This window comes from Thalassophryne amazonica, chromosome 14 (assembly GCF_902500255.1).
Source record: "Thalassophryne amazonica chromosome 14, fThaAma1.1, whole genome shotgun sequence".
NCBI classification, from domain to species: Eukaryota; Metazoa; Chordata; class Actinopteri; order Batrachoidiformes; family Batrachoididae; genus Thalassophryne; species Thalassophryne amazonica.
Genome location: NC_047116.1, coordinates 54,923,493 through 55,067,671, shown reverse-complemented (window position 1 = coordinate 55,067,671; position 144,179 = coordinate 54,923,493). Strand labels below are relative to the sequence as shown.

Sequence of the window (144,179 nt, the reverse complement as noted above, 5' to 3'; positions counted from 1 at the left end):
ATCTTTTGTTCTTAGTTTAAGAAACATTCTATAAATGAAGTTCTTTTTCTTGTAGGCATTTTTAAACCCTTTTGTCATCCATGGATTATTGATACTTTTTCCCATTGCTTGAGAACTTATTTTTACTCTTTTTTTTAACAGTGTTTATCATAGAGGCTGACAAGTATGTTCATAAATATGTTGCAAGATGTATCAACATTGTCAGTATACACCAAACCCCAATTCTGATTTCTAAGAGCTTCTCTAAATGCTTCCACTGCTGTGGCTGATCTATCTCTTACAAATATTATACCTTCATCCTGGGCAGTAGTGCAAAAAGTATTTTTAAAAATTGCAAATACTGGAAGATGTTCACCATCTGTCATGAAAATAACGCATTTTAAATTACTTAACGTATTTGTAAATATATTATCGATATTTGTTACACTGTGTGGTGATCCTAGTTGGCTTGGTTATCAAGGGATTTAAACCAACACTTTTCATATTTGAAAATTCATCAGATGCAGTTGAGTTTCTCAAATCTATGTTGAAATCCCCACATAGAAACATTGATTTGGTCAAACATCTCTAGTATCTTATCTGTAAATATATTCACACAAGATCCAGGCGTTCAGTAAACACAACTTACTATAATATTCTTATCCCTTTCATTACAAATTTCTACAGTAAAAATTCCCATCAAACAATTCACTGTAAATGTTTTCTCTTCGATAACTTTGCATTTTATATTTTTATCTATGTAGAGGGCAACACCTCCTCCTTTTTTGTTTATTCTATTTAAATAAAACAGTGTGCCCTTATATCTGAACAATATTAACATAATTATCTTTCAACCAAGTTTCTGTAAATGCAATAACTTCAAATTTTCTTTTTAACTGATTCAGATACTCAGTTATTTTTGCTAAATTGCATTTTAAACTTCAACTATTGAAATGAATGATGGACAGTGCTTTGTGCTCATTTTTACCCATTTAAGCATTATATTTTTGAGCTGTATAATATTCACACATTTTTGACCTTACACAGCAAAATGGATTCATCATACGAGGTCTGTGAGAAAAGTATTGGACCTTTTGATTTTTTTCAAAAACTATATGGATTTGTGTCACGTGTGATTACATCAGACAAGCTTGAACCCTCGTGGGCATGCAAGAGTTTTTTCACGCCTGTCGGTTACGTCATTCGCCTGTGGGCAGGCTTTTTGAGTGAGGAGTGGTCCACCCCTCCCGTCGGAATTCCTTTGTCTAACAACTTGCTGAGAGACTGGCGCTTTGCTTTATCAAAATTTTTTCAGAACCTGTGAGGCAGATCGAAGTGGACACCATTTGAGAAATTCAGCTGGTTTCGGTGAAAATTTTAATGGCTGATGAGAGATTATGGAGTGTTACTGTCGCTTTAAGGACTTCCCACAGAGCAGGACATCGCGCCGCACTCTGAGGCACTGTTGTCAGCCTGTTTCGAGCTGAAAACCTCCAAATTTAAGCCTCTGTTGACCCAGGACATCGTGAGAGAACAGAGAAGCTTCAGAAGAGCTCGGGATCAGCAGTTTATCCAGACATTCCACTGTTAAAGGAGATTTTGTAATGAAAGACGTGCGGATGGATTGGCGTGTTGGCCAGGCAGCCGGCGCGGTGCGCCGCCACAGGAAAAACACCTCCGTTGGAAGCCTTAAGGAAGTTGGAACATGTCCAGCTGTTAAACAATTGCTCAGATACACACTCTACTGAAAGCAATCAAAAGCCGCCTGGTTTTTACAAATGGTTATCAACACGGAGGTGTTTTTCCTGTGGTGGAGCGCGCCGGCTGCCTGCCGACGCGCCAATCCATCCGCACGTCTTTCATTACAAAATCTCCTTTAACAGTGGAATGTCTGGATAAACTGCTGATCCCGAGCTCTTCTGAAGCTTCTCTGTTCTCTCACGATGTCCTGGGTCAACAGAGGCTTAAATTTGGAGGTTTTCAGCTCGAAACAGGCTGACAACAGTGCCTCAGAGTGCGGCGCGATGTCCCGCTCCGTGGGAAGTCCTTAAAGCGACAGTAACACTCCATAGTCTCTCATCAGCTGTTAAAATTTTCACCAAAAACCAGCTGAATTTCTCGAACGGTGTCCACTTCGATCTGCCTCACAGTTTCTGAAAAAATTTTGATAAAGCAAAGCGCCAGTCTCTCAGGAAGTTGTCAGACAAAGGGATTCCGACGGGAGGGGTGGACCACTCCTCACTCAAAGCCTGCCCACAGGCGAATGACGTAACCGACAGGCGTGACACGCATGTGCACGAGGGTTCAAGGTTGGCTGATGCAATTGCACGTGATTCAAATCCATATAGTTTTTGAAAAAAAATATTATTTTTATCACAGACCTCGCATTTCTCTAAATCATAAATTTTGTCATCATCTGTATCTATATATGTATTATTCATGTATGTGTCCATAGGAGTGACTTTCCAATCTGTTATTCACTAATCAGTTGTCCCAGTCCATTCCAGAAGCAGTCTTTTCCTCACTCCAGGCATTTATTGACCAGATTTAAACCTCTCGAGTTCTTTTATGTCATTTATCAGCTTTAATAGATTCATCCAGATCCTTGATGTACACATTCCCATTCCGTGTCCAAGTCCCAATGATTTTCTTCTGCTTTTGTAGCAGCCTTGCCTCCCTTGTGAGAGCTCCTTTTTTCTTTGTAAGGTGTTCCTTTATAAACACATTTGTTCCTTTCAGATTCCTTGCTTGCATTAGAACATTGTTCTTCTGTTTCCTGCTAATAAAACGAGTGACAATAGCAGGCCTTGATTTCTCAGTTTTTCGTGGCAATACATGGCAAACAGATATTGCTTCCTTGCAGATGTTTATACGTTTACTATTTAGGAAATCCACCACCTGTTCCTCCAGCAACTGCAGTTCTTCCCTCAGAGCATCTTCTGTTGTCTCTTCGTTAGCTGCTGCCCCAGCATAGGAGCGGTGTCTTGTTTCGAGCCCAGAGATCACTAGGTCGTCTCTCCTCGTATACTGCTCCAATTCATCAACACGTTGTTGGGAAAGTGTAGTGACATGGACGCCTGTGCACCCTGCTCTTCCATTGGCTGTTCAACAGATGGGTGATGCCCCTCGGGATCCATGACGCTGGCCGAGATATCCTGTTGGGAAAGTGTAGTGACACGGACCCACAACAGGGGGCGTAAATGAACGGACAATGAAAGAGTCGAATATGAACACTTTACTGTTGTGAAAGAGCACAACCAAAACACAGTGGATTACAGAATTTGTGAAAACAGTCAATCCACAAAGGTGACATGTGGGCAGGCTCGAGGATAGAAGAAGTCTGTCCTAAGAAGAACCGGAAACACACGATTTCCTCCGCCACCGAACCTGGAGAATACTGGAGCCGCCAAGTCCCGAGTCCCCAGGTGGCCACCGTCTCCGAATGTCGGATCTGGTACTGCTGGCGAGGAGCAAAAACAATAAGATGTGGGTGCGTGCACACCCAGTAACAACAAAGGTGGAGAATCCACCTCCACCTCTCACACACACACTCGTGCAGCTCCTGTCTTAAACACTTATCTGGTTGGGGTGTGAAGCGAAGCTGTCGCTGATTACGCCAACCTCACTGATAAGGCACTCCACAGGAAAGCAGCTGCAAAATGAATTCAGACTAAGACACAATTAGATTCTGGCTGAGGATATTACCTTCACAGGTAGATGATATCTCGGCAACGAGGTGGAGATGACGTCCGGTTTTTATGGAGTGGAATGATGAAGTGTAGATGGGTGACAGCTGTCATGAGATAATGAGTGACAGCTGTCACCCCCGGCTGTGTCCGTGGCGGCGGCGCCCTCTCGTGGCTGAAGCCCGCACTTCAGGCAGGGTGCCCTCTGGTGGTGGGCCAGCAGTACCTCTTCTGGCGGCCCACACAACAGTTGTTCCAGCATATACATCTGTTGGTCCCTTTCTCTGATCATAGCTTTGAGTGCTGCTACTTCATCCAGCAGTTTGAGCAGACTCTGTTGTGTTAGCTGTGCTAACTCACCAGACAAAGTTCAACGATCGTTTGATTTCCTCCATATCTTTAACAGCTGGCATGGTCTCACTTCTGCCTTTATGTCCGGTTTATTTGTACGAGGTCTGTTAGAAAAATATCAGACCTTTATATTTTTTGCAAAAACCTGATGGGTTTGACTCACGTGCCCTTGCATGAGCAAACAATGAACCTTCGTGCGCATGCGTGAACTTTTTCACGCCTGTCGATTGCATCATTTGCTGGTAAGCAGCCTTTGTGTGAGGACATGTGTAGCTCTCTCGCCGGATTTTCATTGCAAGGAAAATGGCGGAACGACTGGAGCAGCGCTACTGAATCAAATTTTGCCAGAAACTAGGGGACAGCCAGGTGGAAACCATTCGGCTACAAATTTTTACCCTGATGCAGCAAGATTAAACACGTTTCAAGCCGTAGTCACTACAAATACCCTGAAGTTCCAACATGAATGAAGCCATTAAGACTGTGGATACCCAGATAATACCATGTACCATGAAATTATTGAACAGTTTAAATATTGGATCCCAATTTCAAATCTGGTAATTATTACTATTTATATCAAGTTTGTTCCAAAATGACAAAGATGGCTCAAGACATTTTTATGGTGCTTCAAAATGTGGCCTGATTTGCTATTCAGGATTAAACAGGAAAGAATGGTGCTCTGTGGTATAGCCCCGTAAGAATAGTTGTCATTGTTCCTGTTATAGAAAGTCAGCCATCCATTGCCATTAATGGAGAGCTGCAAACAGGCTGCAAGATGTTCCCGGTACACCCCCCTCTGAATGTTTGTCTTATTTGCAAATATGCAAATTGTTAAGGCTTGAATGTGATAACTAAGCCTATAAACATATCTTCATTCATTTTCTATATCTGTTTACTCCAATCAAGGGTGACAGGAGGCTGGAGCTTATTCTGGCAGTCATAGGTCAAGAGGCAAGGTACACCCTGGACAAGACACCTGACTATCACAGGGCCAGATACAGTGCATGCAGAAAGTACAACCCAAATTCCAAGTTAGGACATTGTGTAAAATGTAAATAAAAACAGAATACAATGATTTGCAAAACCTCTTCAACCTATATTTAAATTGAATACAACACAAAGACAAGATATTTAATGTTCAAACTGATAAACGTTATTGTGCAAATATTTGCTCATTTTGAAAAAAATGAGCAAAAAAAAAAGCTGGGACAGTAGTATGTTTACCACTGTGTTACATCACCTTTCCTTCTAACAACACTCAAGTATTTAGGAACTGAAGACACTAATTGTTGAAGCTTTGTAGGTTGAATTCTTTCCTATTCTTGCTTGATGTACGACTTCAGTTGTTCAACAGTCCGGGGTCTCTGTTGTATTTTGCACTTCATAATGCACCACACATTTTCAATGGGCGACAGGTCTGGACTGCAGGCAGGCCAGTCAGGTACCCGCACTCTTTTACTATGAAGCCACGCTGTTGTAACACGTGCAGAATGTGGCTTGGCATTGTCTTGCTGTAGTAAGCAGGGACATCCCTGAAAAAGTCGTTTGGATGGCAGCATGTGTTGCTCCAAAACCTGGATGTACCTTTCAACATTGATGGTGTCATCACAGATGTGTAAGTTGCCCATGCCATGGGCACTAACACACCCCCATACCATTACAGATGCTGGCTTTTGAACTTTGCGCTGGTAACAATCTGGATGGTCCTTTTCCTCTTTTGTCCAGAGGACAAAACATCCATGACTTCTAAAAACAATTTGAAATGTGGACTCAGACCACAGTACACTTCACATCTGTCAATTTCAAATGAGCTTGGGTGTTGTGTGGGCCGCCAGAAGAGGTACTGCTGGCCCACCACCAGAGGGCGCCCTGCCTGAAGTGCGGGCTTCAGGCACGAGAGGGCGCTGCCGCCACGGACACAGCCGGGAGTGACAGCTGTCACTCATTCATGCTTCATCATCTCACTCCATAAAACCCAGGCGTCATCTCCACCTCATCACCGAGATATTGTACTTCTATGGAGGTAACCTTCTCAGCCTGCAGATTCAGATAAGTGGTTACACAGACGCTGCACGAGTGTGTGTTAGAGGTGGAGGTGGCATTCCCACCGTTGTTGTTACGGGGTGTACACACACCCACACTTGACTGTCTTTGCTCTTCGCCAGCAGTACCAGATCCGACAGTCGTGGACGGTGATCACCTGGGAATTCGGGACTTGGCGGCTCCAGTATTCACCGGGTTCGGTGGCGGCGGAAATCGTGTGGTTCCGGCTCTTCTCAGGACAGACGTCTTCTATCCTCGAGCCTGCCCACAGGTCACCTTTGTGGATTGACTTATCAGATTCTGAGATTGTCTGTATATTCGTTGTGCACCTTCACAACATTAAATTGTTACTTTTTGGCTCATCTATTGACCGTTCATTTGCGCCCCCTGTTGTGGGTCCGTGTCACTACACTTTCACAACATTGGGCCAGAGAAGGCGGCGGCATTTCTGGATGTTGTTGATGTATGGCTTTCGCTTTACATGGTAGAGTTTTAACTTGCACTTGTAGATGTAGCGACGAACTGTGTTAACTGAATGATTTTCTGAAGTGTTCCTGAGCCCATACGGTAAGATCCTTTACATAATGATGTCAGTTTTTAATGCAGTGCCGCCTGAGGGATCGAAAGTCGTGGGCATTCAGTGTTGGTTTTCGGCCTTGCCGCTTACGTGTAGAAAGGTGCTGAAGTTCTCCTTGCCAGGATGTGAAGAGCTGACATGAGGTTGAGAGCAATGGTTAGCAGGAGAGCTGAGCGGCTTGAACACAGCAAGTAGTGGAGAAAAGTCCTTGTTCAGGATGGAAAATTTGTTGGATAGCTTGAGATCCTGTAATTATGTGAACAAGACAGTAGTTACCTTTCCTCGCAGTGATCCATGGCATACTCTGGCTCAGAATGGCATGAACCAGGGATTTTGGCTTAGCTGTGCTGTGACCTATCAGCAATCATGAAAGAAAATTTTACTCATGTTTCTTTGTCATTCTCTGCTGTGGGGTCTCCAGTCATACTTAAAACATTTAGTTTGCTTACTCACTCACCCGCATAGTCCAATCAAGGGTCGAGGGGGGCTGGAGCCTATCCCAGCAGTCATAGAGCGCAAGGCGGGGTACACCCAGGACAGGACGCCAGTCTGTCACAGGGCCACAAACAGACAAACACACACCACCATGTGCCATTTAGTTTGCTCAAGTGCAAATAAGGTCTTCTTAATGCATTAACAGAAGTAACAACATCAAACTTAGTGGGTGATTTGGTGATCTCCTGTCTTAATTGCTGAATTTAAATAAGTCCCTTTAGACTCTCAGTTTTGTCACTTGGGGGGTCACCAAAGCAAATCAGCGATAGAACTGCAGGTTGATTTGGCACAGGTTTTACAATGTATGCCAGTTGCCCTTCCTAATGAAATGCCACATGACATGGCATGACAGAGTAGGAGCCATGAACCAGGAACTTTTGCTGTGGAAACGAACACTAACCGCATGCTCACCACCTACTGTATTACACACACACACACACACATCTTCAAACGCTTATCCAAGATCGGGTTACGGGGGCTGGAGCCTATCCCAGCAGTCATAGGGCATGAGGCAGGGTACACCCTGGACTGGACGCCACAGGGCCACATATAGACAAAGACATTCACACCCACACATACGGCCAATTTAAAGTGTCCAGTTCAATTAACCTGCAAGTCTTGGATGTTGGAGGAAACTGGAGCATCCAGAGAGAACCTACGCAAACACGGTGAGAACATGGGCCGGGGGATTGGCCAGAGTGCACAATAGGCTGGTGTGTACTTGTTTGAGGTGAGAGACCTGGAAGGATGGATGTATCCATAAAGAACGAGGCAGATGAAGCTGGATCACCACAGCATTGAGCACTCAGTCCACCACAAAAGGGAGCCAGTTTCTGTACTTCCACCTTCAAAGGGATGTCCTTTGCTTACAACCACATGTCCTGACCTGAGCAATACTGGGGGGGGGGCCGGGGTTCAATGCTGGTCTGCATGGCATCTGGTCCAGTCCCTCATCTGGAGCAGTGTGAAACGGGCCGATCTCCACACCTTTTGACATTGCTGCAGTTAGGCACACACGAATGACACGGCCACGTCCTCTTCTTGGGCTGGAAACAGTGGGGGCATCCCAGGGACCACTCAAACGGTGACATTCCCGTGGCTGAGCTCATCTGGGTGTTATGGGTATACTCCACCCATGGCAACCGGGCACTCCACGTGGCTGGGTGGGGGACGGATTCCAGTTCTTGGTTAGCCCGCTCCACCTGGCCATTAGTCTGAGGATGGAAGCTGGATGAGAGACTAATCATGGGCCTAGTGCAGCACAGAATGACTTCCAGATGTGGGAGGAGAACTGGGTTCCTTGTTTCAACACGATGTCTGATGGAATGCCATGCAGACGGAAGACACGGTGGACTAGGAGGTCAGCAGTCTGCTGGACTGATGGCAGTTTGCGCAGGGTCACGAAGTGTGCTGCCTTGGAAAACTGGTCTACAACAGTGAGGATGGTGTTACCTTCGAAAGGAGGGAGTCCAGTTATGACGTCCAGGCAGATGTTAAACCAGGGGTGGCTAGGCACAGGCAATGATCAGAAGAGGACAGCAGGAGGTTGATGAGATGGTTTGCCCATGGCACAGACTAGGGATGGGTATCGATAAGATTTTAATCGCTATCGATACTCTTATCGATTCCGCTTATTGATCCGATTCCTTATCAAAATGACCGAATATTTGCACAAAAACAACAAAGTTTATCAGTTTGAACATTAAATATCTTGTCTTTGTGGCATGTTCAATTAAATGTAGGTTGAAGAGGATTTGCAAATCATTGTATTCTGTTTTTATTTACATTTTACTTCATTGGAATTGGGGTTGTAAATAGAAATAAACAAAATCTGTAGTTTGTCAAAAGCATTTCCTTTCAGACATTATTGGCATGAATGTCTTTCCATACATGTGAGCTGAGCTCTTGCAGCTGACTGTGCTGCATGTCAGGATGTAATTCATAAAGAATGCAGGATGTCTCATTTTGGGAGGAAAACATTTTAGTTGATTGTAGTTTCTTGTCTGTATTACAATGTTTGTAAAGAGGTGTTTTATTTAAAGAGGCAATTTGTTTTGAAGTTATTAATTCCGACCGGACTCTGTCTCGGCAGAGAGCGGTGCAGTGTTGGAGCTGTGCCAATGGAACGGAGGAGAAATGAGTCCAGTTACCGACTTTAATCCACACAAAAGTGACTCATGGTATTTTAATGGCTTTGAGAGGGGTAAGTAAGATGTAGACTTGCCGTTCCTGAAGGCAGCGAATCAATGAACCAAGTGGATCGAAGGCATTGCTTCATTGGTTCATTCTTCAAGGTGGTTGTCACGCTGCAGAAACAGTTGAAAACAGAGCTGCTCCAGGGTCTGTAATCAATGTAGAAAAATTATAATTTTCCTGACAAACAGACTCAAAAACAATGGCCGCTCTGAAGGACCAATAAGGGGATCATTAAGCACAAAGGCTATTGATATCAGTGGATCGAATCATTTCTTAACAGTACTCGAAAAGAACCGGTTCTCGATACCCAACCCTAGTACAGACCAGGTCAAAGTCCCTTACATCTGCCTGGATGGTGGGCCACCAGAAGTGGAGGGAGACAGTGTCCAAAGTATAGGTAATTCTGGGTGACAGGCAATCTTGGAGCTGTGGCTAAACTCCAGAATGCCATACCAGGTCGAAGATCATACAAAAGCCTGCCGAGAAGTCCTCCTCCTAGATCCAGATGGCGTTGCTGAGCATCCTGGACAAACCTTTCAATGTCCCAGGTGAGCATCCCTACCACCATGTTGGTTTAACATCTGCCTGAAGTCAACCAAATTATTGGTTGAGCTAATAGGATTAATAAATGGAACAGTGTTGAATGCTTGGTCTCCAAAGTAAAGGAGAAACAAGGTGTACGTTATTGGATTCTATGACGTGATATATGTTACCCCGTAACATGATAAGTAAGGATGATACATGGTCCAAACTATTCCTTTTTAAAGCCATGTTAACTCAACTAGTAATTTGCATCACTTTTTACCAAAATTGTAGCAACTTTAACTTTTGACCCCTGTACAAAATGAAACTGACCTTTGTCACCATTCTTGCTGTTTTTATCCTGTAACTCCATAGAATTCAGTCACAGATAGTCTAAACTATACCTTTTTGGAATCTTTATGATCAGGCAAATAATGTGGAATATTTTTCCATATGATTGGAGCATCTTTTAATTTTGACCTCTGTAATTCTTCAATTGACCCCTACCTGACCACCGATTGAAAATTCAAGTGGCCACCTTTTTTTTCAAAAGGATTGTCTGAGGAGTTTTTCTGCTGAATTTGATGCTTTTACCATTTGCAGGATTCCCCTGTAAATATTCTCTTATCCGCTGCAGTAAGTGTCAGGTTTGCTGTTCTTTGATCCATATCTGTAGGCGGTTGTAACGTTAAAACATTCAAAAAAAAGTGACCACATGGCCTGGCGTGAATTCATTCTCTTGGCTGACTGGATGTAAGCAAGGTTTTTACGATCTGTTTATACTAAAAAGGGAACGGCTGTACCTTCCAGCCAATGCTGCCATTTCTCCAGCGCCTCCTTGACCACCAACATCATAATTCTCTTCAGTGAGAGACAGACATCGGGAGGCAATGGCACACGGATGGAGGTGTTGATCACCTTCAGCCCACTGGGACAGGCTTGCCCTGATCCTGGGATCTGAGACATCGACCTCCACAATGAACTGGTGGACTGGGTCCAGCTGAATGAGAACGGGGGCTGTAGAGAAACAATGTTTAAGTGACTGAAAAGCAGGTTCAGCAGTGGTGAACCAACTGAAGGGTGTCTTAGAAGAGGTGAGTTTTTTTGGTGGAGCCGTGACCTGACTAAAGTTACATATAAATCAGGGGTAGAAATTACAGAATCCTAAAAACTGTTGCATGGAGTTGGCCAATCAGCTACTGCTTTGACTGGCTCGGTTTGATTTGATTATGGTCAAAATGAGTCATATGATAGAAATGGAAGTCTCTTTGGAAATCACACTTTTCTGCTTTGATGGGTAACCGGTTCTCACTGAGTCGTTAAAGGACCAATAGTACCTGGTGGATGTGTTCAGTGAGATTATCGGAGAAGATAGGTATGTCCATCAAGAACACGAAGTGGTTGAGGAAATCGTTTGAGCAAGTTATTAACTAATGCCCGAAATGTGGCGGGAGCATTATAAAGCCGAAGGGCATGACCAAATACTTAAAATGCCCTAATGTCATGTCGAACGCCGTTTTCCCACTCATCCGTCTCCTTGAGCCTGACGAGATGGTAGGCATTGCACAAATCCAGCTTGGTGAAAATTGTGGCCCTGTGCATGGAGTTGAATGCTGAATCTAGGAATGGTAGTAGGTAACGGTTGAGGACTGTAATGGCATTTAACCCCCAAAAATCTGTGCACAGGCACAAGGTCCCATCCGTCTTCCCAATGAAAAAGAAGCCTGCCCCCAGGGTGGATCACAAGGGATCGATGAGACCTGCTGCCAGAGAGTCCCTTATGTACTGCTCCATCAATTCCTCTCGATTTCTCTGCTGATTTTGATATCACTGACCATGATTTGTTATTGAAAAAAAAACTTGCTTGTTATGGTTTTGAGCTATCAGCTCTGATTTGGTTCTATAGTTACCTATTTAACAGAACACAGACAGCGTTTTTTAATGGCTGGTTCTCTAACACCAGGAGGGTAGTATGTGGAATGCCACAAAGGAGTTGCCTCGGTCCATTATTATTTACAATTTTCACAATATTTACATAAGTCTAGTATAGTGATATATGCAGATGATTCAAACATTTATACATCAGCACGCTCATGCAATGATCTTAGAAACTGTTTTAAATATGGAATTGCACAATGTAGTTGACTGGGTAACATCTAACAAAGTGTTAAATACAGAAAAGACTAACTGTATGGTTATTGGCTACAGATGTGTTATGAAAAACCCCATATTAAACATTAAAATGAATAATATGATAATAAATCAAGTACATGAGACCAAGCTGCTGGGTGTAGTGGTGGATTCAAAATCATCATGGAAAAAACAATATTTTTGTAAAAATGGGCAGGGGTATATCGATTATGAGAAGACACGCAAGGTTTCTAGTTGTACTACAACGAATTATGCTATTAACGCATTACTATTAGTATATCTGGACTATTGCCCAGTAGTTTGGTCAATGCTACTGGAGAAATGAGAAATAAATTACAAATTATTCAAAATAGGGCTGCTCGTATAGCACAAATATTACAATGCATAAAAATTTAAACTGGCTGTTAGTCAAAGACAAACGTTTATATTCACTGATCATTTCTAACAGAAAGATTGTCACTAAGTTACCTTATATTTTGTTTAGGAACTTTTCTTTTAGTTCAGACAATCATAGTTACAGAACCAGACATGCTATGGTGGGAAACTTTACGCTACCTGTAGCTAGAACCAATGCCATCAAGAACACTGTCATGTTTAGGGGTATGAAGGAATAGAATTTATTACTGGATCACATTAAACTCACTGCAAATGAATGTTTCTTTAAAAAACTTCTGAAACAGCATTTATTGGTATAATGAGTAATCTGAGTCAAACCTTTAAACATATATAGACAATGATTAATTTGATTAGCTTTGTATTCTCTTGATTTTTATTTTCATATATAGAGAGCGAGAGAAAATGTATTTTTGATTTGTGTTTCTAAACCTGTGTGGACCCCAGGAAGAGTAGCTGCAGCTTTGCAGCTAATGGGGATCCAAATAAACAGGCATAACAGGATTTAAAGCTTACTGGAGGGTAGGGATGCACCCGGAAGTAAATCGATAGAGCAGTCACATGGTTTATGTGGGGGGAGAAAAAGATCCTGATCTTTGCTAAACACCTCACCCAAATCATGATAGTTGATGGAAATGGAGGTGAGATGCGGTGGTGGATGGTCTGACTGTCTGGCACTTTGAAATATCGTAAACCCCTAAGGTGGCAGGCTTTGCTCCACCAGGTGATTGTCCTGGATGGCCAAGCAATCACTGAATTGTGTAAGGTGAGCCAGGAGCCCTAACAACAGGGAGGACAAGGAATAAACCAAGAACCTAACCTAACGTTTGATGCATGATGACCAGAAAACTAGTGCCATCAAGGGTGTTCACCGTGACGGGAGTGCAGAGTTCTATGACCAGAATGTGAGCCTGGGAAATCACGTGTTCATCAAGGAAATTACCCTCTGCCCCGGAGTCCACAAGAGCCTGAACTGACACAGATTGGTGCTGGAAGTGAATAGTTGCCAGGAATTTTTGCTTTTCTAATGTTTTTTCTTAAAAATATGCTGTGTCATTAAACTTGATGAATTAGTTTGAGGAATGTAGTCAATAATCATTTAAGTAGAGTCATTTGGTAAGTGTTACATGAGCTTACATAAAGTAACATAAGATCTGATGCTGCAAGCCTAATAGTTTCAAGTATGACTAACTTATACATAATAGTGTGTCAACTAATTTAAACTATTAATGTGATTAGATTTGGTCCTCATCCTCGTCCTCAATTGTGTTCCTCACAATTACTTAGAATAAAAAAGGTTGGTGGGCTGACGCTCAGTTCTGAGCACTCTGATGAGATTTATTGTCATTACACGAGTGCAACAACAATGAAATTACGTTTACACTTCAATTACCTCAGACAAGATACAGCAATTAATACTTGTTTACCATAATAATGGCACACATCAGAATTAAAGACAACACAAATACATTTGAGATTGTTTGTGCACTAAACTTGAAGCAGTCCGTCATCCAAATTGAGGTAAAGTGGGTGAAGGCCACAGCAGGCGGGGCCTGCACCGGCAGCTTGGGGGATTGAAGGCTGCAGCAGTAAAAACAGCGCTGCCTTTGAGGTGGCAGGGAGGAAGCCAGCGTGAGGGGGTGTGGAGAGACACGGGGGAGGGTAATAGGGATGGAAGGAGGGAGACATGTGTCTTGTGCATATGAGTTAAGTTTGTCAGTTTCTGTCCATGTGTGTGTAAAGTCTGACATTGCTAGGTAACAGCAGGCTGGGGGGGAGTAAATAGATGAGAAGGGGGAGCCGAATTCCTTCAAAGCCATAGATGCTTCTGGGGGAAGAGCAGGGTATTTGACCTTCAGGAGCCGATAAGGCTGCCATGTTGATGTTAGGCGGAGAGATACAGAATTTCATTTACTGCACCTCTGACCATCTCGAGTCCAAATTTATGAAGACTATTCTCCGGTCCTCAGCAGCACATTCTTTTGCAATACAGCGTATGTGCTTCAAGATGGTCTCCATTTTGCATTTTAGTTCAAGAGTTCACGCAGTCTGAGATTACACAGCATTGTCAAACTCATTAATTGTGACGGAATTATGAGGAGATGAGATTCTGGAAGCAGCCATCTTGCTAATATTCCTGTGGGTCAGGTCAGCACACAAACCAATCAGCACCAAACCTCCCACCATAAAGCAAATAAAAATAAATCCTCAACGTCTTCCACAGAGAATGGAGCCAAGCATGTCACACTCTGTCTCTCTCAGGCATTGAGAGCATAGCCCACTGGGTAGGTTCCATCAGGGCACGCAGGGTCCCCCAACCCTGATTTCCTTGTCGAAAAAAATGGTGTCAGTAGCGTTGAGAGACCAGCTGATCAGTTCCATAGTTAATCCAAATCTTAGTCTGAAGAATTCACAGTCTGGTGAAGCTGGGACTTTGAAGGTTGGAGCAGAAATAGAGAACAGAAAAAGGATGAGAGGAGAGGAATACGACCATCCTTGTCGGAGTCCCAAGTGAGACGCTCTGACCCCAAGACCTGCTGAACAAATTTCATTGAAATCTAATGATGGGCTTTGACATATCCTGCTGTAAGTCAAACACACAGGTGGACAGAGACAAATGGCACCAAAAACAAATCTTGTTTGATGGGGGTAATGTCAAAATTATGCAAACTTGTGTGCCACGCTTTTGTTGCAATCGAATTTCTTGTCCATCCATCCATTTTCTTCCGCTTCATCTGGGGTCGGGTCGCGGGGGCAGCAGCGCAAGCAAAGCCGCCCAGACCTCCCGATCAACACACACGTCGCCCAGCTCCTCTGGGGGAACCCTGAGGCATTCCCAAGCCAGCTGAGAAACGTAGTCCCTCCAGCGTGTCCTGGGTCTTCCCCGGGGCCTCCTCCCGATGGGACATGCCCGGAACACTTCTCCAGCGAGGCGTCCAGGCGGCATCCAGAAAAGATGCCCGAGCCACCTCAGCTGGCTCCTTTCAAATTCAATTTCTTGTTTATCCCCCATTATGAATCCTCTGATATATGGCTTCAATTTGGATAAAATTTGGAAAATAATTCAAAATGTAACTCAGTTAAAGTATTAAATGTTAGTTTTTGTGTTGCATGTTCAAAAAAAAAAAAAAATTCACACCTTTCATTTTTGCGTGAATTTTTTTCTTCAAAATATACTGCCACATTAAACTCAATAAATTAGTTTGAGTTTGAGAAAAGTAGTCAATAATCATTTTAGTTAAGTAAAATAGAGTCATTTGATAATTGTTACATGACCTTATATACATAATGTAAGCAGTGAGAAGTGATGCTACAAGCATAATAATCTCAAGTATGTCTTACTTATCCATATAGTGTGTTGACTAATTTAAAGTATTAAATGTGATCAAATTTGGTCTTCTTCTTTCTTAGTTTCAGTCGTCCCTGCTCTTGTTGTGGTATGCTTGTTTGTGCACTTTTAGGTATTATTTTGTTCTGTATGTACTTTCCGGGAACCATCACCTTATTGTGGTGGACAGGTTTGTGTGCCACTATGAACTTGAGAGCTGTGTTGTCTGGAGCCTTTGTACTCCTGGTAGGGTCTCCCATGGCAAATTGGTCTCAGGCAAGAGGCCAGACTAAGAATGGTTCATAAGACACCATAACAAAATAAGGCAGAGGAAATGTGGCCCAGGCCGGGGCCCCCATCTGGAGCCAAGCCTGGATGTAGGGCCCGTCAGCGAACGCCTGATGGCTGGGCTTGCCACGGAGTCTTGCTGGGCACAGCCAGAATAGGCAACGTGGACCTATCATCTCCACCCTATGGGCTCACTACCCGCAGGGGGAACCACTGATGTCGGGTGCGCTGTCCCATGGGTGGCAGTGAAAGTCGAGGGCCTCGGTGGACCAGACCCAGGCGGCAGGGGCTGGCTCTGGGGTGTGGAACGTCACCTCACAGTGAGGGAAGGAGACAGAGCTTGTGCGGGAGGTGGAGCGATACCAGTTAGATCTGGTGGGCCTCATCTCCATGCACAGCCTCAGCTCTGGAACCACTCTCCTTGATAGGGGTTGGACCTTATTCTTCTCTGGAGTTGCCCAGGGTGTGAGGCACCAGGCGGGTGTGGGGATACTCACAAATCTCAGACTGAGCGCCGCTACATTGGAGTTTACCCCAATAGATGAGGGTTGCCTCCCGGCCGGGGAAACACTTACTTGTTTGTGCATATGCACCAAACAGCAGTTTGGAGTATTTGGCCTGACTGGAGCCCCATACAGGACTCCATTCAGGGACTCCATTGTTCTGCTGGGGGACTTCAACACACACGGGCAATGATAGCGATACCTGGAGAGGCATGATTGGAAGGAACGACCTCCCCGAATGGTCATTTGTTTTTGGAGTTGTGTGCTAGTCATGGACTGTCCATAACAAACACCATGTTCGAACATAAGGATGCTCATAAGTGTACATGGTACCAGAGCACCCTAGGCCGAAGATCGATGATCAATTGTATCACCTGATCTGAGGCAGCATGTTCTGGACACTCTGGTGAAGAGATGGACAGAGCTGTCAACTGATCACCATCTGGTTGTGAGTTTGATTAGAGGATGGGGGGGGACTTTGGACAGACCTAGTAAGCCCAAACGGGTTGTGTGGGTGAACGGGAATGTCTGAGGAGCCCACTGTCTGACAGATCTTCAACTCACACCTCTGGAGGAGCTTTTCTAGCATAGGAGTTTGGGAGTATTGAACCAGAATGGGTAATGTTCAAAGCTTCCATTGCTGAAGCTGCAGTGGGGAGCTGTGGCCTGAAGGTCTTAGGTGCCCCAAGGGGCGGCAACCCTCGAACACCATGATGGTCAGGGAAACCGTCCGACTGAAGGAGTCCTTCATATGTTATCTCCTAGGACTCTGGAGGCAGTTACAAGGTATCAACAGGCCCAAAGGGCAGCAGCCTCTGTTCTGGGGGAGGCAAAGCAGTGGGTGTGGGAGGAGTTCGGAGCAACCATGGAGAAGGACGTTCAGTCAGCACCAAGATGCTTCTGATGGACCGTGAGGCACCTCAGGAGGGGAAAAACTGGGAACCATCCAGTTGTCTACAGTAAGGATGGGACTCTGTTGACCTCAACTGAGGATGTAATCCAGTGCTGGAAGGAACACTTTGAGGAACTTCTGCATCAGACCTGAGCACCCTCTATAGTAGGAGCAGAGCTGGAAGCTGATGGAGGATTTTCATCAATTTCCCTGGTGGAAGTCACTGAGGTAGTCAAACAACTCTGCACTGGCAAGGCCCCGGGGGTTGATGAGATCTGTCCAGAATGCTGAAGGCTCTGGGTGTAGAGGATTGGATGAGACATCTCTTCAACATTGTGTTGAGGTCTGGGACAGTGCCTAAGGAGTGGCAAACTGGGGTGGTGGTCCCCATATTTAAAGAGGGGGACCAGACAGTGTGTGCCAACTACAGGGGCATCACACTACTCAGCTTCCTGGTAAAGTCTAATCCAGGGTGCTGGAAAGGAGCGTTCGGCCAATAGTAGAACCTCTGACTGAAGAGGAACAATGCGGGTTCCATCCTGGTCATGGAACAACTGACCAGCTCTTCACTCTCACAAGGATCCTGGAGGGTTCCTGGGAGTATGCCTATCCAGTCTACATGTGTTTTGTGGACTTGGAGAAGGCGTATGATTGGGTACCCCGGGAAATACCATGGGAGGTGCTGCGGGAGTACCATCCAATCTCTGTACTCACAAAGAAAGAGCTGTGTTCGGGTGCTAGGCAGTAAGTCGGATTTGTTTCTGGTGGGGCTTTGGCCTCCAGCAGGGCTGCGCCTTGTCACCAATCCTGTTTGTGATATTCATGGACAGGATATCGAGGCATAGTCGGGGGAGGGGGGTTTCCAATTTGATGGGCTCAGGGTCTCATCACTGCTTTTTGCAGATGATGTGGTCCTGTTGGCTTCATTGGCATTGGCTTGCCTCTACTGGTGGTTGGCTCTCACTGCGGTATTGTATCACTTCCTGTTCCGGAGCACAGCGGTATTTTTCTGTATCTGTTAAATCTGCGCAGTTAGATTGATCTAGTTATCTAGATTACGATTTGTTTCCCAGTGTAATCTTTACGTGCCTTAACTAAAGCACTCCTTCTGCTGAATCACCTCTAAATTATTTAGACATTCACTTTGCGTGTTTTTAGGAATCCGCTAGCTTAGCGTAGCTACTAGCTCTTAGCCAATTTAGCATGGCGGCTTCTCCTGTCTCTCCCGCACTTTTCTGCTCTGGGTGTGAAATGTTTAGTTATTCCTCGGCCTCATTTAGCAGTAATGGTACTTGTAATAAGTGTAGCTTATTCGTAGCTTTGGAGACCAGGCTGGGCGAATTGGAGACTCGGCTCCATACCTTTTGTGTTTGGCTGCTTGCATTTTTGGGGACTCAATTTTAACTGAAACACACAATCTTCATGACTGTGGTAACAGCATAGTGTTTGGAAGGCAAAAACGTAGAAGAGTGAGTGAATCTCAGCCAGTTTGTGTTGACAGTAACTCAAACAATAAATGATAATCATAATTCACCAAATTAAAAACAGTACATAACAAGGACAAACTGACCACATCATGGTGAACGATGATGCAACAGATCAATTCTAAAGAAAACTTTGTTTTGTCTAATATCCCATATATTGGTTTATTACATGAACCTAATAAGCTGAGTTAACATTGAAATTTTATGGATAAACATGCAATGTAACAATATACACCTGTATGGAAACATTTTACAAGAATGACAGAGAAGCTCCTTGTAAAACATCACAGCATTCACTTTTTAGATTTATGTGGGTGGGTCAGGAGTTTAACTCCCTGTTTCAGAGTAAAACAAGAAGGAGCAAAGCCGTGAAGCAAGAAGGATAGCTATACTGCTTCACAAATCAATACCTCTAACATGCTCTAATATAATTGCTGGCCCACTGTAAACTCAAACAAATTAACAGAACTCAAAATGTATGCAACTGATGACTTTATAATTTTTTAAGTTAATGTCGCGGCTCGTCTTTTTGGTCTTCTCAGGAGGTCGTCTTTTAGATAACACAAACTAATTGCAAGTGATATGCTAGAAAGAGAACACAACACTTTAGAATAATTCAGCCTTAAGCAAGATAAAATGCACAGAGTTTTTAAGTTTATTTAAGCCTTCGACACAAAGCTTAGACAAACTGAGTCCTCTAGAGAGACTGAATATGACAACCGCGCTCGTCTATTTATTGGAGACCCGCGGGCATCGCTCCTCCTTCGACTTTATTTATTTCATTCCCAAGACATGGTTTTCTATTGGAAGCGTCCTCTAGTGAACCCTAAGCAGGTGTTAGGCCATTATTTCAATGTGACAAACGCTCCCATTAAAACATGAAGGATTTACAACTGATTTTTTTAAAAGACCTTCAGCCACAGGTGCAGCTGGCCTGAGGCCCCCTCCGCACGTGGCCTCAGCCACACGTGCAGCTGGCCTGAGGCCCCCGCACGTGGCCTGCGGGAAAGCACCTAAAAGGCCTTGGAAAGCCCCTGACAGACTAAATGACTAATAGAGCCCTTTTTTTTGGGTTGAACACCTGCTAGTTCAACCAGAGGACATACAGTTCGGATCAGGACACTTGATAGTTCATCACAGTTCAAATATGGACCTAAAAATTCTTCTACAGTCCCTCCTCTGGGACTCGAAAGAGTCCCATTACATCAACTATACTCTTGGGTTGTTTACTGACAAGACATCCTCATTTGTGCATTGCAATAAAAAAGAAAAACACATCACTCGAGTTACTGATAACTCTGGTGCGGATATGAATATCAGTGATACTTCACACGGTAAATATATTGCAGTGCAGGTGAACCTACATACTAAGGCACAAGGTGAGCAATTAGCTGGATTATATCAACACAAGGTGACATTCAAACATCGAGTTTTGGTGTAATTCAAGGCACTTAAAATGGCCACATAAAACAAGTTACATCAACCTCTTAATCATGGCAAAGTAAAGGCTTCACATTGACATCAGTGCAACCAATCATCTTCTGGCATCTATTGACTCACTCAACCAGAGGCTCCAACCCATTATACTTGGTTCTACATATTATTTTGTTAAAGCATCACACATTTATTATTTAAATGCATCAAATAGCCCTACGTTACCACTATTTAGTCAACCAATCAAGAAACTATTCTAAGGTTAGCGCAGCTATGTCTAGTTAAATGATAAACACAATAAATGGTTTCCCTTCATGTCCGTCCTTAAGTCATTTGCCTTAGTCAATCATATAATGGTTTTCATTATAGGCCATTTCTCAACATTCTCCACTTTGTTTTTCTTCTTTTTCAGCTTGTTTTCTAATGCCCGTTTTGGCCAGACACCAAATTTAGGCAATGCATGTCTCTTGAGGCATGCTATAATTTAAGAAAAAAGGGGTCCCTATGGTGCATCTTTACTACTAAATCTACAAACACGCCGTGTAAGGGTCCCCTTTTTATAACTTTGCAATGTGATATCTATGTGTATGCATTTAGCTTTATCTGTGTTACGCAGATGATGGTAAGGACAGACATTTACCCAACTTTCGTTACTAACATATATCCTTCTTTGTTTTTAGTTACACTCAGATTTCTGAAACCAGTCCGCAATTCAAACTCAAGAACCAAGATCATAGTCCGTGTTCAGTGCCATTACGTCAGTCCGCGCTCCTCAGCATCTGAAGTTTTGGGAGAAGTTGGGGAACATGGGGAGGTTGGCCTTTCAGGGGTAGTGGGGGAAGGATCAGGAATTCTGGCTTTCAGACAGTCGTGCAGTTCTCTGATGGATCTTTCCAGCTCCTTGTGCTGCTTGGCCAGGTTGTACAGGGCCCCCAGAGAATTCTTGCCCACATTCAGGGTGGTGGTGGCCAGCCCTAGCTGTTCCCTTTCCATATGCTCCATCATGCAGGCTAGCATGTCCATACTAGACTGAAGACCACACAGTTGAGTATGGAGGCCCTCCTGAGCACAAGAGATGTTGGCATTGTCACGGTGTATCCTGAACAGGTATGCAGCTGTCTGACTTAGTTGTGGCATGATTTCCTCAAATAGCTCATGGGGAATGTGATTTGTGAGGGGCAGGAGCTGCTCCAAGGTTTTTGGAACAGACTCTTGTGGAAGACGAAGCTCTCGAACCAAGATTGCCATGTCCTGTGGGGTGACCATGACCAGATTAAGGTTGTGCAGTCCAGGGGACAGGAAGTACAAGGAGGAAGGCATTTCGTGTGTGGGGGGAGTATTGTTGATGTCGCACAGGCAAGTGGTTGGGACACTCTGGGCATTTAGTAGCCTGTACAAAGCTCCCCTCTGTCCTGGTGGGTGAGTTTGGCTAAGGTCTACCCCTGCTGATCCTCCTCCAGAGGTACTGGGCTGATCAGAATATCTCTCCTGCCTTGGGGGTGGAAAGCTGGGGACAGGTCCTAGCAGTGAATTGGGTCTAGGATGCACTCGGGCGGTTGCTGCATATGGCCGACCTTGGCTGCCTCCCCTGGAGGGTATCGTTGCCCCTGGCACATGTGACTGTCTCCATGGCATCTGCGGAAGGGGTGTGTTCCTGAGTCCAAAGGGTCCTTCAGGTGATGGTGGAGTCCTCGGGCCGACTCTTGCTGCAGGCAGATTCTGTGAAGCCGTCATCGCCAGGTGCTGGAACGATGAAGATCCTTCTGTTGCCAACTGGTTTAGCTGCTGGATGGAAGGCGGCTGTGGCGACCAATCATGTCTCAACCATCCCTCCTGCATATCCTCTTCTCCAAACAGTTCTGAGAGTCCAATCAGACTTGATAGAGGCAGATCAGGCATAGGTCCCTGATCAGGGGAGTCTGGTCTCTCAGCCATACTCCTGTGTCCTAGTAATATACATATACGTTCATTATTACAGCTCCATGTCATTCTTTCAGATATTGTCTATCCTATCCCTCATTTTTGTGGGTGCATGTGTGTGAATGTAAATGTGCGTGCATGTCTTCTTCCTCGTCTAAAATATCACCAAGCACGGTCCATCCCAGTCCTCCCTATCTGGGGTGTACGCCACAATATTAGGGAGCTGGGGGCTGTCGGGAGGATAATTGGTATTTCATCCATTTCCATATATTCTGGTTCTCTGTCTGTTTCGTTTGTGCTTTCTTCTAGGGCTCGGATGGCTAGCAGTGGGAGCTGTGCTACTGTGGATGAAATCAATTTATTGACCAGAAATTTTATCAAGGGAATACCACAACATATTACCAGCAAGACCGCCACCCCTGTTAGTGCCAAGATTACACCTATCTGGTACAACCAGTCTTTCCATGATATCCACCCTCTCCTTAGAGTCCCAAACAGTGAAAACAGTGGGCCAATATTCATTCCATTCCCTACAATGTATCCAGAATCGTCAGTTTCATTTCTCCCTCCTATGGAGTTACTTAACAGTTCCTGTTGCATCTCCTCAAGTGTGATTAAGAGCTCTGTCAAATTTCCGTCTTCCCCTGTACGCATGGGAATAGCTGTGCAACATTCGGTGGCTTTGATCATAATACAAACTCCTTGTTCATCAGCCATCATCATCTCAATAGCTAATCTATTTTGCATTGTTAAGGCTCCTACAGCTGCCAATGTCCAGTTCAGGTATCTTTGCTGATTATACCACAAGTAATTAATCCACTGCACCTCCTGGAACCTAGAACGGATTTTTGGAGTAACCCCGAACAGAGCCAATGCCCATCCCCATTCATCCGCATCTTCATCTGCTTCAACTCTGCTACTGTCTATGGCTTCTAACTGTCAGGGTATCCCTTCTGGTATCCCGTTTCTTACTGTGATGTTGTAGTCTGTTTTAAACGTCATTATTCCTCTTTTCTTACGAAGTTTCTGTGGCATGGGTTGTATTGAATTTGGCATTTCAATTACTGTTATAGCTCCTGTGAGCATCACAGGAGCACAAAGGCCCTTCCAATTAGGGGACAGCGATGACAGGAGTTTCCTTCTTTGTCCGCATATCCAAAAGATGTCAGCTAAGGGTACCGTTCCCTTAGCTAAATTTGGAGTAGATACCCATGAAGCATGGGTGAGATTCAGTCCAATTACCGACCCCCCTGTGGCCGGTACTATTTGTTCACACTGTATGCCTGCTGCTGGCAGGGTGTGACAGACGGTAATGTTCCATGCTGTTTTAGCCGGTTTGTATTCTTGCTGCTTTTGCATACACTATGTGGTGTTTTGGCTGGGTCGTCCCTACCTGCCAATCGCTTATGTATTGTGCTACTAAGCCTTTAGCTATACAGAATGGGTGTATCATCCCTTTCTCTATTTTAATCATAGGTGGAACGGTTCCTTCTGTACTTAGGGGCACTGGACAAAGTTTACTGTCGGCAGCATATTTTTCATCACCTACTGCCATTTTCATAACACATTGTGTATAGCATTCTGCTTGGTCTGAGTTATGTTGGGGACTCCTATAACAGTTGTTGATATCAGGTAGGGGTTTAGCCTGAGGTATCACACCTTTCCGGTGACAGGCTATGCACGGCTTTTCACTGATCTGCCTAGCCGAAAATTTCAACCATTGGTAAAATAAATTGGTCTTCAACCCTTGTGTGCGGGCTAGGTCTGTACTGGGATCCCATCTCCCTAAGTGACTACTTGTTTCTAGGCTTCTAATTGTCCTCTTTTTCCTTGGTTTGATTTTTACCCATTTTGTGGCTTCATGTACTGTAACAGTTACGTCTTGCTTGGTTTCCCTGCATCCTCTTTTATCACAAATTACCTCTATGTTGAGCGTTCCCTCCTCTTCACATTTGATGCTAATGGCTTCGCCTAATATGTAATCCCCCAGCTTTCCCTGTATTCCTATGTTCTTGTAGGCTTTTGATTTAATGTATACCAAATTATATGTTTTTCCTGTGTTTAGAATGCCTTGTTTAGCTGCTATTGCGGCCATGGCCACGGCACAGTCCGTTGTATGTTTTGGATGTCTATTTTCTCCCATACTGACCACCAGTAGTATTGTCAATCCCTTGAATAATTCCTTAATCATTGCTCTGATGACTGTTGAGATGTGCTACTAGATGTGCTACTAAGTGAGCCGTCACTAGATGAGCTGTCACTAGGGATGTGTGGTGTATCTGTGCTTTGTCTGGGTTGTACTTCCTGCGGTTCTTCTGTCGGTAAATCTACTGAGTTGCTGTCCGAGTCTGATGTCTCCTGTGGCCTGTCTATCTGTATTTCTGTCTGTCTGTTGGCCTACGTCTCCAGTTGTCTCCGAGTCTGCATCTGAGTCTGTCGCTGCTCTATCTGGCAGGGATCCACTACTCTCTGAAGCTGTGCGTCGTCTTTGTTCAATCAGTCTCTGTGAGCGCCTTGGCCGGTGTTCGCCTGGCTGCAGGGAGGCGTGGCCTTCCCTCGGTGCTTCTTCTGGCTGCAGGGAGGCGTGGCCGTCCCTCGGTGCTGCTGTAGGGTCTCTGGCTTCTCCTGCTTCCCCCCTTGGCCCGGCGGCTCTGCCAAGACGAGCTTGCCTTCGGCCGCGGGGGCGCTGGGCCACCAACCCTACAGCAGTGGTTTAAATGAAACCAAGTGTCCTTACCGTCTACTTTGACTGCTGTACGTGAGACAAGAATAACTTTAAAAGGACCTTCTCGGCGGGGCCTGTCCCACTTCTTTTTGAACACCTTGACGTAAACCAGATCACCAGGCTGGATGCTCTGATTTTCGAGTGGAATCTCTGCTTCTCTGTCTTCTGTAGCACCTTTGACCTGCAAAAAGATAGTTTTGTGTATTTGGGTTAACTGTCTCAGATAATTATGCCATTCGTCTTGTAGCTGCTCCAGCGATGGTCCTTCGTAGGGTCCTCTCAGGTATGGAATAGGCATCGGCCGACCTGTAAGAGCTTCAAATGGTGTCAAATGGGTTAGTCGGTTAGTTTGTGAGCGCATTGACAATAAAGCAAGCAGCAACGCATCCAGCCAGGTTAGTTTGCCATTGCTGTCTGCTATGATTTTTGCTAGTTTGTTCTTTAAAATGCCATTAGCCCGTTCCACCGCCCCATTTGATTGGGGGTGATAAACACACCCAAACTTCTGTTTGATACCCAATTGTTTGAATGTTTCTTGTGTAACCTTGGCTACAAAAGCCCTACCGTTGTCAGATGAGATAGTATCTGGAATGCCAAATCTTGGAAAGACATCTCGGCACAAGAATTTGGCTACCGTTTTATGGTCTTGATTTGCAGAGGCTACTGCCTCAATCCATCGGCTGAATCTGCATATCACTACCAAAACATATCTCATTCGTTTAACTCGATTTTCAGCTCCCATGTCTATGAAATCCATCATAAGATGTCTGAATGGCCCATCAGGGACCGGAATGTGGGCTAAAGGGGCTGTGAATGATTTCCGGACATTGTACTGTGCACATACCTCACACTCATTCAACAAACGGTCCACTGTAGCTGCCATATATGGTGACCACCAGACAGCTTTTAGTTTGTTCATAATTTGGACTCGCGAACAATGATCGGGTCCGTGGGCCCAAATGATTGCATGTCGTAATAAATTGGTGGGTAACACAAAATGTCCATGACTACTGCGCCACAGCTTGTCCGCTGGCCCCTGACTGCGTGTCTCAATAGCGCCTCGTTTAACCCACATTCGTTTTTCTTCTCCACTGGCCCTACTTTGAGCCACTATCAGTGCATCAAGTGAAACCAGTGGGGCACAATCTTGGATGGTTAGCAGGGGAAACATATTTTCTCCTTGTGCTCCTTTGCGAGCTGCGTCATCTGCTAGGTTGTTACCTTGAGCTATGATGTTATTATTCTTTTGATGACCTGCACATTTAATGATGGCTACCTCAGACGGTAATTGGAGAGCTTGTAACAGTTGGGAAATCGCTTCTCCATGAGTGACAGGGGTGCCATCTGCTCTCAGGAATCCCCTTTGTTTCCAAATGTTTGCATGTACATGACATACGCCATAAGCGTAGGCTGAGTCTGTGTAGATATTAACACGTTGATCTTTAGCTATCTGGCAAGCCATAGTTAAGGCTTTGATTTCTGCCAGTTGGGCTGAACAAGGCTGATCAATTCCTTGGGACTCCAGTAATTCAAAGGTCTCGCCATCCGTGTTTAGTTTAACAATCCCCATACCCGCATGCAATCCCGCGGCATCCCGAAAGCATGAGCCATCCACGAACAGGGTTAGATCTGCATCTGTGGCGTGATTATACAAATGTTCTCTGGCTCTCAAAAAATTTCTGTCTCTGCCACACAGTTATGTGGAGTACCATCTAACGGTGTGGTCAATTTGGTGGCGGGATTCACCGTGTGACAACGTTGTATTGTTATTTCTGGAGCGGACAACACAACTTCATATCCAGTGCGTCTAGCTTGTGTTAAGACAAAACGTTGACTGGTTAGCAGGGCATGTAACTGATGTGACGTGTACAACGTTACTGCATGTCCCATGATTATGGATGATGCTTTTTGAAATGCAAAGGCAGCTGCTGCTAGACCCTGATAGCATGGTGGCAATCCTGTTTCAATGTTGTCAAGCTTTGTACTATAATAGGCCAATGGTTGTTTTCCTTCATTTGTTTCCTGCATTAGTACAGCACAAGCATATCCAGCTTTTTCAGTAACATACAAATGGAAAGGTTTCCCATAATCTGGGTTACCTAACGCGGGAGCAGATTGCATGTCTGTTTGTAGGGCCTCAAAAGCTCCCGTTGCCTGATCTGTCCAGACGAGGAGAGCTGCATTGCTTGTTTGCCCCACTGCTCTAATCATGGCACGCAAAGGTGCAGTTTTTATAGCATAATCACAAATCCACGGCCGACTGTACCCTGCCATTCCAAGGAATGAAAGCATCTGTCCCACTGTTTGGGGTTTGGGAGCCTTGATTATAGCCTCCACTTGGCTTGGGGCTATACATCGCGTGGTCCCACACAACTGTCTTCCCAAGTATTCTACTTGTTGTTTGCAGAACTGCAATTTGTCCTTACTTTATGACCTCCATCTGCCAATGCATGCAATACAATTAATGAATCTTTTTCACACTGTTCTTGAGTCTGATGCAATAAGGAGATCATCCATATATTGCACCAATGTACTGGGTATGTCAAGGTGTTGTAAATCTTCAGCCAGGACTTTGTTAAAGATGGCTGGGGACAGGTTCAGTCCCTGAGGTAGCCGTGTATACGTTAGCTGTTGTCCCAGAAATGTGAATGCAAACAAATGTGAGTCTGGGTGCACAGGCACACTGAAATAGGCTGAACACAGATCAATTACTGTGTACCATTTTGCTCCAGCAGGGATACTTGATAGTATAGTATGCGGATCAGGTACTATAGGTGCATCCATTTCTATTATTGCATTGATAGGACGCAGATCATGTACCAGCCGATACTCTTTGGTATTGTTTTTAGGGATAGGATAGATAGGAGTATTGCATGGGCTTGCAGTTTTTATTAGAACTCCAGCTGCCATTAGTCCCTTAATTACTGGTTTTATGCCTTCAATAGCCTGAGGTTTTAATGGATACTGCCTTTGGTGAGGCAGTTTTGCTCCCGGTTTTACTTTTATTTTTACTGGTAAGGCTGTTTTTACTAGTCCTACATCCGTTTTGCTTTTGGACCACACCACTGGTGGTATTTGCTCTAACAATTTCTCTTGTTGGGCCGATAACACCATCTGTCCCTCTGGTCTAGGATTGAGCTCCACTTTTTGAGCTATAGCCTCATCATTTACTTTTAAATTAATTCGTATAAACTGCTGGTCTTTTGACAGATGTACTTGTGGACTTTCCATGTTTTGCCATTCTTCAACTTCTGAGGCTGTCTTTACCATTGGACCTAGGTCATGGGATTCGTACTTTTCTGAGACTAAAAGGGTCACATGAGGCATGGCATTCGGCACTTGATACCATTGTTGTTCAGCTGAAGTTAGCTTGACAGAAGCTGCGGCCCCTTGGGGGCCTAAATAAATTTCTGTGGTGGTTATGTGAAACAGCCGTTGATTCATCAATGCATCCCAGCAGCATGCATAGTCAGTTTGTTCTTGTTTGGCATCGAACATCAGGGTGACATGTAAAGGTAAACTAGGTGTATATACTGCTTCATAGTGTTGTTCGGCCCAGGGCTTCCATTTTTCCCATTGCAGTTGAAGATTTGAATTTTCTGGTTGTAACTTCAGCCAGTATACCATGGGTTGCACAGGTCGGACCTTGTTTTCCATGTCCATAAGCACCATAATGTTGGCGAGTGCTTCGTCAGGAAAGTGTATTTGCAGTCCTTGATGGGTACACACTATCTGGGTTTGTAGCTTACATAAAATGTCTCTTCCCAGCAAATTCACAGGTGTATTTTGTGAGTATAACAGGGGTGCTTCAATTGTTTTTCCTGCAATCGTTACAGGAAGTGGGCGTGTAAAAGGTATTATTTGAGTTTTCCCAGAGAAGCCGATGGTCTTAATTACAGACCCAGAGAGGGGGAGATGAGCGCCCATTTTCCCTATGCAAGAGTATGTTGCCCCTGTATCCACCATGAAAGGGAAATCTCTGTTTTGTATATTAACAGTGACGGTTGGCTCTTCCTTAGGTATCATCGAAATAGCCAATGCCACCGTTTCCCCCTCTGTCTTCTCTAGGCCTCCCTATTGCCAATAGGCAGAGGGTCCAACCCAAGGTCGGGCCGGACAATTTCTCATTCGATGTCCAGGTTGTCCACAGCTCCAACACTCAGAGGGTTGATCCCCTATTGGGGGTGTTGGTCCCATAGGCGGTCCCGCTTGACTGTTCCTGGGAGCTGAGTTCTGGAATCTGCTTCCAAATGAAGGTTGGCGAGATCCTCTTCGCCACCCTCCTCTTTGACCTTGAAAGTTCCGTGACTCTCCTCTCCACCCATGACTGTAGGTGGGTCCATTTCCGGGTGTGCCAGTGCTATGATAGTGATAGTGATGCTCCACTGGTGCTGAGACTTCTCCTGCAGCAGTGCTCCCTGCTGCTCCTTGGGGGCTCTGTGTGGCTGTTACCACAGGTGCCTGTAAGGTGGCAGCAGTGTTTGCCGTAGGGCCTGTGCTTGCCGACTCAGAAGGAACAGGGGTCATCATTGGTGCCTGGGTCTTTGTTTTTTCTTTCTTGACTTTGGTTAGCTCTCCCAACTGCATCTGCACCAATTTTTTCGTCAGGGATTTTGCTGCATCTTCTTCTTTTTGTTTTTCTTTCTTGTAGATTTCAAGATGGTGACAAATATGCTCAGAGTATAAAGCCCAATTCATTTTTGATAGTCCCACAACTCCATCTAGGGCTTTCTGAACCTCATCTGGTAGAGCCTTTTTTACAGTTATTTTAAACAGGATTTCAGTTGCTGGAGAATGGTTCCATGCATTTCCTGTTTCCTCCACCCATCTCTTCTGGAATCGGTGCAGGAACTTCTTTGGGCACTCTTCAGGTGTCCACTCCTCATCATCCAATTTAGAGGGATCCAAGACCTCAGGGTACTTTCTTCTCAGTCCTTCCCACATGGAGTTTCTATAGCGATTAAAGGGGACTTCATCATGTTGATTTGTGCCCATCATTTGTGTTAGTCCAACCTTTCCTGCTAATTCTTCAGTGTCATGTTTTCCCATGACATGCATTAGCAAGGCTTTTATGTCACCTAAAGACAAGGTTACCCCTGCAGTGCCTTCTTCTAAGGCAGTTATCCATCTCCCAGCTCCTTGGGTGATGTCTGGCCGAAGTTGCTCAGCTAGTTCTTCATTATCTCTTCTGGCCAGATCCAGTGTGTCACAGAAGCTCTTGTGCCACTCTTCGGAGCCTCTATAGCCTGTGAAGGTCCAGTCGGCTGACTTATGGTGGGAGGGGACGGCTTTCAGTGGACCTCGATGTGCAGGCGGAGCCTTCAGGTCTCTCTCTTTATCCTCGTCTGCCTCCGTGTCACTGTTATTTGTGGCCCCCCCTGCTGGTCGTGGTGTGCGACCACTTACTTTCGGACTTGGAGACCTTGTATGATCCATTTGACAGACTGAGGACCTGTCTCCTTGTGGCTCTCGAGCTTTTAGTGTCAGTGTGAATTTGCCCTCCACATCCATGCCTTGGTCCTCTTCACGAGTTCCTAATACAAATTGTCCAGCTGTCTTCCCCATATCATGACGTTTATATGGGGGTGGCTCTGCTTCCCAGCTCCGTGCACTGGCTTTAGTCTCTTTGGATCTTTCCTCTGTCATTTTTTCTCTTTTCTGCTGTAGCCTCTGTGCTTCCTGCTTGAACAAGGCCAAAACTTCTTTTTCTTCAGTGCGTTTTTTTGTTGTTTTTTACGTTCTTCTGCTGATCTTTAATTTCTTTTTTCTGTATTTCTACCGCAACTGCTTCACACATCACCGGATCAAATGATCCCACCAAAGGCCATTGCCTGCCCCCATGTGACCTTTTGTGCCACTTTCTCATACATTGGTTGGCCTTAGTGCGTTTTCCTGGATATTTTCTTAGTACTAAGTCTAGCGGGGTACTTTCCCGACCTTGACCTTGAGAGTTACCCATGTAACCCTGACAAACGCTATGTGAGGTGTTTCTATGGTGTTCTGGTAGTCCCTCAGGGGCTGTCCTGATCCAGACCAATAACTTGCTGGCTGTAACACCTGTTTTGTATTTTAAACCCTTAAAAGGATTAAATTTCCAACTGTTATGCCCGTCTTCTTTTTCTTTAACTAAATATGAAAATTTACCTGTTTCCCACCGAACCTTCCTTGGGACCACAGTCAGAGTCAACCTAGGAAACAGTTCTTCACCTGGATCGGTTGGTAGTGTTACTAAATGATTTAATGGTATGCTAAGTTCTTTATTAGGGTCAGCACAAAGCAGCTCCAGCCACGGGGTTAAACCCTGATGCCACAGACGTCTTATCAGCAGCTCCAAATTAATTAGAGGGAATTGTTCTTTCTTTTGCTTCAGATTGATTACCTTAGTAATCTGCCATAATTTCTGATTGATCTCTTGTTCGTCCTGCCAATGTTCTGCTCCTACCCTGTCAAAATAGGTCCTTTCCAGCCAAAAATGTGTCCTGATTCCCTGGGTTTCGATGTCTCCGTCAGTCAAGTAATGTTCTGGGAGTATTATTTCATCATCACTTAAGTCTCCCATCAAAGACTGTCCCAAGCATTGATCAGTCTGTCAGCTTTTTCACTATAATCTAAGCTTTAACTCTTTTGATTTATAACCAACTTTATTTATTTAATCCTCTTACAACCCTAACACCTCCTAATGTCTTTGCTCCCGACTTTCTATTTCCCTTCTAATTTTTATTTTATTTTTTTTTTAACTTTCTGCTTCTCGTCTTTTTCTGCTATGTTTGTTTATTAGTTTTCTCTCTTTGAAATAATATCTACCTTCTCTGTATTTACATAGCACTCTTCTCCTGTCTTTTTCTTCACTGCCTCTGTTTCACACTTTCCTCTCTGCCTGTCATGCACCTCCCAAGTCCTCCTGTTGGGTCTAAATACCTCCCCCTCGTACTCTTTCACATTAATCTTGTATGTCAGCCAGCCTGCAAGTTCTCACAGCTTTACACAGATTACTCTCCACTCTCCCACACACCAATCTTCAAAAGCTTTATACACAAAAATTATTAAAAACAACTTTCTATATATCTCTATCTAGACTTCTGCCACTTTTCACTCCGCGGCTTTAAACAACCTTTTTATTCACTTAACACCAATGTGTTCTGTTTAAGCATGTATCTCTTCTTCACGTTAGACAGCTTCTCCGGCGCTGTCAGCAACTTCATATATTACTTTTTCAAGCCCTCTTTGAGCGTACAATATTTCATTTACTTCTACGCCTTACCGCGCCTCGCGTGCGTATCCTGTGCTTAATATATTATTTTCCACCAGCTCCTTTCTGAGCATACAATATTTCATTTACTTCTACGCCTTACCGCGCCTCGCGTGCGTATCCTGTGCTTAATAAATTTTCACAAGCTCCTTTCTGAGCATACAATATTTCATTTATTTCTACGCCTTACCGCGCCTCGCGTGCGTATCCTGTGCCTTTCTGCACTTTCTGCCTTTTTTTTTTCCCCACTTACTGAGCTCCTCGTGAGCTTAATGTGCCTTTGCACTGAAAATATTCTTTTTCTTTTCTTATAAAAAAACTCATATTACTGTGTACTTAATTACTTATTCTTCTCCCACGCCCCACAAGCGTGTATTTGGTGCCTTACTGCACTATTTTCTGCTTCATTAATTCTCATGTATTCTGCACTAACTCTATTTATTTTATTATTTTTTTTATAGTTTCTCTTTTCTTAAAAAATGACGTCCTTTATTGAGCTCTTTTACTTACTGTCAGCTGTGCTTCTTTGCACTTTTCTCTTTAAATCTCTTTATCACGTACGGTATTTCTACTGCACCCCCTCAGGCGCTTATCTTGTGCTTTCTCTGCACGTATTCTCTTGTTAAACTCTTTTCTCACTTATTTCACTTCAGTCTCTGTTAAACTTTAAATAACCTTGTATTACCTTGTATCTATTTGTCAGTATACTCCCTAAATTAACCCCTACAGCGCATGCTATCAGCCGGCACGTTAGTAACGAATTTCAACACCAATTATTCCCCAAGCATCCAGGTTAGTTCTCCACGCACTCTTTCCGCACCAGAGTTCATGAACATTCCTGAACTTTCACTCACATAGACATTCTTTTTCCCGGGAACACACACACACCTTCTGAGCATTTTATCTACAAGGCCTGATAATTTTCAATCTTATCTTTTTTTAGTCTCTTATCAATTTTCTTAGTCCAGGTTCTTTTGGGTAAGAGGCAATTAAAAAATATCACCTGTCAACTTGGGCGGAAATCCCGACTCACTCCTCCAGATCGTGCAGAAATTATAAAAGGTTTCTGCTTACCTTTTAGTCGTGATCACTGTTATTTACGGTCTGGAGGGATGAGCTGGACTGCCCCAGGCTGCCGGAATGCCCCTGGACCCTCCTGAAGCTGGCTCGCCAAGTTCTGTCGCGGCTCGTCTTTTTGGTCTTCTCAGGATGTCGTCTTTTAGATAACACAAACTAATTGCAAGTGATATGCTAGAAAGAGGACACAACACTTTAGAATAATTCAGCCTTAAGCAAGATAAAATGCACAGAGTTTTTAAGTTTATTTAAGCCTTCGACACAAAGCTTAGACAAACTGAGTCCTCTAGAGAGACTGAATATGACAACCGCGCTCGTCTATTTATTGGAGACCCGCGGGCATCGCTCCTCCTTCGACTTTATTTCATTCCCAAGACATGGTTTTCTATTGGAAGCGTCCTCTAGTGAACCCTAAGCAGGTGTTAGGCCATTATTTCAATGTGACAAACGCTCCCATTAAAACATGAAGGATTTACAACTGATTTTTTTAAAAGACCTTCAGCCACAGGTGCAGCTGGCCTGAGGCCCCCCTCTGCACGTGGCCTCAGCCACACGTGCAGCTGGCCTGAGGCCCCCGCACGTGGCCTGCGGGAAAGCACCTAAAAGGCCTTGGAAAGCCCCTGACAGACTAAATGACTAATAGAGCCCTTTTTTTGGGTTGAACACCTGCTAGTTCAACCAGAGGACATACAGTTCGGATCAGGACACTTGATAGTTCATCACAGTTCAAATATGGACCTAAAAATTCTTCTACAGTAATATATACATCTGGAGTACATGATGTATGTAACTTTTGATTACAGTTAAATTAATGTGCTCAGTAAGTCAATTCTGACAATATTTTCAATTACTGTGACAAAGTTGTCAGTCATGGTGGCTCAGTGGTTAGCACTGTTGCTTCACAGCAAGAAAGTCCTGGGTTCACTTCCCACCTGAGCCTTCCTGTGTGGCGTTTGCTTGTTTTCCTTGTGTTGGTATGGGTGTGCGTGGACTTCCTCCCACTTCCAAAGACTCGAATTGCTGACAATAAATTGACCATAGGGGTGAATTAGAGCTGGGTATTGAGTCAAATTCAATTATTGATTTGATTTTTAAGAATTGGAATTGATTATTTTGATCCAATCTCAATTTGTGTTAATAAAACTGCTTTTTGAGCAGTTTCATGATTGTCTAGTTATGCAGCATATTAATACTACTTCACAAAATTTGGCCCTCAAAATGCAGGCAACAGTGTTTCAGAGAGGTATAAATTTAAAACTTTTCTGGGGCATAACGGTCCTGATCTCCCTGACACAATTCATGCCTGCAACACTCACTGCACAGCACGATGCAGCAGGAGAACACATATATTGGAAAAGTTCTCCTGCAATTGGGGAAGTTCTCCTAAATTCTCCTGCAGCAGGAGAATGCGGCTCCCATAGTCCACACTAGAGAATCTTTGTGCATTGTTCCATGGAAATGGCGCGTTATGAGGAACGGGGGAAAAAAAAAAGACTGAATTAAACAGCGGACGATTTTCTTTTCTTGCCAGCAACAACAGTCGCAGTAGTCATGATTAGCATCTTTAAAAGCCTAACATGCACCCTCTGAAACAGCGTAATGGCCCAACTGCAGCATAATTTTTTCAGACATGCTGTTATAATGCTGGCGAAGTGCATATATATATTCTTTATTATTTAAAAAAAAAACCTCAATATTTGATATATGAATTGATCTGTGAGAATTAAAATGAGAATTGATTTAAAATCAGCAAATTGATCTTTTCAACCCAGCACTAGTGTGAATGTGTTTGTCAGTTTATGTGTGGGCTTGGAACAGATTGGCGTCCTGTCCAGGGTGTACCCTGCCTCACACTCTGACTGCTGAGATGGGCTCCATCACCCCCAGCCCCCTTGATTGGAGTAAGCGGGTATAGAAAATGAATGAATGTGTTTTCAATCAGTTCTCCTGTGGAATTAAGTTTAACAACTTATTCAGTAAAAATTTAATTCTTTCAGCATTTACCTGCCCGACCCCCACCCAGGACATTCTGCTTTGGATCCAATCACACTGTCCCCATGGCCACTGTGCTCTGATTAAGCACATGTGTAATGTTTGTAATTAAACTGAAGTTAAATGCTTTAACTTTTGAATCTCAAGCTATTGTGACTCACTTAAATTGCCGCAATTCAACATATCAAATACATTGAGGAACTATCCCAGACTGCACACACTACATTGCTGTTAATAATTTCAGATGCACTAATTTACACAATAGAACTAACAAGAGAGAAGTTATACTTTTAAGAGACTTAATCCATATTCGAGTTCAGGTTAATCAGAAGTCAATTTAATCAACCCAAAAGGATGAGAAAACGTAACTTTGCTGGACATAATCTATTTAATTTTATATATCGGCTGAGTGGATCCTTGTCATTTAATTGGTGGTTTGTATGTCATGTGACAGATTATTGGTACCATTTGCCTTTGCTTTTCACTGACCGTGTAGTAGTTCTTTTTTGCGTGCAATTTTGTTTCTATATGAAATGTGCTATTGCATGCATTGGCCACTGTGCACACTCATACCACCAGGGGCAGTGTTTAGCTAAATACAGTATAGCAGAGTTGTTTTTTTTGCTGATGGACGACAATTTGAACAAGCTAATTGATGGTGCTAATTCTTCTAACACCACAAAGAAAAAAAAAAGCCACTACCCCGTAAGCCATCTGAAGGCATGAAGAGCTGTTAGGGTGAACAGCTGGACAAATTTCTGACATGATTTTTCGCTGGTCTGAACATAGTCTCTACATGAATTCAGTATACAGCATCACGGACTACATCGTTAAAATTGCTTTTGAATCATCTGACTTTTTGCAAGTTGACTGAGAACAATTTTGGACTCCTATTTTAAAGTTCGTGTTGGACTGTTGACATCAAACACCAGTTACGCACACCAAAATGGAGGTCTCTTTTCTGATGATGAGGCCTTAAACAGGCCAACATCGTTAAGTAGGTGCCTGGCGCAATTTTGTAGACAGCAAGGCTTTAGTTTTATTACTTATAACTGGTCTCCGTTCTGGGGCCGCTGTGGCTTGCTGATGCCAGACGGCCTTGATCCTACTGGGGAAGGGGCCGCTATCTGGTCTGCAAACAGATAGCGGTCTACAGGAAGGATAACATTAGGATTTTACAGTAGGCCACAGAGCAGTTGATTAGAGACCCTGCAAGGTTTATGACAAATGTGGATGTAGAATCCATCACCTTAGCAGGGAAATTAATGCAGATAATGCACTATGGTGATAGTGCAGTTTATCCGCCAGGGAGGGAAATTCAACATGTTGAGACTGTGGCCTGCTTCCATAGACGTGTTGACAAAAATAGAGGAATATGCTTTGCAAATTTAATACCCATTACTACATTGGATGATGTTGAAATTGAGGATGGCCCATTGGCTGTTCCAGCAATATCAAATATTGTGTCTGAATCTGAACCTACTTCCAGGCATCTTATATATGCTACTCTGGAACCACCCATAAACCCAAATAGTCCAACTGTCAACCCCACTGAGGTCCATAATCTGGATCTCATGAACATAAGATCACTATCCTCAAATTCTTTGTTGATTAATCATCAAATAGATATGATTGGGTTATGTGAAACCTGTCTTAAACCTACAGCTGTCCTCCCCTTAAATACACATTTGGTCACGTCCCTCTTGATGCGAAGCAAGGTAGGGTGTTGCTCTTATTTCTATATCTAGGTTTAGCTTATTAGCTTTTGGGGGTCACAAATATAAACTCGTTTGAGCATCTGATTCTCCACTCTGCCCAAAATGCTACATATTGCCATGGTCAGAAGAATAAAAATCCATAGCGTGGATCCTTAGCACTTGGCATCACAGTTTATTGCAACTTGCACCTTTCCCAGAAGCTACTGTCATCTGAGCACTGATATTAATATTGCATGAGCTTATAGACAAAAACAAATGACAAAATTAAAATTATTATTCAACTAAACTGCAAATATATGAATTTAACATTTATGAAACACTTCTCTAAACAAGGCCATAGGGTCACTGACCCTAAAGAGATTCCCTCCTTGGCACAGTGATCTATTTCTTTCTCTCCATCCATCCATTTTCTTCCACTTTATCCGGAGTCGGGTCGCTAGGGCAGCAGCTCAAGCAAAGCCGCCCAGACCTCCTGATCCACACACCTCCCCCAGCTCCTCCAGGGGAACCCCGAGGCGTTCCAAAGCCAGCCGAGAGATGTAGTCCCTCGCTGCAAACCACCCCACTGCACGCTGAAGGGCCTGCTTTGACAAAGCCAACAGAACCACATCGTCCACAAACAGCAGAGATGAGATTCTGTGGTTCCCAAACCAGACCCCCTCTACACCCTGGCTCCGCCTAGAAATTCTGTCCATAAAGATAATGAACAGAACCGGTGACAAAGAGCAGCCCTGGCAGAGTCCAATGTGCACTGGAAACAGGTTTGACTTACGATCGGCAATGCGAACCAAGCTCCTGCTGTGGTCATACAGGGACCACAAAGGACCCCGTACTCCTGGAGCACCCCCCACAGGGTGCCCAGAGGGACACGTCGTACACCTTCTCCAGATCCACAAACCACATGTGGACTGTTTGGGTGAACTCCCATGAATCCTTGAGCACCCGATGGAGTGTGTAGAGCTGTTCCAGTGTGCCGCGACCAGGATGAAAACCACACTGCTCCTCCTGAATCCGAGGTTCGACTATCGGTCGAATTCTCCTCTCCAGTACTCTGGAATAGACCTTACTGGGGAGGCTGAAGAGTGTGATCCCCCTGTAGTTCGAACACACCCTCTGGTTCCCCTTCTTAAACAGAGGGACCACCACCCCAGTCTGCCAATCCAGAGGCACTGTCCTCGACTGCCACACATGTTGCAGAGGTGTGTCAACCAAGACAGACCCACAACATCGAGAGACTTAAGGTACTCAGGACGGATTTCTAACCACCTCAGTGACTCCGGCCAGGGTGATGGATGAGTCCGCCTCTGAGTCCACAGTCTCTGCTTCCTCTTCGGAATATATGACGATGGGATTGAGGAGATCCTCGAAGTATTCCTTCCACCGCCTGTCAACATCCCCAGTCAGGGTCAACAGCTCCCCACCTGCACCAGAGACATTGCCGGTGGAGTGCTGCTTCTGCCTCCTGAGGCGGCGGATGGTTTGCCAGAATTTCTTCGAGGCCGACCGATAGTCCTCCTCCACAGCCTCCCCAAACTCCTCCCAGACTTGAGTTTTTGGCTCTGTGACCACACTGGATGCGACACGCTTGGCCTGCTGGTACCTGTCAGCTACCTCCGGGGTCCCACTTACCAACAAAGACAAGTAGGACTTCAGCTTGACGGCATCCCTTACTTCCGGCGTCCACCACTGGGTTCAGGGACTGCCACCACGATAGGCACCACAGACCTTGTGACCACAGCTACGAGTGGCTGCATCGACAATGGAGGTGAAGAACATGGTCTACTCTGACTCCATGTCTCCAACCTCCCCCGGAATCTGGGAGAAGCTCTCCTGGAGGTGGGAGTTGAAGACCTCACTGACACAGGATTCTACCAGTCGTTCCCAGCAGACCCTCACAATTCGTTTGGGCCTGCCAGGTCTGACTGGCTTCCTCCCCTCCCAGCGGATCCAACTCACCACCAGGATTGATCAGTCGACAGCTCAGCCCCTCTCTTCACCCGAGTGTCTGAGACACATGGCCGAAGGTCAGATGATATGACTACAAAGTCGATCGACCTTCGGCTCAGGGTGTCCTGGTGCCATGTGCACTTATGGACACCCTTGTGCTTGAACATGGTGTTCATGATGACAAACTGTGACTAGCTCAGAAGTCCAACAACTGAACACCACTCGGGTTCAGATCTGGGAGACCGTGCTTCCCAATCACCCCCCCCTCCAGGTCTCACTGTCGCCGCCCACGTGGGCGTTGAAATCCCCCAGGAGAACATGGAGTCCCCAGTTGGAGCACTAGCTAGTACCCCTCCCAGGGAGTCCAAGAAGGTCGGGTACTCTACACTGCCACTTGGCTCGTAGGCCAAGACAACAGTGAGAGACCTGTCCCCAACCCGAAGGCATAGCAATGCGACCCTCTCGTTCACCGGAGTGAACTCCAATACATGGAAAATGAGCTGAGGAGCAATACTACCCCAGCTCTCCGCCTCTCCCCGTGGGCAATGCCAGAAAAGTGGAGCGTCCAGCCCCTCTCCACAAGTTGGGTACCAGAGCCCAAGCTATGTGTGGAAGGGAGCCCGACTATCTCTAGTTGGTATCTCTCAACCTCCCGCACAAGCTCAGGCTCCTTCCCCCCAGCGAGGTGAGATTCTACGTCCCAACAGCCAGGGGATGTGAGCGCGGACCAGGCCACCCGCCCTCGACTGCCACCCATTCCTCTGTGCACCCGACCCCCATGGCCCCCTCTGCAGGTGTTGAACCCACAGGAGGGCGGGCCCACATCATGTTTTCGGGCTGAGCCCGGCCGGGCTCCGTGGGCTAAGGCCCGACCACCAGGCGCTCGACTAAAGGCAACTACAGGCGGCGAGAATACAAATCAGCCATATCATTTTGTCACTGTATATAGGCCCCTTGGCCCAAACTCTGAAGCCTTACATGAATTTGGTGCATTCATCTCTAACTTGTCAACTAGTGCAGATAACATTCTGATTATTGGTGACTAACATTCATATAAATGAATGCAAATCACTTACGGAAATTGTGGATGCATTAGGCTTTCAGCAATGCATTCAGGACTTGACGCACATGAGTGGAAATACTCTGGGTTTGGTTCTCGCATGTGGTATTGCTGTTATGAATATTGACATCATGCCTCTTGCATCGGTGGTCTCTGATCACTCACTTATTAGGTTTACAGTTTCGCTGCTGTGTTGAGTGGAACAACAACCTTCTTTATCACTGCAGCGATACATCAACTCCTCAACCAGGACTGAACTCAAAGCAAGACTGCCTGATATCTTAGCTTTACATTTGCACCACCTTTGTTGAAAGCCACGCCCCCACAAAACACAGTCACCTTGGTACAATGATTACTTGTGTGACCTCAAGCATAAGACTAGAGGTCTAGAAGGAAGTGACAGAGTTAAAAATTAGAAGTATTCCACCTTGCGTGGCATGATAGTCTTAGACTATAACATGCACTACTCACTACAAAGCAGACCTTTTACTCTGATTTGATCAACAAAAGCAAGCATAACTCAAAGTACTTGTTTGACATAGTGGCAACACTTATACATGGACAACCACCAGTAGTTCACTGTCCTTTTACAACACAAGATTTCCTGGATTACTTCAAGAAGAAAATAGAACACATTAGGTTAAACATATCCCAGCATGCCTTAATCTAGCCACTACACCCTGCTATTGAGATAGGTGTCATTGAGGTATTACCTAGATATACAAAATTTGATAGTATCTCACTAGGCATGCGAACAAAAATCATAACATCAGCAAAAAGCACAACCTGCTTATTTGATCCTATACAAAATTGTTTAAGGACCTGTGGCCCACTCTTGGGCCGAGTGTGCTGGAAATTACTCATTAACTTCTGGTTCTGTTCCTAAATGTTTTAAATCTGCAGTGATTAAACCATTACTTAATAAATTGTATATTGAAAACTAAAGACCGATATCAATACAGTAAGGAAAATAAGTATTTGAACAACCTGCGATTTTGCAAGTTCTCCCACTTAGAAATCATGGAGTGGTCTGAAATTTTCAACTTAGGTGCATGTCCACTGTGAGAGACATAATCTAAAAAAAAAAAAATCCGGAAATCACAATGTATGATTTTAATAATTTATTTGTATGTTACTGCTGCAAATAAGTATTTGATCCCCTACCAGCCAGCAAGAATTCTGGCTCACACAGACCTGTTAATTTAAGAAGCCCTCTTATTCTGCACTCTGTATTAATTGCACCTGTTTGAACTTGTTACCTGTATAAAAGACACCTGTTCACACACTCAGTCACACTCAACCGGTCCACCATAGCCAAGACCAAAGAGCTGTCTAAGGATACCAAGGACAAAACTGTAGACCTGCACAAGGCTGGGATGGACTACAGGCAAGCAGCTTAGAAGACAACTGTTATGATTATTTATTAGAAAGTGAAAGGATGACTATCAGTCTCCCTCGGTCTGGGATTCCATGCAAGATCTCACTTTGTGGGGTAAGGATGATTCTGAGAGCTCAGAACTACACAGGAGGACCTGGTCAATGATCTGAGGATGAGCTGGGACCACAGTCACAAAGATTACATTAGTAACACATGATGCTGTCATGGTTTAAAATCCTGCAGTGCAGCAAGGTCCCCCTGCTCACAATAGCACATGTCCAGGCCCGTTTGAAGTTCACCAGTGACCATGTGGATGATCCAGAGGAGGCATGGGAGAAGGTCATGTGGTCAGATAAGACCAGAATAGAGCTTTTTGGAATCAACTCCACTTACCATGTTTAGAGGATGAGAACAACCTCAAGAAAACCATCCCAACCGTGAAGCATGGAGGTGGAAACATCATACTCTAGGGTTGCTCTTCTGCAAAGGGGACAGGACGACTACACCGTATTGAAGGGAGGATGGATGGGGTCATGTATTGCGAGATTGTGGCAAACAACCTCCTTCCCTCAGTAAGGACATTGAAGATGGGTCATGGCTGGGTGTTCCAGCATGACAATGACCCCAAACACAGCCAGGGCAACTAAGGAGGGGCTCTGTAAGAAGCATTTCAAGGTCCTGGAGTGGCCTGGCCAGTCTTCAGATATGAACCCAATAGAAAATCTTTGGAGGGAGCTGAAACTCCAAACCTGAAAAATTTGGAGGAGATCTGTATGGAGGAGTGGACCAAAATCCCCGTTTGCAGTGTGTGAAAACTTGGTCAAGAACTATGGGAAATGTTTGACCTCTAATTGCAAACAAAGGCTACTGTACCAAATATTAACATTGATTTTCACAGGTGTTCAAATACTTATTTGCAGCAGTAACATTCAAATAAATTTAAAAGATCATACATTGTGATTTCCGGATTTTGTGTTTTTTTTTTTTAGATTATGTCTCTCACAGTGGACATGCACCTAAGATGAAAATTTCAGACCTGTCCATGATTTCTAAGTGGGAGAACTTGCAAAATCGCAGGGTGTTCAAATACTTATTTTCCTCACTGTATATCATTTTGGTCTAAAAGTCGTTCTCACTGTGTTTGATACAAGAACATTACCTCTAACCTTAGTGACATGAAATTTGGGGTTCCACAGGGGTCCGCCTTAGGCCTCCTGTTTTTCTCCCTTTATATACAGTTCTATGCAAAAGTTTGGGCACCCCTGATTTCAGTGATTTTCTTTTATAAATGATTGGTTGTTTCGATTAGCAATTTCAGTTAAATGTATCATAGCAGACAAACAGTGATATTTGAGAAGTGAAATGAATTTTATAGGATTTACAGAAAGTGTGCAATAATTATTTAAACAAAATTAGGGAAGTGCATAAATTTGGGCAACCCAACAGAAAAATAATATTTAGTAGATCTTCCTTTTGCAAAAATAACAGCCTCTAAACTCTTCTTATATCTTCCAATGAAGGTATTTTGGACCATTGTTCTTCACAAAACATCTCCAGTTCAGTTTGTTGGTTTCTGAGCATGGACAGCCCACTTAAAATCACATCACATATTTTCGATAATATTCAGGTCTGGGGACTGAGATGGCCATTCCAGAATGTTGTACTTGTTCCTCTGCATGAATGACTTGGTAGATTTTGAGCAGTGTTTAGGGTTGCCGTCTTGTTGAAAGATCCAGCCGTGGCGCAACTTCAACTTTGTCACTGATTCATGAACATTGTTCTGAAGAATCTGCTGATATTGACTGGAATCCATGTGACCCTCAACTTTAACAAGATTCCTAGTATCTGCACTGGCTACACAGCCCTACAGTGTGATGGAACCACCTCCAAATTTTACTATAAGTAGCAAGTGTTTTTCTTGGAATGCTGTGTTCTTTTTCAGCCATGCATACCGCCCCTTATGTCCAAATAACTCAATTTTAGTTTCATCAGTCAGTGTGTGACTGATTTTGCACCTTATTCCAAAATGAAGCTGGCTTGTCCAAATGTGCTTGAGCATATCTCAAGCGACTGTTTGTGGCCTGTAAGAAGAAAAGGCTTCCTCTGCATTACAGCATCATACAATATCTCTGTGCAAAGTGTGCTGTGTCATTGAACAATGCACAGAGACACTGTCTGCAGCAAGATAATGTTGTAGGTCTTTGGAGCAGGTCTGTGGGTTGGCAATGACTGTTCTCACCAACCTTCGCTTCAGCTTATGAGATTTTTCTTGGCCTGCCACTTCGGGCCTTAACTAATACTGTGCCTGCGGGCTTCTATTTCCTCATTATGCTCCTCACAGTGGAAACTAACAGCTGAAATCTCTGAGATAGCTTTTTGTATCCTTCCCCTAAACTATGATGTTGAACAATCTTTGTTTTCAGGTGATTTGAGAGGTGCTTAGAGACTCCCATGTTGCCACTCAATAGAAGTTATGCAAAGAGTGGAGACATTTGCAAATGGCCACCTTAAATACCCTTTCTCATGAATGGATTAACCTGTGTAAGGAGGTCAAAAGGTCAGTGAGCTTACCAAACCAATTCTGAGTTCCAATAATTAGTGCTAAATGTATTCAAATCAATAAAATGACAAATTTATGTACTTGTCCAATTTTGTTTAAATAATTTTCCACACTTTCTGTAAATACTAGAAACTTCATTTCACCTCCCAAATCTCAGTGTATTGATCTGCTATATGATGTATCCATCCATCCATTTTCTTCCACTTAATCCGAGGTCGGGTCGCAGGGGCAGCAGCTCAAGCAAAGCCGCCCAGACCTCCCGATCCACACACACCTCCCCCAGCTCCTCCGGGGGAACCCCAAGGCATTCCCAAGCCAGCTGCAAAATGATGTCCCTCCAGCCTGTCCTGGGTCTTCCCCGGGGCCTCCTCCCGATGGGACGTGCCCAGAACACCTCTCCAGCGAGGAGTCCAGAGGGCATCCGAAAGATGCCCGAGCCACCTCAGCTGGCTCCTTTTGACGTGGAGGAGCAGCGGCTCGACTCCGAGCTCCTCACCCTATCTCTAAGGGAGCTCCCGTCCACCCTACTGAAGAAACTCATCTCGGCCGCTTGTACTTGCGATCTTGTTCTTGCAGTCATGAGCCAAATCTCATGACCATAGGTGACGGTCAGAACGTAGATCGATCAGTAAATCGAGAGCTTTGCCCCCCCCCCCCGCTCAGCTCTCTTCACCACAATGGTTCGATACAGCAAACACATCACTGCAGATGCTGCACTGATCCGTTAAACTCCATTTGAGTCAAGGACACTTCAACAATCTGAAGAGGGCAAAGCACCTTTTTCCAGTCAAGAACCATGGCCTTGGATTTGGAGATGCTGATCATCCCGGACGCTTCACACTCAGCTGCAAACCACTCCAATGCACGCTGAAGGTCCTGATTTAACAAAGCCAACAGAACTACATCGTCTGCAAACAGCAGAGATGAGATTCTGTGGTTCCCAAACTGGACCCCCTCTACACCCTGACTGCGCCGAGAAATTCTGTCCATAAAGGTAATGAACAGAACCACTGACAATGGGCAGCCCTGATGAAGGCCAACGTGCACTGGAAACAGGCTCGACTTACTACCGGCAATGCGAACCACACTCCTGTTGCCTTCGTACAGGGACCAGGTAGCCCTTAAAAAAGGACCCCGTACTCCCGGAGCACCCACCACAGGGTGCCTCGAGGGACAGTTGTACACCTTCTCCAGATCCACAAAATGCATGTGGACTGGTTGTGTGAACTCCCATGAACCCTCAAGCACCCGATGGAGGGTGTAAAGCTGGTCCAGTGTGCCACGACCAGGACAAAATCCACACTGCTCCTCCTGAATCCGACGTTTGACTATCGCTCGAATTCTCCTGTCCAGTACTCTGGAATAGACCTTACCGGGGAGGCTGAGGAGTGTGATCCCCTGTAGTTGGAACACACCCTCCAGTCCCCCTTCTTAAACAGAGGGTCCACCACCCCAGAGGCACTGTCCCTGACAGCCATGTGATATTGCAGAGACGTGTCAACCAAGACAGTCCCACAACATCCAGAGACTTAAGGTACTCTGGACAGATTTCATCTATCCCGGGAGCCTTGCCACCGAGGAGCTTTCCGACCACCTCAGTGGCGGATGAGTCCGCCTCCGAGTCCCCAGTCTCTGCTTCCTCTTCGGAAGACGTGACGATGGAATTGAGATCAGAGGATTGTCAGAGGATGTTCCTGTGTTATGACTGTTAGACCCTGTCCACATGGCAGCAGTGTGTCAGCACATCTCTGTGATGAGCTGATGGACAGCGCCTGTGATGGCGGTATGACATCGAGAATGGGCATGTAATCACAAATCAGTTGTCAGTCCACCTCATGTGTCAGAGCATGCACCTGTGTTATCATGGCTGTTGAACCCTGTTCACACAGTCAGTGTGCGTCAGATGTGCTGACGCGTTGTGACACATGGTGTATTCAGTGTGATTGCACAATGTTCACATCTATCAATCAATTTTATTTATATAGCACCAAATCACAACAAACAGTGGCCCCAAGGCGCTTTATATTGTAAGGCAAGGCCATACAATAATTACGTAAAAACCCCAACGGTCAAAACGACCCCCTGTGAGCAAGCACTTGGCGACAGTGGGAAGGAAAAACTCCCTTTTAACAGGAAGAAACCTCCAGCAGAACCACGCTCAGGGAGGGGCAGTCTTTTGCTGGGACTGGTTGGGGCTGAGGGAGAGAACCAGGAAAAAGACATGCTGTGGAGGGGAGCAGAGATCAATCACTAATGATTAAATGCAGAGTGGTGCATACAGAGCAAAAAGAGAAAGAAACACTCAGTGCATCATGGGAACCCCCCAGCAGTCTAAGTCTATAGCAGCATAACTAAGGGATGGTTCAGGGTCACCTGATCCAGCCCTAACTATAAGCTTTAGCAAAAAGGAAAGTTTTAAGCCTAATCTTAAAAGTAGAGAGGGTGTCTGTCTCCGTGATCTGAATTGGGAGCTGGTTCCACAGGAGAGGAGCCTGAAAGCTGAAGGCTCTGCCTCCCATTCTACTCTTACAAACCCTAGGAACTACAAGTAAGCCTGCAGTCTGAGAGCGAAGCGCTCTATTGGGGTGATATGGAACTATGAGGTCCCTAAGATAAGATGGGACCTGATTATTCAAAACCTCATAAGTAAGAAGAATTTTAAATTCTATTCTAGAATTAACAGGAAGCCAATGAAGAGAGGCCAATATGGGTGAGATGGTCTCTCCTAGTCCCTGTTAGTACTCTAGCTGCAGCATTTTGAATTAACTGAAGGCTTTTCAGGGAACTTTTAGGACAACCTGATAATGAATTACAATAGTCCAGCCTAGAGGAAATAAATGCATGAATTAGTTTTTCAGCATCACTGTGAGACAATCCTGCAGTTTAGCTAATTGCTGTGTGTCCTCTGGCTTCATGGATAGATAAAGCTGGGTATCATCTGCGTAACAATGAAAATTTAAGCAATGCTGTAATAATACTGCCTAAGGGAAGCATGTATAAAGTGAATAAAATTGGTCCTAGCACAGAACCTTGTGGAACTCCATAATTAACCTTAGTCTGTGAAGATTCCCCATTTACATGAACAAATTGTAATCTATTAGATAAATGTGATTCAAACCACCGCAGTGCCTTTAATACCTATGGCATGCTCTAATCTCTGTAATAAAATTTTATGGTCAACAGTATCAAAAGCAGCACTGAGGTCTAACAGAACAAGCACAGAGATGAGTCCACTGTCTGAGGCCATAAGAAGATCATTTGTAACCTTCACTAATGCTGTTTCTGTACTATGATGAATTCTAAAACCTGACTGAAACTCTTCAAATAGACCATTCCTCTGCAGATGATCAGTTAGCTGTTTTACAACTACCCTTTCAAGAATTTGAGAGAAAATGAAGGTTGGAGATTGGCCCATAATTAGCTAAGATAGCTGGGTCAAGTGATGGCTTTTTAAGTAATGGTTTAATTACTGCCACCTTAAAAGCCTGTGGTACATAGCCAACTAATAAAGATAGATTGATCATATTTAAGATCGAAGCATTAAATAATGGTAGGGCTTCCTTGAGCAGCCTGGTAGGAATGGGGTCTAATAGACATGTTGATGGTTTGGATGAAGTAACTAATGAAAATAACTCAGACAGAACAATCTGAGAGAAAGAGTCTAACCAAATACCGGCATCGCTGAAAGCAGCCAAAGATAACGATACGTCTTTGGGATGGTTATGAGTAATTTTTTCTCTAATAGTTAAAATTTTATTAGCAAAGAGAGTCATGAAGTCATTACTAGTTAAAGGAATACTCGGCTCAATAGAGCTCTGACTCTTGTCAGCCTGGCTACAGTGCTGAAAAGAAACCTGGGGTTGTTCTTATTGTCTTCAATTAGTGAAGAGTAGTAAGATGTCCTAGCTTTACGGAGGGCTTTTTTATAGAGCAGACTCTTTTTCCAGGCTAAGTGAAGATCTTCTAAATTAGTGAGACGCCATTTCCTCTCCAACGTACGGGTTATCTGCGAGTTATACCACAGAGTCAGGCACTTCTGATTTAAAGCTCTCTTTTTCAGAGGAGCTACAGCATCCAAAGTTGTCTTCAATGAGGATGTAAAACTATTGACGAGATACTCTCTCACTTACAGAGTTTAGGTAGCTACTCTGCACTGTGTTGGTATATGGCATTAGAGAACATAAAGAAGGAATCATATCCTTAAACCTAGTTACAGCGCTTTCTGAAAGACTTCTAGTGTAATGAAACTTATTCCCCACTGCTGGGTAGTCCAGAGTAAATGTTATTAAGAAATGATCAGACAGAAGGGAGTTTTCAGGGAATACTGTTAAGTCTTCAATTTCCATACCATAAGTCAGAACAAGATCTAAGATATGATTAAAGTGGTGGGTGGACTCATTTACATTTTGAGCAAAGCCAGTTGAGTCTAATAATAGATTAAATGCAGTGTTGAGGCTGTCATTCTCAACATCTGTGTGGATGTTAAAATCGCCCACTATAATTATCTTATCTGAGCTAAGCACTAAGTCAGACAAAAGGTCTGAAAATTCACAGAGAGACTCACAGTAACGACCAGGTGGACGATAAATAAAACTCGTTTTTGGGACTTCCAATTTGGATGGACAAGACTAAGAGTCAAGCTTTCAAATGAATTAAAGCTCTGTCTGGGTTTTTGATTAATTAATAAGCTGGAATGGAAGATTGCTGCTAATCCTCCGCCTCGGCCCGTGCTACGAGCGTTCTGGCAGTTAGTGTGACTCGGGGGTGTTGACTCATTTAAACTAACATTCATCCTGCTGTAACCAGGTTTCTGTAAGGTAGAATAAATCAAAATGTTGATCAATTATTATATCATTTACTAACAGGGACTTAGAAGAGAGAGACCTAATGTTTAATAGACCACATTTAACTGTTTTAGTCTGTGGTGCAGTTGAAGGTGCTATTATTTTTTCTTTTTGAAGTTTTATGCTTAGATTTTTGCTGGTTATTGGTGGTCTGGGAGCAGGCACTGTCTCTACGGGGATGGGGTAATGAGGGGATGGCAGGGGGAGAGAAGCTGCAGAGAGGTGTGTAAGACTACAACTCTGCTTCCTGGTCCCAACCCTGGATAGTCACAGTTTGGAAGATTTAAGAAAATTGGCCAGATTTCTAGAAATGAGAGCTGCTCCATCCAAAGTGGGATGGATGCCGTCTCTCCTAACAAGACCAGGTTTTCCCCAGAAGCTTTGCCAATTATCTATGAAGCCCACCTCATTTTTTGGACACCACTCAGACAGCCAGCAATTCAAGGAGAACATGCGGCTAAACATGTCACTCCCGGTCCGATTGGGGAGGGGCCCAGAGAAAACTACAGAGTCCGACATTGTTTTTGCAAAGTTACACACCTATTCAATGTTAATTTTAGTGACCTCCGATTGGCGTAACTGGGTGTCATTACTGCCAATGTGACAGTCTTACCAAATTTACGCTTAGCCTTAGCCAGCAGTTTCAAATTTCCTTCAATGTCGCCTGCTCTGGCCCCTGGAAGACAATTGACTATGGTTGCTGGTGTCGCTAACTTCACATTTCTCAAAATAGAGTCGCCAATAACCAGAGTTTGATCCTCGGCGGGTGTGTCGCAGAGTGGGGAAAAACGGTTAGAAATGTGAACGGGTTGGCGGTGTACACGGGGCTTCTGTTTAGAACTACGCTTCCTTCTCACAGTCACCCAGTCGGCCTGCTTTCCCGGCTGCTCAGGATCTGCCAGAGGGAAACTAACGGCGGCTAAGCTACCTTGGTCCGCACCGACTACAGGGGCCTGGCTAGCTGTAGAATTTTCCACGGTGCGGAGCTGAGTCTTCAATTCGCCCAGCCTGGCCTTCAAAGCCACACTTATTACAAGTACCATTACTGCTAAAGGAGGCCGAGGAATAACTAAACATTTCACACCCAGAGCAGAAAACTGCAGGAGAGACAGGAGAAGCCGCCATGCTAAACCGGCTAAGAGCTAGTAGCTGCGCTAAGCTAGCGAATTCCTAAAACACACAAAGTGAATAATGTGTAAATAATTTAGAGGTGATTCAGCAGAGGGAGTGCTTTAGTTAAGGCACGTGAAGATTACCTAGATAAAGATTTGTTTCAGTGTAACTAGAGCAATCTAACTGCGCAGATTAAACAGCTGACAGATACAGCAAAACACCGCTGTGCTCCGGAACAGGAAGTGATACAATACCGCAGTGAGAGCCAACCACCACTAGTGCACATGATGATTGAGTGCCATAGACTTTGCACATTACAATATTTCCTTTGCGCACCTTGAACAGGATGGGGCACAATCAGGATGTGCCAACAAGATCAAACTGCTCCAAATGTTGGTGGGTTGCCATTTTGGATGCCAGTTCAAATGCTATTCGAGTAAGCAGTCACACAGCAGTATGACCGCTGTATGAACATTTCCCAGTTCAAATGCAGCACAACAGTACTGTGCCTGTTCTCTACATTTGTGCTGGCTATGTGAATTTGGTGTATTTTCCAAAGTGCCACACGAACGCTGCCTGAGGAATTCAAATGCAGTTCGACCTGCATGAATGACATTCAAATGTCCATTTGTATGTCAGTAAGAATGTGATGACTAATTTCAGCACAGTTGGGATGTTTTCCAGCACAAGTGACACACAAATGTGGTGACTGTTGTAGGAATACTGTATGAAGTGTCCAAATGCAGCACGAATGTTGTTTGAATGTCAGTTTGTACGGCGTTCATGCTCTACTGTGATGGGGGTATTAAAGTTATTGTATTATGGTGTGGATGACAGCAGAAATGGTGTTGGGGTCATTTTAAAGGAAGAATGTTAAGCATGTCTGGTGGGGTGATGATGAATGTCAGTGTATATGCCCCACAGGTAGTTTGTGATTTAAAGATTTCTGGAGTGAGTTAGATGAGGTGGTGGAGAGTGCGCCCAAGCATGAAAGTGTGTTGATAGGAGCAGACTTCAGTGGGCATGTTAGTGAAGGGAACAGATGTGATGAGGAAGTAAGGGGTAGATGTGGTGTCAAGGAGAGCAATGTGAACAAGCAAATGTTTGTAGATTTTGTAAAAAGGATGGAAATGGCTGTGGTGAATGCTTATTTTCAGAAAAAGGAGCACAGGGTGACATAAGAGTGGAGAAGGTGCACACAGATATACAGCATTCTCTGCAGGAGAAGCAAACTAAAAGAAATGGGAGTCTGTAAGGTGGTGGCAGATAAGAGTGTAGCTAGACAGCATCGGATGTTGGTTTAAAGGATGATTTTAGGGGTGAAGAAGATGAAGAAAGTGAGAGCTCAATAAAAGATTGGATGGTGGAAGCTGAAGGAGGAAGACTGAAATTCAGTGAGCAGGTGAGAGGCAATGGATGGAGATGATGTGACTTTTTTCAGTTGGAGAAGGACTGCAGATATGGTGAAGAAAGACAAGGAGACTTGGTGATGGAATAAAGATGTTCAAGAAGTATCAGCAGAAAGATGTTTATCAAAAGGTAATCAGAGATGAAGAAAGTAGACATGAGTACTAAGAGATCTGACATAAGGAGAAAAGTGGCAAAGGTTATGAAAATGCCCTATAGTGAGCTGTACAAGAAGTTAAACATGAAGGAAGGAGAAAAGCAAATATGCTGATTGGCGACAAAGGGACCAAGCTGCAAAAGATGTGCAGCAGGTTAGGGTGATAAAGAATGCAGATGGTAATGTGCTGACAAGTGAGGAGTGTGTTGAGAAGGTGGAGGGAATATTCTGAGAAGCTCATGAATGGAAAAAAAATGAGGGAGCGAGATGGATGATATGGAGAGAGTAAATCAGGAAGTGCAAGGGATTAGTAAACATGAAGTTAGGATAGCTACAAAGAGGATGAAGAGTGGAAAGGCAATTGATCCAGATGGCATTCCAGTGGAGGCATGGAAATGTGTAGGAGAGATGGCAAGCAGAGTTTCTAACCAGAACATTTAATAAAATCTTGTAAAGTCAAAGGATGCCCAACGAGTGGAAAAACAAATGTGCTGGTTCCCATTTTTAAGAACAAGGATGATGTGCAGAACTGTAGTAACTATACAAAAATAAAGTTTATCAGCTACAACATGAAGTTGTGGGAAATAATCAAAGCTAGGCTAAGAAAACGGATTGAAAAAGTCTAACTGGAAGTGAAAGGGTTGTGTTGATAGCAAGAGGTGCACGTCAATAAGATCGGTATGACGGTAATACAGTGTTGTTGGAACCATGTGCAAAGTGGGCACAGTCAGTCACACGGGTGGAATTTCCATGCAAAATGATTGTAATGAGTGCATGGGAACCTTGTGGATTAAGGGCAGATTCCCAGGAAAGACTAACATTGTCAATAAAAACAGTTTTGTGAGAGGAATAAACTGATTGTTCAGAGTCCAGTCCTCATCAGCAGACTGGGTTTATGGTCAACCACTACAGGTTCATGGGGATTTCATCCCCAACCACAGCACCCTGGTCAGTGAGCCGGCAAAACAGCAAACAGTGGAAAAATGCCTGCAATCAGCGGATTATGTTTTTATTCGTCGTGATGTGCAGCAGCCAGACAGTTTTTTCTTTCTTTCTTTTAATTGTTCACATTTGCGCACACGAACAAATTGTCCGTGAGTGGACTGGAGATGTCTGGACTTTACTGGATATGGATATATCCAGTCTCTGGCAATCAGTCTGTGAGCAGGACTTTTATGGACTTTATTTAAACACATTTGTGAGAGAAGAGCGAGTTGCTGCAGCAGCATTTTTTTTCTGTTCTCTTTGAGAATGTAGTTTTACTGCATTTTGTACACGGTATAAAAATCCTGCGTGATTTATACTTCGGGAACAATGGAACACAGCAGGAATCATACATTGGTGTTGGGTAACGTATTGTGAGTGTGTGGCTTCCAGTCACGTTGAGTAACGTCACATTGCCTTGACTTGCGCTGAAACCACTTAATTGCTGCGTCAAGTACAGGACACAGAAAAAATTAAACATTAAATTTTTGGCATCTGATTCGCTTCTTCCTTTGCATCCCTCGCGCTGTTGTGGCTTTGAGCTACATCGTCTCTGCACTGAGTTGCTTCCACGTGGTGTCGTCATGACGCTGCACGACAACTGGAAGTGGGCCCAGTGTGAAAGGGACTTTACACAGGGACATGTGTCACACCTCTGAATCAAACCAGTTCACACGTTAATGTCCGCTGCTGCTGATTGATTAATCCTGTTCACACGCAAATGTCCACTGCTGATGATTACTTAAACCTTTTCACACCTCGATGCTCAAAGTCACATGCTTCTGTGAGTTGCCACAAAAAAGAATTTATGTGCTGCTTCATAAGCTTTGATTTCAGCTGCCGACAAAGCAGATGTCTGCAGTTGAGGCATGAGTAGCCGATCAGCCTAGTCTTTTGTCCTCAACAGACAGCTCTTGCAGAGTTCATGTATTTAACATGTGTGCCTGAAAAGTGATTTTGCAGGGGGTTTTTTACTTTTCTGTGAATAAAGCACACGCAGTACGTGTTTGAATGTATAACTTGTGTTGTGTGGGCCGCCAGAAGAGGAGGTACTGCTGGCCCACCACCAGAGGGCGCCCTGCCTGAAGTGCGGGCTTCAGGCACGAGAGGGCGCTGCCGCCACCGACACAGCCGGGGGTGACAGCTGTCACTCATTATCTCATGACAGCTGTCATCCATCTACACTTCATCATTCCACTCCATAAAAACCGGACGTCATCTCCATCTCGTTGCCGAGATATCATCTACCTGTGAAGGTAATATTCTCAGCCTTAAACTGTGTCTTAGTCTGAACTCTTTTTGCAGCCGCTTTCCTGTGGTGTTCCTTATCTGAGAGATTGGCGTTTGGTGTGATCAGCGACGGCTTCGCTTCACACCCCAACCAGATAAGTGGTTAGACAGGAGCTGCACGAGTGTGTGTTAGAGGTGGAGGTGGAATTCCCACCATTGTGGTTACTGGGTGTGCACGCACCCACATCTGACTGTTTTTGTTCCTCGCCAGCAGTACCAGATCCGGCACTCGGAGACGGTGGCCACCTGGGGACTCGGGACTTGGCGGCTCCAGTATTCTCCAGGTTCGGTGGCGGAGGAAATCATGTGGTTCCGGTTCTTCTCAGGACAGACGTCTTCTATCCTCGAGCCTGCCCACACGTCACCTTTGTGGATTGACTGTTTGCTTAAATTCTGTAATCCTGTGTTTTGGTTGTGCTCTTTCACAACAGTAAAGTGTTCATATTCGACTCTCATTGTCCGATCATTTACGCCCCCTGTTGTGGGTCCGTGTCACTACACTTTCCCAACAACTTGTCTTCTTTTATTACATCTGACTCAGTTCCTAAACCACACTAGTCCTTACACTGCATCCTTGTAAAGCACACATTTTAAAAGGACATGTCACACCAAAATAATAACTTAGATTTAGGCTGTTAGTGACCAGTCTCGAGGTATATGGCATTTGCAACATACAGCTACAGAGATACCCAAGCATTTATGAAGCTTGTAGGACAACGTCCCAGCACGCACTTGAATGTAGCTGTTAACATTAAGAATGGAGCCACAGATTAATTGCAAAGTTTACATAAGTGTGATGTAATGTTATGACTTGTTTTTCAGTGATAACTGTTCATTTTGATGCAGTCATGGTAAAAGCAGCAGCCGCTCTCCACTGTGAGAAAGCGCAGCCTGTTAAAAACTGTCTCTGCTAGAGGCTCAGCTTTGTGTTATCGATATAACTGTGATAAGTTTAAGAAATGCATCTGCATAATCAGGCAGGCTGAAAAAACAGCAGAGAGTGCTACATGCATGTTCACAGAGGGAGCTACAGCGGTGTTAAAACAGCGATCAAGATCCAAAATCTGACACTCTTAAAGTGAAATAAAATTAACAAAGCCTACATCAGACATCAGGGTGGAGCAACAGGCTCAGCTCCGGGTAAAGCAGCAGTGGTGTCTGCAGAGCTCACTCTTCTCCATAGAGAACCTGTAATCTAAGCAGCACACACATAAATAACACCCAAATGCCTGTTGGAGAAAGTCAAGCCACCAATACATACCACTCCGTCAATCCCAGCCAACACAGCACAAGAGGAGGAATCAACCCTGCAATGGAGTGTCCAACAGCCAGCAACCAGCCGACACCACCATTGCCGAGCAGTGCGCAACCAGTAACAATTCCCATAGAAGTCCTTATCAAGAAAACCATTTGTATAAGTACTTAACAGTGCACACTTCAATGCACACAGAGCCATGGTTGGCACCTACCTTTCTTCACAGGAACAAGCAAGTGGAAATGCCAGACAAACACCTTGCAGCAAAACTCCAACAAGTTAGATAAAGAAAAGCACTCTCCGCCCTGTTTTATGAGAGCATTCTACTGCACTGATTGGCTGGAAACAAACCACCAGCTGAAAATTATTGAGTTCATTCATCCTGCTACACATTGCATGCAATCGCCAGCCAGAGGATAATGTAGAATATACAACCCCTGGCAAAAATTATGGAATCACTGGCCTCGGAGGATGTTCATTCAGTTGTTTAATTTTGTAGAAAAGAAGCAGATCACAGACATGAGACAAAACTAAAGTCATTTCAAATGGCAACTTTCTGGCTTTAAGAAACACTATAAGAAATCAGGAAAAAAAATTGTGGCAGTCAGTAACGCTTACTTTTTTAGACCAAGCAGAGGAAAAAAATATGGACTCACTCAATTCTGAGGAATAAATTATGGAATCACCCTGTAAATTTTCATCCCCAAAACTAACACCTGCATCAAATCAGATCTGCTCGTTAGTGTTTCTTAAAGCCAGAAAGTTGCCATTTGAAATGACTTTAGTTTTGTGTCATGTCTGTGATCTGCTTTTTTTTTACAAAATTAAACAACTGAATGAACATCCTCCGAGGCCGGTGATTCCATAATTTTTGCCAGGGGTTGTAGAATAATCGCCAAATGACCTCTCCTTGGAGAAATGAGCAATTTCAGCCGAGTAAGTAAACAATTGAAATTGTGCTGCAAAGCACCCTGGGAGTTCAGGGTTTTGAGGTTTTAAATGTTGTTAATGTGGTTTTCATGTCTTCTGCCACTGCCTTTTTTGTCAAAATAAAAGCACCTGCTTACAGCAGCTGCATGTGCGTGTGTGCATCTTTGATCACTGAGAAACTGTGGATAGCTGACATTTGCCGCTTGGTATGCTTATGTATTTTGGGCCAAGGATGAACACTGCGAAAATGGAACAATGGATGTTGCTAACTGCTTTCTGGACTCAGATGCGATTCCAGCCGGGGGCGGTAAGTCATCTTTGTAAAGCGTGAGTGTGGTGAGGTTTAAGTCCAATGTAAGTACTTGATATAATTGTAAATATGTTAAAAATACATGGATGACACAAGAAAATGAAAGCTCTTATTTCCATTGGGGTCCATTTAAAAATCAAATGAAAAACAGAAATAGAAATGAAATAATAACAATAATTAGAATAGTGTGTATATGATAAGAGGAACCTAAACAAATTCTAAATACATAAAAACAGTCAATCATAAATAAAAAATTACATAATTAACAGGAAAGAAAAGGGATGAGTTCTTCTAGAAATTGTTGAGGTCTAAGGTTCTAAAAACATTCTGGACTCACACGACATTCCAACTCATTATACAAGCTTTGCTTACTTTCTGACCACCCTTACCACAAAATGTCAGCTACATATTTTATAAACACTACACAATCTGGACCCCATAGATCCCCACAGGCAACATGCGAGTACATCAATATTTTTATTATTCTTCATTTATTTAGAATGGTAAGCTAATTTGACATTTTATTTATGGTGATTCACACTTTAGCTAAAAAAAATTTTGCTCACGTATTCATGTTCTTTTCAGATATTAAAATTAAATTTAGTCAAATAAACAAACACACCGGCAGATGGACAAATGGCAAAACAAATAAAACTTCTTTGATGGAGGTAATTAATTGAACCTATAAAAGAAAATTAATTGCTCATTTTTAAAGTAGCATTTATTTATGAATAATATCAGCTGATAGCTAATCATTGGTACTAGCAATAATGATTAAACAGTGTACTAAAAGAGTGTTCAATAAGTGGATTCATTCATTATGTTGTTAATTCTGTTCAATGTTTGTGGACAGAAAGTAAATGATAAAAGATTAAACTTCTGATTGGTTAACTTTAAATCCCAGCTGACTTGTTGCTGCAGTCAGACACAATATAAAGAGTGTGTGAAGGGAAAACACTGTGCAGTGATGGAGGCACACAGCATATATACATGAGATGGACAATGTGACCTCAATAAATGTGTTTTTTCTTTCAGGGTTAAATGAAACAATGAACCACAGAATTGCTATTTTCTCTGTGACTTTAATCTGTTACTGTGTGATTTTGCTGTTAAATGTTTCTCTTGTTGTGATCATTATTTCAGATAATAATCTCCATGAACCCATGTACATTATATTATGTGCTTTTTGTATGAATGGACTCTATGGAACAACAGGTTTTTACCCCAAATTTCTCTGGGATCTGCTGTCTCCTGTCCATTTGATCTCTTATTCCGGCTGTCTGATTCAGGCTCTGGTGATACACTCATTTACTTCCAGTGATCTTTCTATTCTTGCCCTTATGTCATATGACAGATACCTGGCTATATGTCGCCCCCTGCAGTATCACTCCATCATGACAAAGAAAAGACTCTTTCACTTCTTAGTTTTCATATGGATTGTACCTGCTATCATTTTTCGTATTAATATGTTCCTGACATCAAGAATGAAATTATGCAGCTCGAGAATTTCCAGACTCTACTGTTTGAACAGGGTTATCGTTCAACTTGCTTGTTCTTCATCTGACAACATGATTAGTAGTATTGTTGCTTATATTACAATAATAATTTATTTCTTTCACGGTTTGTTCATAGTTTGGTCTTACATGTATTTAATCAAAACATGCATAAGCTCTCTGGAAAACAGGAGAAAGTTTATGCAAACTTGTGTTCCACATTTAACCTCCTTATTCATTTTCATTGTGACTGTATTATTTGATCTTATGTATATGCGATTTGGTTCAAAGGATTTACCTCAAGCTTTTCAGAATTTTGTTGCAATTGAATTTCTTGTTATTCCTCCAATTATGAATCCTCTGATATATGGCTTCAATTTGGCTAAAATTTGGAAAAGAATTCAAAATGTAACTCAGTTAAAGTATTAAAAGTTAGTTTTTGTGTTACATGTTAAAAAAATTAACACATATTTAATTTTTGCTTTTTATTTGCATGTATTTTTGTCTTCAAAACACACTGCCTTATTAAACTTGATAAATTAGTTTAAGTTTGAGGTCATCATTTAAGTAATGTGGTGTCATTTGATAAGTGTCACATGAACATATATACCATACATAAAGAAGACTTGATAAGAAGGTAAGAATTGATGCTACAAGCCTAATAATTTTAATCATGACTTACTTATCCATAATAGTGTGTCAGCTAATTTAAACAATTACATGTTATCCGATTTAGTCCGAGTCCTCAATATTCCTCACGATGACATTTTTCTTCCTTTCAGTTGTCCCTACTGTGATAACAGTATAGGGCTTGGAAGGCAAAAATGTAGACAAGTGAATGAATCTCAGCCAGTTTGTGTTGACAGCAACTCAAACAATAAATGCTATAATCATATAATTCACCAAATTAAAAATAGTATATCACAAAGACGAACTGACCATATCATGGTGAACGCTGATGCACCAAATCAATCCTAACGACAACTTTGTTTTGTCTAATATCTCATATATTGGTGTATTACATTAACCTAATAAGCTGAGTTAACATTTTATGGATAAACATGCACAATTATAACACAAAATATACACCTGTACGGAAACGTTTTAGAAGAATGAACGAGAAACTCATTTTAAAACATCACAGCATTCACTTCTTAGATTTAGGTGCGTGGGTCAGGAGTTTATTTTTTATCTATTTTATTTTTATTTTATTTTGTTTTTTGTTTCAGAGTAAATCAAGAAGAAGCAAAGCAGTAAAGCAAGAAGGATAGTTATACTGCTTCTTAGATGCTCTAATATAATTGCTGACCCACTACTCATACAACTTAACAGAACTAAAAAAAATGAATGTAACTGATGACTTTAAAATGTTTAAGTTGTTTAAGTTTAAAATATAAACATCTGGAGTACATGCTGTATGTAACTTTTGATTACAGTTAAATTAATGTGCTCAGTAAGTCAACTCCCTGACAATATTTTCAATTACTGTGGCACAGTTGTCAATCATGGTGGCTCAGTGGTTAGCACTGTTGCCTCACAGCAAGAAGGTCCTTGCTGTGACCTCCCACCCCCACCCCCAGTAATTCTGCATGTTAATTTGGCACAGGTTTTACATCAGGTGCATGTCCACATTACAGGGAAGAACAGGCAGTCTTGAATTTGGAACTTTCTGCTTTGGAACCAATCACACTGTCCACATGGCCACTGTGCTCTGTAATTAAGCACATTTGTAATTAAACTGAATTTAAATGCTTTAACTTTTGAATCTCAAACTCTTGTGACTCAGCACTTAAACTGCGGCAATTCAACATCTGAAATACATTGAGGACCTCACACACTACATTTGCTGTTAATAACTTCAGATGCACTAATTTACACAATAGAAATAAGAAAAGAGAAGTTATACTTTTAAGAGACTTAATCCATATAATGAGTTCAGGTTCATCAGAAATCAGTTCAATAAACCCAAAAGGATGAAAAACATAACTTTGCTGCACTTAATCCATTTAGTTTTATGTAACAGCTGAGTGGATCCTTGTCATTTGATTGGTGGTTTGTATGTCACGTGACATGGATTATTGGTACCATTTGCCTTTGTGTTTCATTGACAGTGCAATAATTCTTTTGTGCATGCAATTTTGGTTCTATATGAAATGTGCTATTGCACGCCCTGACCACCGCGCACACTTACACTACTGGGGGCAGCATTTAGCTAAATATGAGTTTTTTGGGGGGTTTTTTGTTTGTTTGTTTTATGGGGTTTTTTGTTATTGTTGTTGTTTTGGCTGATGGACAACAATTTGAATGGGCTAATTGAAAAAAAAATCCACTACGCTGTAAGCCAGCTGGAGGCATGAAGAGCTATTAGGATGAACAGCGGGACAAATTTATGACAGTTTTTTGCTGGACTGAGCATACGGCAGTCTCTACACAAATTCAGTGCACTACATTGTTAGAATTGCTTTTGAACTATCTGACTGTGTTTGCAAGTTGACTGAGAACAGTTTTGGACTCTTATTTACATTTGTGTTGGACTGTTGACATCTAAGCACCATTGATGCACACCAAAATGTCGTCTTTCTGTTGTTCATAAATTAATAAAATATCAAACTAATTATAAATGATTTTTCATTCATTCAATGGAACGAATATATCATTTATTTATATATTCAGATCAGTATTCTCCAACTTCAAACAGGGTTTACGACCAGTGCATTCCGAGTGCTGGTCTCAAGCCCCAATAACTAAGTCACAAAAAATATGGAGGTCAGAAACCAAAATTCCATAATGCATCCAACAACAAGCACCACTGGTGCCACTGCCCAACAGGGTGCTGATGGAAATTTGGCTACTGCTGAACAAAGAATATGACGAGGAGGAGAAATTGTCCAGGGATAGCGGGAGAAGAGGAAAAGCAGGATTTTGGAAGAAAGAGTTGAGACTTTGAATATTAGCAGTATGGCTAGAAAAGGGAGAGATTTGGCTGATATGATGGAGAGGAGAAAGGTAGAGCTCTCGATCCTACTTGTACAAAAAATGGAAACGTGGAAGGGAAGTAAGGCCAGGAACATGCGCGGTTGGTTCGGGTCTCATCACACGAGAGCATGAATGCTGTAAGAATCACACGAATTGAAAAAAAAAAAAGAATTCGAACTGCATTTGTGCGGTACAAACAGTCCAGGTATTCATACAGCATGAATATGACATAAACCTTGCCCCACGAAAAAATAAAAACAGAATAAAATAAAAAAGACATGGAATAAAAACAAACACAGCACTAAACCCCACAATGCCAACACCCAAGGTCTGGGTGGAAAGCAAGCGGGGAGGGGGGTGGCAGGGCGAGCACGGTGGTGCACTCTTTTGAAGGCCTGCTGTGTCACACTGCTGGGTGTCACACTCGCATCATATTAAAGATATTAAAGACTGCTCTTAACCCACCTGTGGCATTGAGCAGAGACACTCGACAGGGGAAGACAATTATTATCAGCTTTAGGGTGCAGGCAGGATTATTTTTTCCAACGCCTTCCAGCTGAGCTGCAATCATGAGCCAGGCAGACATGTTGATATGTTTTGCGCTGCAGACGTTTTCCCAAGAAGTGGTTAAGAAAGGCAACACCAAGGAGTTAGATAAGATAAGATAAGATAAAATCTATTGATCTCACAGAGGAGAACTCACATGTTACGTCAGCTCTTAAAAGTAGCTCTTAAAGTAGAGGAAAATGTTCATCAAACAGTGTGTGCGAGGATAAGAAATAATAATAATACTTGTAACAGTACAGGACATAAGAAAATGAGGTAGAAATAGAGATAGAATATGTATGTATATATATATATATATATATATATATATATATATATATATATATATATATATATATATATATATATATATATATATACGAGGTCTATTAGAAAAGTATCCGACCTTATTATTTTTTTCAAAAACCATATGGATTTGAATCACGTGTGATTACATCAGACATGCTTGAACCCTCGTGGGCATGCGAGAGTTTTTTCACGCCTGTCGGTTACGTCATTCGCCTGTGGGCAGTCTTTGAGTGAGGAGTCGCCCACCCTCTCGTCGATTTTTTTCATTGTTTAGGAATGGCTCAGAGACTGCTGCTTTGTTTGATGAAAATTTTTTCAAAGCTGTAAGGCACAACTGAGTGGACACCATTCGATAAATTCAGCTGGTTTTCGGGAAAAATTTTAACGGCTGATGAGAGATTTTGGTCTGGTAGTGTCGCTTTAAGGACGGCCCACGGCGCCTGACGGCGATCTGCGCTCCGAGGCGGCAGCGTCTCGCCGTTTCAAGTTGAAACTTCCACATTTCAGGCTCTGTTGATCCAGGAAGTCGTCAGAGAACAGAGAACTTTCAGAAGAAGTCGGCATGAGGAGTTTATTCGGACATTCCATTGTTAACGGACATTTTGTAATGAAAGAACGTGCGGGCAGAGTCGCATGTCGGGCTGGACCCGACCGCGGGGGGTCGCGACAGGAAAAACACCTCCGTTGGAAACCTTAACGGGCAAGTTGGAACATGCCCAAGCTGTTAAACAATTTCTCAGTTACTCACTTGTTGAAAGCCATCAAAAGCCGCCTGAATTTTACAAATGGTTTTCAACACGGAGGTGTTTTTCCTGTCGCGGCGCACACAGATTCGCCGAGTCGTCACGGAAACGACTCAGTGAATTTGCGCGCACGTCTTTCATTACAAAATATCCTTAAACAGTAGAATGTCCGCATAAACTCCTCATGCCGGCCTCTTCTGAATCTTCTCTGTTCTCTCACGACGTCCTGGGTGAATTAAGCCTTAAATTAGGATGTTTTCAGGTCGAAACAGGCCGACGACGGCACCTGGAAGCGCTACGCGACGTCCCGCTCCGTGGGAAGTCCTTACACCGACAGAAACACCCCATAATCTCTCATCAGCCGTTAAACTTTTCACCGAAACCAGCTAAATTCTCGAATAGTGTCCACTCGGATATTCCTCACAGGTCCAGAAAAAATTTGATAAGCCAACGCGCGCCATCTGGAGCAGCGTGTGAAACAAAGGAATTCAGCCGAGAGGGCGGGACCACATCTCACTCAAGGCCTGCCCACAGGGAAATGACGTCACCGACACGCATGAAAAAACTCACGCATGCGCACGAGGGTTCAAGCATGATTGGTGTAATCGCACGTCATTCAAATTCATATAGTTAAAAAAATAAATAAAAGGATCGGTTTATTATCTAATAGACCTCGTATATATATATATATATATATATATATATATATATATATATATATATATATATATATATATATATATATATATATATAATGCATATACGAGGTCTATTAGAAAAGTATCCGACCTTATTATTTTTTTTAAAAACCATATGGATTTGAATCACGTGTGATTACATCAGCCAAGCTTGAACCATCGTGGGCATGCGAGAGCTTTTTCATGCCTGTCGGTGACGTCATTCGCCTGTGAGCACGCCTTGTGGGAGGAGTGGTCCAGCCCCCTCGTCGGATTTTCATAGTCTGAGAAGTTGCTGAGAGACTGGCGCTGTGCTTCATCAAAATTTTTTCAAAAACTGTGAGGCACATCCGAGTGGACACCATTCGAGAAATTCAGCTGGTTTTCAGTGAAAATTTTAACAGCTGATGAGTTGGAAGCCTTAAGGACAAGTTGGAACATGCCCTGCTGTTAAACAGTTTCTCAGCTACTCACTCAACTGAAAGCCACCAAAAGCCCCCTGGATTTTACAAATGGTTATCAACACGGAGGTGTTTTTCCTGTGGCGGGCGGGCCGCGCTGGCTGCGAGCCAACATGCCAATCCGTCTGCACGTCTTTCATTAAAAAAATCTCCTTTAACAGTGGAATGTCCGGATAAACTGCTGATTCCAACCTCTTCTGAAAGTTCTCTGTTCTCTCACGACGTCCTGGGTCAACAGAGGCTTAAATTTGGAGGTTTTCAGCTTGAAACAGAATGACGACGTCGCCTCGGAGCGCTGCGCGACGTCCCGCTCCATGGGAAGTCCTTACAGCTATAGAAACAGTCCAAAATCTCTCATCAGCCGCTAAAATTTTCACCGAAAACCAGCTGAATTTCTCGAATGGTGTCCACTCGGATGTGCCTCACAGTTTTTGAAAAAATTTTGATGAAGCACAGCGCCAGTCTCTCAGCAACTTCTCAGACAATGAAAATCCGGCGAGGGGGCCGGACCACTCCTCCCACAAGGCGTGCGCACAGGCGAATGACGTCACCGACAGGCGTGGAAAAACTCGCGCATGCGCACGAAGGTTCAAGCTTGGCTGACGTAAAAACATATGAATCAAATCCATATAGTTTTTTAAAAAAATAAAACGGTCGGTTTCTTTTCTAATAGACCTCGTATAAACATGATTGGGATTGAAAGAGATAGGAGCATCTTATTTACAATATGTGAGATGGAGTTTAGATGTGGTAAGGTGACATTAGTGCAGGGATTTGTAAACGAGTTGTTATTGCACATGATTTGTGGACATATTGCATGTGGTTATTTTTCACAGTGTTATTGTACAGTCTGACAGCAACAGGGAGGAATGACCTGCGGTATCGTTCCTTCTTGCACTGAGGGTGCCTCAGCCTGTCACTGAACGAGCTGTTCAGCTCTACTACTGTCTAGTGCAGAGGGTGAGAGGAGTTGTGTGTGATGGATTTGAACTTGGCTAACACCCTCCTCTCAGCCACCTGCTCCAGAGACTCCAGAGGACAGCCCAGGACAGAGCTGGACATCCTGACCAGCTTATTCAGTCTCGTTCTCTCCCGCTCTGTGATGCCCGGAGCCCAACAGACGACAGCATAGAGGAGGGCAGAGGCTACAACAAAGTCATTGAAGGCCTTAAGCAGAGGCCTGCAGAACATGACAAACTGCAAAGTCAACATCAACTCCTTCAGCCCAGAAGGACAGAGGGCACTCCACCATCATTGACAGGAACGTGGAGCTGCTAGCACTGCTGGTGACATTTGACACAGATATCCAACTGGCCATAGGGAAGGGAGGAGAACAGTCATTTATAGCTACACAGTTGAGTCAGATTTAAGCAAAAGAAAAAAAAAAACAACCACTGCAAAGCAAGCAACCAAAACAAAGCAACCAAACTCAGCAGTCTTTGCACTCTTGAATCCAAACCAGAGCTTCTCCGCAAAATTTCAAATAAAACAAAACAGCCACGCCGGTCAGTTTTGTGTGTGTTAAGACCGTCGTGCGCTCCACTCCAGCGGGGAGCCAATCCGTGTATATGGGTGTGTGTGTCAGCATGTGCACTTTTGGAGTCCAGAGCGCAGATGGCACCCTTTTTCACCCTCCACAGTCTCCTCTTCCTCGGCGGGGTTGCATATTAAGTCTGTCATCTTTATTTTATTGTCTTTTCAAATTTATTTGTGTCACAGTCAGACACGGCTCATGATGATCAGCATTACAGTGACCGTCGTAGCTGTTACAACCACTTACGCCCATGGCTGTTAGACCCTGTCCCACGTCAACAGTGCACCGCGCTGATGCACAGTGCCTGTGATCGCGGTATGATGTCCAGAATGAGCATGTAATCACAAATCTGTTGTCAGTTCACGCCATGTGTCAGAGGATGTTCCTGTGTTATAATGACTGTTAGACCCCGTCCACACGGCCGCAATGTGTCTCAGCTCATCTCTGTGACGTGCTGATGGACAGTGCCTGTGATGGCGGTATAACATCCAGAATGAGCATGTAATCATACATCCACTGTCAGTCCACCGCATGTGTCAGAACATGCACCTGCATTATCATGTCATTATGGCTGCTAAACCCCATCCAGGTGGCCCATCAGCACGTCAGAGTGCTGACTTGTTGTGACACACAGAGACGGTGTATTGATGTGATTGCACAATGTTCACATGTATGCATATGATGATTGCGTGCCACAGGCTTTGCACAATACAATATTTCCTTTGCAGGAATGCAGGGGGGTCCGCTCATCGGGGGCACACTCAGGACGTGCCAACAAGATCAGACCGCTCCAAATGCTGGTGGGTTGCCATTTTGGATGCTAGTTCAGATGCCAATTTGAATGCCATTCAAGTCACACAGTCACACAGCAGTACGACTGCTGTTCAAATGCAGCACAACAGCACTGTGCCTGTTCTCTCTACATTCGTGCTGGCTGTGTGAATTTGGCAAATTGGACCCAAATGCAATGAAAGAATTAACAGAAATGAAAATGGAATGAAAGAATTAACAGATTTATTGGATGGAACAGAAAAATGCTGCAAATGTGCAACAGAATTTGATAAAGTTGAGGAATAGCCGGGAAAGCGGAGACCCAGCCCGAACAGTGGTGGAAAACAGAAGCCGCAGCCCCTCAGAACCAGAACCTGGGTGGCAGGTAGAAGTGGAGTCAGAACCAGGAAGCAACAATGTGGAATGATGCGATCCGGAGCCAGGTGGTCGCCTGCTGAGCTGTCAAGGAACAGATTCACTGAGAAGAAAGAAGAAACACAGGTTAGTGGGCTTGTGCACAATCCAAGCACTGGCAAACTCGGTTCAAATTACTAAGGAAATTACAAGTGGTGCGTAATGCACTGTCGGTAATTAGCAGAGTCAAAAACAGAGCATGGAAGCTCAGAAAAGGCTGCAGGTAATTGAGCTGATTCACAATAGCGCTGATGTGGGGGCTCAAAAATAGCTGTGTGAGAGTGTACAAAACCCTGAATAGAGGGGCCAGGTTACCAAGTAGGAATCATTGAGTTTCTGGCAAAGGTGGAAATAAAGAACTGGGGATTATGTACAGGTGCGGTGATGAATTACAGGTGGGTCGATCAGCTCCGTGGCGCGCCACCTGGAAAAACACAGGAGACAGCAGGAACCAAGACAGCCCACACCAGCACTTAAATTAATGTGCTTAATTTAAGGATTTAAGAAGGGATAGTTTGCACCATGTGTCATGCATGCTTAGTTACATGTTACGGGGTCACATATGTCACATGTCATAGAATCCAATGGACAATGACATTGTTTGACCTTTACCTTGCAGACCAATCATTCAACACAGTCAAAACTATTAGCTCAACCAATACCTTGTACCACTTTTTACCAAAATTGGAGCAACTTTAACTTTTTGAGCCCTGTACAAAGTGAAGCTGACCTTTGTCACCATTCTTGCAGTTTTTACCTCATAACTCAGAACATTCAGTCACAGATTGTCCAAACATACAGTATATCGATCTAAAATCATTTTAAAAGGTAACTAATCAGTTGTATCGACACTAGGAAATAACACATTGGATTTAAGCAGATTTTACATGGGTTTTGTTAGCACTTTTAATGATAAAGACGTTAAATGTTACTGTGCAAACCAGAGTTTTAAATGAAGGCCATACTGGTAAAAACATTGGCACGTTACTGCGTGAAGCCTGCACAGGGTGGAAAATCTCTGACAAGAATCCTGCCATCATCACAGGTAACACCAGGAAACATGAGTGTAGCCAGTGCAGAAGCCCAGTTCAGTCCACAGATTACCCACTTTGAACAACTATCCAGGTATTTATTTCACAGTCACAAAACTGTTACTGAATCAATTTCAAGTCACTGAATCATTTTAGATCGGATCATCCTAAATGAACCAACATTGTCCTTGAATTATATTGGCAACCATGAATCGTGATATGAATCGAATCACTAAAATGAATTGTTACACTCGTAGGTGCTATGTCAGTGACTTGGACTTGGTTCACATTTAAAAAGTCGGATAGTGAGCTGATACATAGTGCAGAACCGCAAGTACTTTAATGAGACAGAAATGCAGAAACTGTAAGGCCAGCTCTGAGAGGAAGTTGAAAAAGACCTCCGTGAATTAAAGTATTTCACAACTGTGGACTTGTGGTCGAGTCGCACCATGGAGCCTTATATCAGCCTCATGATCCATTTCATAACTGATGAGTGGGAACTGGCCAGCCAGTGCTTACAGTCTTCATATTTCCCTGATGATCATACAGGTGAAGCGAAAGCAGAAAGATTAAAGGATGCACTGGAGTCATGGTGTGTTGGGGAAGAATATCAAGTGTGCATTACCTCCGACAACAGTCCAAATGTGTATAGGCAGTGACAGTGAATGACTGAAAAAGGCTGCAGTGCTTTGGTCACAGGCTCCATCTCACTATTGGTAGGTTAAAATGTCTCTTTTGTAAGAGTGTAAAACTATTTTAAACTATTTTAATGTTCTTACTCCATCAGATTGAGTGTACAGCAGAGGCAGGGCTGCAAAACCTCCCTTTGAATACAGATTCCGGTCAAAATTTGTTTCCAAGTTCTGTTTATTTTGTCATATGAAACCACGAACTTAAGAAAAAAATATAGATTTTTTTATACAGAACACGCTCTTTTCAAAACATGACCCTGTGGATAAAAACATATGCACCCTTTCTTCTTCTATGATGTTTAAACGCAGCCGGCATCGTTATTGTTGCATTGCTGCCATCTTCTGCTTCAGTCCGTTATAGCCAGTGGTGGGCATAGTTCTGCTAATCCACTAACCGCTAATTAGCAAAGGTGTGTGTGTGTGTGTGTGTGTGTGTGTGTGTGTGTGTGTGTGTGTGTGTGTGTGTGTGTGTGTGTGTGTGTGTGTGTGTGTGTGTGTGTGTGTGTGTGTGTGTGCGTGTGTGTGCATATATAGTCTCTGTGGACATCTTCATTGTTTTTGGCACGTGTTGGTCAGTTCAGCATGAAGAACAGTTCTTTTTGGCCACATTAAAAAGAATAACATGACCAGGCAAGCAAAAAATTGGCATCTCAGCTTTAGACGAAGAGAATCATCAGGACCATCAGCACCATCTACACCACCTGCTGTCTGAGGCGCGTACACAACATCTTGCGTGACCAGCATCATCCTGCATATCACCTCTTCCACTTGCTGCCCTCCGGGAGGAGATACATATACATTATCACATTCTCGTATTACAACAAAAATCTGCCCTATACTTGTAAACCAGCCCTCATGAGACACAACAAAAAATAGTGTTGTTAAATCATACACTTGTCCTATCAATTTTACTGCCCTGGAAACTGTGGCAATAAAATCAGGGCGAGACAAAAAAAGACATTGAAATACAAGTGTTGTGTGGGCCGCCCGAAGAGGGGATACTGCTGGCTCACCACCAGAGGGCGCTCTGCCTGTCGTCGGGTTTCAGGCACCAGAGGGCGTAGTCGCCTCACAGGAGCCCCAGGAGCCCGGAGCTGACAGCTGTCAGAAATCAGCCATCATCATCATTCTCCATAAAAGCCTGGAAGAGACACCACTACTCTGCCGAGTTATCAGCTTACCACACAGGTAACCTACTCAGCCGCTTTGTGCCGTTCGCACAATTATTGCTACTGATTTTTGCAGTCGTAACCTTTGGTATATACTCGCAGCTTGGAGCTGGGTTTGTGGAAGTTGGAAGGAGTTGGCGTTTCCACTCCTGACTTTCCTTATCGCTAAGTATACTGTTGGTACTGCACGTTCTCAGTGTTCCTGTTTTCTGGGAGTGGTGGATTTTTTCCCTCAGGAAGGAACTGTGAATTTTGCTATTGCTGGGTGTACACACCCACCGCAACCTGTTTGTTTTTCCTGCCAGCAGTACCAGATCTGACAGCTGGGAGCAGTGGCCACCTGGGGACTCGGGATTTGGCGGCTCCGGTGTGTTGCAGGTCTCCGTTGGCGGTGGAACCTTGTGGGTCCTGGCTCTTCCTTCTGGATAAGGCATCTCCTATCATTGGCCTGCCCACACGTCACCTTCTTGTGGAACTTTTGATTGACAGACTAAAGCAGTATTTGACCTGTAGTGCACATTTGCAATATTAAATTGTATTCAGTGGCATCTCTATTGTCCGTTCATTTACGCCCCCTGTTGTGGGTCCGTGTCTTACACTTTCCCAACAACCAGGATTTGTATCACCCCACTTTTCATCCAATCAAGAGCCCCCATTTCCCAGCCCCACCCCCATTTTATGTTACCCTGGTGACAAGTGCAGGATCGTGATACAGGATCCACATCATTTCATTCAACCAAGATGTCTGATCAAGGTGAGAGTTTTAACCTTCCTAGCAGGGAGAATTCTACAACTTGAATCTTATACTGAAGTTGTGAGACATCAAGATGTTAGTGAAGAAGACGCTCATGTCTTTATCGAGAGATATAAGAACATTCCATAATTTACATATTTGTTCCACGATTCATGTGTATGATTATTGTTCTTTATTTTTGTTCAAAATAAATTGTATTACATGGCTGTTTATGTTTCATGCCCTGTATCATGACCCTCGTATCTGTATGAGCCCGAGTCCGAAGGATGTGTGTTTATGGATCATGCTAATATTTATCACATATTACAGCAAAAATAAAGAACAAGAACCATATAATTATCGTCAGCTCCATTTAATAACAACTCACTTACTAATTACACCAACAACATTCAATCAACACTTCTGCTAATAATAAATAGCATAACACAATAGGTCTGATCTATATAATCATTACAATAGTTAAAGAATAATCACACACATGAATCATGTAGATCAAATAACGCAGGTAAATCATGTACATATGTAGATTATGGAATGTTCTTATGTCTCTCTATAAAGTCATGAGTGTCCTCTTCACTAACTTCACTAATCAGACTGCATAAAATGAAGGCATCTTCTATATGAGATGATCTAGAAGCAGAAAAGCTCAAAAGAACTGAAATTATTTCATTGTTATTTATTCATGTCAAGAAAATGCATTTTGAAAATAATATTTTCTCATTTTGATCAGCTAAAAGACAGGTCCTAGGGGATGTTGGGGATGCAAAAAAATTGAAAGCAAATAATACTTGGTAGGAGTAAATGAGGTTATTTTTTTTTCCCAAAAAAATGAATTCCGATTTATGTCTTTATTTGCTTGGCGTTTCAGCTGTGGTTAGTTGATATGTGATTGAAGTGGATACTTTTGTAGAGGAGACTTCGCTTGATATTTTGATGTATAATATGTGTATGTTGGTGTCAGCATTGGTTAGTTATGAGTGTTCAAATGTTCCAAAACAGGGCAGGTCCCCAAATTTGGGGACTCTAGGGTTTAAGAGGTTAAATCCAAGCTGACGTGTTGCTGCAGTCAGATACAATATAAAGAGAGTGTGAAGGGAAAACACACACTTTTCAGGGACCGAGGCAAACAGCACATATGAGAAATGGACAGTGAGTCCTCAATAAATGTGTTTTTTCTTTCAGGGTTAAACGAAACAATGAACCACAGAATCGCTCTTTTCTCTGTGACTTTAATCTGTTTCTGTTTGATTTTGCTGTTAAATGTTTCTCTTGTGATCATCATTTTAGATAAGAATCTCCATGAACCCATGTATATTCTATTATGTGCTGTTTGTATGAATAGACTATATGGAACAACAGGTTTTTACCCCAAATTTCTGTTGGATCTGCTCTCTCCTGTCCATTTGATCTCTTATTCCAGCTGTCTGATTCAGGCTCTGGTGATACACTGGTTTACTTCCAGTGAACTTTCTATTCTTGCACTTATGTCATATGACAGATACATGGCTATATGTCGCCCCCTGCAGTATCACTCTATCATGACAAAGAAAAGACTCTCATCTTCTGGTTTTCTCATGGCTCATACCTTTTATCATAATTGGCATTAATATTTTCCTAACATCTAGACTCAAATTATGCGGCTCAAATATTTCCAAGCTCTATTGTGTGAATTGGGTTATTGTTAAACTTGCTTGTTCTTCATCTGACACAATGATTAACAACATTGTTGTTTATATTACAATAATCATTTATTTTTTCATGGTTTGTTCATATTTTGGTCATACATGTATTTAATCAAAACATGCATAAGTTCTCTAGAAAACAGGAGAAAGTTTATGAAAACCTGTGTGCCACATTTAACCTCCTTACTCACTTTTATTGCAAGTGTATTATTTGAGATAATGTATAAGGTTTGGTTCGAAAAATGTATCCAAAAACTTTCAGAATTTTATTGCAATAGAATTTCTTTTCATTTCTCCAATTATGAATCCTCTGATTTATGGTTTCAAATCTGTCAGTATTCGAAAGAGAATTCAGATTTTAACTGGATTTAAATAGTAAATGATTGTTCCTGTATTACATTGTTGAAGAATATTCTTCTACACATCTGGCTCTAGATTGGCACAGTGGCTTAGTGGTTTTCATGGTTCCATCACAGCAACAACATCCTGCAAATCACTTCCAGCTTGGTCCTTTTTTCTGCAGAGTTTGCATGTTCGCTCCATGTTTGTGTGGGTTCCTTCCAGGTGCTCCGGCTTCGTTCCTCTTCTAAAGACATGGACGTTAGGTGAATTGTAAACTTTAAATTGACCGTAGGCATGAATGAATTTGCTCTGTGTGGTCCTGTCATAGACTGGTGTCCTGTCCAGGGTGCACGCCGGCTCTCGCCCTGTGACTGCTGGGATCAGCTCCAGCTCCCCAGTGGCACTTGATTGGAGTAAGTGGATACAGAAAATGAAAATTTGGATCTGAAGGAAAATTTTAAGACTCGTTTGTTTTTTAACTTGCATTTTACAAAAATCAAACTGCTTTTGTGTGGGCAATTTTTATGATTTTTTTCTTTTACAAACATGCAGTGACACAATAGCTTGAATTATTTGTCAACTGTAAAACCGTATGAATTAGTCCAACTCAAAGAGAAAGCCAGCTAAGTTACATGAACTCATGTTTAAGCACCAATAATTAAATTTCATAAAGTCACTTATTTGATGAGTGCTGAGCAAAGTAAATGAAGGAAATACAATCGGAAGAATTCCATTTACAGGAATTCAGGAACAAAGTATTTTCAAGTATTCTGCACTCATTCCTAACTGCACATCAACAAATTTTAAATATTAAATGTTGTCATATTTTCCTGATGTCCTCATTGTTCCTCACACTGACTTCTTTCCAACTTTGAATACAAATGAGACTTAAATTCAGAGTCTCTCAAGGACACTGACCTACAGGAAAACTCAGAAACGGTTCAGACTACTTTCTAGTATAAAAACAACCTGCCGTACCAAATGCATTTTTGTCCCAAAAAAGTGCATTCTCTTTAAATTTTCTTTGTCTCTTTACCTCTGTAAAATAAAAATGAAAATAAATTCAATTTAATGACCTTTCACTATAAAAAAAAAAGTCAGTCCTTGTTGGTTATGGTGCCATAACGCACCATCTAACCTTGGCTGCAGCCCTGCAGCCTCCACCAAGGAGAGGGCCTCTTATAACTTATAATAATTAGTAATTTGGGTTGTCGAAAAAAATCAGTTAAGCAGAATGTTGAATCTTATCCTTAACAATTAAAAATCAATTCAAAACATTCAAAAATCAATTTGTTTAAAATAACGTCTAAGTTGCATGTGTTCCTCGTGTGTGTGTGTGTGTGTGTGTGTGTGTGTGTGTGTGTGTGTGTGTGTGTGTGTGTGTGTGTGTGTGTGTGTGTGTGTGTGTGTGTGTGTGTGTGTCAGTCACTCCATCTGGAATGTTTGTTTTTTTTTCCAAACTGGGAACATACAGTAGTGTTCAGAATAATAGTAGTGCTATGTGACTAAAAAGATTAATCCAGGTTTTGAGTATATTTCTTCTTGTTACATGGGAAACAAGGTACCAGTAGATTCAATAGATTCTCACAAATCCAACAAAAAGGGGGTGTTCACAATAATAGTAGCATCTCCTGTTGATGCTACAAACTCAAAACTATTATGTTCAAACTGCTTTTTTAGCAATCCTGTGAATCACTAAACTAGTATTTAGTCGTATAACCAGTTTTCATGATTTCTTCACATCTGCGAGGCATTAATTTTCTTGGTTTGGAACCAATATTTTGCTCGTTTACTAGTGTGCTTGGGGTCAAGAAATATACTCAAAACCTGGATTAATCTTTTTAGTCACATAGCACTACTATTATTCTGAACACTACTGTAAAAAGCTTGCTTGCCTCTACTGGTGGTTGGCTCTCACTGCTGTATTGTATCACTTCCTGTTCCGGTTTTGCTGTATCTGTTAGCTGTCTAATGTCTGCAGTTAGATTGATCTAGTTAACTAGATAACGATTTGTTTCACAGTGTAATCTTCACGTGCCTTAACTAAAGCACTCCTTCTGCTGAATCACCTCTAAATTATTTACACATTATTCACTTTGTGTGTTTTTAGGAATCCGCTAGCTTAGCGCAGCTACTAGCTCTTAGCCGGTTTAGCATGGCGGCTTCTCCTGTCTCTCCCGCACTTTTCTGCTCTGGGTGTGAAATGTTTAGTTATTCCTCGGCCTCCTTTAGCAGTAATGGTACTTGTAATAAGTGTAGCTTATTCGTAGCTTTGGAGGCCAGGCTGGGCGAATTGGAGACTCGGCTCCGCACCGTGGAAAATTCTACAGCTAGCCAGGCCCCTGTACTCGGTGCGGACCAAGGTAGCTTAGCCGCCGTTAGTTTCCCTCTGGCAGATCCCGAGCAGCCGGGAAAGCAGGCCGACTGGGTGACTGTGAGGAGGAAGCGTAGTCCTAAACAGAAGCCCCCGTGTACACCGCCAACCCGTTCACATTTCTAACCGTTTTTCCCCACTCGGCGACACACCCGCCGAGGATCAAACTCTGGTTATTGGCGACTCTGTTTTGAGAAATGTGAAGTTAGCGACACCAGCAACCATAGTCAATTGTCTTCCAGGGGCCAGAGCAGGCGACATCGAAGGAAATTTGAAAATGCAGGCTAAGCGTAAATTTGGTAAGATTGTAATTCACGTCGGCAGTAATGACACCCGGTTACGCCAATCGGAGGTCACTAAAATTAACATTGAATCAGTGTGTAACTTTGCAAAAACAATGTCGGACTCTGTATTTTTCTCTGGGCCCCTCCCCAATCGGACCGGGAGTGACATGTTTAGCCACATGTTCTCCTTGAATTGCTGGCTGTCTGAGTGGTGTCCAAAAATGAGGTGGGCTTCATAGATAATTGGCAAAGCTTCTGGGGAAAACCTGGTCTTGTTAGGAGAGACGGCATCCATCCCACTTTGGATGGAGCAGCTCTCATTTCTAGAAATCTGGCCAATTTTCTTAAATCCTCCAAACCGTGACTATCCAGGGTTGGGACCAGGAAGCAGAGTTGTAGTCTTACACACCTCTCTGCAGCTTCTCTCCCCCTGCCATCCCCTCATTACCCCATCCCCGTAGAGAGGGTGCCTGCTCCCAGACCACCAATAACCAGCAAAAATCTATTTAAGCATAAAAATTCAAAAAGAAAAAATAATATAGCACCTTCAACTGCACCACAGACTAAAACAGTTAAATGTGGTCTATTAAACATTAGGTCTCTCTCTTCTAAGTCCCTGTTAGTAAATGATATAATAATTGATCAACATATTGATTTATTCTGCCTTACAGAAACCTGGTTACAGCAGGATGAATATGTTAGTTTAAATGAGTCAACACCCCCGAGTCACACTAACTGCCAGAATGCTCGTAGCATGTAAAAAATATACTGTTCTTTCAATGTCCTTGTGAATGTAACCATTCTGCACTTTGATGTGTAGAAACAGTTAAAGATTCATTCAGTGACCTTTTGGCTTATTAAATTCCACTCAAATTAAACGTAGCAGGCACAGATTATTTTTTTGGAATGTCTATTTTGGCAAGTTTTCAGGGCCTCTACGGCCATTGTTCATGGCATTGTTCATTGAACATTGCCAGTGTTCATGGCACTATTCGCCCTAAGTATTGAGATATCACATAATCCTTTGTGCGCCAGAGAGTTGTTGTAACCTCTTGCTGCAGCTGATGAGAAGAAATAAAAAATGTACATTTTTGATTGTACAATGTTAATTTACAATTGTTGTCTTGGATTCTCTCTGTGCTGTTCAAACTGCAGCAACTCTGGCACACAAAGGATTATGGGTAAGGGTCTGAACATCTGGGTGCCAGTAGATGGCAGTGTTCTATGCATTTTGACCCCAGTTATATCAGACAGTTGTCTCATCACAACTTGACTTTTTGCTTTTGCAAATAGCTTTTTTTTACATATGAATAAATGGCATATTTTACAAAAGTACATTTATATGTAAACACCAACACACACGTCACATCACATTAGCGATTTGGTTTTTACATAGAATGAATGAGTCAACCAGTCAGTGTTAGCGGAGGCTTATTTTACCCATAATTCCTTTGGCATCTGTGTGTCTTTGTTATAAAACTTTAGAATTAGTGCATTATGTAAAATTAAAAGATATGTGTTATCTGTTAATTTTGTACAAATGACAGAATTGTCATTAATGGAGTTATTCATCCAGATTAATTTGATTTATAAATCAAAACTATAAGTCAAAACTGCTTTATTTTCCAAGACTTCTGCTTCACGGGGGGACTGCTACATGCTGTTAAGGAAAAATGACTTTTCTTTTTTTATTGCAACTTGGCTGTCAAGCTCCTTTTGCTGCAGTAGAGTTGACCTTAACACCTCTCAAATGCTTCACAACTGTAACATATATAGCAAACAGTAGAGGTGGGCGATTCTGGGAATTTTGGTATTGATCCGATACCAAGTATATATAGGCCCAGTATCGCTGATACCAATACCAATACTTTTTCATATTTAAGCTTCATAGATCCAAAGGACCTAGGATAGAATTTTGCTAAACATTGTAAGTAGCAACAAAATACTTTATTTATCACAATCAACATTTTTGTTTAAAAAATATCATTCAACACAACTTAAAACAAAATCTCCTGAGGTAGAGGTCTGACTCGAGGAGAGCGCTGAGTGGGCGGGTCAGGCTGAGCCTACCTGCATGGCTGTTGGCTGGCGCCGCTGAGCTACGTGATGGTGCAACAACAAAAGACCAGAGGGGGGAGGGTGCGCTGCTCCGTGTTGTGTGACACAGTGCAGCGCTGCTCTTAGAGAGTAGACTTTGATGAATCTGTGTGCACAGCAGTCAGTGCATGCGGGAGAGAATAAAGCTTGAGTATCGGTCGTTTTACACGAGAATCATTCAAAATCAATACAGCGTTGGTATCGATATTATCGATATTAGGATCGATCCGCCCACCTCTAGCAAACAGGAGGTTCCAGCAGTGGGCAAGGCGCATGGTGCACTGGTGACTCATTGTTTGGGTTTATGATTGTGGTTTTAAAACTCAAAATCGGCGTGTTAATAGCTGAGAGTGTACGAGAGGCAATACTGAAAGTTATCGGATAGCTGTAGTGTCCAATAAATATTTGGGTGGTTTATCTATTTAGCTTTATAAATGATAACTTTTCAGTTAGTTGATTAGCTGTTATCGAAGCTAACTTTTTGTTTAGCTGTGCCCACCACTGCTAAATGCCGACCCCACTAGTGGGCAGTGGTCACAGCGTGCAGTGGTACAAAACGTATGGAACCAAATTTGCACACTAGATGCAACACAACACAAAAATGACAAATAATCCATGTCAGGTGACATACAAAGCACCAATCAAAGGACAACGATCCACTGTTATACCGCCGTTATATAAAAGGACAAAAGCTCACTTGATCTGGATTTTCAGTATTACAGACCGTGAAAGCGGGGCCTCACAATCCTTCTGACTTTTTGGGTTTTAAGCAGGAGGTGTCAGAAAAGTTATCACAGGGATAACTGGCTTGTGGCGGCCAAGCTTTCATAATGTCACTTTGATGTCAACTCTTCCTCTTATCATGAAGCAGAATGCCCCAAGCATTGGATTGTTCACCCATTAACAGGGAACATGAAAGATCCCCGCACGGTCCCGCAATTTGTCATGCCAATACATCACACTTCGTCTCACTTGATGCCATGCTTTGTAAAATAATTACTTCATAGCCGTTGACTCATGGCTTGTGATGAACACACATATTATTCTTATTATTATCATTATTATTATTATTATTATTTAATTCTTGCATGAGGGACCGCAACTTCACTTTACAATCTGGAAAACTGGGAGATATTAATGGTCCAGTCCATGCCAGAGAACCTTTGTGCACTTCCTCATGGAAAATGCATATTAATGAGGAATGACGAATATGATGTGAAACGGCGGATGATTCTCTTCCCCACAACAGACAACAGTCCCAGTAGTGACTTTAATCAGCAAAACAGTGATTTATGATTGATATCTTTAAATGGTTTTGATGGAAGTTGATGAATAAATTGTGTACCTGCTGCTTATAAATCATAACCAGCAGGTCCACAATCAATGTACAGAAATTTAAAGTTTCCCACTACACATCTTCAAAAACAATGTAAAGGCCCAAGCTAAGCTTGGTGATGACATATTTATGGAATACATTATCATAACTGAAATCATAAATAGCAGAACAGTTTAACATGCAGAAAGAGTTAGTACTGGTGGCTGCAAATTTATAAGTGCTGCTACAATGACTGCTACATGGTCTATCAGATCATGCATGTCGATGACTGTATTCAACAAGTTTTTATGACTTAATTACTAGATCACACCTGAGGATCACAACACCTATAACACGTTTGAGTCGGCAGACAATGCTTTATTTGTCCCCAGACGATCCCAGCATGCACTGCGCCAAATCCAATATGGTGGCAGGTATGATGTAGCAGGCTGACATCATTGAATAGGTGGCTGGCACAATTTTGTTGACAGCAAAGCTTTAGTTTTATTGATAACTGGCCTTCATTCTGGGGCTGCCGTGGCTTGCTGATGCCAGATGGCCTTCACCCTACTGGGGAAGGCACCGCCATCTTGTCTGCAAACATAGATAGAGCTCTACAAGGAGAGAAACATTAGGATTTTACAGCAGTCCATGGAGCAGGTGATTAGAGACCCTGCAAGGTTTATGACAAAGGTGGGTGTGGAATCCATTAGCTTTGTGGGGAAATCAGTGCAGAAAATCCACTGTGGTGATAGTGCAATTTATCTGCCAGGGAGGGAAATTCAATAAGTTGAGACTGTGGCTTGCTTCTGTAGACATGTCCATAAAAATCATAGAGGATATGCTTTGCAAACTTAATACCCATTACTACATTGGATGATGTTGGAATTGAGGATGGCCCATTGGCTGTTCCAGCAATATCAAAGATTTTGTGTCTGCTACCTACAACTTGTGTGGAATGTCTCAAACCTAAACCTACTTCAAGGCATCTTATATATGCTACTCTGGAACTACCCCTAAACCCAAACAGTCCAACCATCAAACTCACAGAGGTCCTTAGCCTGGGTCTCATTAACATAAGATCACTATCCTCAAAATCATTGTTGATTAAAGATCTAATTATGGATCATCACTTAGATACGATTGGGTTATGTGAAACCTGGCTTAAACCTACAGCTGTCCTCCCCTTAAATGAGGCCTGCCCATCGGCATACATATTTAGTCATGTCCCTCATAATGCGAAGCAAGGTGGGGGTGTTGCTCTTATTTATAAATCTGAGTTTAGTTTATTAGCTGTTGCGAGTCAGAAATATAACTTATTGAGCATCTGGTTCTCCGCTCTGCCTACAGTGCTATGTATTGCCAAGGTCAGAAGAATAATAATCAGCCATCTTACTTTGTCACTGTATATAAGCCCCATTACCTCTGCACACACATAAGAAACCATTCTTCCTTAATATAGCCGTGCTACAGTGAGGCAGATGTCTAGGAAAATAAAGCAGTTTTGAATTATGGTTTTGATTTAAAATCATCAAATTATTCCGGATAGAATAACTCCATCAATATCAATTAAAATATAACACATATCTTTTCATTTTAAATAATGCACTAATTCTGAAGTTTTGTAACAAACACAGATGCCAAAGGGATTATGGGTAAATGAGCCTCCTCTAGCACTGATTGGTTGACTCGTTCATTCTATGTAAAAACCAACACGTTAATGTGAAGTGTGTGGTGTTGGTTTACATGTAAATGTGCTTTGGTAAAATATGCCTTTTTTATTGGTAAAAAAAAAAAGTTATTTGCAAAAAGCCAAAAAGTCAAGTTGTGACTGATTTGACAACCATCTGATATAACCGGGGTCAAATAAATAGACACTGCCATCTACTGGTGTCCAAATGCTCAGACTGACATGGAACTACTGGCCGGTAGATGGCAGTAGAGACCGTGAAAACTTGCCAAAACAAAATTCCAGATAATCCGTGTCAGCTATGTTTAAGATCGTGAAATTTAATAAACGCAAACTGAATTTCAGACATCTTATATATATTGCTCTGGAACAAAGACGACAGACAGTGTTTGACATAAGCAGGACTCTAAAGCACAAACAGAAACCGATTGCAGTGATACCAATTGAAAATGATGGAGAAGCAACCTGGGCTTCTTCTGGCATTTGTTGTGTGTTGGGGGGTTGGGCTGGACATTTGGTGTTGTTTTCTTTTCTTTGCTCTCCAGGTGGTATGCAAACTGTTTTTTTTCTGTGGAGAAGGTGCTGGTGGAAGAGTCCTTCACCTTCATCAGAACTATTGGCTGCACCTGCGGAGGAGGTTCACGTGCAAACTTAAAGACTTTCAGCTGAAGCAGATAATGAGATGGCATTCTGCATTTAAGCCATGAGTGATTCGAGCAGAATTGCCGGGAACTCGACCTTGTGACGTTCGTTTGTGAGACGCTGAGGACCGCGCCAGGGTTTGACACATCGTGCCTGTGAAGGAGGATGGGTGAGGGACACATGCTGTCAGCACACATCAGAGGTGATGATTGTCTGAATAAGTGTTAACAGTAATTTGGTATTTTGTTACGCAGTATATTTGAACATTGATGAGAATTGTGCAGTTTGCTCCTCACTGTCGTGGCGTACGGATTGATGATCCTCCACCTGTTGTGAGAAGCTGCTCATTTACATAAAGTTTAAATTCAGACCTGAATGTGTTGCTGATAGTGTGTGCCTTTGAAGGATATTGTAGCTCTGTTGACTTACCTCATCTTTTCCATCCTTCACAGAGTCAGTTTGTCGTATCCACCTGGGGGGTGTTCGGCGGTGAATCTGAGTCCAGAAGCGCCGGGCTTTGATCCATTTGGGCGCTGGAGAGCGTGCTGTCCTTCACCTCGCCAGACAACCGAACATTTATGTTGTACACAAATTATTGCACAGGAGGGAAATAAATTTGTTTTGTTTTTGGAACCGCTTTCTGGTTATTTAGCGCTGGGCCCTTGTCAGATGCTGGTTCGGTTCTCTGACCCGCGTCAGCACATAACAGTAGTTCCCGCCATTCCAAATGGACCCAGCGGCAGAAGCGGTTCCATTTGCGGAGAGAGTTCAAGAACACTTGGAGAAGATATGGGAGCAATTACAGCATCTCTGCAAACCAAATGTAAACAAACAGATGCCCGCGTTACGGAGCTTGCAGTGCAATCCGTTCCGCTTCCTGCTGCTCCAGCGCTGACGGCCACCATCGATAAGCCGGTGCAGATAACTCCGTCACCCAGAGATTCGGCTTCCGACCAATTATTGTCATCCGGAGCCTTATGCGGGAAACATTGAAGCCTGTGCTCCGTTTTTGATGCAATGTTCTCTGGTTTGTTGCTCAGCGACCGGCTTCCTTCTCTTCTGATGGTAGCCGTGTCTCATATGTGACAAATTTGGCTCCGAGGTGACGCCTTAGCTTGGGTCACTGGCGTTGTGGAGCAATAACTCTCCATTGTTAGGATCCTTTAAGGATTTCTCCCGGGAGTTCCGATTGGTTTTGACCATCCGGTGAAAAGCAAATACCGTTGCCTAACGGTTGCTGAATCTCAGGCCGGGAGCGGAGTGCGGCGGATTATTCCATGGATTTTTCCGAATTTTTTCTGCTCGTCCGGTTGGAATGCTGCGAGCTTTGAGAGGAGTGTTTGTGGATGGTTTGAATGATTCTTAAAAGACGAGCTAGCAGTCGTGATGAACCAAAAGATTTAGATGAGCTATATCTTTGGCTATTCTTCTAGATCAGGGGTGGGCGATCATGTGCCATAAAGGCCAAGACACTGCAGGTTTCCATGCAACCAATCACCTCAGCAGGTGATTTCATTAAAGGTCAGGTGTTTCAGCAGGTGATTTCATTGACAACCAGGTGTTTATGTTCAGAGCAGAAGCTCATCAGCAACCCACCTGCTGAGATGATTGGTTACACAGAAAACCTGCAGTTGTCCTCGGTCCTCGACGCCCACCCCTGGTCTAGATGATCGGATAAAGGAGCGTGGACGCAAGAGAGGGCGGACGTCAGAGCGGGTGTTTTCGTCTCGGGGCTTTCCCCGACACAGATCAGGGCTGCCTCTTCTTCGCCCCACTGAGACTCCTCCGACGGGACCTCTGGCTCCTCTTGCGGATGAGCCCATGCAGCTCGGATGAGCTGAAGCCGCCATATTGCCCCGGTCACATAAGCGTCAAGAAAGATAATGATGACGTATCTCCAGGTGTTTTTAGACAGGCATAATAATGCACAGAAAAAAAAAAAAAAAAGGGAGGTAGACCTTCGGCTATTTAGTTGTTTGGTCTGTTTTTGTTTTTATTTAGGGGTTATAAATTGTTTAGGGACTTAGAGGCGGTTCTGGTGGAGTGAACGACTGGCAGTTCGGAGCTCGGCCAGACACTGCTCATTTACATAAAGTTTAAATTCAGACCTGGAGGGAAATAAATTTGTTTTGTTGTTGGAACCGCTTTCTGGTTATTTAGCGCTGGGCCCTTGTCAGATGCTGGTTGGGTTCTCTGACCCGCGTCAGCACATAACAGCATTTTTACTTAAACACAATATCAACGTCTAAACCCAGAGAATATATTCACGAGAATTTTAGTCACAATATACAAAGAGTTTAAAGCTGTTGTCCATGTGGAGCCTGATCAGAGCATTTCAAATGCATTTCGTCTAACATGAATGTACTGAGATTACCCATAATGCATGACGTGGTTCGTCTTTAGTCTTCTCAGGATGTCGTCTTTTAGATAACACAAACTAATTGCAAGTGATATGCTAGAAAAGGACACAACACTTTAGAATAATTCAGCCTTAAGCAAGATAAAATGCACAGAGTTTTTAAGTTTATTTAAGCCTTCGACACAGAGCTTAGACAAACTGAGTCCTCTAGAGAGACTGAATAGGTGACAACCGCGCTCATCTATTTATTGGAGACCCGCGGGCATCGCTCCTCCTTCGACTTTTGATTATTTCATTCCCAAGACATGGTTTTCTATTGGAAGCGTCCTCTAGTGAACCCTAAGCAGGTGTTAGGCCATTATTTCAATGTGACAAACGCTCCCATTAAAACGTGAAGGATTTACAACTGATTTTTTTAAAAGACCTTCAGCCACAGGTGCAGCTGGCCTGAGGCCCCCCGCACGTGGCCTCAGCCACAGGTGCAGCTGGCCCGAGGCCCCTCGCACGTGGCCTGCGGGAAAGCACCTAAAAGGCCTTGGAAAGCCCCTGACAGACTGAATGACTAATAGAGCCCCTTTTTTTGGGTTGAACACTTGCTAGTTCAGCCAGAGGACATACAGTTCAGATCAGGACACTTGATAGTTCATCACAGTTCAAATATGGACCTAAAAATTCTTCTACAGTCCCTCCTCTGGGACTCGAAAGAGTCCCATTACATCAACTATACTCTTGGGTTGTTTACTGACAAGACATCTTCATTTGTGCATTGCAATAATAAAAAAAAGAAAAACACATCACTCGACTTACTGATAACTCTGGTGCGGATATGAATATCAGTGATACTTCACACGGTAAATATATTGAAGTGCAGGTGAACCTACATACTAAGGCACAAGGTGAGCAATTAGCTGGATTATATCAACGCAAGGTGACATTCAAACACTGAGTTTTGGTGTAATTCAAGGCACTTAAAATGGCCACATAAAACAAGTTACAGCAACTTCTTAATCATGGCAAAGTAAAGGCTTTACATTGACATCAGTGCAACCAATCATCTTCTGGCATCTATTGACTCACTCAACCAGAGGCTCCAACCCATTATACTTGGTTCTACATATTATTTTGTTAAAGCGTCACACATTTATTATTTAAATGCAGCAAATAACCCCTACGTTACCACTATTTAGTCAACCAATCAAGAAACTATTCTAAGGTTAGCGCAGCTATGTCTAGTTAAATGATAAACACCATAAATGGTTTCCCTTCATGTCCGTCCTTAAGTCATTTGCCTTAGTCAATCATATAATGGTTTTCATTATAGGCCATTTCTCAACATTCTCCACTTTGTTTTTCTTCTTTTTCAGCTTGTTTTCTAATGCCCTTTTTGGCCAGACGCCAATTTAGGCGATGCATGTCTCTTGAGGCATGCTATAATTTAAGAAAAAGGGGTCCCTATGGTGCATCTTTACTACTAAATCTCCAAACACGCCGTGTAAGGGTCCCCTTTTTATAACTTTGCAATGTGATATCTATGTGTACGCATTTAGCTTTATCTGTGTTACGCAGATGATGGTAAGGACAGACATTTACCCGACCTTCGTTACTAACATATATCCTTCTTTGTTTTTATTTACACTCAGATTTCTGAAACCAGTCCGTAATTCAAACTCAAGAACCAAGATCATAGTCCGTGTTCAGTGCCATTACGTCAGTCCGCGCTCCTCAGCATTTACTCAACGTCTGAAGTTTTGGGAGAAGTTGGGGAATATGGGGAGGTTGGCCTTTCAGGGGTAGTGGGGGAAGGATCAGGAATTCTGGCTTTCAGACAGTCGTGCAGTTCTCTGATGGATCTTTCCAGCTCCTTGTGCTGCTTGGCCAGGTTGTACAGGGCCCCCAGAGAATTCTTGCCTACATTCAGGGTGGTGGTGGCCAGCCCTAGCTGTTCCCTCTCCATATGCTCCATCATACTGGCTAGCATGTCCATACTAGACTGAAGACCACACAGTTGAGTATGGAGGCCCTCCTGAGCACAAGAGATGTTGGCATTGTCACGGTGTATCCTTAACAGGTATGCAGCTGTCTGGCTCAGCTGTGGCATGATTTCCTCAAATAGCTCATGGGGAATGTGATTTGTGAGGGGCAGGAGCTGCTCCAAGGTTTTTGGAACAGACTCTTGTGGAAGACGAAGCTCTCGAACCAAGATTGCCATGTCCTGTGGGGTGACCATGACCAGATTAAGGTTGTGCAGTCCAGGGGACACGAAGTACAAGGGGGAAGGCATTTTGTGTGTGGGGGGAGTATTGTTGATGTCGCACAGGCAAGTGGTTGGGACACTCTGGGCATTTAGCAGCCTGTACAAAGCTCCCCTCTGTCCTGGTGGGTGAGTTCGACTAAGGTCCACCCCTGCTGATCCTCCTCCAGAGGTACTGGGCTGATCAGAATATCTCTCCTGCCTTGGGGGTGGAAAGCTGGGGACAGGTCCTAGCAGTGAAATGGGTCTAGGATGCACTCGGGCGGTTGCTGCATATGGCCGACCGGCTGCCTCCCCTGGAGGGTATCGTTGCCACTGGCACATGTGACTGTCTCCATGGCATCTGCGGAAGGGGTGTGTTCCTGAGTCCAAAGGGTCCTTCAGGTGATGGTGGAGTCCTCGGGCCGACTCTTGCTGCAGGCAGATTCTGTGAAGCCGTCATCGCCAGGTGCTGGAACGATGAAGATCCTTCTGTTGCCAACTGGTTTAGCTGCTGGATGGATGGCGGCTGTGGCGACCAATCATGTCTCTACCATCCCTCCTGTATATCCTCTTCTCCAAACAGTTCTGAGAGTCCAATCAGACTTGATAGAGGCAGATCAGGCATAGGTCCCTGATCAGGGGAGTCTGGTCTCTCAGCCATACTCCTGTGTCCTAGTAATATACATATACATTCATTATTACAGCTCCATGTCATTCTTTCAGATATTGTCTATCCTATCCCTCATTTTTGTGGGTGCATGTGTGTGAATGTAAATGTGCGTGCATGTCTTCTTCCTCGTCTACAATATCACCAAGCACGGTCCATCCCAGTCCTCCCTATCTGGGGTGTACGCCACAATATTAGGGAGCTGGGGGCTGTCGGGGAGGATAATTGGTATTTCATCCATTTCCATATATTCTGGTTCTCTGTCTGTTTCGTTTGTGCTTTCTTCCAGGGCTCGGATGGCTAACAGTGGGAGCAGTCCTACTGTGGATGAAATCAATTTATTGACCAGAAATTTTATCAAGGGAATACCACAACATATTACCAGCAAGACCGCCACCCCTGTTAGTGCCAAGATTACACCTATCTGATATAACCAGTCTTTCCATGATATCCACCCTCTCCTTAGAGCCCCAAACAGTGAAAACAGTGGGCCAATATTCATTCCATTCCCTACAATGTATCCAGAATCGTCAGTTTCATTTCTCCCTCCTATGGAGTTACTTAACAGTTCCTGTTGCATCTCTTCAAGTGTGATTAAGAGCTCTGTCAAATTTCCGTCTTCCCCTGTACGCATGGGATAGCTGTGCAACATTCGGTGGCTTTGATCATAATACAAACTCCTTGTTCATCAGCCATCATCATCTCGATAGCTAATCTATTTTGCATTGTCATTAGCGAGGTGGCGTGCAGTTGTTCGGTTAAGGCTCCTACTGCTGCCAATGTCCAGTTCAGGTATCTTTGCTGATTATACCACAAGTAATTAATCCACTGCACCTCCTGGAACCTAGAACGGATTTTTGGAGTAACCCCGAACAGAGCCAATGCCCATCCCCATTTATCCGCGTCTTCATCTGCTTTAACTCTGCTACTGTCTATGGCTTCTAATTGTCGGGGTATCCCTTCTGGTATCCCGTTTCTTACTGTGATGTTGTAGTCTGTTTTAAACGTCATTATTCCTCTTTTCTTACGAAGTTTCTGTGGCATGGGTTGTATTGCATTTGGCATTTCAATTACTGTTATAGCTCCTGTGAGCATCACAGGAGCACAAAGGCCTTTCCAATTAGGGGACAGCGATGACAGGAGTTTCCTTCTTTGTCCGCATATCCAAAAGATGTCAGCTAAGGGTACCGTTCCCTTAGCTAAATTTGGAGTAGATAGATACCCATGAAGCATGGGTGAGATTCAGTCCAATTACAGACCCCCCTGTGGCCGGTACTATTTGTTCACACTGTATGCCTGCTGCTGGCAGGGTGTGACAGACGGTAATGTTCCATGCTGTTTTGGCCGGTTTGTATTCTTGCTGCTTTTGCATACACTGTATGTGGTGTTTTGCCTGGGTCGTCCCTACCTGCCAATCGCTTATGTATTGTGCTACTAAGCCTTTAGCTATACAGAATGGGTGTATCATCCCTTTCTCTATTTTAATCATAGGTGGAACGGTTCCTTCTGTACTTAGGGGCACTGGACAAAGTTTACTGTCGGCAGCATATTTTTGATCACCTACTGCCATTTTCATAACACATTGTGTATAGCATTCTGCTTGGTCTGAGTTATGTTGGGGGCTCCTATAACAGTTGTTGATATCAGGTAGGGGTTTAGCCTGAGGTATCACACCTTTCCGGTGACAGGCTATGCACGGCTTTTCACTGATCTGCCTAGCCGAAAATTTCAACCATTGCTAAAATAGATTGGTCTTCAACCCTTGTGTATGGGCTAGGTCTGTACTGGGATCCCATCTCCCTAAGTGACTGCTTGTTTCTAGGCTTCTAATTGTCCTCTTTTTCCTTGGTTTGATTTTTACCCATTTTGTGGCTTCATGTACTGTAACAGTTACGTCTTTCTTGGTTTCCCTGCATCCTCTTTTATCACAAATTACCTCTATGTTGAGTGTTCCCTCCTCTTCATATTTGATGCTAATGGCTTCGCCTAATATGTAATCCCCCAGCTTTCCCTGTATTCCTATGTTCTTGTAGGCTTTTGATTTAATGTATACCAAATTATATGTTTTTCCTGTGTTTAGAATGCCTTGTTTAGCTGCTATTGCGGCCATGGCCACGGCACAGTCCGTTGTATGTTTTGGACGTCTACGTTCTCCCATACTAACCACCAGTAGTATTGTCAATCCCTTGAATAATTCCTTAATCATTGCTCTGATGACTGTTGAGATGTGCTACTAGATGTGCTACTGAGTGAGCCGTCACTAGATGAGCTGTCACTAGGGATGTGTGGTGTATCTGTGCTTTGTCTGGGTTGTACTTCCTGTGGTTCTTCTGTCGGTAAATCTACTAAGTTGCTGTCCGAGTCTGATGTCTCCTGTGGCCTGTCTATCTGTCCGTCTGTATTTCTGTCTGTCTGTTGGCCTGCGTCTCCAGTTGTTTCTGAGTCTGCATCTGAGTCTGTCGCTGCTCTATCTGGCAGGGATCCACTACTCTCTGAAGCTGTGCGTCGTCTTTGTTCAATCAGTCTCTGTGAGCGCCTTGGCCGGTGTTTGCCTGGCTGCAGGGAGGCGTGGCCTTCCCTCTGTGCTTCTTCTGGCTGCAGGGAGGCGTGGCCGTCCCTCGGTGCTGCTGTAGGGTCTCTGGCTTCTCTTGCTTCCCCCCTTGGCCCGGCGGCTCTGCCAAGACGAGCTTGCCGAGGCCGCAGGGGCGCTGGGCCACCAACCCTACAGCAGTGGTTTAAATGAAACCAAGTGTCCTTACCGTCTACTTTGACTGCTGTACGTGAGGCAAGAATAACTTTAAAAGGACCTTCTCGGCGGGGCCTGTCCCACTTCTTTTTGAACACTTTGACGTAAACCAGATCACCAGCCTGGATGCTCTGATTTTCGAGTGGAATCTCTGCTTCTCTGTCTTCTGTAGCACCTTTGACCTGCAAAAAGATAGTTTTGTGTATTTGGGTTAACTGTCTCAGGTAATTATGCCATTCGTCTTGTAGCTGCTCCAGCGATGGTCCTTCATAGGGTCCTCTCAGGTATGGAATAGGCATCGGCCGACCTGTAAGAGCTTCAAATGGTGTCAAATGGGTTAGTCGGTTAGTTTGTGAGCGCATTGACAATAAAGCAAGCGGCAACGCATCCAGCCAGGTTAGTTTGCCATTGCTGTCTGCTATGATTTTTGCTAGTTTGTTCTTTAAAATGCCATTAGCCCGTTCCACCGCCCCATTTGATTGAGGGTGATAAACACACCCAAACTTCTGTTTGATACCCAATTGTTTGAATGTTTCTTGTGTAACCTTGGCTACAAAAGCCCTACCGTTGTCAGATGAGATAGTATCTGGAATGCCAAATCTTGGAAAGACATCTCGGCACAGAAATTTGGCTACCGTTTTATGGTCTTGATTTGCAGAGGCTACTGCCTCAATCCATCGGCTGAATCTGCATATCACTACCAAAACATATCTCATTCGTTTAACTCGGTTTTCAGCTCCCATGTCTATGAAATCCATCATAAGATGTCTGAATGGCCCATCAGGGACCGGAATGTGGGCTAAAGGGGCTGTGAATGATTTCCGGACATTGTACTGTGCACATACCTCACACTCATTCAACAAACGGTCCACTGTAGCTGCCATATATGGTGACCACCAGACAGCTTTTAGTTTGTTCATAATTTGGACTCGCGAACAATGATCGGGTCCGTGGGCCCAAATGATTGCATGTCGTAATAAATTGGTGGGTAACACAAAATGTCCATGACTACTGCGCCACAGCTTGTCCGCTGGCCCCTGACTGCGTGTCTCAATAGCGCCTCGTTTAACCCACATTCGTTTTTCTTCTCCACTGGCCCTACTTTGAGCCACTATCAGTGCGTCAAGTGAAACCAGTGGGGCACAATCTTGGATGGTTAGCAGGGGAAACATATTTTCTCCTTGTGCTCCTTTGCGAGCTGTGTCATCTGCTAGGTTGTTACCTTGAGCTATGATGTTATTATTCTTTTGATGACCTGCACATTTAATGATGGCTACCTCAGACGGTAATTGGAGAGCATGTAACAGTTGGAAAATCGCTTCTCCATGAGTGACAGGGGTGCCATCTGCTCTCAGGAATCCCCTTTGTTTCCAAATGTTTGCATGTACATGACATACGCCATAAGCGTAGGCTGAGTCTGTGTAGATATTAACACGTTGATCTTTAGCTATCTGGCAAGCCATAGTTAAGGCTTTGATTTCTGCCAGTTGGGCTGAACAAGGCTGATCAATTCCTTGGGACTCCAGTAATTCAAAGGTCTCGCCATCCGTGTTTAGTTTAACTATCCCCATACCCGCATGCAATCCCGCGGCATCCCGAAAGCATGAGCCATCCACAAACAGGGTTAGATCTGCATCTATGGCGTGATTATACAAATGTTCTCTGGCTCTCAAAAATTTCTCTGTCTCTGCCACACAGTTATGTGGAGTACCATCTAACGGTGTGGTCAATTTGGTGGCAGGATTCACCGTGTGACAACGTTGTATTGTTATTTCTGGGGCGGACAACACAACTTCATATCCAGTGCGTCTAGCTTGTGTTAAGACAAAACGTTGACTGGTTAGCAGGGCATGTAACTGATGCGACGTGTACAACGTTACTGCATGTCCCATGATTATGGATGATGCTTTTTGAAATGCAAAGGCAGCTGCTGCTAGACCCTGATAGCATGGTGGCAATCCTGTTTCAATGTTGTCAAGCTTTGTACTATAATAGGCCAATGGTTGTTTTCCTTCATTTGTTTCCTGCATTAGTACAGCACATGCACATCCAGCTTTTTCAGTAACATACAAATGGAAAGGTTTCCCATAATCTGGGTTACCTAACGCGGGAGCAGATTGCATGTCTGTTTTTAGGGCCTCAAAAGCTCCCGTTGCCTCATCTGTCCAGACGAGGAGAGCTGCATTGCTTGTTTGCCCCACTGCTCTAATCATGGCACGCAAAGGTGCAGTTTTTATAGCATAATCACAAATCCACGGCCGACTGTACCCTGCCATCCCAAGGAATGAAAGCATCTGTCCCACTGTTTGGGGTTTGGGAGCCTTGATTATAGCCTCCACTTGGCTTGGGGCTATACATCGCGTGGTCCCACACAACTGTCTTCCCAAGTATTCTACTTGTTGTTTGCAGAACTGCAATTTGTCCTTACTTACTTTATGACCTCCATCTGCCAATGCATGCAATACAATTAATGAATCTTTTTCACACTGTTCTTGAGTCTCTGATGCAATAAGGAGATCATCCATATATTGCACCAATGTACTGGGTATGTCAAGGTGTTGTAAATCTTCAGCCAGGACTTTGTTAAAGATGGCTGGGGACAGGTTCAGTCCCTGAGGTAGCCGTGTATACGTTAGCTGTTGTCCCAGAAATGTGAATGCAAACAAATGTTGTGAGTCTGGGTGCACAGGCACACTGAAATAGGCTGAACACAGATCGATTACTGTGTACCATTTTGCTCCAGCAGGGATGCTTGATAGTATAGTATGCGGATCAGGTACTATAGGTGCATCCATTTCTATTATTGCATTGATAGGACGCAGATCATGTACCAGCCGATACTCTTTGGTATTGTTTTTAGGGATAGGATAGATAGGAGTATTGCATGGGCTTGCAGTTTTTATTAAAACTCCAGCTGCCATCAGTCCCTTAATTACTGGTTTTATGCCTTCAATAGCCTGAGGTTTTAATGGATACTGCCTTTGGTGAGGCAGTTTTGCTCCCGGTTTACTTTTATTTTTACTGGTAAGGCTGTTTTTACTAGTCCTACATCTGTTTTGCTTTTGGACCACACCACTGGTGGTATTTGCTCTAACAATTTCTCTTGTTGGGCCGATAACACCATCTGTCCCTCTGGTCTAGGATTGAGCTCCACTTTTTGAGCTATAGCCTCATCATTTACTTTTAAGTTAATTTGTACAAACTGCTGGTCTTTTGACAGATGTACTTGTGGACTTTCCATGTTTTGCCATTCTTCAACTTCTGAGGCTGTCTTTACCATTGGACCTAGGTCATGGGATTCGTACTTTTCTGAGACTAAAAGGGTCACATGAGGCGTGGCATTCGGCACTTGATACCATTGTTGTTCAGCTGAAGTTAGCTTGACAGAAGCTGCGGCCCCTTGGGGGCCTAAATAAATTTCTGTGGTGGTTATGTGAAACAGCCGTTGATTCATCAATGCATCCCAGCAGCATGCATAGTCAGTCTGTTCTTGTTTGGCATCGAACATCAGGGTGACATGTAAAGGTAAACTAGGTGTATATACTGCTTCATAGTGTTGTTCTGCCCAGGGCTTCCATTTTTCCCATTCCAGTTGAAGATTTGAATTTTCTGGTTGTAACTTCAGCCAGTATACCATGGGTTGCACAGGTCGGACCTTGTTTTCCATGTCCATAAGCACCATAATGTTGGCGAGTGCTTCGTCAGGAAAGTGTATTTGCAGTCCTTGATGGGTACACACTATCTGGGTTTGTAGCTTATATAAAATGTCTCTTCCCAGCAAATTCACAGGTGTATTTTGTGAGTATAACAGGGGTGCTTCAATTGTTTTTCCTGCAATCGTTACAGGAAGTGGGCGTGTAAAAGGTATTATTTGAGTTTTCCCAGAGAAGCCGATGGTCTTAATTACAGACCCAGAGAGGGGGAGATGAGCGCCAATTTTCCCTATGCAAGAGTATGTTGCCCCTGTATCCACCATGAAAGGGAAATCTATGTTTTGTATATTAACGGTGACGGTTGGCTCTTCCTTAGGTATCATCGAAATAGCCAATGCCACCATTTCCCCCTCTGTCTTCTCTAGGCCCCCCTATTGCCAATAGGCAGAGGGTCCAACCCAAGGTCGGGCCGGACAATTTCTCATTCGATGTCCAGGTTGTCCACAGCTCCAACACTCATTAGAGGGTTGATCCCCTATTGGGGGTGTTGATCCCATAGGCGGTCCCGCTTGACTGTTCCTGGGAGCTGAGTTTTGGAATCTGCTTCCAAATGAAGGTTGGCGAGATCCTCTTCGCCACCCTCCTCTTTGACCTTGAAAGTTCCGTGACTCTCCTCTCCACCCATGACTGTAGGTGGGTCCATTTCCGGGTGTGCCAGTGCTATGGTAGTGATAGTGATGCTCCACTGGTGCTGAGACTTCTCCTGTAGGAGTGCTTCCTGCTGCTCCTTGGGGGCTCTGTGTGGCTGTTACCACAGGTGCCTGTATGGTGGCAGCAGTGTTTGCCGTAAGGCCCGTGCTTGCCGGCTCAGAAGGAACAGGGGTCATCATTGGTGCCTGGGTCTTTGTTTTTTCTTTCTTGACTTTGGTTAGCTCTCCCAACTGCATCTGCACCAATTTTTTCGTCAGGGATTTTGCTGCATCTTCTTCTTTTGTTTTTCTTTCTTGTAGATTTCAAGATGGTGACAAATATGCTCAGAGTATAAAGCCCAATTCATTTTTGATAGTCCCACGACTCCATCTAGGGCTTTCTGAACCTCATCTGGTAGAGCCTTTTTTACAGTTATTTTAAACAGGATTTCAGTTGCTGGAGAATGGTTCCATGCATTTCCTGTTTCCTCCGCCCATCTCTTCTGGAATCGGTGCAGGAACTTCTTTGGGCACTCTTCAGGTGTCCACTCCTCATCATCCAGTTTAGAGGGATCCAAGACCTCAGGGTACTTTCTTCTCAGTCCTTCCCACATGGAGTTTCTATAGTGATTAAAGGGGACTTCATCATGTTGATTAGTGCCCATCATCTGTGTTAGTCCAACCTTTCCTGCTAATTCTTCAGTGTCATGTTTTCCCATGACATGCATTAGCAAGGCTTTTATGTCACCTAAAGACAAGGTTACCCCTGCAGTGCCTTCTTCTAAGGCAGTTATCCATCTCCCAGCTCCTTGGGTGATGTCTGGCAGCCTGTTGGCCAGCCCCACCATGTCTGTCCAGCTCCATGGGGTATACACATGATGACCATTTCTAACCACCAATGGGCATATGAGGTCTTCGTCCTCCTCTTCTTCTGTGGGGGCTCCATACTGTCTTCCAGATCGAGTGCGACTGACTGGTTCCAGGCAGTCTATCCAGTTGGTTATATCCTGTTCTAAAGCCGCTATGTCTTTGGCTACACACTGTTGTCTTTGCCTGAGTCAGGCCTCTTTGCACTCTCAATGACGATCTCACCAGAAATCTTTCGGGTGGGTGGCTCTATAATGTGATTCCCTTGATTGGGCGTCGATTGTTGTAATATTCTTCTTTCCTCGGCGTCCCTATGTCTTTGTATTCTTTCCTTCGCTAGCCGAAGTTGCTCAGCTAGTTCTTCATTATCTCTTCTGGCCAGATCCAGTGTGTCACAGAAGCTCTTGTGCCACTCTTCGGAGCCTCTATAGCCTGTGAAGGTCCAGTCGGCTGACTTATGGTGGGAGGGGACGGTTTTCAGTGGACCTCGATGTACAGGCGGAGCCTTCAGGTCTCTCTCTTTATCCTCGTCTGCCTCCGTGTCACTGTTATTTGTGGCCCCCCTGCTGGTCGTGGTGAGCGACCACTTATTTTCGGACTTGGAGACCTTGTATGATCCATTTGACAGACTGAGGACCTGTCTCCTTGTGGCTCTCGAGCTTTTAGTGTCAGTGTGAATTTGCCCTCCACATCCATGCCTTGGTCCTCTTCACGAGTTCCTAATACAAATTGTCCAGCTGTCTTTCCCATATCATGACGTTTATATGGGGGTGGCTCTGCTTCCCAGCTCGGTGCACTGGCTTTAGTGTCTTTGGATCTTTCCTCTGTCATTTTTCTCTTTTCTGCTGTAGCCTCTGTGCTTCCTGCTTGAACAAGGCCAAAACTTCTTTTTCTTCAGTGTGTTTTTTGTTGTTATTTACGTTCTTCTGCTGATCTTTAATTTCTTTTTTCTGTATTTCTACCGCAACTGCTTCACACATCACCAGATCAAATGATCCCACCAAAGGCCATTGCCTGCCCCCATGTGACCTTTTGTGCCACTTTCTCATACATTGGTTGGCCTTAGTGCGTTTTCCTGGATATTTTCTTAGTACTAAGTCTAGCGGGTACTTTCCCGACCTTTGACCTTGAGAGTTACCCATGTAACCCTGACAAACGCTATGTGAGGTGTTTCTATGGTGTTCTGGTAGTCCCTCAGGGGCTGTCCTGATCCAGACCAATAACTTGCCGGCTGTAACACCTGTTTTGTATTTTAAACCCTTAAAAGGATTAAATTTCCAACTGTTATGCCCGTCTTCTTTTTCTTTAACTAAATATGAAAATTTACCTGTTTCCCACCGAACCTTCCTTGGGACCACAGTCAGAGTCAACCTAGGAAACAGTTCTTCACCTGGATCAGTTGGCAGTGTTATTAAATGATTTAATGGTATGCTAAGTTCTTTATTAGGATCAGCACAAAGCAGCTCCAGCCACGGAGTTAAACCCTGATGCCATAACGTCTTATCAGCAGCTCCAAATTAATTAGAGGGAATTGTTCTTCTTTTGCTTCAGATTGATTACCTTAGTAATCTGCCATAATTTCTGATTGATCTCTTGTTCGTCCTGCCAATGTTCTGCTCCTACCCTGTCAAAATAGGTCCTTTCCAGCCAAAATGTGTCCTGATTCCCTGGGTTTTGATGTCTCCGTCAGTCAAGTAATGTTCTGGGAGTATTATTTCATTATCACTTAAGTCTCCCATCAGTGACTGTCCCAAGCATTGATCAGTCTGTCAGCTTTTTCACTATAATCTAAGCTTTAACTCTTTTGATTTATAACCAATTTTATTTCTTTACTCCTCTTACAACCCTAACACTTCCTAATGTCTTTGCTCCCGACTTTCTATTTTCCTTCTATTTTTTACCTTTCTGCTTCTTGTCTTTTTCTGCTATGTTTGTTTATTAGTTTTCTTTCTTTGAAATAATATCTACCTTCTCTGTATTTACATGGCAGTCTCTTTTCCTGTCTTTTTCTTCACTGTCTCTGTTTCACACTTTCCTCTCTGCCTGTCATGCACCTCCCAAGTCCTTCTGTTGGGTCTAAACGCCTCCTCCTCGTACCTACTCTTCACATTAATCTTGTATGTCAGCCAGCCTGCAAGCCCTCACAGCTTTGCCTGCAACTCCCCGATTACTCTCCGCTCTCCCACACCAATCTTCAAAAGCTTTATACACAAAAATTATTAAAAACAGCTTTCTATATATCTCTATCTAGACTTCTGCCACTTTTCACTCCGCGGTTTTAAACAACCTTTTTAATCACTTAACACCAATGTGTTCTGTTTAAATATGTATCTCTTCTTCACGTTAGACAGCTTCTCCGGCGCTGCCAGCAACTTCATATATTATTTTTTTTTCAAGCTCTCTTTGAGCGTACAATATTTCATTTACTTCTACGCCTTACCGCGCCTCACGTGCGTATCCTGTGCTTAATATATTATTTTTCACCAGCTCCTCTCTGAGCATACAATATTTCATTTATTTCTACGCCTTACCGCGCCTCGCGTGCGTATCCTGTGCCTTTCTACACTTTCTTCTACTTTTTTTCTTCACTTACTGAGCTCCTCATGAGCTTAATGTGCCTTTGCACTAAAAATACTCTCTTTTTCTTTTCTTATAAAAAAACTCATATTACTGTGTACTTAATTACTTATTCTTCTCCCACGCCCCACAAGCGTGTATTTGGTGCCTTACTGCACTATTTTCTGCTTCATTAATTCTCATGTATCTGCACTAACTCTCTATTTATTTTATTTTTTTATAGTTTTTCTCTTTTCTTAAAAAATGACGTCCTTTATTGAGCTCTTTTACTTACTGTCAGCTGTGCTACTTTGCACTTTTCTCTTTAAATCTCTTTATCACGTACGGTATTTCTACTGCGCCCCCTCAGGCGCTTATCTTGTGCTTCCTCTGCACGTATTCTCTGTTAAACTCTTTTTCTCACTTATTTCACTTCAGTCTCTGTTAAACTCTTTAAATAACCTTGTATTACCTTGTATCTATTTGTCAGTATACTCCCCTAAATTAACCCCTACAGCGCATGCTATCAGCCGGCACGTTAGTAACGAATTTCAACACCAATTATTCCCAAGCATCCAGGTTAGTTCTCCACGCACTCTTTTCCGCACCAGAGTTCATGAACATTCCTGACCTTTCACTCACACAGACATTCTTTTTCCCGGGAACACACACACCTTCTGAGCATTTTATCTACAAGGCCTGATAATTTTCAATCTTATCTTTTTTTGTCTTTTATCAATTTTCTTAGTCCAGGTTCTTTTGGGTAAGAGGCAATTAAAAAATATCACCTGTCAACTTGGGCGGAAATCCCGACTCACTCCTCCAGATCGTGCAGAAGTTATAAAAGGTTTCTGCTTACCTTTTAGTCGTGATCACTGTTATTTACGGTCTGGAGGGATGAGCTGGACTGCCCCAGGCTGCCGGAATGCCCCTGGACCCTCCTGAAGCTGGCTCACCAAGTTCTGACGTGGTTCGTCTTTAGTCTTCTCAGGATGTCGTCTTTTAGATAACACAAACTAATTGCAAGTGATATGCTAGAAAAGGACACAACACTTTAGAATAATTCAGCCTTAAGCAAGATAAAATGCACAGAGTTTTTAAGTTTATTTAAGCCTTCGACACAGAGCTTAGACAAACTGAGTCCTCTAGAGAGACTGAATAGGTGACAACCATGCTCATCTATTTATTGGAGACCCGCGGGCATCGCTCCTCCTTCGACTTTTTTATTTATTTCATTCCCAGACATGGTTTTCTATTGGAAGCGTCCTCTAGTGAACCCTAAGCAGGTGTTAGGCCATTATTTCAATGTGACAAACGCTCCCATTAAAACGTGAAGGATTTACAACTGATTTTTTTAAAAGACCTTCAGCCACAGGTGCAGCTGGCCTGAGGCCCCCCGCACGTGGCCTCAGCCACAGGTGCAGCTGGCCCGAGGCCCCTCACACGTGGCCTGCGGGAAAGCACCTAAAAGGCCTTGGAAAGCCCCTGACAGACTGAATGACTAATAGAGCCCTTTTTTTGGGTTGAACACCTGCTAGTTCAGCCAGAGGACATACAGTTCAGATCAGGACACTTGATAGTTCATCACAGTTCAAATATGGACCTATAAATTCTTCTACATGCACCTGGACACAGCATGTCCACACTGAAACCTTCAAAATTGGTGCATTACTTTAAAACTAAAACATATATCTGATATTTTCGCTTTATAAAATTTCAGATGTGACGTTAATTTAAATAACTTGTCGGACATTAGTTTGGTTAAAATTTTAACCATAAGTTAAAACTGTATGCCTCTGGATGACTTCAGTGATATTGCCAGCATATCAGTATGGGGTCAAAAGAAATGAGCTTTTTTTCTTTTCTGTGAGTAGTTCTCCTTTGCCTGCAGAGGATAAAGTGGTTTCTTTTAGAAGCAGCTCTCTTCTGTTTACAGAGAATAGAACTGCACCATCTATTGCAAAACATTTAACAGGCAAGTTCTCAACTAATTTTAGGCTTAATGTATGTTTATAGCTGTTAAACTTTGTTCACTACACTTGGAAAAACATGTTAGCGGCCTAAAAATTATCTGATTAAAACTTAGCAGAAGATAATTGGTCCAATGATGGTTTTCAAAGCTGATCTGATAATGCAAACATTAGCTTTGATAATTAGCAGATTAGCGGAACTGTGCCTACCACTGCCGGGGTGTATTGAAAAACTATAGGCCAATATCAAATCTATCATTTGGCTCTAAAATTCTGGAAAAAGTGGTTTCACGGCAGCTTGTTGACTACCTTATCGAGAATCATCTTTTTGAGCCACTGCAGTCTGCTTTTAGAAAATATCATTCCACAGAGACAGCTGTCACTAAAGTGGTGAATGATCTTCTACTTGCAATGGATTCAGACACCACTACAGTTCTGGTGCTGTTAGATCTCAGTGCTGTGTTTGATACTGTGGATCATCATATTCTATTCGATAGGCTGGATAATCATTTTGGGATTACTGGGAGTGCCCTTGCATGGTTGACATCATACTTTACCAGTCGTTCACACTGTGTTTTGTACAATAACACTACCTCTAACCTTAGTGACATGAAATTTGGGGTTCCACAGGGGTCCGTCTTAAGCCCCCTGTTTTTCTTCCTTGATATAGCACCCCTTGGGCACATATTACAGCCTTTTGGGATTACCTTTCACTGCTATGCTGATGAAACTCAGTTATACATGCTGATAACTACTGGTAATCTCATCCACATAAAATACTTAGAAGATTGCCTTGCATCAGTCAGAAGCTGGATGTCTAGCAACTTCCTACTTTTAAACTCTGATGAGACTGAAATGATGGTTCTTGGTCCAATGAGACATCGGCATCAATTTGACGACTACTTAGTGTCCCTTGGGTGAATAAAAAGTCTGCAGGTCATAGAGCTTTCTCTTATCGTGCCCCTGTTCTGTGGAATGATCTCCCTGCATCAATAAAACAGTCAGATTCTGTAGAGACTTTCAAGTCCAGACTTAAGACTCACTTATTTTCCTTTTCGTATGGCTATCATACTGGCATAGCATGTTTATATGCTTTTTACTCTTTTAATTCATTTTATTAGGAAACGGAGCAGGCCGCGCCTCAACTTTATCTCAATTCTTGTTCTTTTAGTGATGCTTAGGGCTGGTGGCAGGCGATCACCTTAGCATTTATTCTGTTTTTCTTGTTGCTTAATGCTGACAAATTGCACTGTATTTGTCTTTCTGATCCTTTATTCTGCTTTTTTTTCCTCTCTCTGTTTGAGGTGCGGCTTCATCCAGAAATGGGTGTGGTGTCTGTTCCAGAAACTGTCCTGTGCACCGGCAACATTTCCTGTATGTTTGTTTTGTGAATTGTTTTGTAATTTGTGTCTGTTGCCAAAGACGGTGATATGTGGAGAAGCCAGAAGAATGTGAAACATTGGACCAGCAGTTCACTGGAAAATCAAGATACCGTTTTCAAAACCTGAATGACCTAAAATACAAGTTCCCGGTAGAAGATTGGATGGAGTACGTGACCGTGACGCATTTCTGGACCTAATACAGAAAATGCTGATGGTGGATCCTCGAGAGAGGATTAAACCAACAGAGGCTCTACAACATGACTTCATCACCATGCTGCACCTGCTGAATGCTTTCTATTTCACTCAAAACTGTTTCAAGGACATGCAAGTCTGCACAATAAATGAGCATGTGCATGCGCATGAGAAATGTCAACACAGTGTCCATGACAGCAACAACAAAGATTTGACACATGGTGAATTTGACACAATGCCAGCCCTGGATCAAAACTATCAGATTTTATTAATTGATGATGGGGTCATGGTTAACTCTAGCAGCGGTTGTGTCACTGATGCTGCCACTGAATACCCAACCTCTTTTCATACTGAAGCCCCAAGTGTCTGTCATGCAGCTGATCTTTGTACTCCAACTACAGTCATTACTAAAGATCCAGTATTCCATGAAGCTGATCATTCAAACCCGACCATGCACAGCCTAAGGACCCAAGTTTCCACTGAGATGGTCACTGTCACCCAACCACACACATGGCTGAAGATAATTGGACTCCAAGCATGTGCATTACTCAAGACCTGTTGCCTAACCACATACATTGTTGAAAATTCAAGATCTCAAAGACTTCGTCATTGTAACCCAACCATGTACACTGTTAAAGAGCAAAGATTCCACAGTGCTCATCACTGTGACCCAACCACATACACTATTAAAGGGCAATAAGATTCCATGGAGCTCATCATTGCAATCCAACCATGTATATTGTTGAAGAGCCAAGATTCCATGGAGCTCATCACTGAACATTTTTGAAAAGCCAAGATACCATGAATGCCCCACTTCTGACACAAGAGGTGGAGCTGAAATGATGAGCTTCTACATATCAGGGGTTTATCCTGATCAGTGACTGTTAAAAATGCCACTTAACATTTCTTATGTAAAAAAAACTTGCAAATGTCTCATACATGGTTAGTAAGATCCTATACACTACACCTTGACCTCTATGACACAACAGAACATTAGGTCAACACTTGTATAATCCCTATGACGACCTGATATCAGCTGTCAGCTAAATAAATATGAAGTTAGCTGGAATATTTTGAATACTTTGTTTTCCTTTTAACGCCATCTACAGGAGGACGTGTGTGTGCGCAACTGCGCATGCATTAGGTTGTGAAATTACTGGAAATTCCCTTTGACCTTACGTGATGTGCTCCACATGGTTTAGATGCTAACATATATGATTTATATAGAAATAAGCTGTTTCAGAGCATTTATTTTGTTTCCCATGAAAAGTCAGCTAACATCGCCCTGCCTTTCTACTCTCTGATTGGCCGCCACCATGTGCTTCCCAGCATTCCTCGCGCAAATCGGAGGACTGTGATCTGTTGTGTTACTATGTTCACTACCAGAGACTGTATGGGTCACTACCAAAAATATTTCATTGCTGTCTGTTCATTTGAACATTTTTCCCTTCTGGGGAACTTTTTCCCCCCCAGACAGTGTGAATTTTGATCATATTGGCAATGTTATCTTATGAATCCCTTATTTAAGGAGTGAGGAATAAAATTATAGTGATGACAAAGAAAATTCTTTTTATGACTTACATTTTTTAAAAAACAGGTGGTACATCTTTCAGCAATGACAAATTCTACATAAAATCTGTGGGCAACTGAAATAACACCATTTTTTCTTGAAGGATCGGTGCCTTATTTAAGAGTTATTCATGGAACTTGTGGGACAGGAACATGCTGACTGTAGGCTCAGGATTAAAGGGACTTAATGGCGGATTTTCATGTTTCTGGGTTTCTTATGCAGAAGTAAAAGTTAACTGTGTATTCAGACTTCTGGTTAGTTGTCAACACTGGCTGAAGTGGCTTCACGGTGTCACTGCTCTGTGCTGCTCTGCAATTCCAACAAACAATCACAGCTGTACCTCAGCTTTCACTCATTCCTGAGCAGTGTTGCCACACTTACTTTGAAAAGTGACTTTATTCATTACTTTTTACAGTTACATTTTACAGTTCAGGCCTGGTGGTCAGGAATGGCTGGACACAAATGCAGGACTCGGACAAACAGCTCTGGCATTTTAAACAGTTTAGTTGTAGGATAAGCTGGGGTCAGTACATGAGAAGGCAGTCGAAAAAGAGCAACAGTACAATAATCATCAGGAAAACAGGCAGGAGATCAAAAAACACAATGAGGCAGGCAGGAAGAGGAAAAAAATACAAGAACAGAGCTGGAAAGAAGGCACAAGTCGCATCGGTCTGGCAAGGGAATAGAGGCCTGAGTGAAGCTTATATACACAAAGGTGATGAGCTACAGATTATACACAGGTGTGTGTGGAAAGCACCAGAACAAGGATGTGGCCAGACAGAGTGAAACACCCACCACCAAGCACCAAAAGACAGACAAGAGAGATAGAGACAGAAAACCCCAAGCAGGAAAAAAAACAGCAAGAGAACTAACATCCAAAGAAAATAATAAAACAAAATAACTAAACACAACACAACACACATGACAATAAATTCCAGATTCTGGCAACATGAGCAGTTTGTTGCCTTTTTCCCTGTTTTCATTCAATTTTGTGTCTCCGCCTACTCTCCACCAGTCGCAGCCCAGTGAGATACTAGCCTAAGCAGCAGAGAGGGGAATCAGGAATGACATCTTTAAATGACTTAGATGTTTTCTATTGGTTGAGGTTGACTAAATCTGAAGGAAAGCTTGAAATCAGAGTCTTCCTGGGAGAACATGTGCTATGCTACATTCAAGTCATCTTCAAACACGGGCAGTGATGCACCTGCTGGACATCAACACAGTCTTCAAGCTTTTATTATGTGTAAACAGCACACATTACACAGCAGATTGTTGTTAAACCATGGTATATAAAAGGATAACTCCCAACCCCCCCCCCCCCCCCCCCCCCCACACACACACACACACACACACACACACAAAAGCCCAGCCAGAATGTACACATCCAAGAAACAGTCAGAAAATATACCAAGTGTGGATTGAAACTGCTTATCAAAGACAAATGATGTGGAACGATTGTGAAAAGCTTCGCAGCATAACACAGCTGCAACACATTAACACACACACGTGCGACTGCTGACTGTCTGACATGACACATGGTGAGGCTGGTTCCAGGACCACTCTGGTGTGTGAAAACAGAGTGAGACGGAGGGAGAGACAAGGTCACGCTCCAGTTTGTGTGTGTGTGTGTGTGTGTGTGTGTGTGTGTGTGTGTGTGTGTGTGTGTGTGTGTGTGTGTGTGTGTGTGTGTGTGTGTGTGTGTGTGTGTGTGTGTGTGTGTGCATATACAGTGTCTGGGGACTTCTTTGTTGTTTTGGCATGTGCTGGTCAGTTCAGCATGATGAATAGTTCATCTTAGCCACATTAAAAAGAAAAACTTGAACAGGCAAAGAAAAAAATTGCATTTGATCTTCGGGACTCAGCCGGCGCCGTGCGCCGCCACAGGAAAAACACCTCCGTTGGAAGCCTTAAGGACAAGTTGGAACATGTCCAGCTGTTAAACAATTTCTCAGATACTCACTCAACTGAAAGCCATCAAAAGCTGCCTGGTTTTTACAAATGGTTATCAACACGGAGGTGTTTTTCCTGTGCCGCCGCATCGCGCCGGCTGCGTCCCGCCGCAGATCTTTCATTAATAAAATCTCCTTTAACAGTGGAATGTCCGGATAAACTGCTGATCCCGACCTCTTCTGAAAGTTCTCTGTTCTCTCATGACGTCCTGGCTCAACAGAGGCTTAAATTTGGAACCTTTCAGCTCGAAAAAGGCAGATAGCGGCGGCTCAGGGCGCGTTGCGATGTCCCGCTCCGTGGGCAGTCCTTAAAGCGACAGCAACAGTCCATAATCTCTCATCAGCCGTTAAAATTTTCACAGAAAACCAGCTGAATTTCTCGAATGGTGTCCACTTCGATGTGCCTCACAGTTTTTGAAAAAATTTTGATCAAGCAAAGCGTCAGTCTCTCAGGAAGTTGTCAGACAAAGAGATTCCGATGGGAGGGGTGGACCACTCCTCACTCAAAGCCTGCCCACAGGCGAATGACGTAACCGACAGGCGTGAAAAAACTCACGCATGCGCACGAGGGTTCAAGGTTGTCTGATGTAATCGCACGTGATTCAAATCCATATAGTTTTTGAAAAAAATTAAAAGGTACGTTAGTTTTATCACAGACCTCGTAGATTGTTATTTTGCTTTGAGGCAAACAGTCTGAACATAGACTTGACTACACCTCAAATCTAAACACGAGAACATGATCTCAAATACTGGCGCTTACTTTTAAAATTAACTTTATTCAGCAAAAATGTCTCTCTGATCAGTCCACAATGATGATGTCACTGTAAGATACCTAAAAGGCCACAGAGCGTGTCAAAGAACATGTTGAACACAGCAAACTCAAAAAATAACATGGCAATACACAACATTTCCCCCATCTGGGTTTAACAGCAAAGAGAATCATTTGAAATTCTAAAAGCCTCAGAGAATGTTTTTCACTCAGAGACGGCAGCAGGAAATCAGACTGCGTAAAATGAAGGTGTCTTCTATATGAGATGATCTAGAAGCAGAAAAGCTCAAAAGAAATGAAATGATTTCATTGTTTTTCTTCTGGTTTTCTCTTATCATAATGGGCATTAATATTTTCCTCACATCTAGACTCAAATTATGCAGCTCAAATATTTCCAAGCTCTATTGTGTGAATTGGATTATTGTTAAACTTGCTTGTTCTGTTGTGTGGGCCGCCAGAAGAGGATGTACTGCTGACCCACCACCAAAGGGCGCCCTGCCTGACGTGCGGGCTTCAGGCACGAGAGGGCGCTGCCGCCACGGACACAGCCGGGAGTGACAGCTGTCACTCATTAATTCCTGACAGCTGTCACACATTCTTCATCATCGCACTCCATAAAGACCAGACGTCATCTCCATCTCATCGCCGAGATATCATACTTCATTGGAGGTAATACTCTCAGCCTTTTTGTGAGATTTATAAATCTGTTATTGTGTTTGCAGGAGAACCGGTCGTTTTTGCGGAGGCTGTGCAAAACGGCGCTCCTTTTCATCTGAGACCGCTGCAACATATTGAGTGAGAGGTGGAGGTGGCATTCCCACCGCTGTTGTTACTGGGTGTACACACACCCACACTTGACTGTCTTTGTTCTTCGCCAGTCGGGGACGGTGATCACCTGGGAATTCGGGACTTGGCGGCTCCAGTATTCACCAGGTTCTGTGGGGGCGGAAATCGTGTGGTTCCGGCTCTTCTCAGGACAGACGTCTTCTATCCTCGAGCCTGCCCACACGTCACCTTTGTAATTTGACTGTAATTATATTCTGAGATTGTCTGTATGTTCGTTGTGCACGTTTCACAACATTAAATTGTTACCTTTTGGCTCATCTATTGACCGTTCATTTGCGCCCCCTGTTGTGGGTCCGTGTCACTACACTTTCACAACATGTTCTTCATCTGACACAATGATTAACAACATTGTTGCTTATATTACGGTAATCATTTATGTTTTTCACAGTTTGTTCATAATTTGGTTTTACATGTATTTAATCAAAACATGTATAAGTTCTCTAGAAAACAGGAGAAAGTTTATGCAAACCTGTGTGCCACATTTAATTTCCTTACTCACTTTTATTGCAAGTGTATTATTTGAGATAATGTATATGAGGTTTGGTTCGAAAAATTTATTCAAAAACTTTCAGAATTTTGTTGCAATAGAATTTCTTTTCATTTCTCCAATTATGAATCCTCTGATTTATGATTTCAAATCTGTCAGTATTCGCAAGAGAATTCAAGTTTTAGCTGGATTTAAGTATTAAATGATTGTTTCTGTGTGAGATTGTTGAAGAATATTGTTCTACATATCTGTTTCTCAAGTGGCACAGTGGCTTAGTGGTTTTCATGGTTCAATCACACAATCAACGTCCTGCAGTCACTTCCCGCCTGGTCCTTTTTTCTGCAGAGTTTGCATGTTCTCTCCATGTTTGTGTGGGTTCCTTCCAGCTGCTCCGGTTTCATACCTCTTCCAAAGTTTTTTCACTTACATTTTACAAAATTCAAACTGCTTTTGTGTGTGATTTTTTCTTTTACAAACATAAAGTGACACAATAGCTTGAATTATTTATTAACTGCAAAACCGTATGAATTAGTCCAACTCAAACAGAAAGCCAACTAAGTTACATGAAGCACCAGTAATTCAATTTCATAAAGTCAGCTTATTTGATGAGTGCTGAGCAAAGTAGATGAAGTAAATACAATTGGAACAATTACATTTACTGTGAGGAACAAAGTATTTTCAAGTATTCTGCACTCATTCCTAACTACACATCAACAAATTTTAAATATTAAATGTCATATTTATCTGATGGCCTCATTGTTCTTCACACTGACGTCTTTCCAAATGTATTTTTTTCCCCAAAAAAGTGCATTCTCTTTAAATTTTCTTTGTCTCTTTACCTCTGTAAAATACAAACCAAAATAAATTAAATTTAATGACCTTCCACAATAAGAAGCCAGTCCTTAATGGTGCCTTCATGCAACATCTAACCTGGGCTGCAGCCCCACAGCCTCCACCAAGAAGGCGGCCTCTTATAAATGATAATAATTAGTAATTAGGGTTGTTGAAAAAAAATCAGTTAACCAAAATGCAGATTCTTATCCTTAACGATTCAAAATCAATTCAAGATGTTCAAACATCACTTTGTTTAAAATAACATCCAAGTTGCTAATGTTTCTCTTCCTGCTCCTGAGGGGGGGGGGTGTGTGTGTGTGTGTGTGTGTGTGTGTGTGTGTGTGTGTGTGTGTGTGTGAGTCACTCCATCTGGAATGTTTTTTCAATCTGGGAACATAAAAAGGCCAAAGCCCACAGATCTGTATTTGTGTTAAATAACCATCTCGGGATCACAAAGTTCACATTTTATATGAGTTGGTGCCAGAATTCACAAATGGGATGCCCGCCGAATAGCGACGCTGCCTATGATGGTTTTCTATCTGTACACAGTGATCATAAATAATGTGCCATAATTTGCACAAAAATTAAACAAAATTCAAAGTGACAAAATATTGAAGGAAGTCTGGCAGGACATGTTGCGCCATGAGTAAAAAAAAAAAAAAAAAAAAAAAGCACTGTAGAATAAATTCATCCAACACGAACGACAAGAGCTATAATCCAATTCAAAAATGTTTAATGAAACAAGAAAGTTACTGTGTGTCTGACGGTGTTAAAGTGTCTGACACAGCTCTCTGCAGCTCACACACATTAAAGCTACTGTCTGTATGTTTACAACATGGCTGCAAAGTGCCGTAGTCATCCAATAATAATGTGTTTTAACATTTTTAAACATTATTTATGACTAATTTATAACATAAAATGACATGAAATATAACATAAAATAATGAAATATAAAGTTTGCATCAAATTAAATTTTTTAATTTGATTTTTAAACTGGCTTCTCCAGGAACCATCACCTTATCGTGGTGGAGAGGTTTGTGTGCCGCTATGAACCTGAGAGCTGTGTTGTCTGGAGCCTTTGTGTTCTTGGTATGGTCTCCCATGACAAATTAGTCTCAGGCGAGAGGCCAGACTAAGAATGGTTCACAAGAGGAAATGTGACCTGGGGGAAGATATTCTAGGATGTCTTACCCCCAAACATATCTTGCCAAAACTAAGTTTTGCAAGATATGTTTGTCAGTATGTATGTTTGTTTTTGTTGGGGGGGGGAGTTGTCTGTAATCTTTACATTTTTCAACTTTAACTCACTGTGCAACACACAGTTTACATCACAGACTCTTGCAACTTCACATATAGCAGCCCTAGCAAGGTACCTTTCAGAACACAAAAGGATCCAGGTCAAAGGTCAAAGTCACAGGAAGGTCAAACACTAAATTCAACTTAAGGTGCGTTTACACATAACCAAGACGCGTTACGAATGTCATTTTTCTGTCATTCGTGACACATTCCTGACATTCTTAATGTGACTTAACGCATCTGAATAGGTTTCTTAATAGTGCGTGTTGGTGCGTGATATTCTTGATATTTGTAGAGCATGTTTTTGCCTGTCAAAAAATCTTCCACTAATGTCACACACCACCCTCATTTCGTCTCACGTCGTGGAGGTCGCAACTGAGCATATTGATCCGTCTTGATGAGTAGTGATCCTTAATAGTACGTGGCAACATTCACGGCGCGTCACATTTCACTGCGCGCCACGACAAATCAGTTTTCTGTCACGTGCATACAATTAAACTCGGCTCCAAATGTCGTTCCACAGTTCCTGCTGAAGCTCCTCAGGACGCTCCTGCAGGTGTTCCACCTGCTGTTGAGCGGGAGAACGAGTCTGAAGCAGAGGAGGGAGAGGAGACTCACATGCAGCCAGACATCTCTGCACCTCCTCCAGTCCGGTGGAGGAAGAAGCGCGCGCACAATGAAACCCTGCTGCACCGCATTCAGTTTGATTGCTGACACCAAGTCGGCTAACAGTCTAATTTCAGTGCTCTTCAGCGCGCTCCTGCAGGTGTTCCACCTGCTGCATGTGTGTGATGTTTGGGGAAATGCGCGAAACGACAGCCGCATGAAGCCACACATCTGGCTTTGTCCTCCTCCTCCTTTCTGAGCCACTCCATGGCACAAAGCCCAACTATGCATGCAGTCACAAAGTTCTTCTGAAAAACTGGAGCGATCTGAATTTGTTTGGATGAATATGGGTGTGTGTGGAGACAATTCACCTCGTTCACAACGTGACAGAACTTAACGATGTGCTGTTACGCGCAATAGTGCGCAACAACGTGGAACACTATTCTTGATCGTGCGTAATGGTTCCTGATAATTCTCCAGCAACATTTGCCATTAATCGTAACGTGTGGTAACAGGTTGCAGCAGTTCCTGAGGACACCTGACGTCTCTGCCCCAAATAATCACATTCGTGATCAGCGGCCAAGAATGTGTACATTCATGACTTGTCGACGTTATGTGTAAACGCAGCATTAACAACCTTCCTTGTCACATATAGCAGCCCTAGTAAGGTACCTTAGAGTACACAAAAGAATCAAGGTTGAAGGTCAAGGTGACAGGAAGGTCAAACACTAAATTCAAATTTGGCATGCACATAGTGACAGGCCTTGAGTATAAGCCATTACCTGGGATAAGTGATTGACCTTGACCTTCAGGGCTCCACTTGAGGTCAAATGTCACCTAAATTCGGTCAAACTTCAGATTGTAGCCCTAGTGGATAAAAATGATTTATTGATATCTTTATGATACGAGATCTGTCAATAAAGTATAGGTCCTTTTTATTTTTTTCAAAAACTATATGGATTTCATTCATGTTTTTACGTCAGACATGCTTGAACCCTCGTGCGCATGCGTGAGTTTTTCCACGCCTGTCGGTGACGTCATTCGCCTGTGAGCACTCCTTGTGGGAGGAGTCGTCCAGCCCCTCATCGGAATTCCTTTGTCTGAGAAGTTGCTGAGAGACTGGCGCTTTTTCAAAATTTTTTCTAAACCTGTGAGGCACATCGAAGTGGACACGGTTCGAAAAATTCAGCTGGTTTTCGGTGAAAATTTTAACGGCTGATGAGAGATTTTGAGGTGATACTGTGGCTTTAAGGACTTCCCACAGAGCGGGACGTCGTGCAGTACTCCGAGGCACTATCGTCAGCCTGTTTCAAGCTGAAAACCTCCACATTTCAGGCTCTATTGATCCAGGATGTCGTGAGAGAATAGAGAAGTTTCAGAAGAAGTCGGTTTCAGCATTTTATCCGGATATTCCACTGTTAAAGGAGATTTTTTTAATGAAAGACGTGGGGACGGATTGCAGCGTCGGCTCGCAGCTGCGTGATGCTCCGCCACAGGAAAAACACCTCCGTGTTGATAACCATTTGTAAAATCCAGGCGGCTTTTGATGGCTTTCAGTGGAGTGAGTATCTGAGAAATTGTTTAACAGCTGGGCATGTTCCAACTTGTCCTTAAGGCTTCCACCAGAGGTGTTTTTCCTGTGGCGGAGCGTCGCGGCGGCTGCGAGCCGACACTGCAATCCGTCCGCACATCTTTCATTAAAAAAATCATATCTGACGTAAAAACATATGAATGAAATCCATATATTTTTTGAAAAAAATAAAAAGTACCTATACTTTATTGACAGCCCTCCTATCTTTATTCTTTCTCCTGCCAAGCTGCTTGTCCCGTGAGAATCACACTGTTTCAAATAATCCTATTTGTCAATTTCATGCTTCATTTATATCATTCTGTTGGTTCCTACCTGCCACTCTTTATATTTATGACCTAGTTTGTACAAATTTGAGAAAAGTGGAAGACATTATAGGCCCCTCATTTTCATTGTTTCTTAAACATATGTTTCTTTGCATAATATTGTGTCTGTGTGTGTTTGTGTGTGCACTATATTTATTTATTAACTTGTTTAAATATATGTCTTAATATTTTAACTGTATGTTTTAGTGTACAGCACAATGGGTCAGCTTTGGTTGTAGTAAAGTGCTTTATAAATAAAGATGGTATGTATGGTACTGTGTGTTCTATACATATACTGTGGATATTTTAAAATGCAAAAATAAATTGGAGTATTTTCCATCACATCACATATTTCAGGTTGTCAATCAGGTCCAAATATTTGTAGAGTATATTTGGAAGGGGGAGTTAAAGATACTTCAGAATAGGAAATATTACTATTTGGATCCTCCAAACTGTGACTGTCCAGCGTTGGGACCAGGAGGCAGAGCTGTGGTCTTATACACCTCTCTGCAGCTTCTCTCCCCCTGCCATCCCCTCATTACCCCATCCCCGTAGAGACGGTGCCTGGTCCCAGACCACCAATAACCAGCAAAAATCTATTTAAGCATAAAAATTCAAAAAGAAAAAATAATATAGCACCTTCAATTGCACCACAGACTAAAACAGTTAAATGTGGTCTATTAAACATTAGGTCTCTCTCTTCTAAGTCCCTGTTGGTAAATGATATAATAATTGATCAACGTATTGATTTATTCTGCCTAACAGAAACCTGGTTACAGCAGGATGAATATGTTAGTTTAAATGAGTCAACACCCCCGAGTCACACTAACTGTCAGAATGCTCGTAGCACGGGCCGTGGCGGAGGATTAGCAGCAATCTTCCATTCCAGCTTATTAATTAATCAAAAACCTAGACAGAGCTTTAATTCATTTGAAAGCTTGTCTCTTAGTCTTGTCCATCCAAATTGGAAGTCCCAAAAACCAGTTTTATTTGTTATTATCTATCGTCCACCTGGTCGTTACTGTGAGTTTCTCTGTGAATTTTCAGACCTTTTGTCTGACTTAGTGCTTAGCTCAGATAATTATAGTGGGCGATTTTAATATCCACACAGATGCTGAGAATGACAGCCTCAACACTGCATTTAATCTATTATTAGACTCTGTCGGCTTTGCTCAAAAAGTAAATGAGTCCACCCACCACTTTAATCATATCTTAGATCTTGTTCTGACTTATGGTATGGAAATAGAAGATTTAACAGTATTCCCTGAAAACTCCCTTCTGTCTGATCATTTTTTAATAACATTTACATTTACCCTGATGGACTACCCTGCAGTGGGGAATAAGTTTCATTACACTAGAAGTCTTTCAGAAAGCGCTGTAACTAGGTTTAAGGATATGATTCCTTCGTTATGTTCTCTAATGTCATATACCAACACAGAGCAGAGTAGCTACCTAAACTCTGTAAGGGAGTTAGAGTATCTCGTCAATAGTTTTACATCCTCTTTGAAGACAACTTTGGATGCTGTAGCTCCTCTGAAAAAGAGAGCTTTAAATCAGAAGTGTCTGACTCCATGGTATAACTCACAAACTCGTAGCTTAAAGCAGATAACCCGTAAGTTGGAGAGGAAATGGCGTCTCACTAACTTAGAAGATCTTCACTTAGCCTGGAAAAAGAGTTTGTTGCTCTATAAAAAAGCCCTCCGTAAAGCTAGGACATCTTTCTACTCATCACTAATTGAAGAAAATAAGAATAACCTCAGGTTTCTTTTCAGCACTGTAGCTAGGCTGACAAAGAGTCAGAGCTCTATTGAGCTGAGTATTCCATTAACTTTAACTAGTAATGACTTCATGACTTTCTTTGCTAACAAAATTTTGACTATTAGAGAAAAAATTACTCATAACCATCCCAAAGATGTATCGTTATCTTTGGCTGCTTTCAGTGATGCCGGTATTTGGTTAGACTCTTTCTCTCCGGTTGTTCTGAGTTATTTTCATTGGTTGCTTCGTCCAAACCATCGGCATGTTTATTGGACCCCATTCCTGCCAGGCTGCTCAAGGAAGTCCTACCATTATTTAATGCTTCAATCTTAATATGATCAATCTATCTTTGTTAGTTGGTTATGTACCACAGGCCTTTAAGGTGGCAGTAATTAAACCATTACTTAAAAAGCCATCACTTGACCCAGCTATCTTAGCTAATTATAGGCCAATTTCCAACCTTCCTTTTCTCTCAAAGATTCTTGAGAGGGTAGTTGTAAAACAGTTAACTGATCACCTGCAGAGGAATGGTCTATTTGAAGAGTTTCAGTCAGGTTTTAGAATTCATCATAGTACAGAAACAGCATTAGTGAAGGTTACAAATGGTCTTCTTATGGCTTCGGACAGTGGACTTATCTCTGTGCTTGTTCTGTTGGACCTCAGTGCTGCTTTTGATACTGTTGACCATAAAATTTTATTAGAGATTAGAGCATGTCATAGGTATTAAAGGCACTGCGCTGCGGTGGTTTGAATCATATTTGTCTAATAGATTACAGTTTGTTCATGTAAATGGGGAATCTTCTTCACAGACTAAAGTTAATTATGGAGTTCCACAAGGTTCTGTGCTAGGACCAATTTTATTCACTTTATACATGCTTCCCTTAGGCAGTATTATTAGACGGTATTGCTTAAATTTTCATTGTTACGCAGATGATACCCAGCTTTATCTATCCATGAAGCCAGAGGATACACACCAATTAGCTAAACTGCAGGATTGTCTTACAGACATAAAGACATGGATGACCTCTAATTTCCTGCTTTTAAACTCAGATAAAACTGAAGTTATTGTACTTGGCCCCACAAATCTTAGAAGCATGGTGTCTAACCAGATCGTTACTCTGGATGGCATTTCCCTGATCTCTAGTAATACTGTGAGAAATCTTGGAGTCATTTTTGATCAGGATATGTCATTCAAAGCGCATATTAAACAATTATGTAGGACTGCCTTTTTGCATTTACGCAATATCTCTAAAATCAGAAAGGTCTTGTCTCAGAGTGATGCTGAAAAACTAATTCATGCATTTATTTCCTCTAGGCTGGACTATTGTAATTCATTATTATCAGGTTGTCCTAAAAGTTCCCTAAAAAGCCTTCAGTTGGTTCAGAATGCTGCAGCTAGAGTACTGACGGGGACTAGCAGGAGAGAGCATATCTCACCCGTGTTGGCCTCTCTTCATTGGCTTCCTGTTAATTCTAGAATAGAATTTAAAATTATTCTTCTTATGTTTTGAATAATCAGGTCCCATCTTAACTTAGGGACCTCGTAGTACCATATTACCCCATTAGAGCGCTTCGCTCTCAGACTGCGGGCTTACTTGTAGTTCCTAGGGTTTGTAAGAGTAGAATGGGAGGCAGAGCCTTCAGCTTTCAGGCTCCTCTCCTGTGGAACCAGCTCCCAATTCCGATCAGGGAGACAGATACCCTCTCTACTTTTAAGATTAGGCTTAAAACTTTCCTTTTCGCTAAGGCTTATAGTTAGGGCTGGATCGGGTGACCCTGGACCATCCCTTGGTTATGCTGCTTTAGACGTAGATTGTGGGGGGGTTCCCATGATGCACTGTTTCTTTCTCTTTTTGCTCCGTATGCATCACTCTGCATTTAATCATTAGTGATCGATCTCTGCCCCCCTTCACGGCATGTCTTTTTCCTGGTTTTTCCCTCAGCCCCAACCAGTCTCAGCAGAAGACTGTCCCTCCCTGAGCCTGGTTCTGCTGGAGGTTTCTTCCTGTTAAAAGGGAGTTTTTCCTTCCCACTGTTGCCAAGTGCTTGCTCATAGGGGGTCGTTTTGACCGTTGGGGTTTTTCATAATTATTGTATGGCCTTGCCTTACAATATGGAGCGCCTTGGGGCAACTGTTTGTTGTGATTTGGCGCTATATAAGAAAAAAGTTGATTGAAGTTGATTGATATTGTAGATAGCTATAGATACAGAAAGAATACCAATATCATTCACCATCAATCAAACTGCTTCATCTGGGACCATAAAACATCCATGAAATACAGAGTTTAAAGGTTGCGCTATCCTGATTGGGCTTTATCAAGGTTTGGGTTAATCAGTGCTGCCCTGTAGGAATGTTGCCTGTCAGGGGTGGGGAGGGGGAGATTTCCAGGGTGAGGGCTAAGATATCCTAGGATATCCCGTGGGGGAAGATATACTGTTGCACCGGCCCAGAGGGCATATGCACAGAACAGCAGTTTGGAGTATTCCTCCTTCTTGGAGTCCCTGAATGAAGTCTTCTATGGAGCTCCAGTGAGTGACTCCATTCGTATGCTGGGGGACACATGGGCAATGACAGAGACACCTGGAGAGGCGTAATTGGGAGGAACGGCCTCCCCAGTCTAAACCAGAGTTGTCATTTGTTATTGGACGTCTGTACTTGCCCTGGACTGTCCATAACATACACCATGTTTGAACATAAGGATGCTCATAAGTGTACATGGTACCAGAGAGGCCTAGGACGAAGGTCGATGATCGATTTTGTGATTGTATCATCTGATCTGAGGACGCATATTCTGGACACTCGAGTGAAGAGAGGGGCAGAGATGTCAACTGATGACCATCTGGTGTTGAGTTGGATCAGAGGGTGGGGAGGACTTTGGGCAGATCTGTAAGCCCAAATGGATAGTCCAGGTAAACTTAGAATGTGTGGAGCCCGCTGTCCAACAGATCATCAACTCACACCTCTGTCTGAGCTTTTCTAGCATCCCTGTGCAGATTGGGGGCATGAGACCAGACTTGGCAATGTTCAAAGCTTCCGGAGCATCGTCTATAGCAGGGGCAGAGGCAGAAGCTGACGGGGGATTATCATCAATTTCCCTGTTGGAAGTTACTGAAGTAGTCACACAACTCCACAGTGGCAAAGCCCCAGGGGTTGATGAGATCTGTCCAGAAATGCTGAAGCCTCTGGGTGTGGATGGACTGTCTTGGATGAGATGTCGCTTCAACATTGCGTTGAGATCTGGGACAGGATCAAAGGAGTGGCAAACTGAGGTGATGGTCCCAGTATTTTAAAAAGGAGACCAGAGAGTGTGTGCCAATTGGTAAAGTCTACTTCGGGGTGCAAGAAAGGAGGGTTCGGCCAATAGTCGAACAGGAACAATGCAGGTCCCATCCAGGTCATGGAACAACCAACCAACTCTTCATTCTTACAAAGATCCTGGACGGTGTGTAGGAGTATGCCCATCCAGTAGACGTGTTTTGTGGACTTGGAGAAGGAGTATGATCGGGTAATCCGGGAGATACTGTGGGAGGTGCTGCAGGAGTATGGAGTGAGGGGTTCCCTTCTCAGGATCATCTAATATCTGTACTCACAGAGCAAGACCTGTGTTCAGGTGCTCAGCAGTAAGTTGGACTTATTCTCCGCCAGTCCTGTTTGTGATATTCTTGACAGGATATGGAACACCAACACAGCCCCACAAACACAATACAAACATAAATGCATGAAAGAAAAACAACAAACAACCCCCTCAGAACGACTTGCAGAGCCCAACACCCCCCCAGAAGGCCTTTACCGCCGGTTCCAGGAGGAATAGCCAAAGCCGGAATCCCACAGAGGTCCCCAGGTACACATGGAGCAACGGCGTCCCCCAGAGGACCGTACCATTAAACCCCAGGAGCCACCCTCCCCACAACCCAGGAACCCCAGACCCAGTCACACTTGGCTAGTCGGCCCCACAAGCCAATTCCCCCCCAGAGGACCGTCCCATCGACCGACACTACTCCAAAAGATGTTCAGACAAAATAAGAATAAATCTTCGAGAAATAATAATGAAACCTAAAAAAAAAAAAAAAATTCATCTATTGATCTACAACCAACTACACATTTTAGGAGCAAAAATAAATTCAGTTTACATCTACATACAGTTAATACTTTGATATTTAAGAGCAAAACTGTGGACAGTTTTAAAACAAACATTACTCTCAATAAATTCCCTGAGAAAATTCCTATGAAAAAATATTAATATAAAGTTTTTAATCACAGATTTGAAGACTCAGTATGACAGTCAAATTTGACAATGCAACTTGCTGAACACATTTTTAAGAGCGAAACTGAACAGTTTAACAAAAACACATTACAATCAATAAATTTCCTGAGGAAATTCACATGACAAAACACTAAGTTTTTATCACATAGAAGTATGACAGTCAGATACGACAATATAATTGAACAGAATTTTTAAAGCAAAATTTAAGTTTTAACACAAACACATTACAATAAAAATTCCTGAGGAAATTCATAAAAAATGTACAAAAAATAATTAAAAAAAATATTAATTTAAATTAATGTTTGATGACCAGAGAAAAAGTTTCTCCGGCAGTAAAATTAAATTTTATCAAAAATATTCCATGTACAATGCAAATTAAATGCTGCTACTAATCTGCTCATAAGCTTTGATATTATGAAATATAAACACAATGCTAAAATACCCTCAGCCGTATGAGGATTGTCTTCTTAATAATTACTTAATTGGTATCCCAGTGCAAAGTGTATTATATATATATATATGCCCTTTATTGTGTTATCTGTGTATCACTAATATATTCGCCTCTGTATGTTTATATTGGTGTTGTAGGATAAGCTCAATGACATTTTAATGGCATCCAAAGGAGATCATGTGTGTGCACATGCATGAGCTTCTGAAAAATGTGGAAGTTACCTTCGACTGCAGGATGTGTGCACACTGATGTCTGCGAGATGTCTTGTGTTATCAGGTTGTGAAAACAGCGTTTTCTGTTTTCGAAGTGTTTTTCAGTAGCTTTTACGTAATATATGATAGACATGTTAGATTTACACGGAAATTAATCTGTTTTGGAGCAGATTCTGCTCCAAAGATTAGCAGCCAGAGAGAGACCAGACGTCACGGTGCCTCTCTACTGTGACTGGGTGTCACCCCCCCCCAAAAAATGACAGATTTGCAAGATTGTTAGTTTCTCAAACCTGTAATCTGGGTCAGGAAGAAGTTCAGGATGGTCCCGTCTATACCTCTTCTGCTTGGATAGGACATCTTCGGATTATGGCACAGAAATATGGCATAGAAATTATGGTACTACTGTCCATTGATGTGATATTTATTGCAGCCTCCTTAACAACTTTGTAAATTTGTGGCACGTCCCTGGCAAGGCTGCCTTTGACGGTTCCTGACTTGCCCTGACTGCTGAAGCACTGCCAAAGATAAACAGGAGCCGTAGCGTACAAGCAGCCCCTGACAATGCTCGTTACCATATTCTTCCCTTGTTCCATTCCAGGGGTGTATGCAGTCAAAGCATTGATTAGGGCATTCCTCTGGTGCCTGGTTCACTTGTCCTCGCCATCAAGTCTGTCATTAGCACTCTTGAGCTGCAAGTTGAACATTTCCATTGTTAGTCATAAGCAATTATATATACTTTCCTGTTCAGATACTGTATAACTTGAGCGGCATGGTCATAACTGGTATTCAACTCAACTCCTTATTGGACAGGCCCTATATTTTTAACAAGCTGTTTATTTGCTTGCAGAATTTTTCTCAGGTTATCAGCGAGGTATACCACACAGGTAAAAGCAGATCAGACAAAAATGATTAATCCTCTGTACCCACCGCATGCTTTGGAAGTGTCAGAGGCATCACAAATCGGTCTAAAAAGTATTATTTTCAATGAAACACGTAGATTTTACAGGCGTTAGAAGTGTCGCGTCAAAAGCTGAGCTAAACAGATGCTTCTGCCAGGAGTGTGCGCATTCCTGCTTGTCAACACAACGACGTTCAAAGTTCAACCCAATCCAACTTTTGGCGCTCTGAACTGTGAGAAAGCTTCGCACTGTCCAATAGAAACGTGTTGGGTCCAAACATGGAAAACTCGTGGCAGAAACCACTGATCTCTACAAAACAGAAACGTGTCACAGGACTGCTCATTTATACAGGGCAGTTTTCTGAAGGAAAAATCCTTGCAAATGTTTTTTAACCCAAAAATTAATTTGATTGTGAAATCAAATTGCTATATTAAAGCTTTTTCTTGGTTCATCGACACATACGAGGTCTATTAGAAAAGTATCCGACCTTATTATTTTTTTCAAAAACCATATGGATTTGAATCACGTGTGATTACATCAGATGTGCTTGAACCCTCGTGGGCATGCGAGAGTTTTTTCACGCCTGTCGGTTACATCATTCGCCTGTGGGCAGTCTTTGAGTGAGGAGTGGCCCACCCTCTCGTCGATTTTTTTCATTGTTTAGGAATGGCTCAGAGACTGTCGCTTTGTTTGATCAAATTATTTTCAAAACTGTAAGGCACAACTGAGTGGACACCATTCGATAAATTCAGCTGGTTTTCGGTAAAAAATTTTAACGGCTGATGAGAGATTTTGGTCTGGTAGTGTCGCCATAAGGACGGCCCACGGCACCTGATGGCGATCTGCGCTTCGAGGCGGCAGCGGCTCGCCGTTTCAAGTTGAAAACTTCCACATTTCAGGCTCTGTTGACCCAGGAAGTCGTCAGAGAACAGAGAACTTTCAGAAGAAGTCGGCATGAGGAGTTTATTCGGACATTCCATTGTTAACGGATATTTTGTAATGAAAGAACGTGTGGGCAGAGTCGCATGTCGGGCCGGACCTGACCGCGGGGGGTCGCCACAGGAAAAACACCTCCGTTGGAAACCTTAACGGGCAAGTTGGCACATGCCCAAGCTGTTAAACAATTTCTCAGTTACTCACTTGTTGAAAGCCATCAAAAGCCGCCTGAATTTTACAAATGGTTTTCAACACGGAGGTGTTTTTCCTGTTGCGGCGCACACAGATTTGCCGAGTCGTCACAGAAACGACTCGGCGAATTTGCGCGCACGTCTTTCATTACAAAATGTCCTTAAACAGTGGAATGTCTGCATAAAGTCCTCATGCCGGCCTCTTCTGAATCTTCTGTTCTCTCACGACGTCCTGGGTGAATTAAGCATTAAATTAGGATGTTTTCAGGTCGAAACAGGCCGACGACGGTGCCTGGAAGCGCTGCATGACGTCCCGGTCCATGGGAAGTCCTTACACCGACAGAAACACCCCATAATCTCTCATCAGCCGTTAAACTTTTCACCGAAAACCAGCTTAATTTCTCGAATAGTGTCCACTCGGATATTCCTCACAGGTCCAGAAAAATGTTTGATAAAGCAACGCGCGCCGTCTCGAGCAGCGTGTGAAACAAAGGAATTCAGCCGAGAGGGCGGGACCACATCTCACTCAAGGCCTGCCCACAGGGAAATGACGTCACCGACACGCGTGAAAAAACTCACGCATGCGCACGAGGGTTCAAGCATGATTGGTGGATTGGGGAGGTGATGGTCTAGTGGTTAAGGTGTTGGACTTGAGTCCAGAAGATCATGGGTTCAAATCCTCGCCTGACTGGAAAAATCAGTCAGGGTCCTTGGGCAAGGCCTTTAATCCCCTATTGCTCCCGGTGTGCATTGAGCGCCTTGTATGGCAGCACCCTGACATCGGGGTGAATGTGAGGCATAATTGTAAAGAGCTTTGAGTGTCTGATGCAGATGGAAAAGCGCTATATAAATGCAGTCCATTTACCATTGGTGTAATCGCACGTCATTCAGATCCATATAGTAAAAAAAAAAAAAAAAAAAAAAAGGGTTGGTTTATTATCTAATAGACCTTGTATACAACATGGCCATCATTCAGCTTTCCTCTGGGGGGGGGGAATCAGAGTGAAAATCTCCGCCCCCCTGCTGCATGCGGCACGTCAGGGCGTAGGGAGGCGTTGACACAACGTGACTGACGACACATTGGGAATTGCTGCCTGACGCGTATAAAGCAAGCAATGTGAAAGGCCCTTTAGTTGCTAGTTTCCATAAATACAGCATGTTTATAATACACTGTGTAAAAAAAAAAAAAAAAAAAAAGAGAGAAAAAAAAGCAAAACTTTATTGACATGAAGAGGATCTAACAAACAGAAAACACATTAACTCACTTCTTTGATTGACTTTACTGGAAGCCCCATTACTTCCAGGCACTGCTTGTAACTGGTTCAAGCACACACTTCTGGTTTAGAGCTGGCCAACCTTCGGATAATCGTGTCAGCAGCGTTCACATTGTTCTCTCTCTTGGTATGTCTGGGAACCGACACTTTCAGGGATGGTCCAAGGATGCAGTGCATCAACTTTGTCATTCAGCTGTTCGATACTGTGAATGATGTCATTCCGCTTCTCCTGGAACACAAAATGTATATAGATCCACATGTTACAACCTTAATACAGAAGTTCCCACTTTTTTATTAAATCCTATGCTTCACAAATGATTAAGCCAATGCTGTTGATGCCTTTCATCATGAGTACGGACAAATCTGTGAATGAACTGCGTGATGAAAGTGAGCTATGGAAAAGAAAAAAGAAAAAAAAAAAAAAACTTGAAAGATCTTGACAAGGCCCTGCGGGGTCTGGTGGTAGTCCCCCAGAAAAATGTGAAATCTCAAATGCATTCTGGTGCTTACTCAGGTCTATTCCAAAAGAATCTACGAAAATTAATTTTTTTGTTGGCACAGGTCAGTTTTTCCACCACAGATAAGGTGGAAACCTCAGTAGTACAGCATAGAAGTCCTTATGTTTCAAGTGTATGGTACCACAGACAGTATGCACACACTATGCAAATGAAATATTATGCAAGGGACACAAAAATTTTTATATAAGAAATTCTGAAACTTTATATCAGCAATAAATAAATATGTTTATTGAGTAACAGGGCCTGTAAATTATTTCTTTAAGGAAGGAAAGTTAGCATATACAACTTCATTACTGACAGATTTTACTCTATTTTCAAATTATATCCCAAATAGAACATTATTTCTTGCCAGAAATGTTTGAATATTTTGCTTGCTGAACATGAATTTTAGAATTTACTGGCACAAGACACTATACAATCTTATTTAACCATTATAGTACAAACCTTGGGATAATCGGGCTGATGTGAATCAACTGCAGGCACACACTCAACCCACTGATCAGATGGAGAATTACTCTTATGGCAGCCGGCATGGTTGCTGTTGGGGGGGAAACAAGCATCCAAAAATATTATCACAACCTTATCTTCATAAAGTCTCTTTCTGGGCACTGACATTACTTAAACTTCAATTGCGTCAACACCTAATAAAAGAGAATATATATTTTAGTCATGTTTTAGTCAAAATATTAATTAGGCCTGTGCCTCTCTGTGGCTAACGTTAGCTCCATGCTAGTCAAAAATGTGTTGGTTTGGTTCCCATTAATCCATAGCTGGCATAATCAAGCTTCAAGCAAGTTTTGTTATTCCTGGCTAAAACGAATTTGTGCTCACATCAGATTCCGTTACCTTCTTTTGATAATGACAGCGTCGATATCACGGTACAAAGGCCCAGCCATTTGAAGCTAGCTGCTACCTCATGGGTAGCTATGTGGTGGTTCTTTGTGAGGAATCCCAGTCGACAAGCGTCCAGCGTTAGTCTCCTCTTCTGCTGTCAGTGGTCTCTTAATCACAGTATAGAGACTGAACAGGCGAATTAACCTGTGGAACACAAACTTTTATTTGCTAAAACAGAACTGAGTTGAGTGCTGTAACTCAGCTAAGTCTTCTTCTTCTGCTCTGTTAAACAGCGGGTTTTAACCCAACTCGGTGCACTACTGCCACCAACTGGTTCATGAGCAGCACTGCAAGCAACTGTGAAGCAGCAAGTATATTGTTAACAAAATAATTTAATAATAAATAGATCTATGTACAAAAACTACTTTAAATGAAATGAATTCATTTGAATTGTATCCTCTGATAATGTTGCTCAAACCTGTTTCAAAATAAAGCACTATAGTGTTTCAGATGTTCTGACCCAATTATTACAGTAGTTTTGTGAGACAGCATTTCTCTGAGCTGATAAACCTGCTCTGGCTTTACCTTTAACCACGAAGGAAAAAACACTTATGCTAGAAATTTGTTAACTTAACTTGGCAATACTTGAATGTATAATGTGATTACAGGAAATTATACACAATGATCACTGTTGCTTTTTTATTATTATTATTATTATTTTTGTTGTTGTTGTTTTAACCAGAATGAGTATGTTGCATTTTACATACAGAAATGATTGTATCCAGGTGTTACAATTATATTGTGTACAATGTACATGTTTTACCCTGGATAATTATAATCTCATGCCTCACTGCAAACATGAATTAAGCAGCTGATATTAAAGGAATCAGAAAGCACGAAATATGTTGTAACAATTATGTGGTAACACTGTTTGACTGTGACATGAAGTCATCCTGAGGCCTGAGCGAAACACTAAACCCTGGACAAATGTTCATTCTGGAAATGTGAAATCTAGTTGATTTCTGCCACTGTAACGTGTGTGACTGCTATATTCATCTCATGTTCAGCATGTTTGTTCAAAAACATGTTTGAACTGCAAGTTGTGAAGTGACCAGTAAAAAATATTATTTGTCTATGAGCTGTTTTATTTAAATGTCAATGCTTCCTGCTCATGCATGTTGAAAACATTATTTTGTAAATCAATTTTTAATAACTTATTAACGTATTTTTCCTTATTTACAAAAATGCTAAAGATAGGCTTTTTTTTTAATTTGGCAAAATGTATGTAACTCAGGTCTGTGGGACTTCTGGATAATAACCTGCCATTGCAATCTGTTTCCATAAAAAACATATTTTTGTAGCTGACAATCACAGTCTGTAGTGATGTAAATTATTTTGCAAAAATTTATATTCCAATTAACAGAGTGCATGTTTATGCAAGTTGCACCAAGACATGTTTCGGAGTTAGCTCTGTCAGTTTATTACAGTAATCTTGAAATTATACAGTATATTCAGTAGGCCTGAATAAATCATAAATCGACAAATTCTTGGTTATGGTAGAGTGCTTAAATTATTTCCTATTGTTCATTCTACCTATGTTTGCACACATAATTTAAGTGGAGTCCAACATTAACTTTCTGTAGGCAGTAAATTATATTTAATGTTTTCCTATAATGTGAAATTTTATATATATTATGTGAATGTTGAACATTAAGCATACATTCTATGAACACTTGATTGATTTTTGCAAATGTTTCCTTACATGTTTGTCTAATGTTTGCTTCTATGCAAACATTAGACAAACATCACAAACATTAAATGAATGTTCGCAAACTTGCTGAACAGTAAATGAACATTCTATGAACATTCAGTTGATGTTCGCAAATTTTTGCCTCCATGCAAACATTAGACAAACATCACAAACATTAAATGAACGTTCGCAAACTTGCTGAACAGTAAACAAACATTCTATGAACATTTGTTTGATGTTTGCAAATGTTCGCTTCCGAGTGGGAATTCAGCCTCCCTGGTAAAGTCTACTTCGGGGTGCAAGAAAGGAGGGTTCGGCCAATAGTCGAACAGGAACAATGCAGGTCCCATCCAGGTCATGGAACAACCAACCAACTCTTCATTCTTACAAAGATCCTGGACGGTGTGTAGGAGTATGCCCATCCAGTAGACATGTGTTTTGTGGACTTGGAGAAGGAGTATGATCAGGTAATCCGGGAGATACTGTGGGAGGTGCTGCAGGAGTATGGAGTGAGGGGTTCCCTTCTCAGGATCATCTAATATCTGTACTCACAGAGCAAGACCTGTGTTCAGGTGCTCAGCAGTAAGTTGGACTTATTCTCCGCCAGTCCTGTTTGTGATATTCTTGACAGGATATGGAATCGTAGACAAGGGGAGGAGAGCTTTCAGTTTGGTGGGCTCAGGGTCTCATCACTGCTTTTTGCAGATGATGTGGTCCTGTTGTTTTCATTGGCCTGTGACCTCCAACACTCACTGGATCAGTTCACAGCCGAGTGTGAAGCAGCTGGGATGAGGATCAGCACCTCTAAATCTGAGGCCATGTTTCTCAGCAGGAAACCGATGGATTGTTGACTCTGGGTAAGGAATGCAGTCTTGCAACAGGTGAAGAATCAGAATCATAATCAAATTTATTGCCAAGTAAGTTCTCACATACAAGGAATTTGATCTGGTGTCATTGGTGCATAAACAACAACAATAAAAAGGAAATAATACCTGGGGTCTTGTTCAAGAGTGAGGGGACAATGGAGCGTGAGATTGGCGGGAGAATTGACGCAGCAGGGGCGGTGTTGCATTCACTCTACTGTACTGTTGTGATGAAATGGGAGCTGAGCCAAAAGCTGAAGCTCTCAATCTACTGGTCAGTCTTCATTCCTACTCTCACCTATGGGTTAAGCCATGACCGAAAGAACTAGATTGCGGGTACAATCGGCCGAAATGGGTTTCTTGATGAGGGTGGCTGGAGGGTGTTATGTGTCGACGCGGGTTGAGGAGCGGACCTGCGTCTGACGGAACCCAGCGCTAAAACAACCAGAAAGCGGTTCCAATAACAAAACAATTTATTTTTCCACCCTTTGGTACATAAAAAAGTGTACAAACAAAAACTGCGTCAGTCTGGCGGAGTGAAGGACGACACGCTCTCCAGCGCCCACAAGGATCGAAGCCCGGCGCTTCTGGACCCACGTTCACCGCCAAACACCCCCCAGGTGGACACGACAAACCGACTCTGCGAAGGATAGAAAAAGTGAGGTAAGTCAGCAGCTACAACTAATATCCTTCAAAAAGCACACACTATCAGCAAAACATTCAGCTCTGAATTTAAGCTTTATGTAAATGAGCAGCTTCTCACAACAGGTGGAGGATCATCAGTCCGCATGCCACGGCAGCGAGCTGCACAATTCTCATCAAAGTTCAAATATACTGCGTAACGAAATACCAAGTTACTGTTAACAATTATTCAGATAATCAATCACCTCTGATGTGTGCTGACAGCGTGTGTCCCTCACCCTTCCTCCTTCACAGGCATGATGTGTCAAACCCAGGCGCGGTCCTCAGCGTCTCACAAACGAACATCACAAAGTCGAGTTCCCGGCAATTCTGCTTGAATCACACATGACTTAAATGCAGAACGCCATCTCATTATCTGCTTCAGCTGAAAGTCTTTAAGGTTGCACGTGAGCACCATACACAGGTGCTGCACATCATGTTGATGAGGGTGAAGGACTCTTCTGCCAGCACCTTCTCCACAGACAATAAATCAGCTTGCATACCACCTGGAGAGCAAAGAAAAGAAAAGAACACCCAAATGTCCAGCCAAACCCCCCAACACACAACAGAGGGTCCCTTAAAGACAGGGTGAGAAGTTTGGTCATCTATGGGGAGCTTGGAGTACATTATATCTTCACACTGTCCTGGGAATGCCTTCAGGCTCCTGAAACTTTGTAAGCCAGCGACCTCTGGTGGTGTTAATGCACCCCTGCTTGTTAGATGTGTTGATTTGCACGGGGAAAAAAAACAGAAATATGAGCAGTCATGTTTAAGATGGCTCAGAGTTTTGAGTACTGTAATGTTTGAGTTACTTCAACTCAAATATTTTATAGAAACCAATGACCTCAAATCAGTTTAGTTCACACAAATATTTCAACCATCTTCCTCAATAAGTCTTAGATTAAGTTCAGCGAAAATGAAAATGCAATGTCCTTGTGAACGTGACCATTCTGCACTTTGATGTGGAGAAACAAGTCAGTGATTCATTCAGTGACCTTTTGGCTTCTAGATAACCTCATCTGATCCACAGCCAGCAACACTCACAACTTCAACTTTACATAGGAGGTCTATTAGGTAATAAACCAACCCGTTTATTTATTTTTTTTTAACTATATGGATTTGAATGACGTGCGATTACACCAATCATGCTGAACCCTCGTGCGCATGCGTGAGTTTTTTCACGCGTGTCGGTGACGTCATTTCCCTGTGGGCAGGCCTTGAGTGAGATGTGGTCCCGCCCTCTCGGCTGAATTCCTTTGTTTCACACACTGCTCGAGACGGCGCGCGTTGCTTTATCAACATTTTTTCTGGACCTGTGAGGAATATCCGAGTGGACACTATTCGAGAAATTAAGCTGGTTTTCGGTGAAAAGTTTAACGGCTGATGAGAGATTATGGGGTGTTTCTGTCGGTGTAAGGACTTCCCACGGAGCGGGACGTCCTGCAGCGCTTCCAGGCGCCATCGTCGGCCTGTTTCGACCTGAAAACATCTTAATTTAAGGCTTAATTCACCCAGGACGTCGTGAGAGAACAGAGAAGATTCAGAAGAGGCCGGCATGAGGACTTTATGTGGACATTCCACTGTTTAAGGACATTTTTTAATGAAAGACGTGCGCGCAAATTCGCCAAGTCGTTTCTGTGACGACTCGACGAATCTGTGTGCGCCGCGACAGGAAAAACACCTCCGTGTTGAAAACCATTTGTAAAATTCAGGCGGCTTTTGATGGCTTTCAACAAGTGAGTAACTGAGAAATTGTTTAACAGCTTGGGCATGTTCCAACTTGCCCGTTAAGGTTTCCAACGGAGGTGTTTTTCCTGTCGCGACCCCCCGCGGTTGGGTCCGGCCCGACATGCAACTCTGCCCGCACGTTCTTTCATTACAAAATGTCCGTTAACAATGGAAGGTCCGAATAAACTCCTCATGCCGACTTCTTCTGAAAGTTCTCTGTTCTCTGACGACTTACTGGGTCAACAGAGCCTGAAATGTGGAAGTTTTCAACTTGAAACGGCGAGACGCTGCCGCCTCGAAGCGCAGATCGCCATCAGGCGCCGTGGGCCGTCCTTACGGCGACACTACCAGACCAAAATCTCTCATCAACCGTTAAAATTTTTACCGAAAACCAGCTGAATTTATTGAATGGTGTCCACTCAGTTGTGCCTTACAGTTTTGAAAAAATTTTGATCAAACAAAGCAGCAGTCTCTGAGCCATTCCTAAACAATGAAAAAATCAACGAGAGGGTGGGCCACTCCTCACTCAAAGACTGCCCACAGGTGAATGACGTAACCGACAGGCGTGAAAAAACTCTCGCAGGCCCACGAGGGTTCAAGCATGTCTGATGTAATCACACGTGATTCAAATCCATATGGTTTTTGAAAAAAATAATAAGGTCGGATACTTTTCTAATAGACCTCGTATAATAAAATCAACAGAGTTTATTACGTCCGCCAAGGACACAATAAAATCATGTTTATTTTTTTATTTATTTGTTGGACTGTCTTTTTGCAGGATTACGTCAAAACTACTGCAAATATTTTGACGAAATTTTCACCACAGATACATATTAGGCCATGGAAGACGCTATTAAATTTTGGAGGTGATCTGGATCCGGATTCTGGATCAAGATGACACTATATGCAAGCTTTGAAGGATTATGCCAAACTACTTCATGAATTCTTACAAGATTTACACCACAGATAGATAATTGGGCATGGAAGACTCCACTGAATTTTGGAAGTGATCCAGATCTGGATTTTGGATCAAGATTTCTTTTTATATAGACTTTGAAGGATTACGTCAAAACTACTTCACGGATTCTCACCAAATTTGCACGGCAGATCGATATTAGGGCATGGAAGACTCCACTGAATTTTGTAGGTTATCCGCATTCTGTATGAAGATAACTCTTTATATAGGCTTTAAAATATTACGTCAAAACTACTTCATGGATTCTCACCAAATTTGCACCGCAGATCGATATTAGAGCATGGAAGACTCCACTGAATTTTGTAGGTTATCCGCATTCTGTATGAAGATAACACTTTATATAGGCTTTGAAATATTACATTAAAAGTACTTCATGGATTCTATCTGGATTCTGAATCAAGATTTCCCTTTATATCAGCTTTGAAAGATGTCAAAACTGCTTCATGAATTCTCAGCAAATTTGCACACAGATAGATATTAGGGAATGGAAGATTCCAAAGAATTTTGGAGGTGATCTGGTTTCTGGGTTGGCAGCCGTCAGAAATCTTTTATTGCTCTTGTTTATTTATTTATTTGTCTGTCTGGCTGTCTGTTAGCAGGATTACGTCAAAAATAGTGCACAGATTTTTGACTAAATTTTCACCACAGACAGATATTATTTTGGAAGTTATCTGGATCCAAATCCAAATAAAGGATGAAGATGTCAATTTATATAGCCTTTGAAGGATTATTTCAAAACTACATCACGGATTCTCACCAAATTTGCACCACAGATAGATATTAGGGCATGGAAGAATCCACTGAATTTTGGAGGTGATCTGGATCTAAATTCTTGATCAAGTTTTCCCTTTGTATAGTGCTTGAAGGATTGCTTCATAACTATTTCACAGAGTCTCACCAAATTTGCAACAAAGATAGATAGTACAGCATGGAAGTCCCCACTGAATTTTGGATGTGATCCAGATCTGGATTCTGGATCAAGATTTCACTCTATATAGGATTTGAAGGATTACATCAAAACTACTTCACAGATTCTCACCAAATTTGCACCACAGATACATATAACGCCATGGAAGTCTCCATGAAATTTTGGAGGTGATCTAGATCCAGATTCTGAATCAAGTTTCACTTTTTTTCACTACTGAAAATCTCCCCTGTTGGACCGAGGACCTGAGTTCACCCACAGGTGTGGAAGATATTCTGCTCAGCACTCGGGGCCTCGGTTAGTCTTTCGTCCGGCTTTTATCCACAGACCGACAGCTAGGCAGAATGTGCAAACCAGGAACTTCAGTATATCCTCTCTAGTGTGTTACGTCTTCCCATCTGATGTCGTGGAGTGATCAGCTGCCATGGGTGGATTATGCCCACAATACTCAAGTCAGGTCTGGCACCAGACTCTCTCCTTTTGAGTGGTCCCTGAGCTGTCAGCCACACTCATTTCTGGCCCACGGAAAAGACCTCGCCGTCCCACTGGTGCGGGACACCTGCAGCAATGCTGACAGATGTGGAAGACGACAAGTTTCGCCTTGCTCCGGGGGAGGTACAGGAGCCAATGCCATGCAGATCAGCATCATACCCCAGCACCCCACCCCCAGTACCGATCTGGCCAGGAGGTGTCTTTATTCTCCTATGACATTCTTTTCAAAACTGAGTCGCACAACCTGGCACCCCACTTCATCAGTCCGTTTGTTGTGGACAGGGTCTTCAACCCAGCACCAGTCTGGCTCTGTCTGCCCCAGTCTCTTAGGATTTGTGGCAAAGCAGAGTAGTTTTAATTGTGATTTAATTTTAGGATTTAATTTAAGAAGGAGACCAACAATGCCAACCGAGGATATGGCCCCGGGACCATTCAACACTTAAATTATCCCAAAAAGGCAGCGCCAGGTACATGAAATAAAGAGAGGTACATTATCAAAATGTAGTTTTATTTTAACAGTTTATAATAAGTCTCCAATTATTTTAAATATATTCCCAAAGTTACAAAATATAGTTCATAAATTATACACAGTTCATCATTGACATTTCATTGCACCCTTTTCAGACAGTTCTTATATTACACTTGTCCTCAGTTCTCATGTTACACTTTTCCACCGGTTTCAATATTGCACTGTTACCAATCAGGTTAAAGGTTTTATGTGAACCGGCAGGCGTCTTAACTGCTGGGGTAGGTGTGTGCACTCACAGACAGCAGGAGGAGGAGGAGCGCCACAAAGGAATTCACAACGAAGTCCCACAACAACCCAGGCTCACGGGAGAGAGCCCCAAGCCCACAGCACATGCCTGTCAGCACACACTCTGACCAAACAGGAAGGAAACGCACACGCAGGCCAGACTGCTGCCCTGTAAGAACCGACAAACGCGCAGCTTTGGGTGTAGAATTTGCCCCAAACAAAGTCATGCATGAGTGCATGGCATGCCACCTCCAAGAAAACCCACTCCAGGTGGTTTGTAGGCACGCACACTCTGCGTGCTCTGAGGTTTCAACGCCATGTTGGCACCGCCAACCATTACCTTAAAGGTACACCGCACACCAACATGCCACAGATTTATCTTACATGCCATGTTTCCCAGATCAAGCGTGTTTACACTTCCACCCTGTGTACAGTGTTCGCAACATGTCATCATGTCAGCGATGCCAGTGACGCTCAACATCCGTCAGAGTGCCACTCACCATACACGTGCATATCCCTGCGCCTGCAAAGACAGCAGCAGTGCAACTCAACTTTTGTGTATATGCTGCATGTCAGTGGCTCTCACGCAGCATTGTGTGGGGACTGCTCAATTTTTGCCACCACTCCAGATGGCATTCAGTGAACAGTCAGCCACCATGTGCGCAAATGTCGGGAGGACCTATTCAGTGAGATTCCATGTGTATCAGGCTTGGTGATCAGGAATGGCTGGACACAAATGCAGGACTCAGACAAACAGCTCTGGTGTTTGAGGCAGTTAACTTGTCGGTTAAGCTGTGGTCGGTACATCAATCAATCAATCAGTTTTATTTATATAGCGCCAAATCACAACAAACAGTTGCCCCAAGGCGCTTTATATCGTAAGGCAAAGCCATACAATAATTACTGAAAAACCCCAACGGTCAAAACGACCCCCTGTGAGCAAGCACTTGGCGACAGTGGGAAGGAAAAACTCCCTTTTAACAGGAAGAAACCTCCAGCAGAACCAGGCTCAGGGAGGGGCAGTCTTCTGCTGGGACTGGTTGGGGCTGAGGGAGAGAACCAGGAAAAAGACATGCTGTGGAGGGGATCAGAGATCAATCACTAATGAGTAAATGCAGAGTGGTGCATACAGAGCAAAAAGAGAAAGAAACACTCAGTGCATCATGGGAACCCCCCAGCAATCTAAGTCTATAGCAGCATAACTAAGGGATGTTCAGGGTCACCTGATCCAGCCCTAACTATAAGCTTTAGCAAAAAGGAAAGTTTTAAGCCTAATCTTAAAAGTAGAGAGGGTGTCTGTCTCCCTGATCTGAATTGGGAGCTGGTTCCACAGGAGAGGAGCCTGAAAGCTGAAGGTTCTGCCTCCCATTCTACTCTTACAAACCCTAGGAACTACAAGTAAGCCTGCAGTCTGAGAGCGAAGCACTCTATTGGGGTGATATGGTACTATGAGGTCCCTAAGATAAGATGGGACCTGATTATTCAAAACCTTATAAGTAAGAAGAAGAATTTTAAATTCTATTCTAGAATTAACAGGAAGCCAATGAAGAGAGGCCAATATGGGTGAGATATGCTCTCTCCTTCTAGTCCCCGTTAGTACTCTAGCTGCAGCATTTTGAATAACTGAAGGCTTTTCAGGGAACTTTTAGGACAACCTGATAATAATGAATTACAATAGTCCAGCCTAGAGGAAATAAATGCATGAATTAGTTTTTCAGCATCACTCTGAGACAAGACCTTTCTAATTTTAGAGATATTGCGTAAATGCAAAAAAGCAGTCCTACATATTTGTTTAATATGCGCTTTGAATGACATATCCTGATCAAAAATGAGAAGGTAGTCCAAAAATAGCAACAGTACAATGATCATCAGGCTGAAGAAGTGGTCTGGAAAACTGGCAGGAGATCAAAAAACATGATGAGGCAGGCAGGATGAGAAAAAAATAGAGAACAGAGCAGGAAAGAAGGCACAAGGCACATCGATCTGGCAAGGGACTAGAGAATTGAGTGAAGCTTATGTACACCCAGCTGATGCGCTACAGATTAGACACATGTGTGTGTGAAAAGCACCAGAACAAGGGTGTGGCGAGACAGAGTGAAACACCCACCATCACGCACCAAAAGACAGACAAGAGAGATAGAAACAGAAAACCACAAGCAGGAAAAAACCAGCAAGAGAACTAACATCCAAAGAAAACAGTAAAATAAAATAACTAAACAGAACACCACACACATGAGAATACAAAATTCCAAATTCTGACAGTACACCCTCCCCAACAGCCGAACCCCAATGGCCCAGGGGAACCAGGGTGAGCAGCATGAAAGTCACAAATCAAGGCTTGTTCTAACACAAAGCAGGAGGTAATCCATGACTGCTTCTCTGGGCCATAACCGTCCCAGTCCACCAGGTACTCGATGCCACAACCCTGCTGACGAGAGTCCAGGAGATGCCGCACAGTGAAGACTGGGCCACCAACCACCAACCGGGCGGAGGGCTGGGGAATGGCCGGAGGGCACAACGGGCTGGAACGAACAGGCTTGACATTTCTGGCATGGAATGTGGGATGGATATTCATCGACATCAGGAGATGAAGACAAATAGAGACAGGATTAATAATTTTGGAAATTGGGACTGGACCAACAAAACTGGGAGCAAGTTTCCTGGGCAGTCCTCTCAGGGGCAGGTGGCATGTGAAGAGCCACATCTTCTGTCCAGATGAATAAGACGGCGTCATGGATCTCTTCTGGTCATTAGCAACCCTGTAAGCCGCTGAGGAACATAGCAGGGCCCTTCTTGCCCACTCCCACGTTCGTCGGCATTGGAGGATGAGACTGAGGGATGAGGAAACAGAGGAGCATAAGGCTGTGGAGGAAATCAAGGGAGGTTGGTAACCATACACAACATGAAAAGGAGACAATCCAAAAGAAGAGGAAGGCAAACATTTGAGCTAGTTCAAAACAACATGCTGAGAGGCGAGGATCTCCTGATTTCCTGAGGGAAACTGCATAACCTGAAGACCTGAGATAGCATGACCTCGGCAGTTTCCTTGGCTGAGGGAAGCTTAGGCAGAAGAATGAAATGAGCCATTTTTGACAATCTATTCACCACAGTAAATACAGCAATGTTGCCCCTAGAGGGCAGAAGATAAGTTACAAAATCAACAGAACTGTGTGACCACCGATGCGTAAGAACAGGCAAAGGAAACAAAAGTGCCTGCAAGTGGCCACATGGAGGACTTGTGCATAGCACACACTTGACAAGCATGAACATATTCAGAAACGTCTTGGAGCAAACAAGGCCACGAGGATCTTTGTTGTACCACGTAAGCAGATTTCTTGATACCAGTGTGACACGAAAAGTGGCTGTCATGGCTCCACTTGATTACTTCCCACCTCAGAGAAGCTGTAATGAACGATTTGCCAAGTGGTCACCCCGGAGAAACTGGCGTGTTACCCAAAACAGACTTAACCTTAAACTCAATTTCCCATGTTATGGCTGAAACGAAACAGGAGGCAGAAAAAATGGTTCTGGGGTCGGAAGACACATCTGGCAAGTCACCTTTCTGTGATCCTGTTCCGTTTTTGGAGCCCAGTCGGTAAGACAATGCAAAATTGAAATGACTGAAGAAAATAGCCCACCTCGCCTGCCTAGCTTTAATGCCGTGTTCACACCGGATGCCACGCGAGCGATGCCGGCGACAGGTTGCCATGTAATCTTTATGGAAGGACGTGTTGTGGTGCCACAAAAGTCCAAGCTACGCAATGCAACGTGATGGACTCGAATGAAGCGATTTTGAGCATTGCCTTCCTCCCCAAGTTGAAAAATCTGAACTTTTTTGTCTTGTCACATCACGATGACCAATCAGGGACTGGATATGTAGTGACGTGGAGATTTCTTGAGTTCATACTTGATGTGGACATGTCCTGTCTCTGGCAGCCAGCCTGTGAGCAGGACTTATGTCCCTTTTGTCCTTTATTTCAGTTTCAGGAGTTTTTGTCATGGAAAGAGGAGCGGAGGAATGCGCCACCATGCCGCAAATGGCGCGGCACAAAACCACAGGAATTCGCGCATCGGGATGGAGCCGCATGGCGCAAAGCAACGCCGTGATGAAGCCTCACAGGACATGTTCTGGCATGTCCAGCTAATCCACAATTTCTCGGATAGTCACATGACTGAAAAGCCACCGAAAGCCGTCTGAAATCCATCTGAAAGCCATCCTGTGAGACCAACACGGAGGTGGTTTTGTGCCGCGCCATTTGCGGCATGGTGGTGCATTCCTCCGCTCCTCTTTCCATGACAAAAACTCTTGTAACAGTGGAATGTGCCAAAAAAGTCTTGATGTCCACGTCTTCTGCCATTTCTGTGGTAGTCAGATGACGTCCCGGATCAACACAGCGTTCAGTTTGGAAATGATCTGGTCGTTTGAGCCTGTCGATCGCCGCTTGGAACGCGGCGCGCCCTCAGCCGCTGTGGGCGGTCTTTAAACCGGCTGTAACACTCCTCAATCTGTGTGATCCCCATAAAATCGTCCCTGAAAGCCATCTGAATTTAGCGAAAGGTGTCCACCTGGCTGTCTCTCACAGTTTCTGGAAAAATTTGATGCAGCAAAGCTCCAAATTATTCAGACATTTCCCTGACAATGAAAATCCGACAAGGGGGGTGGACCAGTGCTCACTCAAAGTCTGCCCACAGGCGAATGATGCAACCGACAGGCGTGAAAAAACTCACGCATGCGCACGAAGGTTCAAGCTTGGCTGATGCAATCACACATGATTCAAATCCATATAGTTTTTGAAAAAAAATAAAAGGTCCGTTACTTTTTGGACAGACCTCGTAAAAATAGGACTTTTTCCTATGAATAATTATGATGGCTTTTAGAACTAACAAATTTAATTTTAACGATCAACCTACAAGGTTGGACACATAAGAAATTATTAATAGTGACTGACCAGTATTTCACAGTTCCTCTGATCGCGCCTCGGCGTCCTGGCACCACTCCGCAGCGTGTTTTTCCACTGAGAGACACCTCGGGCAGGTGTCTTTTTCCAAGTGAAAAACACAGTTATGGGTAGTTGTTGGCGCTCTTTTTTTCTTCTGGGCGAGAAGATTCTTATAAACAGACACACGCAGAACACAATGCGCATGCTCTCCCTTCGCTCACTGCCTCCGGTGTTACCGTTGCAAGATGGATGCGGGACCCACAAAGAATCCAAGTCATTAAAAAGAAACAAACTTCTGTCAGTGGCCACGGAGCTCTGCAGCTGCGGTTACTGAGACCATATAGCACTGCTGAATTCTATCCTTGCGGGCTGCTGGAGCGCTCTGCATCAAAACAGCGAGCGTAGTCTCTGGACCTGTTGCCAGATTTTGGCTGCAACTCAGCACAACAGACAGTGGGTCGGTGCGAGTGGCTCTCAAGCGCTGCAGCGCTTACCGAGTCTGCCGCAGACTCGGTAAGCGCATCGGAGGCAGTGAGAGCAATCGCGGTGATGCCGACCGGCCGGCCTGATGAGGACACAGAACACAATGCGCTGTTAAAAAAAAGAGAAGAAGCATGAAAAATTACACTAAAAAAATCCGCGAAACTGCGAGGCCATGAAAGGAGAACCGCGATATAGCAAGGGACCACTGTACACAAAAATGCACATATTGAGGAACTCATGCACGACATCATTAACCAAGTTTTGGAAGACAGCAGGAGCATTCGTGAGGTCAAAGGGCATTGCTAAATATTCATAGTGATCGGTGGGCATGTTCACTGCTGTCTTCTACTCATCCTCTGTCTCATCCTGACTAAATGATATGCATTACAAAGATCAAGGTTAGTGAATATTTTAGTGCCTCCACACGATTGGAACCTAGTAGAAATGAGAGGCAGTGGGTACCGGTTCTTTACCAATATGGCATTAACCCCACGGTAATCTATGAAAGGACAGAGGGACTTATCCTTTTTCTCAAACCCCTCCCATGCAGGCAATGAAGAGGGTCGAATCAAGCCGGCCACAAGCAATTCCTGGATATATTCATTCATTGCGGTGCGTTCAGGTGCCAAGAGGGCAAAAAGCTTTCCCCAGGGTTGGATCGCCCCAGGGAGGAGCTCAATGGCACAAACAAATTAGCGGTGAGGCAACAAAGACTTAGCTTAGGGTTTACTGAATACTGGTACAAGATCATGATAGCAGGACAGTACCTGGATAGCCAGCGCGATGACCTCATTGAGATCTTCAGGAAGGTCAATGGCGACTAGCTGGTCCTGGATGTTGTCCACCAGGACCAGCTAGCTGGGCCAATATTAAGCATCCGGAGTTCTGGACCTTTTTCCAGCCACGTTTCTCCCTAAGCAAGTAAGTCATGTTTCCCACGGGGCAGAAGCTACATGTCTAAAAGAGCGACTATTATTTTGGTATTTCCTCCAAAGTTATCAGTGGTTTTGTGCTCGTAGTGGTAGACAGCGCGTAAATTAGTGTGCCTGAATCATGCACACTTCATATGCAAATAGCCATAATGTTGTTAAAAGCACACTTGAAAGCTTCATAATACCGTGAAACCGTGAAACCATGAAACCGTGGTATTTTTGCCCACGGTTATCATACCGTCCAAATCTCATACCGGCCCATGCCTAGTTTGACATCACCCGTCTCTCCGGTGAATTGTTGTGGATAAGACAACTGGTTGCAAAAAACAGGTTCGGGTACAGAAGCCGATGAGGCTACTGAGCTTGCTGTGTCCATCACTTGCCAGATTGATCTATCAGGCCTGGTGGTCAGGAATGGCTGGACACAAATACAGGACTCGGACAAACCACTCTGGCATTTAAGGCAGTTTACTTGTAGGATAAGGTGGGGTCAGTACACGAGAAGGCAGTCCAGGAAGACCAACAGTACAATAATCATCAGGATAAAGGCATAGTCTGGGAAACAGGCAGGAGATCAAAATACATGATGAAGCAAGCAGGACGAGAAAAGAAATACAAGAGCAGAGCTGGAAACGAACATACAAAAAAAACAGCAAAAACAAAATAACTAAACAGAACACAACACACATGACAATACAAAATTCCAGATTCTGGCAACATGAGCAGTTTGTTGCCTTTTTGCCTGTTTTCATTTGATTTTGTGTCTCCGCCTACTCTCCACCAGTCACAGCCCAATGAGATACTAGCCTGAGCAGCAGAGAGGGGAATCAGGAATGACATCTTTAAATTACTTAGGTGTTTTCTATTGGTTGAGGTTGACTAAATTGTGGACCAGCTGCTTCTTATCAGATGAGGAAAATCTGAATGAAAGTTTGAATTCAGAGTCTTCCTGGGAGAACATGTGCAATGCTACATTAAAGTCATCTTCAAACACGGGCAGTGGAGCACCTGCTGGACATCAACACAGTCTTCAAGGATTTATTATGTGTAAACAGCACACATTACATAGCAGAATGTTTTAAACTATGGTATTTAAAAAGATAACTCCCAGCCCCCCCACCCCGACACACTCATACACACACACACACACACAAAAGCCCAGGCAGAATGTGCACATTCAAGAAACAGTTGGAAAAGATACCAAGTGTGGAACGAAAGTCATTATCAAAGACAAATGATGTGGAAAGACTGTGAACAGCTTCGCAGCATAACACAGCTGCAATGCATCAACACACACGCGCGACTGCTGCTTGTCCGACATGACGCATGGTGAAGCTGGTTCAAGTACCACTCTGATAAGGTCACGCTCCTGTGTGTGTGTGTGTGTGTGTGTGTGTGTGTGTGTGTGTGTGTGTGTGTGTGTGTGTGTGTGTGTGTGTGTGTGTGTGTGTGTGTGTGTGTGTGTGTGTGTGTGTGTGCGTGTGTATACAGTCTCTGGGGACATCTTTGTTATTTTGACACGTGCTGTTCAGTTCAGCATTATGAATAGTTCATCTTGGCTACATTAAAAAGAAAAACATGAACAGGCAAAGAAAAAATTGCATCTGAGCTTTAGCTTGTTATTGTGCTTTGAGGCAAACAGTCTGAACATAGACTTGACTACACCTCAAATCTAAACACCAACAGACAGTTTAAATTAATCAGAATATGGTCTCAAATACAAAAGCATGTCTGGCGCTTACTTTTAAAATTAACTTTATTCAAGAAAAATGTCTCTCTGATCAGTCCACAGTGATGATGTCACTGTAAGATACCTAGAAGGCCATGGAGCGTGTCAAAGAACATGTTCAACACAGCAAACTCAAAAAATAACATGGCAATCCACAACATTTCCCCCATCTGGGTTTAACAGCAAAGAGAATCACTTGAAATTCTAAAAGCCTCAGAGAATGTTTTTCACTCAGAGACGGCAGCAGGAAATCAGAATGCGTAAAATGAAGGTGTCTTCTATATGAGATGATCTACAACATCTCCAAAATTCAGTGGACTCTTCCATGTCCTCATACAACCCCTGGCAAAAATTATGGAATCACCGGCCTCGGAGGATGTTCATTCAGTTGTTTAATTTTGTAGAAAAAAAGCAGATCACAGACATGACACAAAACTAAAGTCATTTCAAATGGCAACTTTCTGGCTTTAAGAAACACTATAAGAAATCAAGAAAAAAAGATTGTGGCAGTCAGTAACGGTTGCTTTTTTAGACCAAGCAGAGGAAAAAAATATGGAATCACTCAATTCTGAGGAATAAATTATGGAATCACCCTGTAAATTTTCATCCCCAAAACTAACACCTGCATCATATCAGATCTGCTCATTAGTCTGCATCTAAAAAGGAGTGAACACACCTTGGAGAGCTGTTGCACCAAGTGGACTGACATGAATCATGGCTCCAACACGAGAGATGTCAATTGAAACAAAGGAGAGGATTATCAAACTCTTAAAAGAGAGTAAATCATCACGCAATGTTGCAAAAGATGTTGGTTATTCACAGTCAGCTGTGTCTAAACTCTGGACCAAATACAAACAACATGGGAAGGTTGTTAAAGGCAAACATACTGGTAGACCATGGAAGACATCAAAGCATCAAGACAGAAAACTTAAAGCAATATGTCTCAAAAATCGAAAAATGTACCACAAAACAAATGAGGAACGAATGGGAGGAAACTGGAGTCAACGTCTGTGACCGAACTGTAAGAAACCGCCTAAAGGAAATGGGATTTACATACAGAAAAGCTAAACGAAAGGCATCATTAACACCTAAACAGAAAAAAACAAGGTTACAATGGGCTAAGGAAAAGCAATTGTGGACTGTGGATGACTGGATGAAAGTCATATTCAGTGATGAATCTCGAATCTGCATTGGGCAAGGTGATGATGCTGGAACTTTTGTTTGGTGCCTTTCCAATGAGATTTATAAAGATGACTGCCTGAAGAGAACATGTAAATTTCCACAGTCATTGATGATATGGGGCTGCATGTCAGGTAAAGGCACTGGGGAGATGGCTGTCATTACATCATCAATAAATGCACAAGTTTATGTTGATATTTTGGACAATTGAAAGGATGTTTGGGGATGATGAAATCATTTTTCAAGATGATAATGCATCTTGCCATAGAGCAAAAACTGCAAAAACATTCCTTGCAAAAAAGACACATAGGGTCAATGTCAATGAGCAGATCTGATCTGATGCAGGTGTTAATTTGGGGGATGAAAATTTACAGGGTGATTCCATAATTTTTTCCTCAGAATGGAGTGATTCCATATTTTTTTTCCTCTGCTTGGTCTAAAAAAGTAACCGTTACTGACTGCCACAATCTTTTTTTCTTGATTTCTTATAGTGTTTCTTAAAGCCAGAAAGTTGCCATTTGAAATGACTTTAGTTTTGTGTCATGTCTGTGATCTGCTTTTTTTCTACAAAATTAAACAACTGAACGAACATCCTCTGAGGCCGGTGATTCCATAATTTTTGCCAGGGGTTGTAGAAGCAGAAAAGCTCAAAAGAAATGAAATGATTTCATTGTTTTTAATTAATGTCACTTAATAATAAATAAATGATCGGAATGACTTTTATAAAATACATGTGACATGAAAGTAAATACATCTTGAAAAGAAACATTCTCATTCTGACATTATCTCAGCCTGCACATTAGACCTCACTGGCTGTGACGCAGCTGTAGAAAGTAAATGATAAAAGATTAAACTTCTGATTGGTTAACTTGAAATCCCAGCTGATGTGTTGCTGCAGTCAGACACAGTATAAAGAGAGTGTGAAGGGAAAACACACACTTTTCAGGAACAGAGGCAAACAGCATGTTCATGAAATGGGCAATGAGTCCTCAATAAATGTGTTTTTTCTTTCAGGGTTAAATGAAACAATGAACCACAGAATCACTCTTTTCTCTGTGACTTTAATATGTTACTGTTTGATTTTTCTGTTAAATGTTTCTCTTGTTGTCATCATTATTTCAGATAAGAATCTCCATGAACCCATGTATATTCTGCTGTGTGCCTTTTGTTTGAATACACTCCCTGGGACAACAGGTTTTTACCCCAAATTTCTCTGGGATCTGCTGTCTCCTGTCCATTTGATCTCTTATTCCGGCTGTCTGATTCAGGCTCTGCTGGTGTACTCATATGCTTTGAGTGATCTTTCTATTCTTGCACTTATGGCATATGACAGATACCTGGCTATATGTCGCCCCCTGCAGTACCACTCCATCATGACAAAGAAAAGACTCTTACAGGTCGTGGTTTTCTCATGGCTAACACCTTTTTGTGTAATGGGCATTAATATTTTCCTCACATCTAGACTCAAATTATGCAGCTCAAATATTTCCAGGATTGTTTGTATAAACTGGATTATTGTTCAACTTGCTTGTTCTTCATCTGACACAATGATTAACAACATTGTTGCTTATATTACAATAATCATTTATGTTTTTCATGGTTTGTTCATAATTTGGTCATACATGTATTTAATCAAAACATGCATAAGTTCTCTAGAAAACAGGAGAAAGTTTATGCAAACCTGTGTGCCACATTTAACCTCCTTACTCACTTTTCTTGTGACAATACTGTTTGATTTAATGTATATGAGGTTTGGTTCAAAAAATTTGCCTCAAACCTTTCAGAATTTTGTTGCAGTAGAATTTCTTTTTATTTCTCCAATTATGAATCCTCTGATTTATGGTTTCAAATCTGTTAGTATTCGCAAGAGAATTCAAGTTTTAGCTGGATTTAAATAGTAAATGATTGTTTCCGTGTTAGATTTTTTGAATAATATTCTTCTACATATCTGGCTCTAGATTGGCACAGTGGATTAGTGGTTTTCATGGTTCCATCACAGCAACAACGTCCTGCAGTCACTTCCCGCCTGGTCCTTTTTTCTGCAGAGTTTGCATATTCTCTCCATGTTTGTGTGGGTTCCCTCCATGTGCTCCGGGTTCATACCTCTTCCAAAGACATGGACATTAGGTGAATTGTAAACTTAAAATTGACCATAGGCATGAATGAGTTTGTTTGTCTCTGTGTGGTCCTGTCATAGACTGGTGTCCTGTCCAGGGTGCACCCCGGCTCTCGCCCTGTGACTGCTGAGATGAGCTCCAGCAACCCCGTGACACATGATTGTAGTAAGTGGATATAGAAAATGAACATTGGGATCTGAAGGAAAATTTTAAGACTTTTTTTTTAACTTACATTTTACAAAATTCAAACTGCTTTTGTGTGGGCAATTTTTCAGATTTTTTTTTTTCTTTTACAAACACGCAGTGACACAATGCTGCCTTATTTATTAACTGCAAAACCTTATAAATTACCAAACTGAAAGTTATATGAACTCAGGTTTAAGTGCCAATAATTCATTTTCATGAAGTCAACTTTTGCAAGCCACTGTATTTCAACCATCTTCCTGAATGAAAATGCAGTGTCCTTGTGAACGTGATCATTCTGCACTTTGATGTGGAGAAACAGTTAAAGATTCATTCAGTGACTTTTTGGCTTCTGGATAACCTCTGATAATCTGATCCACAGCCAGCAACACTCACAACTTCAACTTTATATATAATAAAATCACCGGTGTTTATTACTTCCGCCAAGGACACAATAAAATCATCTGTGTTTATTTGTTTATTTATCGGACTGTCTGTTCGCAGGATTACGTCAAAATGACTGCAAAGATTTCACCACAGATACATATTCGGCTATGGAAGACGTCATTAAATTTTGGAGGTGATCTGGATCCGGATTCTGGATCAAGATGACACTTTATACAAGCTTTGAAGGATTATGCCAAACTATAAGTACTTTACGAATTCTGACAAAATTTTCCCCACAGATAGATATTTGGGCATTGAAGACTCCACTGAATTTTGGAGGTGACCCAGATGTGGATCTAGATTGTGACTCAGGATTTCACTTTAGGCTTTTTAAAGCATTACGTAAAAAAATACTGCACAGATTTTAATTAACTTTTCACCACACATAGATCTTAGGCTATGGAAGACTCCTTTAAATTTTGTAAGCGATCCGGATGCAGATTCTAGTTCAAGATTTCTCTTTATATGGGTTTTGAAAGATTACTTGAAAGCTACGTCATGGTTTTTCAACAAACTTGCACCACAGATAGATATTATTGCATGGAAGACTCCACTGAATTTTGTAGGTTACTCTGGTCTGGATTATGGTTCAAGATTTAACTTTATATAGAGTTTGAAGGATTACATCAAAACTACTTCACAGATTCTCACCAAATTTGCACCACAGATTGATATTAGGGCATGGAAGAATCCACTGAATTTTGGAGGTGATCCAGATCCAGATTCTGGATTAAGATTTCACTTTATATAGGCTTTGAAGGATTATGGGCAGAGGGTCACCCCTTTGAGTTTGGTCTAGTTGATGTTTCTTCCTCAAATTATCAGAGGGAGTTTTTCCTTACCACTGTCACCTGTGTGCTTGCTCTTGGGGTTAGTAAGGTTTGACCTTACTTGTCTGATGCGCCTTGAGACAACTTTGTTATGATTTGGCACTAGAGTTTTATGTAAACGTTTGGGCACCCCTGATGTTTTCCATGATTTTCCTTTATAAATCATTGGTTGTTTGAATCAGAAATTTCAGTTAAATATATCATATAGCAGACAACCACAGTGATATTTGAGAAGTGAAATGAAGTTTATAGGAATTACAGAAAGTGTGCAATAATTCTTTAAACAAAATTAGGCAGGTGCATAAATTTGGGCACCCCAATAGAAAAAAATACATCAATATTTAGTTGATCCTCCTTTTGCAGAAATAACAGCCTCTAAACACTTCCTATAGCTTTCAGTGAGAGTCTGGATTCTGGTTGAAGGTATTTTGGACCATTCTTCTTTACAAAACATCTCAGGTTTGTTGGTTTCCGAGTATGGACAGCCTGCTTAAAATCACACCACAGATTTTCAATAATATTCAGATCTGGGGTTAATTATGGAGTTCCACAAGGTTCTGTGCTAGGACCGATTTTATTCACTTTATACATGCTTCCCTTAGGCAGTATTATTAGAAAGCATTGCTTAAATTTTCATTGTTACGCAGATGATACCCAGCTTTATCTATCCATGAAGCCAGAGGACACACACCAATTAGCTAAACTGCAGGAATGTCTTACAGACATAAAGACATGGATGACCTCTAATTTCCTGCTTTTAAATTCAGATAAAACTGAAGTTATTGTGCTTGGCCCCACAAATCTTAGAAACATGGTATCTAACCAGATCCTTACTCTGGATGGCATTACCCTGACCTCCAGTAATACTGTGAGAAATCTTGGAGTCATTTTTGATCAGGATATGTCCTTCAATGTGCATATTAAGCAAATATGTTGGACTGCTTTTTTGCATTTGTGCAATATCTCTAAAATTAGAAAGGTCTTGTCTCAGAGTGATGCTGAAAAGCTAATTCATGCATTTATTTCTTCTAGGCTGGACTGTTGTAATTCATTATTATCACGTTGTCCTAAAAGTTCCCTGAAAAGCCTTCAGTTAATTCAAAATGCTGCAGCTAGAGTGCTGACAGGGACTAGAAGGAGAGAGCATATTTCACCCATATTGGCTTCTCTTCATTGGCTCCCTGTTAATTCCAGAATAGAATTTAAAATTCTTCTTCTTACTTATAAGGTTTTGAATAATCAGGTCCCATCTTATCTTAGGGACCTCTTAGTACCATATCACCCCAATAGAGCGCTTCGCTCTCAGACTGCAGGCTTACTTGTAGTTCCTAGGGTTTGTAAGAGTAGAATGGGAGGCAGAGCCTTCAGCTTTCAGGCTCCTTTCCTGTGGAACCAGCTCCCAATTCGGATTAGGGAGACAGACACCCTCTCTACTTTTAAGATTAAGCTTAAAACTTTCCTTTTTGCCAAAGCTAATAGTTAGGGCTGGATCAGGTGACCCTGAACCATCCCTTAGTTATGCTGCTATAGACTTAGACTGCTGGGGGGTTCCCATGATGCACTGAGTGTTTCTTTTTATTCACCTCTTTTTGCTCTGTATGCACCACTCTGCATTTAATCATTAGTGATTGATTTCTGCTCTCTTCCACAGCATGTCTTTATCCTGATTCTCTCCCCTCAGCCCCAACCAGTCCCAGCAGAAGACTGCCCCTCCCTGAGCCTGGTTCTGCTGGAGGTTTCTTCCTGTTAAAAGGGAGTTTTTCCTTCCCACTGTCACCAAGTGCTTGCGCATAGGGGGTCGTTTTGACCGCTGGGGTTTTTCTGTAATTATTGTATGGCTTTAGCCTTACAATATAAAGCACCTTGGGGCAACTGTTTGCTGTGATTTGGCGCTATATAAATAAAATTGATTTGATTTGATTTGATTTGGGGACTGAGATGGCCATTCCAGAATGTTGTACTTGTTCCTCTGCATGAATGTCTCAGTAGATTTTGAGCAGTGTTTGGGGTCATTTTCTTGTTGAAAGAGCCAGCCCC

General features: G+C 42.9%; 3 protein-coding genes across 3 annotated transcripts; all 3 read left to right on the top strand.

Annotated features, from left to right (window-relative positions):
• Positions 1–57,230: 57,230 nt before the first annotated feature.
• Positions 57,231–58,157, top strand: LOC117524271 (olfactory receptor 5F1-like). Its single transcript, XM_034186041.1, has one exon. The coding sequence runs from the start codon at positions 57,231–57,233 to the stop codon at positions 58,155–58,157; it is 927 nt and encodes a 308-aa protein (XP_034041932.1).
• An 11,635-nt stretch (positions 58,158–69,792) lies between these two features.
• On the top strand, positions 69,793–135,549 carry LOC117524269 (olfactory receptor 1019-like). Its single transcript, XM_034186040.1, is given in 7 exon segments — positions 69,793–69,805; positions 70,988–71,363; positions 71,365–71,567; positions 71,570–71,711; positions 71,713–71,818; positions 72,052–72,092; positions 135,348–135,549. Coding segments are annotated over 7 exon segments (1,083 nt in total).
• Positions 135,550–139,539: 3,990 nt separating this feature from the next.
• Positions 139,540–140,463, top strand: LOC117524268 (olfactory receptor 6N1-like). The gene has a single exon (XM_034186039.1). The coding sequence runs from the start codon at positions 139,540–139,542 to the stop codon at positions 140,461–140,463; it is 924 nt and encodes a 307-aa protein (XP_034041930.1).
• Positions 140,464–144,179: the final 3,716 nt, after the last annotated feature.

Bases quoted from the DNA above. Each gene is read 5' to 3' on its own strand.
- LOC117524268 (XM_034186039.1), top strand. From the start codon at position 139,540: ATGGGCAATGAGTCCTCAATAAATGTGTTTTTTCTTTCAGGGTTAAAT.
- LOC117524271 (XM_034186041.1), top strand. From the start codon at position 57,231: ATGGACAATGTGACCTCAATAAATGTGTTTTTTCTTTCAGGGTTAAAT.